At 29.2% G+C, this 113,032-nt stretch overlaps 1 protein-coding gene across 1 annotated transcript; it reads left to right on the forward strand.

The window, feature by feature from the left end:
* Nucleotides 1-25,938: 25,938 nt before the first annotated feature.
* On the forward strand, nt 25,939-71,551 carry LOC142317943 (uncharacterized). Its single transcript, XM_075354478.1, has 10 exons — nt 25,939-26,041; nt 31,347-31,526; nt 34,603-34,784; nt 37,353-37,524; nt 39,143-39,326; nt 46,406-46,564; nt 49,998-50,097; nt 57,372-57,632; nt 68,213-69,624; nt 71,197-71,551. The coding sequence occupies exons 1-10, from the start codon at nt 25,939-25,941 to the stop codon at nt 71,288-71,290; spliced, it is 2,847 nt and encodes a 948-aa protein (XP_075210593.1). The 3' UTR covers nt 71,291-71,551.
* The last annotated feature ends 41,481 nt before the right edge of the window (nt 71,552-113,032 follow it).

Below are 113,032 nucleotides of genomic sequence, written 5' to 3' on the forward strand. Positions count from 1 at the left end.
AATAATGAACCATAGGCTGGTCCTACTAATTTAAATACAGGTGACATTAGCACAGAAAACGTTAGTACACGGCTGTCTGATTTTCAAAAATCAGAACTTTCAAAAATTCACGATGACCAAACCTGAATTTATCAATTAATTATGTACTAAAAATGTTTTTTTTTATTTTGCGAAAATTTTTTCCAAAATGTTATCCCTTAGAATTGTTATAATAACTAACGCATGACATTTTGATGATTTTTTTTTAAATTTCACATAAATTCTTAATCTCTGATGTGTAGAGCCATCTTAAAATAATTCACATAAAATTAAATAACAAATAAAATATCAAGGAAATTTTATCATTTTTGTTAATTATTGCAAAAATTTTTTTTTCTGACAATGCAATAAGCAAATAATATTGTCTCTACACATCACAGAGCAAAACTTTATGTTTATTTTGGTTAAGGATTAGGTTTCTAATATAAATCATATCTGAGATAAAGCGTATCTCATAAATGACGGTTATTTATCCTCACCCACAATTTTAGGGATTTAAATCAAATATGGATATGATTTTTGAAGTATAATTTCCATTTAGATACTAGTGTCCCATATAAAACGCAACCCATCAATCACTCATCCATGAAATTTCAAAAGTCAAGCTTACTCCCCTACTCGTTACTGAAATGGACTCGTCCAACATCTGAACATCGCGGCGACGCAGTAGAACACTACCGATAGTAACAACAATGCAATCATAACGTTCAGTGTATTGCTAGAGACTAGATGGTGTTTTCGCTAGATGAACGTGTTTTCATTGTCGAGTCGTACTTCTGTACGAAATCAGCGGTTGCAGTGCAAGATTTGTTTCGCCATAAGTACTCAGATAAACCAGCTCCTAACAAAACATCAGTATTAAGGTTAGTTGCAAAATTTAGAGAGACCGGTTCTCTTAATAATAAGGAACACAAAAGATCTGCGTCAGTGTTGAATACAGATACAGTCGCTGAAATCAAAGACCGATTATTCGCCTCGCCAAATAAATCGATCAGACGTTTGTCTGCTGAAATTAATTTGTCTAAATCAACTGTTCATCGGGCGACCAAACAATTACAATTACGACCTTATCGCATTCAAACGGTTCATCGACTTCTTGAGCCCGACAAAGAAAAATGGCTACAATATTGTCAACGGTTCCGTCGATTTCTGCGTGAGGGAATTAATGTTATGGATTCGTTATTTTTCACAGATGAAGCACGGTTTCATTTGGATGGCTACGTAAACAGCCAAAACAGTAGAGTTGTGCTGAAAATCCCCACGTTTATCACGAAAAACAATTACACCCGCAGAAGTCGGGCGTGTGGTGCGCGATATCGCGGAAGAAAATAATCGGTCCTATTTTTTTCGAGTACACCATTAATGCAGAACGATATCAGGATATTTTATTTCAGTTCATCGCACTCTTGGAAGAGGAAGACAGACACTGCTGGCTACAACATGACGGTGCGATATCGCACTACGCAGGTTCAACTTGTGATTTCGTTGAGGAATTTTTTGGTAATCGTGTTATCGGTCGAGGCTTGTGGCCACCAAGATCTCCAGATTTGACTGCGGCGGATATTTTTTACGGGGTCACCTCAAAGAAAAAGCCTACAGCAACAAACCACGAACACTTGAACGGCTGAAAGTCAATATTGAACAAGCTGTATTAAATATCCAGCCACAAACTTTGAAAAAAGTTGCAAGAAACGCTGTAAAAAGAATTGAAGCTTGTATTCAAGAAGATGGCGGCCACTTCCAACATTTACTCTAAATGTAAGGTAATGGATGGTAATAATGAAAATTACATTTACATTTACACATGCCTTTTTATTATTTCAATACCTAACAATTTAAGGTTGGGTTGCGTTTTATATGGGACACCCTGTAGTTTTCATTTCAGATCAGAACAGAAAAAGAATCCCAAAAATTAAAGAAAATTGAGTGACTACCTCTTTAATAAATAAGAAAACTTTCTATAATACGATTGAAATTTTACCAACTTTTTTCTTTTCCGGTCATTGCGGGGATATGCTATTATAGCAGCTATAGCTATAACGGGAAGGTATAAAGATTAATAAAAAAAAATTCTAAAAAATTGTTTTGTTTTTTAAGTTTGCACCTTAGGAAACATACAAAAAATTAAAAAAAAAAACAAAATAAAAAAAAATAGATTTAAATAAATTGTATATAATCTGCGAACAAAGTTTTTATTCCAATTCACCCAAGTCCAAAAAACATATTTTGTCAGAAGTATGTTTGTGCGTATAGATAGATGTATGTTGAGAACAAAATGTATATTTGGTCTTATAACTCTGGATCCCGCTGACCGATTTTCTTCAAACTTTGTAGACAGGTACTACATTCGGAGGAAAAGAATGTATTAAAGTTTTGTAAAAATTCGAAAAAGGAGTGGAGTTGTTTTGACCGAAATAAAATTTTCAATTTTTACTAGGGCCCTTTAGCCTCAGTTTTCAAACGTTGAAATTGATGGTTTTTTTTTTTAATCAAGATCACAAATTACAAAAACGTTTATGTAAAACCCCTCACCAAAAATGATTATATGTTTTTCTTTTTTTTAGCTTTTTTTTTTAGATTTTCTTGCTTTAGAAAAGGAGTTATTGGGAGTTTTTTTTGGATTCTATATTCTCTATTTCAATGGGGTTTCAAAGAACTATAAAAATATTTTTCCCATCCCACTCCAGTGGCTTATAACAACAATATTTTTTTTTAATTTTCAAAAATATTAAAAAAAAATCTATTTAAAATTGAAATCCATCTCGCAAGTTAGCCATTGTATTTAAAAACCCTTTTTTTTAATAGCCCTTATTCTTTGGTATTTCTGGAGAAAAAAATTAGCAAAGTTTTTCACCCCTTTCCTATAAATACAGAACTATGTTAATTTAGAATATGATTTTTTATTTTTAAACAGTTTTAAAAAGTGTTTCTTTTTATTTATTATCACCACTTAGGTATTTTCTTAAAAATTAAGTTTACTCAAATGCTTCTCCTTGATGAAGAGAGCCCCAAAAATGAAAAAAAAATTTGAAATTTCAAATTTTCAATGTTCAAAAGGTATTTTGTTAAAAAATAAAATCAGTAAAATATTGTAATACCCCTTCACTGATTGGCAGCTATTAATTTCGATTTAACAAATCAAATTTTTTTTTAAATTTCGATTCTAATTTATTTAAAATCAATTTTGATGAATATTTTATCACAAAAAAAGCCTCCGTAATACATAACTACAGATCAGAGTATGCGTAACAATATCATTGAAGGTACTGGGCAGACGGCAGGAGAAATTGAATTTATTCCTGGAATCCCCATGATCCTTACAGATCAACCATTTAAATTTAAACTGCTACTATTCCTAGTCAAAGTTTCTTTTACTATTACTATTAACCTGCAAAGGGCCAAACTTTAAGTCGTTTTGGAATGGACCTCCGTTCAGAGTATTTCTCCCATGGCCATTATATGTAGGATTTTCCAGAACTGGAAAGTACCAACGGGTGATAAACAAGAAGTATAATTTACTCACAAATTTTTAAATTCTTGTATTTTATCATGTTTTATGAAATTTTATTTTACCGAAAAGTTGTTATTCATCCAAATTGGATGAATATCTTAAATAATATTATTTAATATATTAGGTATCATCCAAATTGGATAATATCTTTTTTATCCGGTAAGTTTTGAATATTGATAACTCTGAAAACAAAAGTTCACACACAATTACTAAAAAATTATTTTTTCGAAGTTGTACGTATATAGCTCGGACGAAGGGACGAGGTATACTACCTTCTGATAACTGCTCAATTATAGAAAAAAATTGATACGAAGTAGAACAGACTCAAGGACTCTTATAGGAATAATTCAGATCCTATTTTTATATGACATGTGCCAACATGTCATATTGTACATGAATTTCTGTACCAAATTTCATCAAAATCGGTTTATTCAGTCAAAATTTATTAAGATTCAAACACCCCAACACACGTACATACGAAAATTACCCACCAATTTTTTATGGAACCCTGGGTCACGAAACACCGAGAATGCAAAGAAAACCAATACCCCATTTTTTGACTGATAACCATAGTTTCCTTCTTGCAGCATAACTCTACAGCTATGATGCCAGAAAAGTAAAAATATCTGGGATGATTTATAATAAAAACTAAAGTATGATGGAATTTTTCAATAGTCAAAACCCTTTGCAACGTAAATATTTTTTTTTTTTTTTAAATTCAACAGAATTATTTCTCCATAAAACATAAGCTACCGTACCAAATTTTGTAATTGTAGATTGAACAGTTCCTTAAATATAAAAACAAATAGAGGTTAAAACACATATTCTTGTAAACTGGTACAATTCACTCATGTATACAAACATTTCTATATACAAAACTTCAGCTGGATACAATTAACCATTCCTGAGAAATAAATTTATATCTCAGAAATACAAAATGGCGGATAACCGGTAAAATAAGCGTTTCCGGACATATTTTGATATATAATATAATAAAGATTTGTCTTTATTTCGGTGTGGTAGACCAACATTTGAATTCTTGAAACGGTTTTTATAAACACTCTGTATATATATATATATAAAAAACATTTTTTAAAAAATTGTTTTATATATTTCTCAGAAATCTATCTTCGTTAAAACAAATAATAATTTTTTTTAAAAAAAGTTGTTTGTGAATTAAGTGATAAAATTTACTTTATAAATCGTTCTATATGAAATTTATATTCTTTTAAGTAACTTTATAAATAAAGCAAGATAAAACCAAAGGTCAATTTTAATAAAAAAAAAAACTATTTTGAAAGTAAAATATATTAAGAGTATAAAGTGTTGCATAAATCAATTATTAGGTTCTACATGTCTAGATTTTTACTTTAAAATTATTATAAATTTATTATTTCTTTCCGCGCGATATCGCGGAAGAAAATAATCGGTCCTATTTTTTTCGAGTACACCATTAATGCAGAACGATATCAGGATATTTTATTTCAGTTCATCGCACTCTTGGAAGAGGAAGACAGACACTGCTGGCTACAACATGACGGTGCGATATCGCACTACGCAGGTTCAACTTGTGATTTCGTTGAGGAATTTTTTGGTAATCGTGTTATCGGTCGAGGCTTGTGGCCACCAAGATCTCCAGATTTGACTGCGGCGGATATTTTTTACGGGGTCACCTCAAAGAAAAAGCCTACAGCAACAAACCACGAACACTTGAACGGCTGAAAGTCAATATTGAACAAGCTGTATTAAATATCCAGCCACAAACTTTGAAAAAAGTTGCAAGAAACGCTGTAAAAAGAATTGAAGCTTGTATTCAAGAAGATGGCGGCCACTTCCAACATTTACTCTAAATGTAAGGTAATGGATGGTAATAATGAAAATTACATTTACATTTACACATGCCTTTTTATTATTTCAATACCTAACAATTTAAGGTTGGGTTGCGTTTTATATGGGACACCCTGTAGTTTTCATTTCAGATCAGAACAGAAAAAGAATCCCAAAAATTAAAGAAAATTGAGTGACTACCTCTTTAATAAATAAGAAAACTTTCTATAATACGATTGAAATTTTACCAACTTTTTTCTTTTCCGGTCATTGCGGGGATATGCTATTATAGCAGCTATAGCTATAACGGGAAGGTATAAAGATTAATAAAAAAAAATTCTAAAAAATTGTTTTGTTTTTTAAGTTTGCACCTTAGGAAACATACAAAAAATTAAAAAAAAAAACAAAATAAAAAAAAATAGATTTAAATAAATTGTATATAATCTGCGAACAAAGTTTTTATTCCAATTCACCCAAGTCCAAAAAACATATTTTGTCAGAAGTATGTTTGTGCGTATAGATAGATGTATGTTGAGAACAAAATGTATATTTGGTCTTATAACTCTGGATCCCGCTGACCGATTTTCTTCAAACTTTGTAGACAGGTACTACATTCGGAGGAAAAGAATGTATTAAAGTTTTGTAAAAATTCGAAAAAGGAGTGGAGTTGTTTTGACCGAAATAAAATTTTCAATTTTTACTAGGGCCCTTTAGCCTCAGTTTTCAAACGTTGAAATTGATGGTTTTTTTTTTTAATCAAGATCACAAATTACAAAAACGTTTATGTAAAACCCCTCACCAAAAATGATTATATGTTTTTCTTTTTTTTAGCTTTTTTTTTTAGATTTTCTTGCTTTAGAAAAGGAGTTATTGGGAGTTTTTTTTGGATTCTATATTCTCTATTTCAATGGGGTTTCAAAGAACTATAAAAATATTTTTCCCATCCCACTCCAGTGGCTTATAACAACAATATTTTTTTTTAATTTTCAAAAATATTAAAAAAAAATCTATTTAAAATTGAAATCCATCTCGCAAGTTAGCCATTGTATTTAAAAACCCTTTTTTTTAATAGCCCTTATTCTTTGGTATTTCTGGAGAAAAAAATTAGCAAAGTTTTTCACCCCTTTCCTATAAATACAGAACTATGTTAATTTAGAATATGATTTTTTATTTTTAAACAGTTTTAAAAAGTGTTTCTTTTTATTTATTATCACCACTTAGGTATTTTCTTAAAAATTAAGTTTACTCAAATGCTTCTCCTTGATGAAGAGAGCCCCAAAAATGAAAAAAAAAATTTGAAATTTCAAATTTTCAATGTTCAAAAGGTATTTTGTTAAAAAATAAAATCAGTAAAATATTGTAATACCCCTTCACTGATTGGCAGCTATTAATTTCGATTTAACAAATCAAATTTTTTTTTAAATTTCGATTCTAATTTATTTAAAATCAATTTTGATGAATATTTTATCACAAAAAAAGCCTCCGTAATACATAACTACAGATCAGAGTATGCGTAACAATATCATTGAAGGTACTGGGCAGACGGCAGGAGAAATTGAATTTATTCCTGGAATCCCCATGATCCTTACAGATCAACCATTTAAATTTAAACTGCTACTATTCCTAGTCAAAGTTTCTTTTACTATTACTATTAACCTGCAAAGGGCCAAACTTTAAGTCGTTTTGGAATGGACCTCCGTTCAGAGTATTTCTCCCATGGCCATTATATGTAGGATTTTCCAGAACTGGAAAGTACCAACGGGTGATAAACAAGAAGTATAATTTACTCACAAATTTTTAAATTCTTGTATTTTATCATGTTTTATGAAATTTTATTTTACCGAAAAGTTGTTATTCATCCAAATTGGATGAATATCTTAAATAATATTATTTAATATATTAGGTATCATCCAAATTGGATAATATCTTTTTTATCCGGTAAGTTTTGAATATTGATAACTCTGAAAACAAAAGTTCACACACAATTACTAAAAAATTATTTTTTCGAAGTTGTACGTATATAGCTCGGACGAAGGGACGAGGTATACTACCTTCTGATAACTGCTCAATTATAGAAAAAAATTGATACGAAGTAGAACAGACTCAAGGACTCTTATAGGAATAATTCAGATCCTATTTTTATATGACATGTGCCAACATGTCATATTGTACATGAATTTCTGTACCAAATTTCATCAAAATCGGTTTATTCAGTCAAAATTTATTAAGATTCAAACACCCCAACACACGTACATACGAAAATTACCCACCAATTTTTTATGGAACCCTGGGTCACGAAACACCGAGAATGCAAAGAAAACCAATACCCCATTTTTTGACTGATAACCATAGTTTCCTTCTTGCAGCATAACTCTACAGCTATGATGCCAGAAAAGTAAAAATATCTGGGATGATTTATAATAAAAACTAAAGTATGATGGAATTTTTCAATAGTCAAAACCCTTTGCAACGTAAATATTTTTTTTTTTTTTTAAATTCAACAGAATTATTTCTCCATAAAACATAAGCTACCGTACCAAATTTTGTAATTGTAGATTGAACAGTTCCTTAAATATAAAAACAAATAGAGGTTAAAACACATATTCTTGTAAACTGGTACAATTCACTCATGTATACAAACATTTCTATATACAAAACTTCAGCTGGATACAATTAACCATTCCTGAGAAATAAATTTATATCTCAGAAATACAAAATGGCGGATAACCGGTAAAATAAGCGTTTCCGGACATATTTTGATATATAATATAATAAAGATTTGTCTTTATTTCGGTGTGGTAGACCAACATTTGAATTCTTGAAACGGTTTTTATAAACACTCTGTATATATATATATATAAAAAACATTTTTTAAAAAATTGTTTTATATATTTCTCAGAAATCTATCTTCGTTAAAACAAATAATAATTTTTTTTAAAAAAAGTTGTTTGTGAATTAAGTGATAAAATTTACTTTATAAATCGTTCTATATGAAATTTATATTCTTTTAAGTAACTTTATAAATAAAGCAAGATAAAACCAAAGGTCAATTTTAATAAAAAAAAAAACTATTTTGAAAGTAAAATATATTAAGAGTATAAAGTGTTGCATAAATCAATTATTAGGTTCTACATGTCTAGATTTTTACTTTAAAATTATTATAAATTTATTATTTCTTTCCGCGCGATATCGCGGAAGAAAATAATCGGTCCTATTTTTTTCGAGTACACCATTAATGCAGAACGATATCAGGATATTTTATTTCAGTTCATCGCACTCTTGGAAGAGGAAGACAGACACTGCTGGCTACAACATGACGGTGCGATATCGCACTACGCAGGTTCAACTTGTGATTTCGTTGAGGAATTTTTTGGTAATCGTGTTATCGGTCGAGGCTTGTGGCCACCAAGATCTCCAGATTTGACTGCGGCGGATATTTTTTACGGGGTCACCTCAAAGAAAAAGCCTACAGCAACAAACCACGAACACTTGAACGGCTGAAAGTCAATATTGAACAAGCTGTATTAAATATCCAGCCACAAACTTTGAAAAAAGTTGCAAGAAACGCTGTAAAAAGAATTGAAGCTTGTATTCAAGAAGATGGCGGCCACTTCCAACATTTACTCTAAATGTAAGGTAATGGATGGTAATAATGAAAATTACATTTACATTTACACATGCCTTTTTATTATTTCAATACCTAACAATTTAAGGTTGGGTTGCGTTTTATATGGGACACCCTGTAGTTTTCATTTCAGATCAGAACAGAAAAAGAATCCCAAAAATTAAAGAAAATTGAGTGACTACCTCTTTAATAAATAAGAAAACTTTCTATAATACGATTGAAATTTTACCAACTTTTTTCTTTTCCGGTCATTGCGGGGATATGCTATTATAGCAGCTATAGCTATAACGGGAAGGTATAAAGATTAATAAAAAAAAATTCTAAAAAATTGTTTTGTTTTTTAAGTTTGCACCTTAGGAAACATACAAAAAATTAAAAAAAAAAACAAAATAAAAAAAAATAGATTTAAATAAATTGTATATAATCTGCGAACAAAGTTTTTATTCCAATTCACCCAAGTCCAAAAAACATATTTTGTCAGAAGTATGTTTGTGCGTATAGATAGATGTATGTTGAGAACAAAATGTATATTTGGTCTTATAACTCTGGATCCCGCTGACCGATTTTCTTCAAACTTTGTAGACAGGTACTACATTCGGAGGAAAAGAATGTATTAAAGTTTTGTAAAAATTCGAAAAAGGAGTGGAGTTGTTTTGACCGAAATAAAATTTTCAATTTTTACTAGGGCCCTTTAGCCTCAGTTTTCAAACGTTGAAATTGATGGTTTTTTTTTTTAATCAAGATCACAAATTACAAAAACGTTTATGTAAAACCCCTCACCAAAAATGATTATATGTTTTTCTTTTTTTTAGCTTTTTTTTTTAGATTTTCTTGCTTTAGAAAAGGAGTTATTGGGAGTTTTTTTTGGATTCTATATTCTCTATTTCAATGGGGTTTCAAAGAACTATAAAAATATTTTTCCCATCCCACTCCAGTGGCTTATAACAACAATATTTTTTTTTAATTTTCAAAAATATTAAAAAAAAATCTATTTAAAATTGAAATCCATCTCGCAAGTTAGCCATTGTATTTAAAAACCCTTTTTTTTAATAGCCCTTATTCTTTGGTATTTCTGGAGAAAAAAATTAGCAAAGTTTTTCACCCCTTTCCTATAAATACAGAACTATGTTAATTTAGAATATGATTTTTTATTTTTAAACAGTTTTAAAAAGTGTTTCTTTTTATTTATTATCACCACTTAGGTATTTTCTTAAAAATTAAGTTTACTCAAATGCTTCTCCTTGATGAAGAGAGCCCCAAAAATGAAAAAAAAAATTTGAAATTTCAAATTTTCAATGTTCAAAAGGTATTTTGTTAAAAAATAAAATCAGTAAAATATTGTAATACCCCTTCACTGATTGGCAGCTATTAATTTCGATTTAACAAATCAAATTTTTTTTTAAATTTCGATTCTAATTTATTTAAAATCAATTTTGATGAATATTTTATCACAAAAAAAGCCTCCGTAATACATAACTACAGATCAGAGTATGCGTAACAATATCATTGAAGGTACTGGGCAGACGGCAGGAGAAATTGAATTTATTCCTGGAATCCCCATGATCCTTACAGATCAACCATTTAAATTTAAACTGCTACTATTCCTAGTCAAAGTTTCTTTTACTATTACTATTAACCTGCAAAGGGCCAAACTTTAAGTCGTTTTGGAATGGACCTCCGTTCAGAGTATTTCTCCCATGGCCATTATATGTAGGATTTTCCAGAACTGGAAAGTACCAACGGGTGATAAACAAGAAGTATAATTTACTCACAAATTTTTAAATTCTTGTATTTTATCATGTTTTATGAAATTTTATTTTACCGAAAAGTTGTTATTCATCCAAATTGGATGAATATCTTAAATAATATTATTTAATATATTAGGTATCATCCAAATTGGATAATATCTTTTTTATCCGGTAAGTTTTGAATATTGATAACTCTGAAAACAAAAGTTCACACACAATTACTAAAAAATTATTTTTTCGAAGTTGTACGTATATAGCTCGGACGAAGGGACGAGGTATACTACCTTCTGATAACTGCTCAATTATAGAAAAAAATTGATACGAAGTAGAACAGACTCAAGGACTCTTATAGGAATAATTCAGATCCTATTTTTATATGACATGTGCCAACATGTCATATTGTACATGAATTTCTGTACCAAATTTCATCAAAATCGGTTTATTCAGTCAAAATTTATTAAGATTCAAACACCCCAACACACGTACATACGAAAATTACCCACCAATTTTTTATGGAACCCTGGGTCACGAAACACCGAGAATGCAAAGAAAACCAATACCCCATTTTTTGACTGATAACCATAGTTTCCTTCTTGCAGCATAACTCTACAGCTATGATGCCAGAAAAGTAAAAATATCTGGGATGATTTATAATAAAAACTAAAGTATGATGGAATTTTTCAATAGTCAAAACCCTTTGCAACGTAAATATTTTTTTTTTTTTTTAAATTCAACAGAATTATTTCTCCATAAAACATAAGCTACCGTACCAAATTTTGTAATTGTAGATTGAACAGTTCCTTAAATATAAAAACAAATAGAGGTTAAAACACATATTCTTGTAAACTGGTACAATTCACTCATGTATACAAACATTTCTATATACAAAACTTCAGCTGGATACAATTAACCATTCCTGAGAAATAAATTTATATCTCAGAAATACAAAATGGCGGATAACCGGTAAAATAAGCGTTTCCGGACATATTTTGATATATAATATAATAAAGATTTGTCTTTATTTCGGTGTGGTAGACCAACATTTGAATTCTTGAAACGGTTTTTATAAACACTCTGTATATATATATATATAAAAAACATTTTTTAAAAAATTGTTTTATATATTTCTCAGAAATCTATCTTCGTTAAAACAAATAATAATTTTTTTTAAAAAAAGTTGTTTGTGAATTAAGTGATAAAATTTACTTTATAAATCGTTCTATATGAAATTTATATTCTTTTAAGTAACTTTATAAATAAAGCAAGATAAAACCAAAGGTCAATTTTAATAAAAAAAAAAACTATTTTGAAAGTAAAATATATTAAGAGTATAAAGTGTTGCATAAATCAATTATTAGGTTCTACATGTCTAGATTTTTACTTTAAAATTATTATAAATTTATTATTTCTTTCCGCGCGATATCGCGGAAGAAAATAATCGGTCCTATTTTTTTCGAGTACACCATTAATGCAGAACGATATCAGGATATTTTATTTCAGTTCATCGCACTCTTGGAAGAGGAAGACAGACACTGCTGGCTACAACATGACGGTGCGATATCGCACTACGCAGGTTCAACTTGTGATTTCGTTGAGGAATTTTTTGGTAATCGTGTTATCGGTCGAGGCTTGTGGCCACCAAGATCTCCAGATTTGACTGCGGCGGATATTTTTTACGGGGTCACCTCAAAGAAAAAGCCTACAGCAACAAACCACGAACACTTGAACGGCTGAAAGTCAATATTGAACAAGCTGTATTAAATATCCAGCCACAAACTTTGAAAAAAGTTGCAAGAAACGCTGTAAAAAGAATTGAAGCTTGTATTCAAGAAGATGGCGGCCACTTCCAACATTTACTCTAAATGTAAGGTAATGGATGGTAATAATGAAAATTACATTTACATTTACACATGCCTTTTTATTATTTCAATACCTAACAATTTAAGGTTGGGTTGCGTTTTATATGGGACACCCTGTAGTTTTCATTTCAGATCAGAACAGAAAAAGAATCCCAAAAATTAAAGAAAATTGAGTGACTACCTCTTTAATAAATAAGAAAACTTTCTATAATACGATTGAAATTTTACCAACTTTTTTCTTTTCCGGTCATTGCGGGGATATGCTATTATAGCAGCTATAGCTATAACGGGAAGGTATAAAGATTAATAAAAAAAAATTCTAAAAAATTGTTTTGTTTTTTAAGTTTGCACCTTAGGAAACATACAAAAAATTAAAAAAAAAAACAAAATAAAAAAAAATAGATTTAAATAAATTGTATATAATCTGCGAACAAAGTTTTTATTCCAATTCACCCAAGTCCAAAAAACATATTTTGTCAGAAGTATGTTTGTGCGTATAGATAGATGTATGTTGAGAACAAAATGTATATTTGGTCTTATAACTCTGGATCCCGCTGACCGATTTTCTTCAAACTTTGTAGACAGGTACTACATTCGGAGGAAAAGAATGTATTAAAGTTTTGTAAAAATTCGAAAAAGGAGTGGAGTTGTTTTGACCGAAATAAAATTTTCAATTTTTACTAGGGCCCTTTAGCCTCAGTTTTCAAACGTTGAAATTGATGGTTTTTTTTTTTAATCAAGATCACAAATTACAAAAACGTTTATGTAAAACCCCTCACCAAAAATGATTATATGTTTTTCTTTTTTTTAGCTTTTTTTTTTAGATTTTCTTGCTTTAGAAAAGGAGTTATTGGGAGTTTTTTTTGGATTCTATATTCTCTATTTCAATGGGGTTTCAAAGAACTATAAAAATATTTTTCCCATCCCACTCCAGTGGCTTATAACAACAATATTTTTTTTTAATTTTCAAAAATATTAAAAAAAAATCTATTTAAAATTGAAATCCATCTCGCAAGTTAGCCATTGTATTTAAAAACCCTTTTTTTTAATAGCCCTTATTCTTTGGTATTTCTGGAGAAAAAAATTAGCAAAGTTTTTCACCCCTTTCCTATAAATACAGAACTATGTTAATTTAGAATATGATTTTTTATTTTTAAACAGTTTTAAAAAGTGTTTCTTTTTATTTATTATCACCACTTAGGTATTTTCTTAAAAATTAAGTTTACTCAAATGCTTCTCCTTGATGAAGAGAGCCCCAAAAATGAAAAAAAAAATTTGAAATTTCAAATTTTCAATGTTCAAAAGGTATTTTGTTAAAAAATAAAATCAGTAAAATATTGTAATACCCCTTCACTGATTGGCAGCTATTAATTTCGATTTAACAAATCAAATTTTTTTTTAAATTTCGATTCTAATTTATTTAAAATCAATTTTGATGAATATTTTATCACAAAAAAAGCCTCCGTAATACATAACTACAGATCAGAGTATGCGTAACAATATCATTGAAGGTACTGGGCAGACGGCAGGAGAAATTGAATTTATTCCTGGAATCCCCATGATCCTTACAGATCAACCATTTAAATTTAAACTGCTACTATTCCTAGTCAAAGTTTCTTTTACTATTACTATTAACCTGCAAAGGGCCAAACTTTAAGTCGTTTTGGAATGGACCTCCGTTCAGAGTATTTCTCCCATGGCCATTATATGTAGGATTTTCCAGAACTGGAAAGTACCAACGGGTGATAAACAAGAAGTATAATTTACTCACAAATTTTTAAATTCTTGTATTTTATCATGTTTTATGAAATTTTATTTTACCGAAAAGTTGTTATTCATCCAAATTGGATGAATATCTTAAATAATATTATTTAATATATTAGGTATCATCCAAATTGGATAATATCTTTTTTATCCGGTAAGTTTTGAATATTGATAACTCTGAAAACAAAAGTTCACACACAATTACTAAAAAATTATTTTTTCGAAGTTGTACGTATATAGCTCGGACGAAGGGACGAGGTATACTACCTTCTGATAACTGCTCAATTATAGAAAAAAATTGATACGAAGTAGAACAGACTCAAGGACTCTTATAGGAATAATTCAGATCCTATTTTTATATGACATGTGCCAACATGTCATATTGTACATGAATTTCTGTACCAAATTTCATCAAAATCGGTTTATTCAGTCAAAATTTATTAAGATTCAAACACCCCAACACACGTACATACGAAAATTACCCACCAATTTTTTATGGAACCCTGGGTCACGAAACACCGAGAATGCAAAGAAAACCAATACCCCATTTTTTGACTGATAACCATAGTTTCCTTCTTGCAGCATAACTCTACAGCTATGATGCCAGAAAAGTAAAAATATCTGGGATGATTTATAATAAAAACTAAAGTATGATGGAATTTTTCAATAGTCAAAACCCTTTGCAACGTAAATATTTTTTTTTTTTTTTAAATTCAACAGAATTATTTCTCCATAAAACATAAGCTACCGTACCAAATTTTGTAATTGTAGATTGAACAGTTCCTTAAATATAAAAACAAATAGAGGTTAAAACACATATTCTTGTAAACTGGTACAATTCACTCATGTATACAAACATTTCTATATACAAAACTTCAGCTGGATACAATTAACCATTCCTGAGAAATAAATTTATATCTCAGAAATACAAAATGGCGGATAACCGGTAAAATAAGCGTTTCCGGACATATTTTGATATATAATATAATAAAGATTTGTCTTTATTTCGGTGTGGTAGACCAACATTTGAATTCTTGAAACGGTTTTTATAAACACTCTGTATATATATATATATAAAAAACATTTTTTAAAAAATTGTTTTATATATTTCTCAGAAATCTATCTTCGTTAAAACAAATAATAATTTTTTTTAAAAAAAGTTGTTTGTGAATTAAGTGATAAAATTTACTTTATAAATCGTTCTATATGAAATTTATATTCTTTTAAGTAACTTTATAAATAAAGCAAGATAAAACCAAAGGTCAATTTTAATAAAAAAAAAACTATTTTGAAAGTAAAATATATTAAGAGTATAAAGTGTTGCATAAATCAATTATTAGGTTCTACATGTCTAGATTTTTACTTTAAAATTATTATAAATTTATTATTTCTTTTCATTTAGATATACCTTTTTTTATCTTATAAAAGAAAAAAGCGTGGACGTGTTTTCGCGGTTTTATATGATATTTACATTTTTGAACCGCTAAATTTATTTAAAAGTGTAATTTTCGAGTTATTGTTAAACAGCTCGAAAAATCATTCGTATATTCTTTTTGAAATCTAGAAAAATACTCTTATTATAAAAAAAGTGAAAGATAACTTCTGAGCTTAGTTGATGGTATTGTAATTTCAAGGAAATAAATGATTAATTCTTAGTAATAAAATTTTCAAACTGAATGTTTTTACAGTAAAAATATTACACGTTAGCTAGTCTAGATCATTAAATTACCCGTTACAACTCTTGATATCTCATGTAATGGAAAGAGATAATAGTATTGGAACTAGGGAACGTTTTTATGACTAATTTACGTCAATGGCTGGAAGTGTATTAAATTTTTAGTTCAGTAAATGGCAGTGAGAAAATGTTAATAGAAAAATGCTATTATGCGTTTCTTTTGTTAATAACATGATTCTACAACGTTACGTGCGATTAAAAAAAAAAACAAAAAACAATTATTTATAATAAGAAAAAACTTTTTTTTCATACAAATTACTGACACGCAACTAATACAAATAACTAATCAGCAGATTTTTAGTCGGCTCGAGATCACAGGCACATGTCCTGATCTTGTACAGACCTTTTCTGCAAACGCCTGTCCCAAAAAGAATCATCCGATTTGAATTGTTTATATTTTGAAAAATATTGAATGTAAAATCTAAAGATTAATTTCATATTAAACATTTATTCTTGAAGTTTTTTTACATACCAAGTGGTAGGTGTTCAATATGCCCCCCTTGGAATGCACGCTGTAAGTCCACACGGTTATCGAATTCGTCCCACACCTTAGCAAGCGTTTCTGTAATCTCTGCTGCCCGGCTGCTGTTATTGCGGTTCCGCAGTTCGATTACTGTAGCTAAAAGGGGAGCCCCATAGACAAAATCTTTTACAAAACGTCACAAGTAAATATCGCACGCAGTAGGTCTGGCGATCTTGGAGGCCAGTGATGTACTCGTAAAGCAGAATCGTTAGGTCCCACCCACTGGGTTGTTTTAGTGGTGAACGCGTCTTTGCAAATCATTTGATTTCGAAGTCGAAAATTCCAACGTTCAAATCCTAGTAAAGACAGTTACTTTTATACGGATTTGAATACTAGATCGTGAATATCGATGTTCTTTGGTGGATGGGTTTCAATTAACCACACATCTCAGAAATGGTCGACCTGAAACTGTACAAGACTACACTTCACTTACACTCATATATATCATCCTCTGAAGTAATAGCTAAAGGTGATTCCCGGAGGATAAACAGAGACAAAAAGAAAAGAATTGTTAGGTTCCATACGGCCGATCTGTCGTTGAGGAATCCTATCGTTCAAAAATTCTTCAACGTACAGACTCCATTGAGGTTGAGCTCCGTTCTGCTGGAAAATGAAATCTCCCGAATCTGCTTCTGAGGAAAAAAACCAGTTTTCAAACATATTGAGATACGTTGTTCCCGTAACAGTGTTCTCTAAGAAAATAAGAGACCGTACAACTTTTCCCGAGAAAAGTACATTTGTATTTGTACATCTCTCATGATGTACAAATACATGTGGCTTCTCCGCATCCTGTATTCTAAAATTGTGGCGGTTTACCTTCTCATTTAAATGAAAAGTATAGCCTCGTCACTAAACTCTAAACGAGATAAAAAATCGTCATGTTCTGCTACCTTGTTAAGGACGAATTCACAAAACTCCACACTACGTTGTTTGTCATCGTCATAAAGAGTTTGTAATAACTGAATCCTGTACGATTTCATTAGAAAATGTCGACGAAAACCACGCCAGATAGACATTCTGGGAATGTTTAGTTCTCTACCGACACGGCGAGTTGATTTTCGGGGAGTACGTGAGAAACTCTGACGGATGCGTTCCACATCTTTGTCTGACACATGGGGACGACAGCTTAATTTTCCCTTATTCAGACAACCTGTGTCTTTAAATTGTCAATACCATCGCTTAATGCTCTGAGGAGCACCGTATTCACTACGGAAATCTTTCTGTACAGTAATTACAGACTCACACTGAGTGAAGCGAAGAACACAAAATGATTTCTGATGTGGATTCACCATTTTCTCTTACACTAAAGTGAACGAAGTTCTAGTGCTTCCTAGCGGCAACCGCGTGAAACTTGAAAGTTCTCTCTTTCAAACGGTACTTTGCTCGAACAAAACGGATTAAAATCTGAATAGTTATGAAATTTTTAAATTGGGTGACTCTTTTAGGGATACGTCGACTATTTTAGATTTATTTAGGAAGCTTATAATTTTCTTGACTTATAATTGATCTAAAATAAACACTAAATAAAGGTTGGTCAACATTTTCTGGTTTAAGATAATTTTTTGCGTGAACTATCATTTCAGAGTGTTCCTGATCCCGTAAACTGTCCTAATCCTGTAAAGTTTTGTTCGTGTTGTGTATATTGGATTATTTACAAAACGTTCTACATATCAACTCGCTACAAAAAGTTTACACGATCAGGACATCTGCCTATTAATTAGAACCGACCAAAGTTTTTCCTAGTTGGTGTATTTGTGGGTCAGTAAATTATGTAAAAACAAAATTATTTGATATAAATAAATAAACGATCACACAAATCTTTTATTTATAAAAGATTTCAATTTTAATAACAACAATATGATGACGAGATGTAACGCGAGAATCAACATTTCAAGGAAATCCCACAATTAAATCAAAATTGAAATAATTATGTCCATTATTTCAGAAATTATATTCTTTTCCTTATTGTAAATGTCAGTAACAAGTTCATCATTTTAGTATCATAAAAAGCAATCTCAAAAGAACATTTTCCTACGTTTTTCTGTCCACTATATACTAAACTAAGAATTTAACACATTTCCAGCGTGACGTACGAAGTATATTTTTAAAGTAAGGTTCGTTTTGAATTTGCCGCCTAAATATAAGATGTAAACAGATAGCGCTTGCGTAGCTCAGTTATTTCAGTCAATAGTCAGCTAGTAACAATAGTTTAGCCATTTTTTTTTTTTTTTTTTTTAAATTAATCCATCTATAATAATTCGTGATCCGCCAAGTGTGAAGTACAAGGAGTAATCCGATTTTTGATTGCAAAAGACAATATAAATGGCAAACAACAGCTTAAACACAGGCTAATTTTTTGACGTTTATAGGTCGAATATTATGAGTAACGTTAAACTAAGACGGTGTTGCCATTACTTTCGAAGGGTGAACAAGTGATCATGATGAAAAACGTAGCGGCCGGCCGTCAGTGATTTGAATGAAAAAGTTACGAAAAAATTCTAGAAAACCGGCACTTTACTGTGTCACAATTGTATTTGATATTTCCTGATGTTTCACGATCTTTGATTATGAATTTCAGGCTATAAAAAATTGTTTACCGAGTGGGTACCGAAGGTGTTCACCGACACATACACGCGTGCGCGCCTGGATTTCTTATTTGAACGTGAGATAAAGGAGCAGTCAATGGGTTAGGTAAATTCATCATCTTCTTGACCCAATGACTTCAAACAAGAACATTTGATAAAGAAGCTTATGACTAGTGTTTTATTTTTGGGGGGGAGGGAGACAAAAAGAGTTAAAAGAATCTTATAAGAGCTGTAAAAGCAAACGACGAGGGATTCTATCCCTCGTGGTTTTGTTTTTGCATGACGATGTTCGGTCGTAGACGGCAAATCAGATAGTAAGGTGATTGAAAAAATCCTCGTATGAAAATCTTCAATCATCTACCTTATAGTCCTGACTTACCTTCCAACGATTATTTTTCTTTTTCTTCACCTTAAACAGCGGCTTGTCTCACAAGCGTTTACCGATGACAACGAATTGAAAGATGGAATTGCTGCGTAGTTTAAGTCACTGGAGGCGGAATTGCTTGAAGAGAGAATGAAGAATCTAGTGAGTGAAACGCTATGAAATATGTGTTGAAATTGAAGGCAGCTATGTAGAAAAGTAGTAAATAAATGTAGATTTTATGCGTAATAAAGTTGTCATATTTTTCAGTTTTTTTCTTTTAAATTTTAAAACGGATCTACTTTAAAGACGCGCTTTGTAAATTAGTTATGAAGAGTAAGGTAACTCCTCGACTATTTACATCGTTATTGTGTAAAAGAGAATTTTCTCAATTGTTTGCCCAGTTGATGCTATTTTTTTTATAATATATTTGCTAACGTTTCCGGTATTAAACGGCTACCGCTACGCAAAATTAATAGTATTCCGAAAATGCAGTTTAAATTTAGTGAGTTTAAAAGAGAATGTCCTGACTGATTCATTGACTCTTAATCAACATACAACCAAAACTATTATAGATTAGGTAGAGACTTGAAATTTTCAGGGTCCTTCGTATCTTTAAATAGGCGTGCACTAAGAAAGGATATTGCGAAATTTTAATTTAAGGGGTTCAATCGATAAAAAATTGAATTTCGTGTTAACAGCGCTATCTGTTGGACGTAAAAGCAACATACGTTATACTAAAATTTTACGATTCCATTGTAATGTTTACGATATCTGTGTTCGCTATAGATTAAAAAACTGCCGGACCGATTTACGCGCGGAAAAGAAGGGAGAAAGGGAAAAATCGGAAAAGGGAAATATCGAAAAAGGTAAAAGGGAAGAAGGTAAAAAGGGAAAACGAGGAAAAGGAAAAACGAGAAAAGAAAATGAAAAGGGAAAAGAAAAGAGGAAGAGGGAAATGAAGGGGATTAAATAAATTTAATTAAAATTAAATTAAATATAAAATAATTAAATTAAAATGGAATTAAAAAATTAGAATATGTAAAGCAAATAATTGAAGATGTCAGATGCAAAAAAATTGGTTGAGATTAAAAGCGTAGGTAAAGCATGGAAATTAAGTAATTCATTACATATGTCAAACAAGTAATATTAATACATCGTGTGCGCGCGCAGAGTGACAGAATGAGTGTGTGAGTGCTCCAGAAATGCCATTAAATTTTACAGCTGTATTTCTCTGTTTAAAATAATGAAAACCGTTATTAATAAACAGGTGTCCCGGAAAGACTTTGTTTTTAAATTAGGAATAACAAAGAATTTTACCATAATTTCTGCTTAGCGGCAAAATGAACCTATATCGAAATTCATCGAAAACTAACGAATCTAAAACCGGGGAAGAAGGGAGAAAGGGAAAAATTGGAAAAGGGAAATAGGGAAAAATCGAAAAAAGTAAAAGGGTAAAAAGTGAAGAAGGAGAAAATTGAAAAAAGAAAAAATGGGGAAAAGGCATTGGAAAGGGAAAAGAGAAAAAGGAAAGAGGGAAGTAAGAAAAAGGGAAACGGGAGAAGGAAAGGGAAACGGGAGAAAACGAGAAGGGAGAGCGAAGCGAGCAATGACCCTCTGATCGTGACGGGAAGCGCAAGTAACCATAGAGCACGGGCGAAGCCGCGATGGGATTGTTTATCTTTATTGGACTTTTATATTGAACTATTTTAATTCATTCATAAAATGGATTGGTCTAACAAATATTGTTAAAATTTCTTATCTTTTTTTTTGTTTGTTTTCCTTTATTTAAGTTTTGGGCAACAATTCAGTATATTGTCGTATATTCCTTTAGTACTTTTCATAAAAATTTTTATTTACCGTTTTATCAAGATTTAATGAAAATCTAAATATAATATTGTCGATTAAATATTTTTTATTTATAAAAAATAAGTTTGCTATTAAAAAAGCATTGCGCGTGAAGCTACATCTATAGTGTCGGGGAAGTCGCGATTGGGTACGCTAGTGTTTTACATATGAATGAATTTAACATTTATTATTATTATTATTATTAAAAAATTTTAAGTTGTATAGAATTCTGGATATTTGTTTTAGTAAAATCAAAGACACTGAGACAAAGAATTTATATTCGGGATTTCTTGAATAATGCTGGAGGTATTATTAACGCGAATTGTAGAAGTTGTCTAAAAATATCAGCCGATTTCCTTTGCTCCTTACTACCTTAGTTGAAGGTAAAGACCATAGATTTATGTGATTCTGTTCGTAGTATTTGTACAAATGTATACATCACTGAATTAATGTATTCTTCTATGAATACTTATCTACAGGTATTCAAACAAGAAATTCGGTTGGATAAATTAATTTCATAAATTTTATTCAATTCTGAAACGATATTGTCTATTTTAGATTCTACGTGTATTATTTACTAAAGGAAGATTCTTGACTGCTTTGTTTGATAATGTATTTGTTTTTTTGTTGTTTAAGTAATCGATGGATTAAGCCGTTACTTGGTGAAAATTCATCATAACAAAGAGAATAAAGAAATATGTTATTTGATTTTCACAAAATTATGTAGAAAATTACAAGAGCTGGTTTGTACCGTTAGCTTTAGATTTCTGTTTTTTTATAAACTGAGGAAGGTACTGTGTACCGATACAGCTGTTGTGATTTTTTTATTTTGTTTATTTTCTTTTGTTTTTTTGTTAGCCTTATGCACATCCACTTTATATAATGTAATTCCATAAACATCTAACTGAACAATCAATCTAAATAAATAAAAAAAAAACATATCTATACGCTGTAAAAATTGGGCTCTATATATGGCTAAGTAGGATTTAATCTTTTCTAAGAATGTATCGTTGTAATTTAGCCTAGATCTCTTTATGGTTACGATACGATTGAATAATAAATTTTGTAAATAGTACTTAAACCATTATGTGAAAACAATGTTAATAGTGAATAACGTTTGTCTTTTGGACTGAACATTAAAATATGAAATTAATTTCGATTATAAAGCTTATTAGGCCTATACATAATGTTAACGTAGTCTGTATTTTTCGTATGTAATAAAAATGTTGTACGTAACTTATTATAATTTGCATAAAAATTAGCATTGTTGTTTCGTTATGTAACAATAGAGAAATAATTAATTTCACATGCTAATTACAGTTATATAAGACTAATTATAATCTTACTGTTACACAAATGAAAATTGTTTTGTTACTGATGAGTGATTTCTTAGAAGTAGCAACGAAGCGATATTCTAAAGGTTTTGTTTTAAGCTTGTGATACGATTATATTATTATTTTCAAAAAAATAAATAATTAGAGTTGGACGAATAGCAGCACTCATTTTTTTAAAGAATTACGGAGAACTAGTATTTCCATGCCCTTCTCGCAGTACTGTACTCTATTTCAAGAGTCTGATTTTTCTTAAGCTTAAATTTTGATTGTTTATTATATTTTTTTAATTTTGAAAGAAACTTTAGTAATTATTTAGCTGAGGTGTCTCACTCCGAAATCACAAAAAAAAACATATCAAATCTTGTAAAATCTTTTGAAATGTATTTAATGATGGAAATGAAGTGTCGGAAAAGTAGATATTTGAATACTGATACACTCGATAATGCAGATTCTCACCTCCGGATAATGTAGAATTATTATTATTATTATTTTTTTTTTTTTGAGGTTTTTAGGGGCATCGACTACTTTGGTCATTAGCCCCATTCCACTTCAAAAAAAAAATAAAAAAAGGGTTCAAAATTTCACATTTTCATGTGTCAAAAAAAATGATCAAAATTTTACTTTTCTTATAACTTCTGATCCAATAAAATTACTTTCTAGGCTTTCCTTTCGGCCATCCTTTTTTACGCTTTCTCCATTCTTCTGACGGCCTCAACCTCTGATGACAGCGTATCTGAGGCCTCAGACATGGCATCGTCTTCCTCTATTTCGGATGCCAGTGACGTTCTTCGGCTGACGTCAGTTGATGAAACTTTCGCCGGCGCTGTTAGCATCTTTGCTAAAGAATCTAAATTAATGTGCGATGATGTCTCCGCGGCGGATGAGCCGGACTCTATCTCTACTGCAGTACTGGGTCCGGCTGAAATAGATGCTCTCACCGAAGCTGGTCTTTGCGCTTTGGGAGGCTCAATTATTTCTTATTCACTACATTACTTTTATTATTTTCTGTTATTAAGCCTACTTTTATTATTTTCTGTTATTAAGCCGTTACTTGGTGAAAATCCATCATAACAAAGAGAATAAAGAAATATGTTACTTGATTTTTATAATCTCTACATATTACATTAATCCCGACAACTTATTCATTACATTACATTGTTGTCTGCTATTTTCATACGGCATCTAAGTTTTATTAGTTTTCTTTATAGAATTTACAGTGTCCAGTAAGTAAATAGAGTGAACTACAATGGATGAAAAAAAAAATCTGCTGGACCTGAAACGTATATGTAAAAATTATGAATTTATATTTATTACACTTATTGAATTCTCTCAGTCGGTTGATAATGTGAGACCATATTTTACAATCATGGCATTTTGCCGAAACACAGACAATGTTTATCGTGTAATAACGAAATGAAGCTGAATCAAGATCGACACATTTTCCGTTGTAGAAAACGCCTTCGTAAAGAAATATGAAAGTAAACAGTGTAACGTAGTCATTTCGCAATACGCCGATACATGGTTAGCCACCGTTAGGTTAGAATTACCTGTTATTTTACGTTTCTCCATAATATGGTGTGTAATAAAGCCTCCTTGGCAAGATATGTTGTGTAGTGAGCTAAATCGTCTAGTACTGTGGTAGATTGGAGAAATTATTTTCGGGAAATTTGTTTTAAATATTTGTGTAGTAATTCGAAAAAGGTTGGAGGAGTAAGCAAAGTTGTAAAAATTTATGAAGCCAAAATCGGTAAACGAAAATATAATCGCGGCAGAATTATAAATGGAAATTCGACGATATTTAGTGGAATACAACGAGATCCAAAAGAATTTTTCACGGTTCCAGTACCAACACATGATAAGGAAACTTTGCTCCGCATTATAAAGGACTATGTGCACCCAGGTACTACAATTAATAGTGACTGTTGAAAATCTTGATTGTTTACAAACAGGAGGCTTCCAACACTTAACTGTGAATAGTACATACAGTTGATAGATTATAGTTATAGATCCGGACACTAGGGCACATACGCAGACAATCGAATGTCAATGGAGGGAAGAAGGAATATGCCGCGTTATGGAAATTCCAAACACCATTTCCACGGACATATGGCCGAATTTTTATTTAAAAGGAAGTATTGTGATTATAAAACCATGATTTGACCATGTATGTGATTTCACCATTTATGGCGAATTATAAGTGAGATACACATTGATTCGGCAAATCGCGTGTGTGATGATTCTGCATCGCAATCTGATTCAGATTAACCGTTTCTAATTAATTTTCATGAGTTTCACTATAAGTATTTTTTTCGATTTTTTCTTTGTACTATTTGTATCACTATGTAAATTTTTACTAATTTTCTATTTTCCGACACCCAAAATACATGATTAAATGAATAAATATTAATTTTGAATGAATTTGATATGTTTTTTGTGATTTCCGGGTAAGGCACCTCAACTAAATAATTACGAAAATTTTCCAAAATCCTTCGAATTAAAAATAAGCTATTTTAAGTTTTCAACTAAGTTGAAAATCTTAACATTTTAGTCGCACAGCTAAAATGAAAAGAAAAAAGTAAAATTTAAAATGCAGAAAATTAAAAATATACAGCTATACATTAGAATCCAATGTAGATTATAAACTGAGACATTTTCAGAAAGAACCATGCAAAAATTAAACGTTCCGCAAAATATTTTTCAAAAACCTTTTCTCGGGCGTTTCGTAAGGTTCAGTAAGTATTTGTGCTTTCTCCAATTTATTTACTAGATTGAATTCTCTAACATTTATAAATTATCATTTTCATTATTATTATTTTTACACTATTATAAATTATTCATATTGATGGAATTAATTCTGAGGAAATTGTACGTTATGCAGAACACTTCACACCTTTTAAACACTTTGCTCAATTCTTACAATGTGAATATAAAATACCTAAGATAGATGACGCTAGTTTCGAAAAAGTTTTCTTAAAGTTCTTCCAAAAAGTATTTAATTTAGCTGTTTTTTGATTTATTCACTTAATCTATTTTTCCTTTGTAAAATAAAAAACTGTGTTATTTTATATATCTTTATAGATTTAAAATTATTAAAAAAATTATAGAAACTGTTAGTACTCTAATTAGATTATTCTCTAAGTTTAACAGTTTTTCTGTTGGCAGAAGTGTTATTTAACAACATGGCCGGTGTGAAGTTTTGTTTCGTAGTGCCGTGTTTGTGTTGCTCAGTTAGACGTTTCGTGAGTGTTTTCGTCATTTTATGTGTTATTCTCGATTTTAAAGGTAATTTCTGTATGGAACATTGCACTTAAATATATTCTGTGTCAAATCAGATGTTATATAGGTCGTTTTAACCCAATCATTATTTTGTATTTGTAATCGATAATTTGCCTGGTTGTAGCTAGGCGCCTGTTACAGGTGTTGGAACTTCGCAGTTAAGGTGTATTTACATTTGTCTCCTGTTACAATTGACTTTTATTTAAAGATTTTAAACTGTATTTATTTACTTTTGTGTGTGTTTTCTCGGAAATGTTTTTGGTGTGTTGTCATGCCTTATATTTACATGTAACTTGTTATTTTTAGAACGGTTTTCTATGCGTGCATCTTATTTGAGAGCTGAATTTCTGTCACCAGCTCAACATTAACTTTTTACAAATATAACTTTTAATAATTAAAATTTTTTTTATTAAGGATTTTTTGGATTAGTACATATCTTAAAGGTATGTTAATGCCGAACTCCTGGGGTTCAAAATTTTGATCTCAGATTATTTTGCCTTTTGCAAGTTTAGTTAAATGATTAATAGAATTAAATAAAAACACTGTAGAAAATATTTTTTTTAAGTACAGGTGAATGCAGTAATTAAATTATTTATTAGGGAATTCCAAAGATATTTGAATAAATTTAAAAAGGAAGTTGATAGCTACAAATTTTTATTACCTTATATTAACTTAGTAATGTGATTGTTGGTAATATTTCTAACTTATTTTGTTAATATAATGTTCATTAATATAGATTCTTGCCATATTTTCCTTTGTAACTTCAGTTTGTCTGAATTGCTACCTTTAAAGCTAAAAATTCATTATTGGGAAAAACTGTAGTAGAACTTTATTAAATAACATAGCTTTATTTAATTCATTTTGCATCAATTTATTGTTTGTTAAATGTTAAACAAAATTCATATTGCTGTTCAGTTTGTTTTTATTGAGTATTGGGATTTATTGAATTTTTTTCGGAGTTTATAAATAAAAAAAAATTACAGCTTCTTTTACCATATTTTTTTTTCTTTTGTGATAAAGTTAATGAAATTGTGATATAATAAAGATAAGATTTTAATTAAAAAAAGAATAGTGGTGATTTCAATGTACTCAAGAAAATTTGAAAAAAATATTTTTAATTAAAGTAATTCTATTTTAAATCTTAAAAAAAATAATTATCTACCTGATAGTTTGTTTACATAAGATAAATATTAAATATTCCCAGTTTTTATGGTGCACTCATTTAATATTTCACTGCTCAGTATCAATATTGACATTTTTATGTTATTTAAGTGTAATTTTTTTTTTTAAATTACAAACGACTTTACATCTTAACACTTATCTTAACACAGTGTGTCAACAATATTTTTGCCCATAAATTTTCAATTATATCCATTACATACCTACAATCCTTGCCATGTAAAATTTTTATTTTTAGTCTCGGTGTCAGAAAAGATAAGTGTTAGTTCGGTTATAGTGCTGCATTTCACCTTATTCTGTTAAAAGATACTCAATCTGTTATTTGATTACAGTTAGCAGCATTGATAAATAACTTTTATATTACCTGTAGTAAGCTCTTTTTAACATTAAAACTTTTTATTTTTAAGTATAATACATATTTTAATAAAAAATATTATTGTATGATAATATTATATGAATCATTCATTAGTTTGGATTATTTGTTCTGTACTATAAATTTTATTTATTTATACTCTTGAAACTAGTGTCTGTATGTGTTTTTTACTGTTACACTCTAATTTTAGCATTTTATGGAATTGATTTAATTTTTTTATATTAGGAACAAAAATTACCAATAATATCAGTAAGTTGATTACTATTTTCTGACGGCCCAGTTTTTGGTATGAATTTTATTGTATTGAACTTATTGTTTAATTTAATTTGGATTGAAAAGTGTCATTAGTGAACCAGTAAAATTTGCAATTTTTATGATTATTAAAACTCATATCTCTCTTTCTTCTTATTCATTTGTAAGAGTAAATTTGTTTTTATTTAGCTAGCCTATGTTACTAGCTGATATTTTATAGTAACAATGTATCTAATTTATTGTATTGTTCAGTCTTCTACATTTCATACTATCATCATGTGCATGCCCATTGACTCATAGCATATTCAACAATGTAATATTTTATAGTATAAAATTTAAAGATTATATTTATCATGGCAGAACGACTATTATTTATATGAATTACGAACCAGCAAGATTAAGATGTAGAATTAGTACTCCTAATCAAGGTATAAACCAAGCCAAGGCGGTTATTATTCGAACAACATTATTAATTCTTGTAGGGTACTGAATTAAGCATATTTATAAATATTAATCTTCCTGAACCATTGCTGGAAAACCTGTATAAGAGGTTTGAATTAATTAACTAACATTGAATTAATTAATTTTTACCTTTAATTAAAAACCACCCTGAGGAAAATTAGGAAAAAAGGAGTCAGAAGTTTATCAAACTCATATTTACTTTGTTTTGCATATTTATAATAATTTGCATTGATTTTTAACATGGTTTTTGCTGTCTAATGTACAGTGATTATTCATTTAAAAAAAAAAAATTATATTTATATGGTATACTCGCAAAAAAAATTCCCTTATTTTGAAATGCATTCAAAATTTTAATTTAAACTTTTGTTATATTGTCGCCCACCAATCAGCTCCTATTTTGTCAACAATATAAGTGATAACTTGTTTGATTCCATCACTGCTCCCTAACTGACTGCTACCTAGAAATTACTTTTGTTTTGGAAAAAAATGAAAATCATGTGTGCAGGTAGGATTATTTGAATACTTTCCAGGCAAATTTTTGAATCGGGACTTTAGTTTCGATGAATGTTATCAATCAAACAATATAACTTAATGGATTATTTTTTTGTATTGGGAGACATTGACAATGTTTTGCAGTAAGCATGTAAGTTATTAGATTGTGTCTTGAACATTGAATAAGAAGAATTTTTGTTGTTTCAGAAATCATTTTCTATGTAATTAAAGTTTTGTTGACTTTGTTCAGTTTATGAATCCCTAACTCACTGGGTTGATCTAGAGATGAACTCTTCATCGCAAATCAGCTGATTCAAAGTTGAGAGTTCTAAGGTTCAAATCCTAGTAAAGGTTAGTTACTTTTATACGGATTTGAATACTAGATCATGGATAGTGGTGTTCTTTGGTGGTTGTATTCAATTAACCACACATCTCAGGAACGGTCAACCTGATACTGTACAAGACTACACTTCATTTACATTCATACATATCATTCTCTGAAGTTACCTTACGGTGGTTCCAGAAGCTAAGCAGAACATAAAGAGTCCCAGAATGATCCCATTCTGATTAATTCATGTTTAGTTATGACATGACAGAGTTACAAACACAATATTTATGTGTTTCATCGATAATTTTATGACATCAAAATTTTATTGCTAAGAAATGTATGAATTTAAGAATCTTCGCTGGTATTGATTAAGGATCTCAAGTCTGTTGCTCGTTAATTTTTTTTTTCTTTTAAAATAATCATGTTTGGCATAATTTTTATTTTGTAAGAAAGGTGTTTACAGACATTAGTAGAAATTAGGAAATGAGCTCTGCAAACCACTGTATTGGTTAATCTGTTCTTATGAGCTTTATCTTTTATTTTCTGCTCCTTCAAACACAGGATAGGTTCAACCACAGTACATCCTTCAACATGAATACACTTTTTCTGCAGTAAATATAATACACCATATTCTCATGATTCATTTGTTTAAGTATGTTATTGTTCTCTCTCCTTATTTTATTTAAAAAACTTTCCCCTTAAAATTAACATTTTGGTGTATTTAATATTTTTCACATACTCTAAATATTCAGTGAAAGAGTAGTAATGTGATTATACCAAACATTTTTTAGACTGATCTTGTATAACTAGGAACCGATTAAGCATTATTGATAGATGAGAGGTTACCAATGCGAGTGCTTTAAAACATTATTTCTTCCTCCTGTTAGACCACTTATTTATCATGATAACTTGAAAGTAATATGTGTGAAAATAATAAAAGTTGGTCATAGTTTTTAGGATAAAAATGAAGTTTGATGTAATAATATATTTTTACAGTGTAAAAGAGGTGAGATTATTTGAATGAGAAGGAAAGATGAAAGAAGGGAGAAGATTAAGAAAAAAAAACTTTTATGTTTTTTTTATTTTATTTGATTTTCATTTAAATTCTGTTTTTTTCTAAAAGAAATTAAACACAATTTGGATAATTTAATTTTACTTTACTATCTTTAAAAAAGTTAAAAGTTTTCAATGATACAAGAGGTGAAAACTCAACACTATTTTAACTTATAGTAACACATCCAAACACTATCTGGATTTAATGTTTTTTCACTTAATACAGAAATTTTATAATAAACATGATATATATATATATACACACAATATAGAGCAAATTATATAATATAAAACTTATTCAGCCACTCCACAAAGTACAGAATTAAAGAACATTCTTATATTACTTTTTTTCATTATTAAAGCACTTTCGGAGACAAGCCCATCTTCAGTAATGGTTTTTTTTTAATTTCACATTTTTACATTTACCGAATATGATACATTAAAATTTATCAAACAAATATTTGGTCAGTCAATAAAAAAATTTAAAATTCAATAAAAATTTATATAAAATTCCTTATAAATTTATTACCAACTTAAATAATATTTATAAGAATGCCCCCATCAAATTCTGTCTGCAGATTCATTATAGGCCGAATTTATATTTATATTTATTTATATAAAATCTTGCTAAAATTTCTAATTTTTAGTTATTACTTTTGTGTTAAATGTTTACTTTTTCATTTATTTAAATTATGTTTGTTAATTATTAAACAGTCTGCTACATTTGAGAAACCTATTTTTTTATTTTTAAATGACCTGAAATGTTCATTAAAAATATCTTTAAAAGTCCTGTCTGTTTTTCCAATATATATTTTTTCACAATTACTACATTTTATTTTATAAATACAGAAGTCATATTTATTTTTTACTGTTTTATTATCATGTTTTAAATGTTTTATTACATAACTATCAGGTTTTTATTTTTTATTGTTATAAACATTAAAAAGTTTTCTATAATTTTATTTGTGTAGGAGTAATTTATATAAATATTTTTATTTATGGGTTTTGATGTAGTAATGTTTATGTTATTGAAATATTTAGAATTATATATTTTTTCATATATAATCAATAAAGTATCATATCCATTATTTATAGCTAAATTATTTATATTATTTAATATATATATTAAAAATTTTTTTTTTTTTAGTCTGTTTTTTGTTTTTTCTTTTTAGGCTGTGAAGGAGGAATTCTTTTTTATGACACTGGGTTAGAAGGAGATGATGAAGGAGCCTGGGGATCCTCTGTACCCTTCTTAGGGACAAAATTTGCTCAGCAGCTGATGGGGCCTCGTGTAGTTAGAGAGTGGGAAAGTGCTGAAGTTCAAGTTAAGTGGAAAAATAATAAAGACGCAGGTAGGTTTACTTTTATATTAATCTGTTTTGTCCATAATATTTTCTTTTTGATTTATTTTTGACTTGACTAAAACAGCAGGAGGGTAATGTGTTCGGGTAATCACATGAAAGACTACAGTTTTTGCTTTGGTCAAATTGGTTTAATTTTGTAAATCATTTTAAGTCATGGTATATAATTTTGATGATGAACAGGAAATATAAGTAACTGTCTGCAGATACCTGTAGCATGACCCACAATATATATTTATATTACCACAATTTCTTTAAAAAGAACATATATTTTGGTATTCTGTAAATGGCAAGTTTTTGAAATATACCAATCTGAAGTGTAGTTAATTGATATCCAACCATCAAAGTACACTGGTATCCACTGTCTAGTATTCAGATCTCTATAAAGGTAAACCTTTACTAGGATCTGAACCTGAGAACCTTCGACTTCAAAAATCAACCATTAAAGAGCTGATTTGTGATACCAGTTTACCGCTAGATCCAGTGGGTTATTGTTCATTAGTTGAACAGATTGCAACATAAGCATTAGGGTGGAGAGGGGTGAAATATACCAGTTGTACAAAAAAAAATTGGGGTTTTAATTTTTTATAATATCCCTTGGATTGATGTGTGCAGTGTTGATTTAAGACTAGAATCAAAGAGCAAAAATGACAGTTTTAGTTGTGTAAATAGCTGTAGATTGATTTCCTATCTTTTTGCTTGATAGTGCCACTGGATAATGGTGACTCCTAAACAGAAAGCCTTCTGTTTTGCAGTTTGCTAAACATGAATCTGTAGTTACAGTTTATTATGTGTTCTGCAAAAAATTTACTTTTTATTCTCCAAGTGCCAATAACATTCTTGATGGCTTAATGCGAATTCCTGTGAACTTTTTCAATGAGAAAGAGACTCCCCAGAATTAAATGTTTTCTGTGCAATATCCTAATGGCGAGTTTACTGGTCGTTATTTTTATTTTTAAACAAAGTTAACAGGAGTTAATTATTTGGATATACTGAGGTCATGGCTCTTTTTTCAACTGCATGATGGACCAGAGAATTAAATTTGGCAACATGATAGTGCTCCTCCCTGGCACAACTTTGCACGCCAGTGCAAGAACTTTGTATTGCTGTTCTAGTGCAGGAAACCCTACTCACAGCATATTTTTAAATTGTTAAAATCTGCAACATTTTAATATGTTTTATTTTTAATAAACTTCCAAAAAGCTTATGTTTGTATCTAATTTCTGTGACCTTTATTTATACCAATTTACTCAAAATCAAATCTTCTACAAGTTTTCTGCAAAACTTTTATGTGTTTATTTACTGTTTAATAAAGCTATTTTACATCAAATATAAAATAATGTGTTTTTTGACCCTAATCTTTTGTCTTAATACCACACATTTCTCGAAAACTACTAAAAATACAGTTTTGGAACTTCTTGCTGATTAAATTTCATATTGAAGCAGGTTTTATATTATACCCCTTTTTGAATCTCAAGAATTAAAGTCTTTCTTAATTTTATCTAAGGCACAGAAATCAGGATGAACCTTTTGCCAGCTGATACTTTCTAATGAAGTGTTTCAACCTATATTTGTGTTAAATATGGACTTTCCTCTTTATTTTCAACAGCAGAATATGTCCTGAAAGTTTGTTACATTCTTCACATGAATCACCCCTGTACATATATGTACAGGGGTGATTCATATGAAGAATGAAGAATTTTTCTTGTTTTGGTGGTTAAGTTGTTTATATATATATATATATATATATATATAAACAACCACCAAAACACTGTAACAGATAAAACCTAAAAACATTATACCCAATAGTCTACTTTCATGGGATCCCGCATCATTAGTCTGTACACGAATTCTACTATTACATAAAACAAATATTAAAAACTTAAAGTTTATAAAATATAACACAAAATGACCACACAATATCTGCCTGAACAACACAACTCCACTCCCATTACTAGAATCCACTAGTGGCAGTGGATTTGTATAATAAAGTTTTCCAGTGTTAAGAAATTAAACAAAGAGTAAGAGTTGCATTGTGTAAAGAGTTTCTTTACTAGTCTGGCTCAAATTATGTAAGAAAACACTGCAATCATGGGCATTGTCTTGAAAGATTTTTTTTTATTTCATCTATTTTATTTTTTCAGCTTCACTTAATGTTGTTGAAATAAACTAGATGGACCACTGAATATAAAAATAAGACGAGAAAAGATTTTGGAGGTAGAAGAATTTTGTTGTTTGGAAAGTAGAATTACTAAAGATGGTTGAAGCAAGAGCGATATAAAATGCTTCATAGCACAGGTGAAACAAGCTTTCAGTCAGAAATGTAATTTGCTTACATTAAAAATTAATTTAAACAGCAGGAAAATATTTTTGAAAGTATTATACGAAAGTGAAACTTGAATGATTGGAGTACCTGGGAAGAAAAGATTAAAAGTTTTTGAAATGTGGTGCTATAGGAGAATGTTAAAAATCAGGTAGATGGATAAAGTGACAAATGAAGAGGTGTTGTGGCAATTTGATGAAGAAAGAAGCATTTGGAAAAATATAGCTAAGAGAAGAGACAGACTTATAAGTGACATGTTAAGGCATCTTGGAATAGTCGCTTTGATATTGGAGGGACAGGTATGTAGGAAATTGTTCAGGTAGGCGGCAACGTTTGGAATATGTAAAACAAATTGTTAGAAATGTAGGATGTAGGGGTGTACCAAAATGAAATGACTGGCACTAGATAGGGGGAATCTTGGAGAGCTGCATCAAACCAGTCAAATGACTGAAGATAACAAATTTTATTTTTAAGTGACAATGATTCCTATGGTCATAAACCATTATCAATAGTGGCTATATTTTTTTGAGATGTTTGCATTAAAAGATATTTTAATACCTTTTTAAAGGTTATTTTTTTAGGTGATTTGTCAGAGTTGTTTATTAAACTTTGTTTCTCTGTTGGTTTCTTAATGATTTTTACATTTTATCTTATTATTATGTGATAAAAAATTATCTGGTGTTAATTTCCTTTTTTATGATCACATTCGTTGTCTTAATTGATTATTTAATTAAATGGTTTCAGATGATGGTTTCAAGATGGGTAATAAGGTATTTTCAGTCAAAGAAGGTAACTTACAACTCGCTTGGAATGATGGGGATAGTATGTCTTCATCAGCACTGCATGAGCGATGGTGGCCTGATTGGCAGCTACCAGTTCTTCTTGCAGTCTTTGCTTTGGTTGGAGGGCTAGGACTCTCACTTGTGGTAAATATTTTCAATTTTACCTTTTGTATGTAGATTTAAATATATAACTATTGAAAAAGTAATTTATTAAATGTTATTTATTCAGCGTTATCCGATATGGAAATTTATTATTACCATACTCAATTTCAAAATTGTGAAATATTAATAATAATAAAAAAAATGATGTAAAGAATTTTATAAAAAAAAGTATTAGCAATGGATTTTATTTGTTGCATACAAATGTTGAAACCATGAAACACAGGAAATCTCTCCACTTACTGGCTGAATCATTTTGAATAAAACCCTTTCAGTGTATTCATTCTATTTTTTTATTATCTTGCCTTTTCTTTATTATTGGAAGCCTTTTCCCTGAAAAGGCTTCTACTTTTTTCAGTTATCTGTTCTGTAAAAATCCTTTTGTTCTGTATATTGCTTTTTGTTGATTTCTCTATCCTTCCTTGCAAGGGCAAACCTTATATATTTTCTTTGTTTGTAGATTCTCATTTTGTTACTTGTTTTTGCAATTCTGCTTGGTAATTTCTTTCTTAAGCCTTTATTCTTATGTTATCCCTTTTTTCTTTGATACATCTCTTCAGTATCAAACAATTTTTATGAATGCCACCATTTAGCTGCCCTCTTTTCTTGTCTCTTCCTGTGTTGTGTCTTCCTTATTGCAACTTTTGTAATCCTTTATTGTAGTGTGTGTGTATTTAAAAATTGCCTATTATCAACATTCTCTCCCCTTATGACTTGCTATTGAATCTGTATTATAGAATAGATTAGGAGATCTGACTATATAATAGTCACACCTCAGTTGTTTGGGTTATTAAACTGAATAAGAAATAGAATTCCCAGAATGATGTACATATATATGGCTCTCCTTACATGATCACACCAAGAATTCATTGACTGTACATGTCTTTTGTTAGTCTATTATCCTCAAGACAGTAAAGGGGAAAAAGGGATCAATGTTAAGAAAACTATTATTTTCTTTTATTATGTTAGTTGCTTCATAGATTTGTTGTTTCTAAATCATAAGCTATTTCATTTTTGGTCTCATGGTCTGACTTGACAACATTTTATTCTGTAATTTATTTCTTGTAAGGTGTCATTTTATTGTTATAAAGTACATTAAGATTTCAACCTCCTGATTTCTCTATTGAAAAAAGTAGGAGATTTTCAATTAATTTTGCTGGGCAAACACATGAGTCATGTTCATAGTGTTTTATGCAGATTATCCGTACATGATGTGTTATCAGATATGTCTAGAGTGTTATAATGCTGCTTATATGAACAACTGCATATTCCATTAAACTCCTACTCTTTGCGTGGTGCAGTTTATAGTATTGCTTTGGTTCTGTATTTTAAACTATTATCTTCTTGTTATTGAATTTGTATTTTAGATACTACTAGTTGTATTTTTATATGTATTTTATGTATATATTTATAAATAATATTAAATATATATATGTATAATTTGATAATTTTGACAGTTCAGGCATATATCAAGGAAATCTAATAATTTTGAATCCATCAAACAGTTCTTTAAGGTTGCAAAATTTCAATTAAAGTACTATTTTAATTAAATATGGCATTTATTGGCTGTTTTAAGAATTTTAGGACCTCCCTTCTTAGTTATAACTCCCAAAAAGTATTCATTTTACAGATTGAATCATGTTTGACAGCCCATGGAAAAAGATGTCAGGTTTCAAAGTTTATTTAATAATTATCCAATCAGTTGCATTTTAAGCATTTAAATTCTGAAGTCTGAGATTTGCAATTCTTTAAAAAGATTATACTAAAAATCAGAAATTTCTAAGTAAAACATTTTCCAAAAAATTGTGAGAATTAAATATTTAGTAAGTGCATCTGTATTACATATATATTTGAGGTGTACCAGTATGGATAGATTGTTATTATAAAAGTTGTGCTACATTTTGAGTGGAAAAATAAATAATAGTAAAAAGAAAATTAACTTTTTGTTAACTATGAGCTTGGTAAAAAAATGTTGCATGGAGCCAGAGAAAAATGAATACAGTGAAAAAAATATAGAACTAATCTTTTTTCTGATTTGAAATATCACATTCAAGGTATAAAACTTACTTTATTTAAATGTCAAGCAATAGTCATTTTTAGTCTTTATTGGACTGATCCCCTGATTTTATATTACCTTTGATGTTACTGAATGCAGTATGTGTTGATTATAATTTAATTTAGTTATTCTTTCATCAATTAATTGTTTTTTTTTCTTCTTCACATTATCTAATCATATATTTTTATAGTTTTTTTTTTTTTTTTTTTTAAGGTTTTTAGGGGCATCGACTACTTTGGTCATTAGCCCCATCCCACTTCAAAAAAAAAAATAAAAAAAAGGGTTCAATATTTCACATTTTCATGTCTCAAAAAATGATCAAAATTATTTAATTTATAGTTATTAATTTTTATTACTTGATTACTACTGAAAACTTATGTTTATACTAATTAATTGATTAGTGATTATTTTTTTGTGCACTCATGTGTAAGCGACAGTGAATATGTTAAATCAACTGTGCTGCTGTTTTCAAAGATTAATTTTAATTATTTGTTTAGATACTTGTTTGGCTGAAAAATCAAATGTCCTCAAGTTCACCTTCAAATGAAAAAGAGGATTTGCCTGGAGGAGACCCAAACTCCGGGCATTCAGAAGGGGGTCAGTGGATATATCATCCGGTCATTCGACCGATGACTACTGAGACTCTGCCTACAGCTCCTGCCCAGTCAGGTGAGAAAGATAAATTATTTATTTTCATTATAGATAATTATAATTATTATTTTAGATAATTATTTTATTGTAGATGTAATTAAGATAGATTATTTTTATTATGGTGAGGAGTTGTAGGTATGGGTATATGCGTGCATGCATATTATTTCGTATTGGTTATTAGTAATAAAGAATTTATGACATACAAATTAATATTTATGAATTGAATAAAAGAAATTAGTAATTCGTTAAATAAGCTAAAGAATTAGAGCACGTAGTAAATTAGCAAACACAAGTAAAATGAAAATGTTTACATTATATAAGTTTTAAATCCTAAATATTAACATATGTAACTTCATTTTTACGTAATGTAAGTTTTTACATAATGTATGTTTTACAGATTAATATTCTTTTACAGCCATATGTTTACATAATGTAAATTTTATATCCTAAATATTATTAACATTACTTTATTTTACGATGCATTTGTATTTGAAAATATGTGAAACTTTCCTTCTTTTCTTTATTGTTTGAGAATTGAGAAAATTCCCATAATAATATGTATAGAGAAAGATTCCCCTTTCCATTTTGTTACATTATAAACAAACATAACCTTTCTGAGCTTGAGATTAGGTTTATTTATTTTTCATATATTAATGTTTTTTTCATTCATTCATTCATTCACTGAAGAAAGCTTTGTAAGTTAATATGTTAATTTTAGCTTTTACATATTCATTTATTACTTATACTAGGGATTCTCAAAGTCTTACACTAATGAATAGTAAATTCTTTTATTATTTTATTCACTCATAGGGATGTAGATTATTTAAGAGGTAATAGAAGTGATTTTATGTACAGTTTAAACTGTTTAAATTAAAAATATCTTTTATGTGCTAATGATTTTAAATAAGTAATTAAATCGCATTTTTATATAGATACTCAATTTATGGGTTGGTCTTCTACTGCTTTATATTAAAATCAGTTTTACCAAACACTAAACATGTATAAAAAGTTACTTTACAAAAAAATTTCTGCCTCTAGTTCTTGAAAAAAAGTGAAAACAAATACTTTATTCCTGAGTTGTGATTGCCTGATATCAGACTATATTCTTGAGTTTTGATTTTCTGTTATCAACTATGATCCTTAAATATCGTGCAATATTTAGGTAGGTGTAATATACTAGAAATACTGTAGTTCTATAGTTTACTAAAAAATATTATAAGCTGGAGTTGAGAACTATTGCTCAATTGTTATCTTTTTAATAGATTGTTAATTTATAATTTTCTTTTCATTTTTGACTTCCTTAAAAAATATTTGCCCAGAAAAGGTATATTATGTAGAAAAGGTTTGTTAATTGTCAATCTGTATGCTCTTGTTTTGCTCCAGGTGGACCTGGAGCAAAACATATGTCTATGTTTGTGTTTTTTGATTATTAAGATTTTATTATAAGCATTAAAAAACTGTTTGATTTCTCAAGGATTTTTTGCAGAAATAGATTTTCTTAATTCTAGGCTTGAAAAGTGATCTATTAAAAATTTTTGGCAAGAACATTTATGCTTTGTTCTTCATTAATTGTAGAAGTAAGCAAATATATGATATAACTTTTTGGTATTATTAACTATAATATAAAATGTTGTAGGATGCCGTGGAATTTTACCAGAAGTTATGACGGCAAAGATTGGTGAAGGTGAAGAAAAAAGACAAGAACCTATCAGAATAAAGGCAAAAGGGTTATTAGAACGTAGAGGTTCTAGTGCCAGCCTTACTATTGATCTGCTGCATCCTAGTCAGGAGAACCTTAGTGTTACACCTACTAGAGAATGGTAATGAGGTTTTGTAGCTTATGTAAGGTATTATATACAGTTTAGAGTACTGTTTGAATAATGTGGTTAATTGAAGAATCATTTTTAATTTATGAATTATATCATTGTAGGTTTGTACTTTTATAATTATTAACAAAAATCCCATATGAACACACCAAAGTAGCAACTCACTTGATCAATTGGTTCTGACTGTTGTTACCAACTGATTGTTTGAACTGTAGAGTTGTTCACCTAAACTGTGAGGTTTTTCATATAATAATAGTAAGTATTGAAGAAAAACTTCCAGAACACTGGACCACAGCCCTCATTCATCCATTACATAAAAAAGGGGATAAAACTAATCCGGAAAACTACAGAGGCATATCTCTCATGGATTGCACATAAAAAATCCTGTCGAGAACCATATACAACCGATGCAAAGACCAACTTGAACTGGAACTTGGGGAATACCAAGGGGGATTTAGGCCGTGGAGAGTTTCCCCGGAGCAAATAATATCCCTAAAACTTACGATGGACTTATATAAAAGATGGAAAAAACAACTAATAATCACCTTCGTCGACTTTAAAAGGGCCTATGATTGTGTACACCGACCATCCATGCTGAATATTTTGAGAAACCTGGGCCTTCACCCTAAACTTGTAAACATGATAAAATTAACTTTAACTAATACCCAGTCCAGAGTGAAATTCAGAGGTGAACTCTCTCAACCCTTCTACATAAAAACTGGATTGAGGCAAGGAGACGGCCTCTCACCACTCTTTTTTAACTGCGCCCTCGATTTTGTCATGAGAAAATGGTATGAAATAAATCCCAAAAATATAAAAATGGGTGCTAAGAAAAACTCACACTAAATTACCTAGGATTTGCAGATGACCTCGCTCTTTTAGCAAATAATATTCAAGAAGCCAAAACACAAATCATGAGCCTACAAAAGATAGGGCTTCATATCTCTTTCGAAAAAACTGAACTAATGGCCATAGATTCTCTGGTAATAGAGCACATTACAGTAAACAATCAGAAAATTAAAATAGTAAAACAATTTAAATATCTAGGGGAAATAATAACTTATAATTTAAATGAAAAAGTGACATGGCAAAACAGGACAAATAAAATGACTAAATCCCAAAAATTAACTTGGTCAACATATAACAAAAAATGCCTTTCTGCTGAAACAAAACTTAAACATTATAAAACTGTAGTTCAGCCAGAAGTCACCTACGGAAGCGAGACCCTTTTCAAAATCACTCAGAAAAACCGAATTGATAAAATTCTGAAAATAGAGAGGAGAATTGTCAGAACGTGTATCAACAAAAAACACCAAAAAGAAGGCCGATGGTGGATTGTGCCAAATGAGGTGGTGTATCGAGAAATGGAGCCTTTTACTGATACTATGCGGAAAAAAAGAATCTCTTTCTTTGGTCATCTCATAAGGACACCGGATACAAGACTGTCAAGAAATATCATTGAAAAGCTCTGGTTCCAAAAGCTAGAAGTAGGATGGATCAAAGAAATTAGAGAAGATATGAAAGAATTGGGAATTTCCCTGCCTGACCTATAGAATAAAACTGGAAAAATTACAAAGCTAAAAGACAAAAGCATTAGATTTAAACAAAAGACAGACAAACTACAAAATACAACGAAGAGGGTGTTTACGGATGAAGAAAAGAAAGCAAGATCTGAACGGATTAAGAAATACTGGGCAGCTCGGAAGAGTAAAATAACACGCTTTTCTCAGAAAAGATCCAACTAAAATTGACTTCAGTGGTCCCATGTTGGCCGTAAAAGCATAATAATAATAGTAATAGTAAGTATTAATGCTTTTTTAATATGTTTTGTAATTACTTTGAATCAATTCATGGATTCAAAAAGCTTTTTTTTGGTAAGTTCATATTTAGCTTGCTATTTTAGTGTGTTGGCAGGCAATGCATTTAATGTGTTTTTTTGTTAACAACTTGTTAATTGAAGAGCTTCACTTGCCTTTCTTAAAATTTTTTTTGTGAAAACGCTCTATTTCCTTTTGCTAACTGGTTTTTAATCTTACATCCATAACTCTTCGTAGTTTTACTGCCTAAATATTTAATTATCTAAATGTAATATATTAATTACTTTCATGTACATAATTAATAATCCTTAATTAAATAATACCAAACATTCTTTAATTTCTGCATATTATGTTCATTTATCTTATTTAATTCACCATTATTTTCCTTTTTATCATATTTCATTATTTTAAACTTATTTATTTTCTGATTGCTTCTTTGATTTTTTATATCTGTAACTTTATGCACTAATGATAACATTTTATAATTAGCCCGTTTCATAATAATTATGCGGTTCACCAGGTTTCAAATCTTCAGTTCTCATCAATGTTTAAATTTTTTTTATGATGGAACCATAGAAGTCAGGAGATAGGTTTTCAACACAGATGTTTATCTGTGCTGAATGCTTTATATTCTATTCAATATTTTTAATTTCATCTCCTTTATTAAAATTACTCTTGAAAAAGAAAAAAAATTGTCTTATTTATCAGTGGATTACTAATTGGACTTCCTTTTTGCCTTTATTGACCAAACTAATGGAACAGTTTTTGGATACTCAGCATGCCTTGTACTTTTTCTTTGCTGCAGTGAGCCTTTTATAAGTAACTGCTGCTTTGAAAAGTAACTGCTTAACTGCTTAATTTTTTTTTGTTTCACCACCAGTCATATAATGTAATTCCCACCTCATACATAATTTTTTTTTTTTGTCTTCAGTCATTTGACTGGTTTGATGCAGCTCTCCAAGATTCCCTATCTAGTGCTAGTCGTTTCATTTCAGTATACCCTCTACATCCTACATCCCTAACAATTTGTTTTACATATTCCAAACGTGGCCTGCCTACACAATTTTTCCCTTCTACCTGTCCTTCCAAAATTAAAGCGACTATTCCAGGATGCCTTAATATGTGGCCTATAAGTCTATCTCTTCTTTTAACTATATTTTTCCAAATGCTTCTTTCTTCATCTATTTGCCGCAATACCTCCTCATTTGTCACTTTATCCACCCATCTGATTTTTAACATTCTCCTATAGCACCACATTTCAAAAGCTTCTAACCTTTTCTTCTCAGATACTCCGATTGTCCAAGTTTCACTTCCATATAAAGCGACACTCCAAACATACACTTTCAAAAATCTTTTCCTGACATTTAAATTAATTTTTGATGTAAACAACTTATATTTCTTACTGAAGGCTCGTTTAGCTTGTGCTATTCGGCATTTTATATCGCTCCTGCTTCGTCCATCTTTAGTAATTCTACTTCCCAAATAACAAAATTCTTCTACCTCCATAATCTTTTCTCCTCCTATTTTCACATTCAGTGGTCCATCTTTGTTATTTCTACTACATTTCATTACTTTTGTTTTGTTCTTGTTTATTTTCATGCGATAGTTCTTGCGTAGGACTTCATCTATGCCATTCATTGTTTCTTCTAAATCCTTTTTATTCTCGGCTAGAATTACTATATCATCAGCAAATCGTAGCATCTTTATCTTTTCACCTTGTACTGTTACTCCGAATCTAAATTGTTCTTTAACATCATTAACTGCTAGTTCCATGTAAAGATTAAAAAGTAACGGAGATAGAGAACATCCTTGTCGGACTCCCTTTCTTATTATGGCTTCTTTCTTATGTTCTTCAATTGCTACTGTTGCTGTTTGGTTCCTGTACATGTTAGCAATTGTTCTTCTATCTCTGTATTTGAACCCTAATTTTTTTAAAATGCTGAACATTTTATTCCAGTCTACGTTATCGAATGCCTTTTCTAGGTCTATAAACGCCAAGTATGTTGGTTTGTTTTTCTTTAATCTTCCTTCTACTATTAATCTGAGGCCTAAAATTGCTTCCCTTGTCCCTATACTTTTCCTGAAACCAAATTGGTCTTCTCCTAACACTTCCTCCACTCTCCTCTCAATTCTTCTGTATAGAATTCTAGTTAAGATTTTTGATGCATGACTAGTTAAACTAATTGTTCTGTATTCTTCACATTTATCTGCCCCTGGTTTCTTTGGTATCATTACTATAACACTTTTTTTGAAGTCTGACGGAAATTCCCCTTTTTCATAAATATTACACACCAGTTTGTATAATCTATCAATCGCCTCCTCCCCTGCACTGCGCAGTAATTCTACAGGTATTCCGTCTATTCCAGGAGCCTTTCTGCCATTTAAATCTTTTAATGCTCTCTTAAATTCAGATCTCAGTATTGTTTCTCCCATTTCATCCTCCTCAACTTCCTCTTCTTCCTCTATAAAACCATTTTCTAATTCATTTCCTCCGTATAACTCTTCAATATATTCCACCCATCTATCGACTTTACCTTTCGTATTATATATAGGTGTACCATCTTTGTTTAACACATTATTAGATTTTAATTTATGTACCCCAAAATTTTCCTTAACTTTCCTGTATGCTCCGTCTATTTTACCAATGCTCATTTCTCTTTCCACTTCTGAACACTTTTCTTTAATCCACTCTTCTTTCGCCAGTTTGCACTTCCTGTTTATAGCATTTCTTAATTGCCGATAGTTCCTTTTACTTTCTTCATCACTAGCATTCTTATATTTTCTACGTTCATCCATCAGCTGCAATATATCGTCTGAAACCCAAGGTTTTCTACCAGTTCTCTTTATTCCGCCTAAGTTTGCTTCTGCTGATTTAAGAATTTCCTTTTTAACATTCTCCCATTCTTCTTCTACATTTTCTACCTTATCTTTTTTACTCAGACCTCTTGCGATGTCCTCCTCAAAAATCTTCTTTACCTCCTCTTCCTCAAGCTTCTCTAAATTCCACCGATTCATCTGACACCTTTTCTTCAGGTTTTTAAACCCCAATCTACATTTCATTATCACCAAATTATGGTCGCTATCAATGTCTGCTCCAGGGTAAGTTTTGCAGTCCACGAGTTGATTTCTAAATCTTTGCTTAACCATGATATAATCTATCTGATACCTTGCAGTATCGCCTGGCTTTTTCCAAGTGTATATTCTTCTATTATGATTTTTAAATTGGGTGTTGGCAATTACTAAATTATACTTCGTGCAAAACTCTATAAGTCGGTCCCCTCTTTCATTCCTTTTGCCCAGCCCGTATTCACCCACTATATTTCCTTCCTTGCCTTTTCCAATGCTTGCATTCCAATCTCCAACTATTATTAAATTTTCATCTCCTTTTACGTGTTTAATTGCTTCATCAATCTCTTCGTATACACATTCTACCTCATCATCATAATGGGCGCTTGTAGGCATATAGACGTTAACAATCGTTGTCGGTTTAAGTTTTGAATTTATCCTTATTACAATGACTCTATCGCTATGCGTCTTGAAATACTCCACTCTCCTCCCTATTTTCTTGTTCATCACGAAACCTACTCCTGCCTGCCCATTATTTGACGCTGAGTTAATTACTCTAAAGTCACCCGACCAAAAGTCGCCTTCCTCTTCCCACCGAACCTCACTAATTCCTACTATATCCACGTTTACCCTATCCATTTCCCTTTTTAAATTCTCTAGCCTACCAACCTTTTTTAAGCTTCTAACATTCCACGCTCCGACTCGTAGAATGTTATTTTTTACTTTTCTGGTGACCCCTTCCTTAGTAGTCCCCACCCGGAGATCCGAACGGGGGACTATTTTACCTCCGGAATATTTTACCAAGGAAGGCGCCTCCATTATTGCTTTTGAAAATGCAGAGCCACATTTTCTTGGAAAAAAAAAACAGCTGTAGTTTTCCATTGCTTTCAGCTGCGCAGTACTCAGAGGACTGAGTGATGTTGATACGGCCGTTTAAGTCGTCCTGACTCACGCCCCTAACAACTACTGAAAGAGCTGCTGCCCTCTTTCAGGAATCATTCCTTAGTCTGGCTCTCAACAGATACCTCTCCGATATGGTTGCACCTTCGGTCCAGCTACTCTGTATCCCTGAGCACTCAAGCCCCCTCACCAACGGCAAGGTCTCATGATTCATAGAGGAGGTGGACTATTTCAATGAATAAATATCCAATATCCCTCATACATAAAAGCGAGCTTTTTTATAATCTCCCATATATCTAGTTATTGTATTGCTTCCAATCTAATTCCCCTAGCAACATATCTTTGCATAGTTTTTTGATCATTATAAAATTTAATTTAGAATACTAAATTCTGATTTAACATAAATCAGGAAACTATAACATGGAGTGTAAAGGTGTACATGGATGTTATAATACTGCACATATTTGATGAAAACTGGTTCTATTTTAATAAATATTTTAATTTTGTATGTAAAAAAATCATAAGACTCTTCAAATTATGGGATTATAAAAAAAAATAATGAATAAAAGTGATAGCAATTCAGTATCTCCATGGAATTAAATTAATATGTGTTCGGCTTAAATTAGATAAGAAAATGTTTTTGATGTTGGTTGATGTCATATTATCTAGGAGATAACCTGACAAGGATTTTCAGAAGTGTTTGTATGAGCTTCACTACCATAAATTTTGAACATTGGGAAAAAAAATTTTTAAATGTCATTGGAGACCATGGTTTCCATTGATCTTTTGCATCATTTTGGTCATGTAGAGTGTGAGCATATTTTAAAGTGATTTTGGTGTAAGTTTTAAAATATGATAATTTCCTTAGGCTGGCTTGAATTTTACATACTATATATCAAAACCCTACTGCATTTAAAAATGGATAAATACCATTTAAGTAATTTTATTTTTGTTAAGCCTATAAAAAAAAAATAACTTGAAAGTTAAGTAAGATTGCCTCCCTTGTAGGTACTCTTTCTAACTCTAATTTGTCTTGCTGTGGTATAACTCAAATTATCATAGACAGTATTTTGAAGATTCTCTCATTTTTCATGCTCCCTGATGAATGTGGGTATAGGATGCATTTTATTTCTGAGAATGGTTAGGCCATTTTCCGGAATGACTGGTGTCTTGTGCTTTGGTTTCTTTAATTATGTTATTGCATAGACAAATCACATTGAATAACTTCAATCTATATACCGCGTTATTTTTGTTAATTGAAAGTCATTTATATTTCTTTATTCTGTGCAGTACTGCAGAAGAATATTTGCTGTCAGTTGGAAATGTTTTAAGTAGAAAACAGTTGCGTGCTTGCTTGAGAGATGTACGAGCATTGCATAGGGAGTTCTGGGACTTGCCTCTAAATCATCCTGAAAAGCTGGTTGTCCCTGGCAGTGGTTCAAAGAACAGGTTTGTTTCAACTACGTTTTTTTATAAATATACATGCTTTATTATGGTATTGTACCTTTTAGTACTTTTTTTCTTGTACAGATCAGTGGAAAAATGTAAATTTACTATTTTTTTAACTGTTGGCAGAGCAAAAAATTTTCTTGGCTGCCATAACTCTTGATTTACTTCATCGTATACAAAGTGATTAAAAATCCATTTTATTAAGATTTAGGAATTTTAGTTAGTGAGCTGTGGATGTTTTTTTAAGGAAATATTATGATTGGAAAAGATTCATTTCCAGATTTCCTTGGTTATATGTTTTTTTTTGGGGAGGGGTGTTTCTAAATCAAAAAAAAGTATTTATGTATTTGTGTAAGATTGGTTTATGTATCTCCATCAACATCAACCTGAAAACCAAACTATTCATCTAATTAGTTCAGAATCTTATTTGTACACAGACAGTTTTCACTTTAGAGTTATTAGTTTTGTAGTTATATTCTGAAATGTATGGTTCTGTAATAGTAATAATTTCTAAAAATAAAAACATTTTTCAAAATATTCTACTTAAATTGGTTGAAAAACTGAATTTTGAATACCTGAATGGACAAGTTGTTCCGTTAATGTATATTAGATGTTAGGGAAAATCAAGGTCATGAAAAAAATATGTAGATAATTTATATGAACATTAAGTTAATCTATCTCTTTGACAAGTTAAATGTCAAACATTTTTCTTGCATCTCTAGATATAAATTATGACTTTAAACTCTTTCTAACTTGTTAGGAAATTAACTAATTTTCTGTCCATTATAGACTTCGTCTTCCCTTTAACTAGTTAATTAAAATGATCTTTACCACGTTTTTCAATGATAGTCCTGTAAAACTTTATTAAAAATTGGGTTCTTCAATTATTTTGTACTTTCTTCAGAGATCTATTGTTTTAACTTTATTTCTGAATTAGTTACCTGCTTGGCCTCAGAAATGGATCTCTCTATCTCCTCCACTTCTGATTGGCTATGTAAGTATCATAGTTTCATATAGTTAGATGTGAGAGAAATTTGACAACCTCTGGTGGTGTTTTCAAACCAGTAAAGAATAAAAATGAACTTCATCTTGGATTGCCAAAATGATTCTTTTATACATACATTTTAATTTACTCCTCTATTTTAAATAAACTAGAGATTAAAATTTGTTTAAAATTTATTTAGTTTTTATACATCAATTTTTATTCAATGACTTACAAACAGTTTGACCTACATATATCAGTTAAATTTCAAACAGTTGCTTTGCTTAATGTCATTTAATGCTTTAAATTCCTCAGATGTAATATTGACCAGTTAAAGTAACAATATCTTTCATGTTATGTGTTAGTTTTTATTAAAACTTCAGTCGTTCTGCCATCTTATTTAATACATTGGATTGATCATCAATAAATCGATTACTTTTTATTTCCTTGTACGAAGTAACAGAAATATTGTGATTGTGAAAAATTTTGTTTTCAGATTTTAATATAAATATCCATTTTAACAATCCCTGAATCCATTTTGACTAGTTTTAGAGTGATGTATGTACGTATCTCACATAATTCAAAAACAATTATGCGTAGGATGTTGAAATTTTGGATTTGGGACTGTTGTAACATCTAGTTGTGTACCTCCCTTTTGATTGCAACCGACTGAACTTCACCATCATTGAACCCACTTTTCAATGATATATCATAAGTGGTACTTATTTTCATTGGTTCCAGAGTTATAGCCAAATAAAATTTTAATTAATGAAATATTTGAATCTTACAAGGAAGGTAAGTCGATTTGAATCGGACATCTCCTTTTTTTAAACATTCTTAAATTTTTTTGAATTTTTTTTTTTTTTTTGAATTAAATATATTAATTTATTAATAATTATTAACCCGTGATTGTAAAACAAATTACAGTAAATAAAAATTCAATAATAACAATAAAAAAACAAAAATTTGAAAAAAAATTGAAAGTTATTACTGAAAAAATTTTACGTACTTTTAAAAATTAGTATATGTAATTTAATAAGCATATTACATATGTTTGTATGTAATAGATTTTGTGAAACATCTGATTATTTAATATTAATTGAAAATTATAATTTAGAATCATTTATTTTTTGAATATTCTAGTTCAATTTTGTAAATTATTCTAGAATCTCAGTTTAATTTTATCTACATTAAAGTTAACGACACAGTGACTGAAAAGTAGACCCTCAAAAGAAGAACATATACACCCAGGCATACATGCCCGATCTTTAATAAATTGCAAAAAATTCTTATCTTTTAGTCATTACTCCTCTGATATTCTTAGACAATATTCTTCCTAAGTCATAGTTCATCATTATTTTGTTTATTTCTTTTTTGTTGCCAATCATTTAATCGCTCTTTGGTTTGATATAATTCTTCTGATCTTAATTTGTGTACATGTTCTCTAGTTTTCAAATCTTCTCTCTCTCTTTATATTCATCATCATCTCTTAATCGTTTAATTCTTTCCTTGGTTTTAATGCTTTTTTCCTCTTTGTATTTATCATCTTCTCTAAATCTTATTAGTCTTTCTTTGGTTTTAACATTTTCTTCCTCTTTATATTTATTATCTTCTCTTAATTTTTTATTCTTTCCTTGTTTTTAACATTTTCTTCCTCTTCATGTTCATCTTCTTGTCATTTTTTTTGAGATATATTTCTTCATGTTATTTTTCTTTTTCCTGTATGATTATTTCTTTTTCTTTTTGATTATTCACCAAATAATCCAATAATAAAAACTGTGTATTTTACACTGTAAGGTCAAAATTAACATTTTTAACCAGTATGCAGGAGTTCACTAAACAGAATAGTTTAATTATTAACTTTTATTTATATGACACACCAGAAATTTGAAACTTTTGTTAATCAGCAACTCACAGAGATACGAATAATACTGATCTAGTAATACGAGTAATAAAGAGGCCTGTTACTTTATCCTAATATTTCATGTAAGGTTGTTGAATTGATGATTGTATAAATATTTTTTGGTAATAAAAACTAATATTTCAGCAATTGTGTAACTGTCCACTTTATTAAAAAAGTTTAAATGAAGTGCAGCAAAAAATATGTATATGTAATTTAATAGTCATACAAGGAAGTCATCTGATGTTCATATCAGATTTTTTTTCTTATACCAATACAGAAGACTTTATAAGCAGTCAACTTTGCCTCTTGTCAGTTTGTAAGTGCTGTATTACTGTTATTATATATTGTATCCTAACAGTTGAGTAATTTTTTATTTTATACCAGTTGTTATTCTTTTTTCATGATAAAAATAAGAGATTCATAGTTGAGAGTTTTCATTAAGTAAGTTAGTTTGATTTTAAGATTTTATGAGTAATTGAATAACCAGTAATTGCTTTTCTTTTCTTTTTTTTGTCACTTTTTTATAGTTTAACTATTTCTTTTTCTAGATATCGAACAATCATCCCTAATGAGGCAACAAGAGTTTGTTTACCTCAGAATTCAGCCGCAGACTGTTTGACTGGATATATAAATGCAAACTACATAAGAGTATGTTCAACAAAAAGTTATTACTGTTTAGTATTACAATAGATTTTTTTTTTTGTGGTATATACAGAGTGTATCTATCACAAACTTCTTCCTTGACTTTCATAACTTATTCTACTTTTGAAAATAATGCAAAGAGTTAATATAAATATATGTCCTAAGATGCTTCGTTTGCGAGTTATGGCTAGTGAAAGATTTCGCTCATATTTCAGCTACTCTGATGAAATGAGGTTGTATGAAAATTTTTAGGATTTAATTAAGGGGCAAAATTAGTAATTTTCTATAGTTTTTGACCTGAAAAATCGAATAATGGTCCCAGAACCATTATCGTATTAACATATCTGCAGTAGTTTTTGAGAAATCTGGGGTGAAAAACCAAAAATTGGAGTAAAAAACTTTTCTTTTTTTTTGACAAAATAACTTTGTTAAATAGGTAATAAACACATAAAACTTTTAAACAAAATTTTAACAGAATTTAATTCTGAATAAAATGATCTATTTTGAGTTTTATGTGTATGATGGTGTGCTTGAAATTAAAAGAAGTTTTTGCACATTGAATAAAATTAAAAATTAAATCAGCTATTTAGAGCTTAGTTGTTTGAGATTTGTTAAAACCGTAATATTAGATGTACTTTATCCCTTTAAAGAACAGCATGGTTAATACCTCTTAATTTTTAATTTTTGTGGGAATAACTGAAGAAAAAAAGTGTAAATTGAATTAAATAGAGTTTTTATGAAGTAAATAACTCTTTTTAATTTAGGATAATTGTTTAGGATTTATGTTTCATTTTTTAGAATGAATCTTAACTAAACGTATTTGTTAATTAAATCAAAATATAATTTTTAGCAATTAGTTGAACCTATTATATCTGCTGCTGTTAATTTAATGCAGTAAAACAGATAATTTTATTGCTATTTATTAGAAGTGGTAGATGAATATTATTGTTAAAAGCATTATAACTGTTAACAAAAAATGATGCACTTTTAAAATTATTTTGAAATAAATGATCATTTTAAGATTATTTTTAAAATTTTTATCCATATTAAAGTTACAGAATATCATAATATCTTTAATCTTTATTTATAAGTAAAATATGTTTAGAGAAAAATTATTTACATTTACTTACCAAACCTTTCAATTAAACTGATTTTGAAGCATTCTCCCAACAGTATTTATTTCAAACTTATATGGTTTTTTTTTATGATGAAAGTGTCGAAAATTTATTTCGTAATGTAATTATTAAAATAAAATTATACCAATTAAACCTAAAAATGACCTTTTAAAATAATTTGTCTATTTTTTATATTTGCATTTAAATTGTAATTCTTATTTTTACAAAAATGTTAAGTCATCCTGCCAGTGACATCTGCAATGTATCTTACTATTTCTATTGATTTATTGATTCTAATTGTTAATTGAATTATACTCTCAAATTCACTTAAAAAATATACACACAGATCACAGTGTAAATCTTATATATATATAAAAGTGTAATATAAAATAGTGTGATATAAAAATAAAATAATGTAATATAAAATAAATGTGATATAAAATATATATCACAGTGTATATCTATATATATAAAATTAGCATCCCTGCTGCGGCTTTGCCTGCATTATAAAGTTACTTGCATTTCCTGTTGTGGTCAGGGGTTATTTAGCTGATCATGGCTTGCTTCGCCCGCCCTTCCCTTCTAGCCAGAGGGCTTTGGTGCTTGGACCCTGCTGTGTTCATTAAACTCATGCTTGTGAGAATAATAATGAAAAATAAAAATTAAACCTGTTCAATTCATAAAAAATATCAGTGTATTGTAATTTATTCGGAGCAACAGTTTGGTCAGTACAGGACCTGAAACTTTGAGTGATCTAAGAATATGGGTTTCAAAACAGTCAGCCTTCATCTTAAAAATATTAGTTGTAACTGATTACCTGGTTCTTAGGATTACCTGACAAATACCACTAGGAGGTGACTATAATTTGTTTCTCTCTTTTTTTTTTAAATTTTAAATACTTTTATGTTTTTAGTGAAGTAACTGGAGGCAGGTGCAGCCATTCACATCGCACATAAAGTAACAGTGACTGTGACTCAACCAACAATGTTCACTCCTTAAAAAATCTAAATTCAAAAAATCCCCAAAAACGGGTTTTAGATATTTATCTGAAGAGTATTTGCAAGCACATTCTAGTGAATATCTTGAATGGTATGTTCAGAAATGGGGAAAATTTACCATTGTTTAAATTTTTTTTATCTTTCTTCACCCCTTTTGAGGTCGAATTTTGATTAATGTAGAAACTAGTTTTTAAATATTTACATGAAAATTACACATCAAAGATCAAGTTGATATCTGTTACCAAGAAATTAAAAAAAATAGATGGACCTAAAAATAATTAAAAATCCATTTTAACCCTTTAAACTCGGAATTTAAAAATAATCGAGAAATTAGTTTTTAGATTTTCACGTGAAGATAAAACACAGCAAAGATCAAGTTCATATCTTAAAAAAATAGTAAATTTCATTCTTCCGTTTTAATCCTTTAACCCTTTGTGATTAGATGGCCAGTATAGCTGGCCACAGGTCCTATCAATTCAGAATATTTACGGCACTAGCAGTGCTTACAGCTTGGACGGCCAGCAGGATTGGCTGCTTACCTGTCGTTGTTGGCTCGGCTGCCATCTTAACTGCTCTGCTCCACCAGCTTGGAATTGCTTTCATCATTCCTAAATATTTACATATGGTATTTAATTTAAAAAAAAAAAAAACAATGCCACTACTTTATATAATTTTTTTTTTATTGGTATACAAAGAATAGCTTAACATAGTTTTGATTAATTTTTACTTTACTGAATATAACACAATAAAATAATATTTTTAAAAAAATTTGTAGTATAAAAAAATTTTCTAACATTTGTTTAACTTGCTAGCTAAGCCATGGTTTATTTTTCAGAGTGGTATTTTTCAAAGCAGTCACCCATGTGTAGTCCAGGTGTTTCTGACAGGTCTTGCAAAAAGATTTGCTTCATTTTCTTTCTCCTCCAGGTCTTCTGTCAGTACAAGCAGTGCAGTTTTTTTTTAAGACTGCACAGACTGGGAAACGATACACATTAGTAAAAAGGCTCTCTGATAGGTTATAGCACTAATCACGGAACACAAAAGAAATGCATTGTTTCTATAGGAATATGTTTAGAGTGGCCAGTACTACTGGCTGTCTGGTTGTTCACGAGATTTTAACCTGGCCACTATTGCTGTCCTTTTGAGCTGTGAGGAATGTGACTGTGCAAACAATTCTGACTTTACAGGTAAAATGGCTATGGCCAGTATTACTGGTTACCCACCCCAGTGGATAATTTTAAATATGTCATCCGACTGCAAAGGGTTAAACTTGGAATTTTAGAAAATCCGTTCTTAGTGTTCATTTACACCATAAGAAGGAAATGTGTACAAATTTTCTTCAATTTTATTTTTAGTAGTTTTTGTTGGGCGTTAATAAATTAGTGAGTTGGGGCTAGTTGCTTTTTTGGTACAGATAACATGTAATTCATTCATAATGAATGCCCAGCAAAAACTAGTTAAGATAGATTAATTAAAATTCTAATACATGTCCTTTTTATGGTATAAGTTTACAATGAAATTACTATTTTTTTTAATTTCTCAGTAACAAATGAAATTATAAACTTAATTTTTTTTTACCTCCAGGACCACTGTTAGGTATTGGTTCAGAGGATGAGATGAATGGAATTTTTATAGCGTGTGAAAATGCCATGCCTAACCGGGATTTGAACCAGACACCTCCAGATCAAAGGCTGAGATGCTACCATTCATGCCACAGAGCCCAGCTCTTGAATATCTAAATATTAATTTATAAATTTTCTGAAATTTGAACTTGAAAGTGTTGAAGAAAGACAAAAATACTTTGAAAAAATAAATAAATAAAATTTGATTGCAAATTGTTCCAATTTCAGACTATAGTAAACAAGATATTCAGTAGATTTGGGCTTATAAATATCTATAATACATTTTTGGGTTTTTTCTTTTCAATTTTTTAAGGGGTGCGATTTTGTCAGCGTGGCAACTCAACCGAAACAGCTACTGCCATTGTTATTGTACATGCAATACAACTGGCTGTATCTGTCTCTAGTTGCTTGACTAAAAAACACAAATAAAGAAAAAGTGACCATGATGGGAAGTGAAAGTCATATTGAGCGGGTGAAGCTGTTACCGGGATGCTGGTAACTGTATAAAATAATAATAATTAATAAAACTAAAAATTGGGGTAAGATAACAAAATACGTATTATACAATACTAAACAAACTCTCTCTATAATTCATTATAAATAATATAATAATAATAATCATAATGCAATTTAACACTGGAACCGGGTCCATTATGTTAAGCAATTTTTAAGCATAATGAAGGTGTAAAACAAATATGAAAGATGGATTTCACTATAATATACCATTTTATTTGAAAAATTTTCAATAACTTGGTAATCTAAAAATTAGAAACATTTTTTATTCCGTTGGTGTTACTTCATAAAAAGAATAAAAAACTAAAATTGAAATCTTTTTGTACACTTTCGTTCTCTACAGGTAGCATAAATTTTACACCTATTTTATTCCATTGTACACAAAAAACTCAAAATTTTATATAGATTCAAAAAACATAAAATTCTATAACTGAAAAAGAATGAAATTTATTATATGTATACAAGAACTGTAGCACAAATTTTCGCTTGATTCCTTGTCAGAATGTTGTCTTTTCCTATCAGACTTCACTGGTCTTTAGAAGTGCTGCAATTTCTGACAGCAGGCAGAGTGTATCCCACAATTGCAACCTGGGCCAGCAAACATGGCTTCTTGATTTGTTTTTGTTTGCTTGATCAAACAATGCACAGCTGAAGTTTGTAACTAGAGAGATGTTCCAGTTGACGTTTATTTGTACCGCTCAGATCTGGGATGACATCTATTACTGGATCTGGTAAATTTTCTTTATATACTAGATCTTGTACACTGATCACAACAAAGTCTCATTGTTTCTGAGGTTTGTCTGAACTGTTTTCATACAAAATACAGGAATTCAGCAGTTTTATAAACTTTTTTCCAATATCCCCTAATCGATCTAGTACATGACATATAATAAATTGCTCTTTCATTTCAATCCACCCCTACCACATTCAAATTGTGCTTATTAATTAATATGGGCTTTTTCACCAATTCACCTCTGCTTTGGATTACGGCATCTTCAGTGTGACAGCCTGTAGTTAGTAAATACACTGGTTTCTAGGTTGACCTTTACTTGTAACCACAGAGAAGGGTTTCATTTTTTCTAAAATAGAAGCTGTTAGTAGCTTGATCTGCAAGGGAGACTTTGATAAATCTTTTGTTCAGTGTTCCAGTTAAATAAGTATATCTTTCAGACAGCTTCTTAGCTAGCAGTAAATTTATGAGTCCATAAACAAACGGTAGCCCTTATCTAACAACCTACTCTTAGTCATTAAATCAAATCATTAAATTTTCCGCAGCTTCTAAAAAACGTTTTCTATTGTGTACTTGGAAATATACACATATAATATGCACAACATAACTGGTCTCACTATCACAAAGTTAAATTTTTTTCATTCCAAATCAAGCGTGTATTTTATTTGGCATGTACTATTTATAGACACACTGATTTTTCATACTATTATTGATTCATCAATACAAATATCTTGTTTAGTTATAAAATATTTTGTGAAAGCATCATTCATAGCATTTACATAAGTTCTTACTGTATACCAAGGGTCATGCCCAGGTTATCCCTTTGGAATATTTGGCACAGAGCTAATGTGGAATATCAAAGTTATTGCCAAAAATTCATTGAGGGCCATTTTCTCAGGAAAGAAAAGTGTTCTTCTTGATCATTTTGTTTCCCAGTAATGTTTTAAATTCCCCTTCCAGTGATCCCCACATTTATTACTAAGGAAGTACATTTTTTAATTTGACTAATGCATACATCAGCTTGTCTTTGTAATCTAGAAAAATTTTTAATTCCCCAGAATCCTTCATGCTTAGGTTTTTTTGAGCATAAGCATTGGTTTCTGTATCAAATAGACTTCAAAATAAATACTAATAAGTTAAAGAGCTACTGTTACAAGGAGGATAGTTTCTTATCCCAGGAATCTAACCTGAAATTTACTTTCAATATTACCATCAGCCTCTAGGGGATACACCCTAATTCATGCAGATTCTTCACAGGCCTAGTTGCAGGAGTATATCTACTTCTTCTATTTCACTATCATCTTCATCAGAATCTGGTTCATAAAGTTCAACACATTCAGAATTCACATCTTTATATATAATTCACATACTTTTTTATAAAAAAAGTAGAAACTCAAAGTAAACGAAATGCAAATCCAACACACATGTGAAGTGTAAGACCAGTAAGATCAACTTTGTATAATCCAATTGCGATTTTGTGTGATAACTAGTTTCACCAGCTATAACTTTTACATAATTTTCTTTTAAAAAATTGTCATTAATGATTTTTATAAAGTGATGTTTGCCCTTCTAATGGTATGTGATACATTAACATTTATTTGTAGCTATTGAGCAGCAAGATAATATCATAATATATGATTCTACATATTGCATCTCAATTGCGACTAGCATTTGATGATTTAGCTAATGCATCGTGATCAAGATGATTATTAATTCCAGCGTTCAACAGAATTGTACTATGAAATCAAACATTACACAAAAATAAAAATAAAAATAAAAATGTTTGTCTAATGACATGATCATAATCCTTAATTAAATTGTGAAGAGAATTTAAAAAAAGTTATTTCACAATATATGTTACCCTGATTAATGAGAAACCATTATATTTATTTCAACCTTGTTACGTTTAATTAACTACTAATCTTAAATATTGATATTCATGGGTTGTAATTATTTTGTTTTAAAATTTAACACAACTTTCTTTTATTTTTCCCTGGGATGATTTTAATCAGGCTGTACCATAATTTAGTGATCTAATTAAAAACTAATCTTGAGAATTATTTTTATGTCTATATCTCTGTAGATTTGTGTAGATAATTTTTTTGAGTTACTGTGTTATTGATACTGTTGTAAACATTTATTTTTATTGAAATCTACTTTGTTCTTAAATTGTGTTCATTTTAAATTCGTAAATAGTAATGGTTTACAATAAAATAACCAATTAAAAAAAAGATAAACAAATAAATCCCGTTTATTAGAATTCAATTTTATTGTTTTAATTTCTGTCATTAATTTTTTACAGGGTTATGATGGAGAAGAAAAGGCGTTTATTGCGACCCAAGGTCCATTACCACATACTGTAATTGATTTTTGGATTATGATATGGCAGGAACACGCACCAGTTATTGTAATGTTTACTAAGTTGTGGGAAAAGTCGCATTCAAAATGTGAGCCATATTTTCCCTCTGAGTTAAATGCTTCTGTTTCTCATGGTGAAATCACAGTTACTGTGAAATCAGTTCAAGTTAAAGATGGATATACTGTGAGACAGTTTGATGTTAAGGTTTGTGTTTTGTTCTTAGTATTCATTTTATGTGTAGTATTATGATTCAACAATTTATTTTAGTTAAAATTTTTATTCCTTTATAGTTTGTTAAAATGTATCAATGAAAAGTATTCAGTTCGAAGTTCTTCTGTTAGAATGTATGTACAATTTTTATGTTTAAAATATTTTTCAAATAAAAATGAAATACATCCTTGTAGTTTACAAATGAATGTTGGCTGTAGAAAAAAAATGTTTCAATTGGTTAATCTCTTCGCCGTCAAGCATTTTGGACTGGGATGTGCTAAAAATGTCAGGCGTTTTAACTGTGCTTTGTAGTGGTATTTTAAAATATTAATAAATCATACAGCATTCAATATAAAAATATGAAAAATTCACTTTTAACAAAAACATCCTGCCGAATATGATCATCACCAGAAATTATAACATTTTACACTGTTTTTATTTATCATAAACTTTAGTTTTGGAAGTAATGAAATGTAGTAGAAATAACAAAGATGGACCACTGAATGTGAAAATAGGAGGAGAAAAGATTATGGAGGTAGAAGAATTTTGTTATTTCGGAAGTAGAATTACTAAAGATGGACAAAGCAGGAGCGATATAAAATGCCGAATAGCACAAGCTAAACGAGCCTTCAGTAAGAAATATAATTTGTTTACGTCAAAAATTAATTTAAATGTCAGGAAAAGATTTTTGAAAGTGTATGTTTGGAGTGTCGCTTTATATGGAAGTGAAACTTGGACGATCGGAGTATCTGAGAAGAAAAGATTAGAAGCATTTGAAATGCGGTGCTATAGGAGAATGTTAAAAATCAGATGGATGGATAAAGTGACAAATGAAGAGGTATTGCGGCAAATTGATGAAGAAAGAAGCATTTGGAAAAATATAGTTATAAGAAGAGACAGACTTATAGGCCACATACTAAGGCATCCTGGAATAGTCGCTTTAATATTGGAAGGACAGGCAGAAGGGAAAAATTGTGTAGGCAGGCCACGTTTGGAATATGTAAAACAAATTGTTAGGGATGTAGGATGTAGAGGGTATACTGAAATGAAACGACTAGCACTAGATAGGGAATCTTGGAGAGCTGTATCAAACCAGTCAAATGACTGAAGACAAAAAAAAAAAAAATTAGTTTTGGACAGTCAAATTTACTAAAATGTTTATTTTTTTTCAATTCCAAAATGTCACTAACAATTACAAAAATGCACTAATAAATGTAAATATCTACATGAATTTCTTGATGAAATAAAGCAAAAATTATGAAAATTGGATCACTTTTTACAAAATTATGGCTTCCAGAAACCTGATAGTATGTAGTCTACATATTATTTTTTTAAAAATATCTTCTTAAAACTTATGTTTTGGAAAATACTCCCCATGTAATCCTTTACTGTACTTGGTACAGACAGTTATTGATCTTCTTTTTCTTTTTTCTAATGTACATACACAGCATCTTGCTTTTATCTTGCTTTTTTCTTTGGTAATTTCCTGAATCGTGGTGAACAACAAGGATCATCACCTGCATTCTTTGCTTCTAGCTATTGAGCTGCTAAACCTTCCTGCATGTTTATTTATAAACTGCTTTGCAGAGTAATTAGTTTCTTTAGCAATGAGTTATAGTGAAAAATAAATTGAAATACTTAATTGATGGAGATCCCATGGATGGCATGTATTTTGGTCCTGGCAGTTCTTGGTTTGCATTAGGTAGTGGTTGCAGATCTTCAGGAGCAATGACTTTCAAGTAATCAGTGTCTTCCAATTCATCATCAGTTATATTACTGAATGCCTCGTTGTCTTATTCGCTCTTCAATTCACTCAAATTATACTCACAATCACTCATTTTTAAATGTTCATAAATATTATGATAGGTTAGGCTTCTATACTAGTCCCCAGTGTTGCAGACATTTTATACAATAAAAAACCAAAACTCAAAGTGAAAAATGAAACAAAGAAATAGTTATAGAAACAATACAAAATAATAATTTAATCCTAAATAAGAACTAACTATGAAATAAATGGACTAAAATATCGAGGTTATGAATGACAACATTTGTGGAAACACGATTTTCAATATTCGATTTTCTGTTTAATTTTAGTCTATTGGAACAAAATCGTTGTCTATATGTATTGATGTATACACTTTGAGAAAATAAAAGAGCAACACCATCAAGTGGTGAATTTTTAAAATATACTGTAGATGACTAAATAGAGTACCGATGTATCTTTAATGTTCACACATTTAATGGTACCTGTGGAGGGGATAACACTGGATTGTTACCTTGATATCCAAAGGATTAAAAATATTGTTGCTATACCTAACAATGTATCTCGATGATTGCTCGTATGTAATGCTAGCTAGCCAGTGTACTATCAGTACTGAGAATATTTATTCTTAACAATTATCTCTTTTTTACTTTTACACTAATTTTGTTAAAGTAAGTATAAATTTTCTTCTTTTTGTTTAAACTTTTAAGTAGATTTCAGATGTATAAGTCTTTTTATATTGTTTTTATTCTCTGTAAAACTCTTATTGTTTGTAATTTTTTACCCATTTAGATCCTTTTTCCATTTGTATCAATTTTAAGGCTCTCCATTCAAATTATTATTCAAGTTGCTGTTTTTCTTGTGAATAGTTAGTACATTTTTTTGTTTAAAATAAAAGTAAGGGACTACCTTTCTACTACAAATGTATCAATGTTTGTAGCAATATTATTGTTTCTTCCTGTTTCTTTGTCGGTTTGGTGTTATAAAATTTAAAATGATTTGATCTTTGATAAATATTCTTTAACTTTTGTTGTGTACAGACTGAAACCCCCACAGTATTTTTACAACATATCTAAATTTGTGATGGACTAGTAGATCTGAATTTTTACTTGATATGTTTATTTTACTTGGTCTTTTAATTTCATTAGGCTACAATTCATTTTGTGCTGTACTATTATGTTAATATTGTTGCGTGTGATATGCGCAATTCAATTTGTTTTTGCCGGAATTGTTTATGAGTTTTTTTCACATAAAGAAAATGAATATTTGTGTAATGCATTTAGAACTAAGTTAAATAACTTTTCATATTTAGTCCGTTTTTTTTAGCATAAACACTGTGCAGTTCTGTAATATCAGAAATCCTTTATTGTATGCATATAAATAGATGCTCATACAGTTTAGTTTCTATTAGTATCGATATACTGGCTATATAAATTAATAAATTTATGTATGATTAATTAAAGTTTTATTAGGTAAATTAAATTAAGTTACATTGAATTAATTAAAAAAGTATAGAAACAGTTAAATTTTATATTATGCCATTGGATGTTGTTTATATTTTTTGAGTTTAATACACTTGAGTTTTACCAATGTACGATGTGGGCTATTTGTGAAACATGATATATATCTAAACAGAACAGACAAAACAAAAACTTCATATTTAATATTAGCCCCATACAGAGTAGTCCATTTGTTAAATTTGATAATCTGGAGGCCAGGCTGTTGTCCTCCCGTATTCACCTAGTGAATATATAATTAGTCATTGTTGGATAAAGTTAACAAAAAACACAGCTCGTATTTGCCAAAAGAAATTGGACTTTAATTGAGAAAGAAAACAACTGAACTTATGTTGAATCGTAACCTTAAAAACTAAAAAGAAATTATGAAAATAACATAATTTAAAGATACATTAGAATATCAACTGAAACCAGCATATGAACAATGATGTTAAATGAAAAAAAAAAAATACATGAATATACACTTTTAAATACAGATTTTGACAATATACATTTTTGAAAAACAAGAGAACATGAAACACCTTAATTTTAATAGTAAATTTAGAAAAACATAATATCAATAGAAAAATGTAACTGGCAAACAGTTGTACTACTGACATATACTATAATGTGACAAATAGCAATGAACGGATGTCATTAACTTAGATAAACGAATTACAATAAATCTTAATTAGCACTGGCGTTTTCTGAATTAAGAACATCAACAAACTTAGCGTTAAATAATTAATACATGTAATTCTAGTTTAGTGTAGAAAAAAGGCCCCAATGATATTCTAGTACAAAAAGAGTTAATAACAATAATCAAATTGTGATAAGTAAACATAAAAGAGTTAATTACAATATAATCGCATTGAAATTAATTGAGCACGTGAAGTAGGTTGCAGCTGAACAATGACAACCTTATGTAAGTAACCTGTCGTGACTGTACTTAAGTGAAATTGAAACTTGAAAGGCATAGGTATAATGAACTGAATGTTCCACAAATTTTAATGATAACATAACGGTTTAACGTAATAAGTAATGAAAAACTGAACTTGCCTGTAGCACACAAATATTAGTAAGAGACGAACTCGTGAATGAAGGTAAAACAAATACATACAGTAAATTCCTGGGCGTAGTCCGCCGTGGTGTATCAGGAATACAGTGGTGAGAATGTGACTTCGAGGTTGAGCAAGACTGGGCGTCTGAAATGTGTAGCAACGAATTTGAAGAAATTCTGCTTCGCTGAAATTGTAATAAGAAGCTGGAGAAAATTTCGGCGTCGACAGAATTGACAGCTTGTAGTAATTGAAGCACTTTCCACAGAGAAGTAATGTAGAATTTGAAGAATAACTTAACAAAGAAACGAGGCTGGACGAACATAGAAAACTGTGAAATCACGAAAAACTGACGAGTAGAATTAGAAAATATTTTAACAGAGAAATACCGCAGCGTTTATAAGTGCGAAGACGACGAAAGTATTAACATTAAGTGAAAGAAAGAAAACATCGAAGCCTGGCCCTCCAAGAGGACCAGGATCCGAAGAACGTGAAAGTCCGAACTAGAATGAATAAAAAGCTGGCGTGGTGAGAAGTAGGGGAAGCGAACAAAGCAATGGACAGAAGTGTGTGTGTGTTGACAACAAGAGTAGTGTCTTAGTGTTAGTATGAGAACGATTAGAGAAACAGTGTGGAATTCGGGAACGAAGACATAACAAAAATAATTTAAGCGAGCAGTCCACTAAAGAATTACATAAGACTGATAAAAATAATTTCTGAATGCGCAAGTTGAAGAAATGACATCATGGCAGACAAAGAGAAGTAGACTTCTAGGAACTATGACAATATTGAAATTGGTTGAGAATAAAAAAAACTAAGCCTAATATATACATTAAGACTAAACAGCAATGAAATAATGCGTGATATAAATAAGCTAACACAAATACGATGATGCAATAGTCAGACAAGCTGGAGCCTGAGAGAAATTGATATCGAAAATAAATAACCAAATAACCTATTTAAAAATACACGTAGATAAGCCTTACAAAAGCAAAATAAATTACCAAGCCTGTAAATTACAAGACTCGACCATAACCTTGAATTCATTGGAATAAAACGACTTTACGCCAATGGCGTAAACAGTCATAGTGTGATTGATGTGTACATAATCTCTCTGTAGAAATATGGTAATATGAAATCTTGTAAAAAAAAAGGGTAATTTTCTGAACAGAAAATTAGATTAATATTACCTGTTAATAGTTAATATGTCCTAATAAATGTTTCCAATTATAGATGTGTCACCCTTTGCAGTTTTATACATCTCCATCATGACTATCATCTGTAACTGGATTTCTATATAGGTTTACGTATATACTTGCCATCCAGTACATATGGTATTATTTTAAGGCCTCAGACTAGGCACTAAAATTAAAAAATTTGCTTCCATTCAGTTCTGTATTAGAAAATTGAATTACATTGGCTGCACTACTGGAGCCATGATTAGTAACAGAGCATGGGTAATTTCCATAAGGGGCAATCTGTTGCTCATATAGCTTTAGAGACTTGTTACTTTCTGAGTTCACTTGTGGATTTGCTCATCTTCTACATTCATTCATTCATTAGCTATTTTACCACCAGCAAGATGGTATATCTATTTAAATCAATAGTGTAATCAAGTTGTTTAACTTCAGAAATCTGAGAAAGGGTAGATTATTTAAGTGAAGTTGTTGCACTTGGAATATTTTGTAAGGGAATGCAGTTTTTTGTTTTATTCCAGACTTTTTGGTTAATTTTAAAAGGGACTGTTTTATTAATTAATCTGCTTGTAAAAAAAAAAAAAAAAAAAAAAAAAAATTAAAATAAGGAGCAAAGCTGTTTGTGTATTTTAGTGTACTTATTTCATATTCCAATATTAAAAAAGCTATACTTTTTCTACACTTCTTATCCTAAACAATCTTGCTTGTGAATGGTGAGGGTTGAGAAAAACTGTAAAAAAAGTATTGTTTTTTTGTATTGATAATAATTATCAGCATTATTGTTTTATTTTAAATTAAATTGTTTTTATTCTTTTGATATAGTTATGAATTTGATCTATCAAATTTTAACAAAATGTTGAACTTTTAACAATTTTTAGTGAAATTAAGTGAACTAATAATATTTTGTTATTGCTTTATGTATAAAATAATGATTTGTGTGCTGTGCATTCAATGTGATATTTGTTACATTAATAAAGTTGTTTTTGTTGATATTTTTTTATATACAGTTGGTTATTTTTAATGGTACAATCTGGCTTTTTTTTTGTTCAGCTCGTGGTAACCTTTGAAACTGTACTTTTTTACCATACTAATTCTTCCTTTATTGCTTGGGATTGATTTGCAGTAAACATTCAAAGTTCAATCATTTATTCATTCTGAATAATAATGTTTTTATATGAATTTTATGAGGAGCTTTTCGTTTAAATATGAACGCTTTTTAAATAAAAATTAATTATTATGAAAAATATTTATGACCGCCAAATAAAATCATCAAGCAGATATTTTATTCCAATAAATGTTGCCTTGAAATTTTTTGATGGAATATTCTTGCTTAAATTTTGTTTTGTGTTGGGTTGATTGCACTGAATTTTTTTTCCTGCAGTGTATGAATATAATATTGTGATATCCACAATAACATTATGGCAAACTATTCATATCTTCTTTTGTTTTGATGGGGCTTCATAAATGTTTTGTTGGTTGTGATAAACATCCCTGCTGAATGCCCACATGGCAGATAGCATTTTACGTTGTTTATCATCACAACTTTTTCTATAACTCAGATTTTTAATCTGAATGTCATAAATTATTGACTGAAACATTTGGAAATTTTGAAGATAATTTCAAAACTAATTGATTATTAAAGTAGTTTTTACATCATTTTTCATCATGATTGCTTATTCTTATTAAAACTCTCATCACCATTTATAGTTCTAGGTTCAAAAATCTCACAAACAATAATCCTCTGAATTTTGTAGTGTTTTTTTTTTTTTTTTGTAATGTATCCTGCAGTTTTAGCTCTCTCTATAAATTAATCATATAAAGCATTTAATAAAATGATGGCACTTTTGCATCCAACAGTTGATTGGTGATATGCTAAATACTCTGTTCTGCTCTTAAGAATAAATTATAGCAGTAAATTTAAAATGTTCTTACTTAAAGAATGCTCCATATTACAGTAAAAATAATATTATTCTATTATATATAGAATAATATTAATAGAATGTAATATATAATAATAGTATAATATAATATTATGTAGAATATTAATATTAATAGATTAATATTATTCTATTAAGTTCACTGCCAGAAGCCCCATGTACAGTTTTACTAATTCATCATTCACATCTATATAAAGGAGTGTTGTGTTTGTTATTAAAATAGCATAGAAAATAAAAACAAATCGTGTTTCACTATTTTCTTTATTATATTTATAACAATATGTTTAGTAGTATAATTAATTAAATATAATCAGTCATTTATATTCATCGTATATATATGATGAATAAACAGTCATTTATATTCTCTTTCTTAGTTGGGCCGTAAAAAGTTGAAATATTCAAAAACTAGGTTTGTTTTTTCATTTACTTTTTTCTATCTTTTCCAACAACTTTTTGTGGATCAAATCCGAGTTTATTGAAGGACTTTTGTTGTAAATGAGGAGTTAACTATTTTTTCAGCATTTTTTATTTTAATGTTTATGAAATGTGTTTATATTATGTAAAGGTTATGTATAGAGCTTCAGTAATCATTTTGTTATACTAGCTGTACACAGCTGTAATAAAAAATTAAGCTTCCATTAAAATTACTCAGTTTTTCTAAGTTCTGGAATTGAAATTCCTGTTTCAAATTTATTTGTTGATAATTGAACTTTGAAAAAACTTTTTTTTCAAAATAGACTTTTGCTTGTAACATTTAATTTTGTTAGTATTGATGTTGGGAACCTCTTATGATACATTGTTAGGTATGATGGGCCATTAGATGTAATTTTTAATTATTATAAATTATTCTCTTTTAACATGTTAAGTGCCATGCAGTTTTTCTTTGTCATCCATATGAATGCCATTTTCATTGACTGCTTGTATGACCATTGTCCATCTTTTCATTATTTTGTTAAAATTTTAATATTTAAGTAATCCTACCCTACCAAAGGGCATTTGTATGTCTGTGAGTGTGCCCCTTAGCTTAGCACATAAAACACCAGTAGTCCGAGTGATGTCATTCCATACAAGAATAAGTAAGTAATAATGTGCTCAGATAACAGGCACCAAAATGTACCAATCACTAGCAGAAAATCCCAATTTGTTAGTACATGTTTCATAATGGTCAGGTGTAAACTTGTTATATTATTATGTATTTATTATTTGTACTTGTTTTATTAATAAAAGAAAGGGATTATTAGTTAATATTTAGCAGTAAAAAAAGGATTCTTATTTAGTGGGAGAGAGTCAGCACATATCCGGCTGGTGCACAACGTGGTCCGCTCTGCGCCAATAGCAGCAGCTGGTCTGGCAACTACTTAATATTCTCACAAACATGAGGATACAAACCTGTTGGAGGTCCAAGGGGCAGAGCCCTGATCAGCTAGTTTCTAACTAAAACTATTATAAAAAAAAAAAAAAATTGGATCTTAGTGTAGGTCTGATTGGTCTAATGAGTTGATATTTCATTTCTCAGTGATGATGAAAATAGCGTTATTGGTTTGATTATTATTTTCTGCTTTTACCATATTTTTTTTGCGTTAGAGCTGATGAAAGGTTATAATAACTCAGGAACTACCATGTTTAAGGACAATTAATACACATCACTGGAACTGGCCACAATAATGCTGGCTACCAAATGAATCTGACCAGATTCATTTGTCGGAACACTCTGCAAGAACAAAGGGACTTCTAGCAGACTTTACCAAAAAATACAAAAAGGTGAAATGGTCATACATGAAAATGAAGATGGAATCATTGTTTCAAAGTAGTCTGACAATCGGGAAGTGTACATGCTGCCTACAAAGCATTTTGCCGTCTTTGTTGCTTCAAAAAGCAGATGAAACCAGAATGTATTAAAACCTCTGGTAGTAAGTGAATACAATAAAATGAAAATGGGCATTGACATTTTAGATCAGATGACTTATGATTCTGAGGCAAGAAAAAGTATCAGGTGGTCCCACAAAGTCGCTGAAAACCTTCTTGGCACTGCAATAATTAACACTTGGCTAGCTTACAAAAACAAACAAGGCACTAATAATTATATGTCTAGCACATCTTTTAAGAAAAGTCTTATTTATGATCTTGAAATACCAGAAGAAGAATCAGTGGTAAGAGTATTGAAGAGAAAATCACAACATATTTTAATGGAAACTGAAGAATTCATTTGATACGTAATTGGTTTGCTTGGCATTTCTCCCGCCACCTCCCCATTCGGTCACCCTAAAGCATTAGACTGAATGTCTGTGTCACAAACGGCTGCTGAACCTCGAAACAGTTTAGCGACCAGTGTCCTAACTAGCTCCTAGAGCTAACCTAAAAGCATAAGTGGAATAAGCGTGGTACCATACACCACTCGCTTGCGTGTTCCACCGACCACTTGTCATATATCACTAAAATGAGTAGGTGCACCCCATCAACTACTAAAACATAATTAAATTTATATTGTCAAAGACAGCAATTTGCTGCCACGCCTAGGCCACTGAATGCCAGCAAGTACATTTTTTTAATTAATTCAACATCTGTATTCAAATTACTAGTTGTTTTTAACGATAATTAACATTTTATTAGTATTGTATTTTAAATCTATTTTTTATTTGTTTTATGTTTTTTTTTATAACATTTTTTCTTAATATAATAATTGTTATTATTATTCATTTTTTTACTATAATAATTATATTTACATTTTTTTATGTACACGTTTGAAATAAATAAATTAAAAATCTTAATTTATAAAAAAAAAAAAATAAAAACATTAACACCGGTCTGAATGGACCGGTAAAAATAAGACAAAAATAATATCAAATATCTTAAGAAACATGTGTCAAGGAATGAATTGGTAATTGTGCTACGTAGCTGTTTCCTTATGCTAGACATTCAGTACTGAAATGTTTCAGGATGGCTCTGCAAGCAATATAAATTGTTGCTATGGATACTGGCAGTTTGGAAGCATTGGTCCGATTGATTGGGTGAGTTATTTATTAAACTCTCCACACGATGTTCCTATTGGTCCAACAAGGCACTTAATGTGTTAATAATAATATTTTCTCATATTAATTTTTTGTTCATTTTATTTCTTTTTTCAGAAAGGAGAAGAAATTCGGCATACCATTCATTTCTGGTATGATTCTTGGCCAGATCATAAAACACCTGCGAATGCACACTCTCTTCTTTGTCTTGCAAAAGAAGTAGAAATTGCAAGATGTTTAGGACATGCACAAAAACAAAATAGTCCTTCTGTATGGTCTAAAGGAAATGAAAGTCCAATTACTATACAGAATGAATGTAAATCTCAGTTTTTATCTCCTCATTCAAGAGAAATATCACCCAATCATGAATCTGATATTAGTCCACCTTCATTAAAAGAGGTCAGTCCTGTCTTAAATTTTGGACATTTGGAATTTAAGGAAGACATTGATACCGAAACTGAAGCGTCACAGCGTTGCAAAGATTCTTCATCTGAATTAAATTCACCCATTAAAGATTGTAATCTTATTTCTTTGATAAATGAAAAATCGATGAAAGAAGATGTTTTAGTAAGAATGGATTCTTCATACCCTGATCGAGTCGATAATGAATATCAAAAAATTGAAATCGGTGATAAAGAGAGCGATAGTTTGCATGAATCAAGACAATCAGAAAATTCTAAAATTGTAGTACCCAGTCAGCAACACCAGCAGGTAGAGAAAACTGATGTGTTGAGACAAAATGCTGTGGGTATTAGACAATATTCAAGATTTATTGATGCTTATACTCACTACAATGGTAAAAAACGATATAAATTTGGTTCACTCCCACATGACTGTCCTGTTTATCCAGATTTAGATCTGGATAGTGTTCGGTCAAAATCTGTAGAAACACCTCCTACTTGGATTGAACCGTCAAAGGACTTCAATCTTTCTTCAGTACAAAAGGATAAATTTGAAGATATACCCACCAATGTTTTTAATTTTGAAAACTTATCTATATCTCAGATATCAGGAGAAAGTAATGAAGATAAACCAAAGGTTTCAGAACGATGTGGTCATCCAGAGTGCTTAGAAGAATTAAAACAATCGTTCAGCCCTCGGTGTAAGTTACAATCAGGTAATAGTAACAGTCGTGCGGCTAGATTGTCTGTTGATAGTCCTGGGTATACTGGAGATTCACGTGGAAGTCAGACGAGTCCGTTTTTTAATGAAACAATTCCATGGTTGCAAAGCAGAAGCTGGATGTGGTCATCAGATAAAGGTGATGCATCACCAGCTTCTGCAAGCTACCTTAGTAGTCCGAATTGGTTTGAACAAGGTGGTGTTCCACCTCCTAGAGAAGGGTCTCTGACAGGACTATTGTGGGCAGATGTTCCACGAGGTGTTTCATCTGGTCCAGTTGTTGTTCACTGCAGTGCTGGAATTGGTCGCACAGGTTGCTTCATTGCTATCTGTATTGGTATTAACCAGCTACTGGGAGAAAATAATGTTGATATCCTTGGAATTGTTTGCAGGATGCGGTATGACAGGTATGTATTTATTTTTTTTTATACAGTTACGTAAATATTATTGTACATAAATTATTGGTCATCAATATTTCTGATAAATACTATTTAAAAAATTCATTTCTGTTTTTTTCATAAAACTGATTTTAATTTTTTATGAAATAAATTAATGTTGACCTATGTGAATTAAATAAAACCTAAAGCATCTTATATATGAAAGATGTTTTCCGATCTTTTATAAGTAATTTTCATTTCACTAGTTTTTATTTTATTAACAGACTAAATACTTCATTCTGTGTAACTAGTTCCTTTGAATTTATATAATCTGATACATAATGTGAAGTTTATCATTTAATCATATTTGATAAATTAAAATTTCTAATGTTATTTAAAGCCTTGTATGTTGCTCAGTCTCATACTTTCATGGTCCTGAGATCTGGTGAGATGTTAATCTTTTTGGAATTTGTCACTTATTTTCTGGAGGAAAATAAGTTTTTTCTGCAGTATATATAACTTTATGCTTGTAATCATGCACAAGCTGAGTAGAAAGTGATCCAAAACTAAGAACAGTTTAGGCATATGCATACTGTCAAATAGTTACTTTTTAAGTAAATAGATTTATAGCTATTTGTTAGTGACTTATTATTATTATTATTGTTTTTTTAAGTTTATTTCACATTGTCTCATGTTTATTGTTATACATTTAAGTAAATAAAAATTAATTTCTAATACTTGGTTGGAGAAAAATAGAATATTTAAAGATATAGAATGATATATGATCTGCATCTTAAACTAGGATTAGGCTTGGCTTTACATCACTGACATTTAGCCATTAGGCTTGTTGTCCAGATGCTGGGCAGGAAATTGAGTCTTTGGAACCAGTCCGTAGCTTTTTCAAATTTTGGCGTCCTCAGTATAGGAGCTGTATGTTTCAGACCTACATCCACAGAACTGGAAAAGAAATGAAGAAGAAAAAGGGATGACTGATTAGAAAGGAAAATTTCATGCCCAGAACAAAGCCAGGGGAGGATTAAAAAAACCGATTAATGTCAATATGATGTTTAATATTAATTTTATAATTTATCTTGGTTATGATGTGTACTGGCCACTGTATACTTAGTGGTTATGTAATTACTTTGTATTAAAGTTGTCTGGACAGTTTCTGTGGGATTGCTGCAGTTTCTGTAACAATACAAACTGGTAAATTACTGTGAAAAATCAATAATCTTAAAAATTTAACTATCACAGCTGTCATTGATTTTTTACAATGGCAATGATTATGCAGCTGATCAGTGTAATAAACAGTATAAATGATATTTGTTTGAGACTTTGCATGCTGGTACCCAGTTCAGGGTATCAGTGTAGGGGGAAATTATTTAACCCTATATTTTTCCTTTCAAGTCACATTGGATGCTCGTTTTTCTTATAATTAAATATACTGTTTTTTTTTTTGTTGAGAATTATGGGTGACTTTGTTTTGTTTCAAGTCACCTAATACCATTACGTTTTATAACATCAGATTTGCAAACATAATAAATTAGTGGCATAACTATTGTTATAATTGTTTTACATTTTTATTCTTTGTTTGTATTGCAGAGGTGGAATGGTGCAAACAGCCGAACAATATGAATTTATACACAGAGCTCTTGCACTATTTGAAAGATCATTACCTGATCAGTCAGGTGAATGAAATGTTTGTCGTATTTCACCTTGAATAGGTAATATTTGACTTGTTACAAATTGTTTGATGATCCATCAAGAAGAGGATCTGTAGTAACTCGTTTGAGGTTAGGATTGATGCTGACTTCGGTAAGTCGAGTTGATTTGATTAAAGATAATTTCAGCAGCAGAAACTAGTATTATGGGTATTATTCTTGTTGTTATAGGATAAAAAAGTAGTTCTGTTCTTATCACGGTATACCACCCATGAAATTGGACAGTTATAATTAATATATATATATATTTTTTTTTTTTTTTGAATAGCTTATGATATTCTTTAGAGAAAAATTTTTATTTCAATTTATGTGGTAAACGATTAAACTTTGTTAAAGTAAAATGTCAAACAAGTGAATTTTTTAATTGTTTTTATCTGCAGTAAACAATCATTAGACAATACACTAATCCTGTGAATTTTAATTATTTTTAATTTGATGTTTGTAGGTATGTGTGTATGTGAAAATCATCTACCCTTACTTTCATTATAAAAAATAGGATTGAATGAGAACTTAAAAAGTTTATATTAAATAAATGTTTACTTGTTTTTAATTGTAACGACAGAGTTCTCATTTTATATTGTTAATTAGTCTTTTACATAAGTTGTAGATGATTATAATGCAATAAACTGTGATTATTTTGAAGCCCTTTGAATCTTTGTGTGTAATAATATCATGCTATTTTTCAAGCCATATGGTAAAATGGATTTAAAATTGTGGTTCACATGATTTCTTCCCTATGTCTTGATTTTTTTTTAATTTCTGTGGTTATACTGTTAAAAGTGCAAGGGAACATTAAGAAAAGGAAAATTAAGTGTAGTAAATAAACTATTAATTTAATTTCCTTAGAAAATGAAAGATCATTTATCTAGAATGACCAGATTTTGGTAACAAAAATTAAAGAATAAATTGATATTGTGATTTCTATTTATAATCGACAGTAAGGATCATGCTTAAGGGATTAACCTGGTTTAGTGTGTTAGGGGTAAGATATTTATCTGCAGATCGAGTTGAAAAATGTAATTTGATTAGTCCTGTATTCTGTGAGATGTATTCTGGTAACCTATATGTCTTTGTAGAAGAATTCTCTCTAATCATCTCTTTTAAGATTTAAAGCTTCTTATCAGATTTATGTATGTTTCTTGATTTTTAATAAACGTTAGGAACTATCTTAAATTATCTAGTAAACTTTAATCTGTGAGAAAAATGTTAAGCTTCTTTTCCCCCCTCTCGTACAAGTCAATGGTTCTCAATTTTTTTAAGTTAGGGACACTAAACTTTGATATATTTGTGTGCGGAACTCTTACATTACAATATAAGTTTAAAGTGTTATTTTTAAAAAAGAATAAAATATCCGTACTGTTTGATGTGATCATATTTATTTATTTTAAATTTACATAAAACTAAAGTTAAAATGAAATATATATTTATTTTAATTCTTAAGTCTAATACAATAAATAACCTTGGTGATCTATGTAGATCTCAGCAATATTGGGATGAATAAATGATAACGCCACTCACATCTCCTCTTTTAAATTTCCAGTGTCTCGCATTTCTTTGTTTTTTTATTAACCATTGTTGAAAATCCTGCTTCACAAAGATATGATGTAGAAAATAATAACAGAGTTCAGCGCTTTGTTTTTATTTTTAACCCTTTTAGGACTAGACAATTTTTGCCCAATTTAGGGACCACCTTATTTTTGGAGGAGTTGAGAAGTGCAGTTACTTGCTGAAAAAGACCGAGGTTAAATAGTGTATTTTGCAAGCTTTTTGTTAAAACGCTGTAAAATTACTTCTAAATAAGTTAATGACATGATTTAATAACAAAAGTTGGCAAAATTTTTTTTGTTATTGTATAATTACATTAAATTTGTTATAAATTATTATTGCAAATTACATTAAAATTTCTAATATTTTTAAGTTTGGTATGATGTAGCTTCAAAACAAGAACTTTTTTTTATCATGTGAAGCCTAATAATTATTTTTATAATACATCTAATAAAGTGTAAAGTTTCAACTCATTTGCGTGAAAAATAATGAATAAATCATAAAAGTAGTATTTTTTTTTCTTGTAAAATCACTAATTATAATGTAAAATGTTATATTCCAATTAATTAAAGCTTACGTTTTTCCAGTTCCATATGTAGTAACAAGGCACTGATAATAAAAGTTTAAAACTTTTATTTAAACTTTTTAGGTTTTTAAAATGTTTTATTTGCTATTGTGCTTTGAGAAACAAAGAGTGCCTTAATGGCACATGGAGCATATTGTCCTTGATTTTTCCCTTTTTCTTGCAGCTTCTGAATGTCCTCTATTTGAACAGACCTAACAAGTTATTTCTTTTTTTCCTGGAAGTTTTTCCAGTTGTCGAGAAGAGATGCTGCACTATTACTATCACCAACCTCTCCATGCCATTGCTTCTCCAACCTCTTGAGTGATAGAAACAATAAACAGGTATATGTCAAGAGGCTTAGATGTATTTTGTGTACATGTTTTTAATTGGTATAAAATATATGAATTTAACAGCATTCTAGAGAAAAAGTTGAAAGTGACTTTTTTCCAGTATTTAACTACGTCACTCATCTAGATATGAATATTACATCATAACAAATGCATCAATCCCACCTATATAGATGTTGTAATGTACGATGATAGCAGGTTTCTTCTTTGTTACAAAAAGTTTACAAAAGTTTCTTCTTTGTCTACTGCACTGTTTAGTAACTGGTATTTTTTTAAATTTTATTTGTGGTAGAAATTAATAATGGTTCAGTCTGCATTTTTTTCTCATGATAAGTTAATTAACTAAAAGTGTTGTATTACCTTCTTTTTATAAACGTTTTCTCCTACTTTTAATTTTTTTTTATAGCTTCTGGAAGACCCTTTTTATTTCGCCTGATAATTCATGTTACAAACGTTTGTTCTGAGTAAAGCCATTTTATCAGAGGAATACTAGTACAAAAAGGTATCAATAAAAATTATACCCCTTTTTCAAATAATTACAAGACAAAATAATTTTTTTTACAACAGTATAGGCTAGACAAATATTTTTTATGTCATTTGAGTCTGCAGTTGACTTTGCACCTTTATATCAAAATAACTTCAAACAATATTTTGAAACGACATTGCATAAAACCCATGATTCCTCAATGAAGATTGTGTTTATTTGGTGATTGGCTGTGTAGTAATATTGAAATATCTTATTGCAATAATCTACCTCAGGTTGAAATTTCTGAGATGGCTCATAACCATATTCATTGCATTTCGGCAACTTAGAATTGTTAACCATATGAAAGAATGAAAGGATATTTTCAAATTAGCCTGGGTAAACATTTTGCCAAACCATTGAGTAAATTGGGAGTCATTCTTACTCCAATATGATTTTATTATCGGTTTTCTATTTAGGCCCATATTAAAGATAACAATAACAAAAGCCAGTATTTCGGATGAACTGGTACCCAAGACTGTAGATGTCAGAGGTGAAATTCTGGTAACCCTGTTCATGGTAGAAAGGAATTGGTTACCATACATTTTATTTCTCATATAAATTAGTTTAGCAGTGTTTTTAGTGAAAAATAATTTGAAAAAGTCTATTGGATTTCTAGCTGTAGAAGGAATATGTTTAAACCCACCGGGTTGGTCTAGTGGTGAACGCGTCTTCCCAAATCAGCTGATTTGGAAGTCGAGAGTTCCAGCGTACTAATATTTCATTATTAAAGCAAGGGTCTCGATGTTGAGTCTTGGTCAGGTTTATATTCAGGGTTCACTATTATCACTGAATATTATTATCAGGGTTCGCTATTTATCACTGAATATATCATAAATACTGCTATCATTACTATCAGAGTCAGATAGAGCATGTTCATGGTCTGTTTCATTACTTCTGACAAGTTATTCTGTCATTATTAAATACATTATTACACACTTAAAACAAAAAATAAAATAACTAACATAATAAATACCAATAATATAACTATACAGACAAAAAAAAAATTAAATGCGCACAAGAATACAGTAATAATGTAAACAAGCACATCTGACTTTATGTAAACAATGACATTCATGCTGGGCTGTTACTGGATTGACATCAGCAAGTGGTGTTCTAAACAAAGAGCTATCTTAGTTGATTTTGGCCATATTATTACATCATTTATCAGGATTGCCAACTATTTTCATAATAGTATTATTAACATTACCCAGAATCTTCTAATAATCACATTTCATACAAAAATCAGATTAAGTAACTAGAAAAACAAAAATAAACAAATCGGGCGATAGATCGCCCTCTTGGTTTTTCTCACATTGCATGTGTGGGCATAAATTGCCCGCTTAGTCCTAAAAGGGTTAACAGTGATCTAGAAATTTTCATGAGTATTTTCAATGAACATCAACAGTGAAGAATATTTTTCAAATTTTTCTTCTATTGTCATTAAATGTTCAGTTATTAAAGAAATGGTTTCTTAATTGGTATCTAGCATTGAAGGGAATATTTCTGTTTCTTTCCTTGGTGTATTTCTTCCATAGTAAAAAGTTTGTTTTTTCATTGCACATAGTTTATCAGTTGATATAAGAACGTTTTTGTTGTTTCCTTACATATTTATATTGTAATTATTGAAGTAAGCAAAAATATACCAAAATATCAACCAAAATATACTAAATTATTGCACCATTTTCATTTTCCTGGTATGTAGAAAAAGTTTCATGTTCTTCTGTTTTTAAAAAAACTAGTAATTTGTTTTTTAAATGCAATGCATGATTTAAAACTTTTTCGTGCGACAACCATCTTAAGTCTATATGAAGAAATAAACATTCATAGTTTGCATCCATAACTGAACAAAGATGTTAAAAAATTCAGCTTTTTTATGAGTCTCATCATAATAAAATTAACCATAGCAACTACTTATTCAACACCTCATTTAGGTCTCCAGATATTGTTTTTATGATAAATACTTCTCGTTCAAGAAACAGTGACAAAATGTATATGGATGGATTGATTCTTTTCGCTTAAGTCAGAAATCCTTTAATTGATCCCACTATTTATGTTGCTTTGTCAGTATGAGAACCAGTACTTTGATTCCATTATAGTTTTAATCTAGTTATTTGAGTTGTCAAATAACTCCTAGCCAGTTGTACATCCCAAAAAGCTCTTTACAGCATAAAAAATTAATTTACGATTTTCTATTTGTAAATAAATTGTACAAAGCCCAAGCGAAGTGCCTATCAGTTAATTCATCTACTTCTAATGCAAAAAGTATGTTAACAAGTTCGCCTGTGATTCTGTTTTTGATGTTGTAGGACATGTCATTAATTCTTCTGTAAATCATGTCATCATATACCGAAACCTTCATAATTTCATTCCTTGGTTCTACAAACATAATTATTACAACTTCACAGCTGACAGTTAAAATAACAGATTAGGTTATCGTGTGTGGCTTGAATTTCATTGCTATTAACTCAGCAATTTTGTACGATGCAAGTTGAGCCTTATCACTTACTTTCATAATTTTTTTCAGATTGTTTTGTTTGTTTACTGTGAGTTTCCAGCAGCCTTTAAAATATTATTTATTTTTTAATGAAAAATTTGTAAGTTCACTTGAAAAATTATTTAATTTAGCCATTGCGCCGTTAGGTAGTGTCTTTCTACGCACAATGTTGAGAGGAGTTGGACAGTCTATATTTCTGGTCCCGGTAAATCTGAATTTAAATATTCATCATACAAGTGATTGACATTTTGAGTTGATTTCCCCATTTTTGTTTCTTCTGCATTTTCTCCAACTGTTTCTCCAATAGCATTATCATCATTCTAATCAGTACGCAGTCTTTTTATGAATTTATCTGTTGTATCTTTCTTAAAAAAATATAAAATTAATGAATAATATAAAGCAATACTTACATTAACGCAAACTGTTTAATTCATAAAATTGAATAAGATCACTGGAAAGGATATCAATGAAATAAATTTCACATTAACTTCTCAGAATTCAAATATACACAGAATATATGTCGCTTGTAAACTTGCACAGTTTATTTACTGTTATAGTTTATTGTTATTTCATCTGCCCTTCCCCTATGCATCCATTTGTAGCCGTGAGCACACAGCATTGCCAACCCAACTATATTGGTAAATGAACTGTGCGCAGTACACAAGTAAAGTGTGTTCTTTATAGTATATTTGAATTCTGACTAAAGGTAAAAAGTTACTTTGTCGTTTACATTTACTGATTACAATTCTCTACTAAGGATCATTTTACATTGTCATGATTTTTCTTTTATTACAGTTTTTAATTGTGCATTTGATTTTTTCCCAGAAAATTTGAAGTGGGTTCATGGAACATAGATTGAAAACTATTATGGCCATAAGCTGATCATATTATATAAAATAAATTATGAAATGGAAATTCTTTTTTAAATGTTTAATTCTTAAATATCTTTTGGTATTGTTGCGCGGTCAGTTTTCTCTTTTTTGATAGACGTTTAAAGTTTTATTTTTTCATTTTTTGTAATTCTTCTAAGTCATTTTGTTTTAATAAGTTATGTAATGGCCTATATAAATTTGTCTCCTATCGAACCAAGAAAAGTTGCATACATGTCATAACTGACCAGGTGGTGCATTACTTTGTTTACAGAGAGGATATGAAAATTTCCTACATGTATGTTTATTTTTATTTTTTTATTCAGAAGTGTTTTATTTGTAATAATAATATTTTAAAAATTAGCTTGTATATAATTTGAATGTGAGCTTTGAACTAGCTTGTGTGTAATTTGAAACACATAAGTGTAGAATTTTCACTGTAATATATTTTTTTTCAAAAGTCTTAATTTCTAAATCTTATTTTAAAATCATTGCATAGGATAGAACAGAGTTTGTTTTGAATGTATACATTCTAATATTTACTTCTAATTTTATTTCTAGTAAATATTTAATGTCTTATTTACGACTAAGGGGATGAATTGCAGTAGTTATTTTCTTCGTTTTTTTCTGTTCTCTTTGGCTTGTACTTTTTTTCCATTAATATCCATTGGAAGTCATTTTTTTAAAGAAAAATTACATATCACATTGGTGATCTGAAGATATATATTATTTGTTTATAGTTATAATTTGTTTTGAATTGTTATGTAATGAAATGTCTTGAATTCACTTTGATATTCAAGAGATTTTCTCGTAAATGTTCAAGGAAATTAGTTGGAATACTTCACATAAAAAAAAGATAATATGTATTTCTGCGTTCCAGCCACTGCTTGTAGGTGATAGTAATTACATAATATTGTTTCTTTGTATTCCTTATCTTAGTTTTATCAAGACACTGGTTTGTAACTTTTTTACATTTCTTATAAATGGTTTTTTTTCATATAGGCATAGTTTTTTAATGCCACCCTTTTTTTTATCTTTGCTAGTCCTTCTTACATTAATGCAGTTTACAATATGATTATTGATCCTGGTTTTATAGAATGTTTACAATAATGGAATTAAATATACATTCACGTATGCATATTGCATATTTATTTTGCATATAAAAATAATTATTGCTGGATAAAGTTTATTATAGATTTGCATTGTAGATTTTTCCATTAGTTCTACAGTGTTACTAGTGTGATAGATGATATTTGTATATTCTTCTCATTTTGGCTGTTGAAAGTGAACAGAGAATAGAAACGGTATTATTGGTTTAACAAAATTTATACATGGTGATTTTTCTTTCTGATGTTTCACCATCATTTAGTACCCTCCTCTTTGTCAAAGTTATAGATTGCTATTTGAATTTGGCAATGTCCTATATTTTAAAAATTACACAATAGTGTTCTTTTCAGATTATTACATTTAATTATTTATATCTATGTACATGTGAAATTTTGGGAGTATAAATTCTGCTTTGATGATTACCATGCAGTTATTACGTATACTTGTTTTGATTCAAAGGGCTATAACAATGATTTTTTAACTCTATGCAATTTTATTTAATGTAATAGAACATAGTTCTTTTATAATGTATTAAAAATACTTTTATAACGTAACATTAAAAATATTTCTAGTAAATGTAAATCCGAAAAACAAAAAGATAAACATTACTGATTAAGAGAAGGTTGAAAAATATGTTTAAAAATTTCCAAGCACAGTGTCAAAATTCTGTTTTGTTTATCGGAGAAATTAGATATTGGTTTTATTGATTTCTAAGTTGATATCTTTACTTTGCTTTGTGTCCACGTGTACGTGCACATCCATGCATGCATGGTGCATCTTGCATATGCATGTGCGTATTCTATCCATTTCCATGTAAGTAAATATATTTATACATACCATTGATTTATAAATTTGTATTATTTAAATAAATTTACTTACTGCCAGGCTAGTAGAACTATCACATAGTGTTTTTGCAAATATTTTTTTAATATTAAATTGAGGAACATGTTATCAAAATACTTGAAAAATTGTCAGTTTTCTTGAAAACTGAAAATTTTTATCATTAACAAGTTTACATTATACAATTATACAACTTCTTTTATCAGTTTTTAATCAGTTTAAATTATTAAGCTTAATTTTTGTTGGTCACTTGACTTTATAGTAATTTTCTTTTTGTTAACTTGTAAAAAATTTTCTTACTTTTGAGTCATTACTCAGTTTTGAAATAAATGGTGTTCGATATTAGAATATAAAATGTTTATTGTTGAATTCATAATAAAAATTCTGAGCAGATAAAAAATTTCTATTAATCAAATTTTTACTTATTTATAAAAAAATCATATCTCTGTAATGAGTTTTATGAAGACTAAATCATTGTAATATTAGCCTCATATCATATAATCCATGTAATGCTTCTATAATTTTTCTCTGAACACATCTTTAAAATGAAGATTGAATATTACTGGTAATTAAGACTTAATATTACTGTTTAAAGCTCGCTTTTGGTAGTTACTAGATTTTTGTTAATGTTTAATATTTTACCTTATTTTTAAAAATTATTTACTTTAATAAAATGTTATGGTTAAATATATTCTTACAGATTAACCATATTTATATATTATCTGTAGTCCAGATATCTTTATCTCACAGTTCATTGCTTGTAATAGCGTTAGAAACTCAAACATTAATGTAAGACGGTATGTAAATAACAGCTGGCAACAAGCAGTGTTATTGTTTTTGGCCTGTTGACATTAATATGCACCAGATTGCTGTGCCAAAACCACCAGTAGGGAAAAAGGTGCTAACTTTTATGAACATTTGTTGCCAGCAATCTGACCAGCAGGTTGGAAAGTGGTTTTTGAATGCTTAAAAACAGCATTTTTAATATTTTATTATTCATTATAAAATTAAGTAAAAATAGTAATTGCAAGTGTAAGTTTTTGCAGATTAAAAAAAAATCAGAAAGGGGGATTTGTGAAGTTGTTGGTATAGACGATATTATCATTATGATGTAATGAACCCAAAATTTCTGCATTTTCCTTTTCTTTTCACGTGCCATCGCAGCAGCAGAACTGTTACTGGTTAATAATATACTAGTAAAATATTATACCTTCGCCGACATTCATTGTTTTAGAATAAAAATAAGTAAAAAATAATACAGCCTTATTAAATAAATACTAACAACATGGAGTATAAGTGTGCATAATTTTGTTAAGTTCATTGATTGTATAACCAATTTATTAAACAAGATTCATGTAACTTTACTGCATTATTTTTTATTTTTTTTAATTACTTTTGGCTCTTTGTGCAACTAACGTTGATGTGAAGATGTTAAAGTGTTCAGTTAATTGGCCAATCGAGATTTGAACTTATGGAGTCAGCGTTGGCTCTTATTGCTTAGGGTAGGCAGGTAGGTAGACCCTAGGGGGAGCTCTGTTCTGCTCTGTTGTCTTGCGTCTTCTGAAAATGAAGTTGAACTCCCCTTCACATCATCATCAAGATAGACTTGGACACTCATGCTTCAGAATAATTGATCCTTGCCTGGGTCAGTTCTGTGTGATTGGTTGTGTTAGATCTGCTTAGCAGTTTGGTGAGTTAGCTGTAAGCTGACTGCATTATAGGAGTAGTATTAGCTTTCTCTGAAACCTATAGTGACTGCTCAACAACAAAAAAATCAAGAAATTGTCAACAAAAAACATATTTCATTTATGATCATAAATTATATAACATTATTCAAATGTATTACATTGAAGTGATTCTAATGTAAAAAAGCAAATGTATTTCACATATGAATAATAATGTAAAGCAAATTGTATTTCACATATGAATGAAACTTCCAAAGATGAAAATTTTGCTGCATATATTAGGTTTAGTACTACTGCAATGCAAACAATTGCACTTAAAGTAGGCTGATTATTGTATTGTGGCAGTCATGCATAGTACTGGAAAATGAGCTGGTAAATTCCATAAGAAATGGGTGTATGACTTGCTTGTAATTTGTGAACTGCTTGTCATCTGATAGTTATAATCTTGGGCTCAAAGGAAACGTGTTAGGTTCTTATGACTTTTTTTAATTTCTCATTTAATGAAAGTGGCACTTGTTTAATCGTTTTCAAATAAATTTTTTGTAGTCTTTTGTCAGAAAGGACAAACGGCTACAAAAAAATTATTTGCATTTCAGAAGGTATTTTTATTATATGATTGTATTGAGTATGAATTCATATATATTAAAATAAAAGCATGAAATCAGTTATTATTGCAACAATTAGTCGCATATTAAAAAAAGAAAAAATTACTACCTCACAATTAGCTCTTTATTACCAAAATATATCAGAAACTGAATTTGAACTTGGGTCTTGCTGGTCTCGCAGATTTGAACCTGCTTTTAATTAGTTACAGTACAAATGTGTAACAGCTGATTGTAATGATATTAACTAAAGCACTTGCTGCTTGACTAAATTAAAAAAAAATTACAAAAATTAAAAATTCAAAGGAAAAAAATAATAGCTGCTCATTTGTTAGTAATTTTAATTGTTAGTAACAAAGTTGTATGTTTTATTAGTTTGGTGGTAATGTTTATTTATTTAGATATTAAAAAAATAATAATTTTTGTATTTCTTAAAACAATTAGTTCCTTAATAATTAATCATGATAATCTTGTAGGTAGGCATTGCTTTTTTTTTGTTTTTTACTATATATGTCACAAATTTTTTCAGGTATAGTCATATATTTATATTAATTTTGTTTTATTTTATTTAAATTATGTATATATTATAAGTTAATTATGACTTGGGTAAAGTTGCATACGAGTATTTCAGTTATGACACTGATGTACCAACAAATACGTGTGTATAAAACAGTCTGTGTAAATATTAATCATCTATATTTCTAATCGCTCAAATATAAATAAATTTAAAAAAAGAATTTAAAACAAACAATTTGAAAATAATCAAAAACGTATAGTTTTTATTGTAATATTTGATAATTTCATACCGTTAAGAAAATTTCACTGTAATGTTTAATTATATATTATGTATTTAATGTTGTACTAGTTTTATTAATATTTTTAAAAAAATTTAATAAAGAACCCTTTTGTATAGATTATATAGCTCTAAATTTGTATAAATGAATATAACATTAACCTGTTTGTAATGTGTATAAAATGATGTATGTAGTTTGTGTTCACAGATTTAATGTGAATTAAAAAAATTGATGACGCTTAATAGATTGTATATATTATACAATATTATATGATTAATAAAAAATTATTAATTTTAATTGAAATTATATGTATTGAAAGATTTATAAAAAAAGTCAATATGTGTGTGCGTGTGTATGTATGTTTCATCAAATGTTAGTTTGTGTATTATTGCTATATTTTTTTTTTAGTCCAGTTATTTATTTTTATTATTATTAATTTTAATATTTGATAATTTTGGTGTGGATCGGAGGGTGGTTTAAAGAGTATCTTATTTAAAAAAAAAAATTAAAACAGAAATTTGTTGTAGGTATTTTTTAGTAAATTTATTTGATTTAATCATGTCCATATTATGTTGTGAGAGGAAAAGAAAACCATTGTGATGGAGTGGTCATATCTCCTACCAATAATAGTCAATTAATCACCATTGTTTATCCTTGTTTTAACTATTGCTGTGACTTCTACATTAACAATTTTGTTTTACAATAAAGAGTGTCCAGTATTCATTTCATTAATTTGCATGATTGTGTGAGGCTTATTAAAAAGAAAATTGTCATAGCCTAGAACAATAATTTTATAGGAGAGCATTTTTATTTTAATTTACTTTTGGCAAATTTCTAATTACATATTTTAAACTTTCAGTTAATGTTTATGTTTGTAAATATGTATTAAATTTATTTATTTGAAACATTTTTTAGGTACATCATTTTTTTTAACAATGAAAATATCTGCAATAAGTTACAGGAGAAGAAACATCATTAAATGTGACTTCAATTCATGTATTAAATTAAATATATCTACCTACATCAATTAAAAAATATATATTTTACTTATCCTCCAAATATAACTTTTAAATTACCCATCTATGACTTGCTTCCATGAACAAATTTTCAAATGAAGTTGTTTCATTCTTTCAAAAGAGATTGCAGTCTTCAGTACTTTTGTAGTGACAAGTGTATTGTTGCTTAACCATATTAATAAAACAATTTAATTAAATTAAAATTAATAAAACTAAATTTATGTTTTTAATTTGGTTTTTTAAATGCGGTTGGATTCTTGTTTAAGTAAATGTGATAATAGTGATTAATTTAACAGTGGGATTGCATTTAGATAATTACATCTCCAAAATTTTACTTGGACATTTAAAACTAATTTTCAGAAAATTTAATTTTTTTCTTTTCTTTTTGTTATGTAAGGGGGTAGTCAACCCAGATTTGTTTTTCTAGTTTTTGGGATTCTTTTGTTCTCGTCTGAAAATGAACTAGTATCTAAATGGAAATTATGTTATAAAAAATCATATCCATGCTTGATTTACTACCCCTAAAATTGAGGATACGGTAAATACTCGTCATTTATTAAAAACGCTTTATCTTTAGGATATGATTTATCCTAAAAACCTATTTCTTTAAGCAAAATAAACAAACGTTTGCTCTGTGGTGTGTAGAGATAATTTTTGTTTGCCTGTTTTCACCATGTTCTTCTTTAATTTTGTACTTTGTGGAGTGGCTGAATAAGTTTTATATTATATTATTAGCTAAATTACATTTTATGTTTTTCTTATATATCATTCATAAAATTTCATTCCAACATAACCTACTGATTCTGCAGCAGTTATGTTATGGGTTCATTTTTATGTTGCTCACTCTGTACAATCGCATGTGGAACAATGTTTTAAAAATGGGCCTTATTTATAACAGATAACTACACAAAGTGAAATAAAAACAGTAATTAATGATACAATGTAAATAATTTACATCACAAATAAAAAAAATCTAAAAGTATTTATCAAAATGTTACACAATAAACAAAAGTGCATGACATAAACAAATAGCTATACTATTCAAAATGTAGTGCTGCTGTCAAGTGGAAAACAAATTGGACTAAAAGAAAACAAAATAAGCTTTAAAATGATTCCTAAGTGAACTATTTATCACTAAATATTCATAGTTAAAAAGTAGAAAAAATAATTACATTACATTAAAAAGCAGATTTAAAGAATCAGTAAATGAATTTTTTTTTCCACATATTTTTATTTTAAACTAAGACAGTATAATTAAAGATGGCATAATTAAATTAATGACAGAAAAAAATGGGGAAAAATTGTAATCTTAAATAAATCTACTCAAAATCACAAAAAACCTAGCTGCAAAAAAAAAGATTGACGGAGAGTTGAGGGATGCTTACTTTGTATGAATCATAATTGATTGAGAGTGTTTGAAAAGCGTTAAGAGAAGCATACTTTTGCTGGAGATAGAATGTGGCTGAAGCTGTTCACTGTGTGGTCCGAGGCCATCTGATAATATCAGCAACATACAAGCAGCTATGTGGAAACTGCTATAAGCCGTATGAAAATATTTCTGTTTATGTCCCTGTCATTTTTAGCCGTGTGCTGTAAAATATTGCTCTTCTAAATGCACTCCTTTTCAAGGTGCCTAGATTTTTTTTCCAAACATAAAAATAATCCAATTTCACACTCAGTCTGAAGAGTATTAAAAGATGATTTACAAAAGCTATGGAGTTTTTTTTTTATTAATCATTTATTTGTATGATTAATAAAATGTTCATATTATCTTAATCAGCATTACATCCCATCGGATTCCCTTTTGAAGGTTTAATAGGTTTTTAATTTTTTTTATTTATTACATCCTTTCATCTTTAGTTCATAAATTCCAGATTATGTATTATCCAGAAAAAAATTATGTTTAAATAAAATAAACTTTATTCTTAGTAATACCTTCAATAGTGTTTGACAAGTAGTAGACAAAATACAAAATACTGCAGTTTGCCCATAATTAAACTATGTATTCGTTTAATGACAAACATTTTTTACTTTAAGTTTTTAAATTACATGGAAATTATTTGTGAAAATTGAAATAAATTTTATTCTATGAACTTAAATAATTCAAAAATATTTCCTCATAATACTCTATGAGGTTTATTTTAAAAGTATTCAAATATGTACTATTGGTTAATTATTAAAGGATTCTTGTATTATGGTAAAATCAAATGATATGATCTTTTATTGAGTTTTTTTTTTTACAAAGATTATAAAATTTTACCATTTTTCTTCAGTTAAATTTGCAACTACAAGTAAGGTGCAGATTGTTTGAAAAATAAGATTATGCATTTAGTGTGAAAGAGGAATTTTTCCATATTTTTCTGCAGATAAACATTATGGAAATAACAAAAAACTACCATTCTAACAGAATTTATCAGAAAAATTGATGATTCTATCAAAAACTAAGTAAAAATTAAATATGATTTTATGAAAATATAGGTTTATAGCTAGCTAGCTCCCTGTTGCAGTTTTGCCCATGCTACATGGTTCTTTCTTCACCCTCTTTCAAGGTCAAATTTCAAAGATCTAGAAATTGGTTTATTCACATGAACATTACACTTAATGAAAAATCAGGTTGATTTCATCATTTGTTAACAAGAAATTACAAAAATAGCAGGGTTTCAAAAAAATTCAAAAATCCATTTTAACCCTGAAAACCAGAATTTCAAAAATCTAGAAATTGGTTTTTAGATATTCACATGAAGATTACACACAAAAACATTTGTTATCAAGAAATTAAAAAAAAAAATAGTAAATTTTATTTTTACTCCATTTTACCTCATTAAACTCAGAATTAAAAAAAAAATCCTTTTTTAGTCTGCAGTTATACCATAAAAAGAACATTTATATAAATTATCATCAATTTATCCTCAGTAGTTTTTATTTGGCGTTGATTATGAATTGCACACCATATGTTGTCTTCAATTTCATAAGACCCTCTATTGAAAATATCTTGGGAGTGACTCGCTGTAAGAAAGGTCATGCGAATTTAGCAGCTTGCCACCTAATGGCCTGAATGAGAAGTGCAGCACTGTAACAAATTATTTATTATTTATACGTTTTAATAAATAATTTTTCATTTTTAGGTAAAATTTTCGAATAACTGTGATCTGTTAGAAGATTGAGAGTGTACCTGATGCTTGCAAAAGTTAGCCTTCAATCTACTAACAAATACCCCATTCTCTTTTGAATTTTGAAAAAATAAGTCAATACAAAATACAAAATTGACTGATTGTTTGCAGAGATATTATAAGAGCACCCTATTGCAACTCCGAGAAAAGTGCCCCAGGGGCACCCCATTTGTTACCGGTTGATGTAATATTGGTCTAGCCTCCCACCAGGTGCATACCTCGCCACTCCAGCCTCACACACAGATTCCACGAGAAGCTTATTATTGTTTAACAGAAATTTATTTAATATTTAATGTAAATCTAATTATATTATTTTTGTAATATTATTCATTTGATTGATTCAAATCATTCAATTAATTGTTTATCGCTAACAAACAAAACCCCTCTTCCTCTTTATGTAATAGTATAGATTAAATCTAGTTTAAATAATTCTCTGCATTTTTTAAATATCTTAGGATAACTGTCAAGAATTAGGATTTATTAATTATCATTTTTAGAAGCAATTATTTCAGGTGACTATTGAAAATTATTTTCTTTTCTGTTATTGTCGATAAAACATAAGTCAGTTAATAACTGAGAGTTAATAATAAAAAAAAATGCATGAAATACCTAAACAAATTTCTGAGCTTCCGATCTATATACCTATATACTGTATCAGTAAGTTGAATTTATATATGTATAGAATATGAATTTATATATATGTAAATGCCAGTGTTTGTACTACCATGTATTTTGTGTGTAGTAAATTTATATATATATATATATATTATTATTATTAGATTGTAACTTGTGGGTAGAATATATATTAATAATAATGTTAAAGTATAAGAATGATCGTAAATTGATGCACAATACAGTATTTATAATCATAATGATTCATTTGATTTTAATGAATGTATTGTTGTAATTATTACAAGAAAATATGTCTATTTAATATTTGTATGATTTTTAGAAGTGCTGTACAAGATGGAAATATTGTTATATAAATTAGTGTTGAATGTGTGACCTATAAGTGTAAATTATTTGTTTTATGTATTTTTTTTTTATTTTTTATTTTTTTCTAGTAACTGTAAATAATAAAACAGATTGTTTCTGGTAAAGCCTAATAATTTTACTGTCATGTGATTGCTGTGGCCTTCTATAAACTGCCTAAGATTTGTTGCTTAATTCATTTTGGGTTTTGATTAACTCTTCATATAATGTAAAGATTGACAAGGGAGAATTGCAGGTGTGTAAATTAATTTCTCAGTTAGATTTTATCCGTGCCTGAAGTATGATTATTACCTGGGTAATTTTAAATGGATATCTTTTACAATAGATTTAATTTATGCAATAAATTGATTTGCTGGAAGATAAATTAACCTTGGTAGTGGAAACTATTAATTTTTCAAGTGCATTTCAAAATTCAGCTGTTAAAAATTGACAGGTTTTTTTTTATACTGGTAGATTCTTTATAATATAATTTGTGTGTGTGTGTGTGTGTGCAGCAAATTACATGAATTTAATGGCACTGAAAGCAGTAATATGCTAAAATACTTGCACACAAGAAAAAGAATCCCACAAAGGTTTTTTACATTTTATAATTATGGGTTTTGACCCTTGTTATGCTACCATGGAGCTCTTTATGCTATAAATTACACTTTATTTTTTATGTACTCAAATATGTGAAGTTTTAGTTATGTTACTATGAAAATAGCCCTCTATAGAATGCATTTAATTATATAACTAGTTAAATGTAATAAGTGTGCAGATTCTAAACGAATTAGTAAAAATATAAGAAATTTGCTTTAAAATGATTTAATTATTTTTAACTTGAATTTTATCCAAATTAATCAAAAATATAAAGAAGTTGATAGTTCTAAGGTTTAAATCCTAGCAAAGGCTAGGATTTTATATATAGGACTTTTATATCGATTTGAATACTAGATCATGGATACCGTTGTTCTTTGATGGTTGGGTTTCAATTAACCATACGTGTCAGGAATGGTCGACTTGAGACTACAAGAGTACACTTCATTTATTTATATTCTTACCTCCTTCTTGTCTTTATTCATCCTGTGAAGGTAATACCTTATGGTGGTTCCGGAGGCTAAACAGAAAAAGAAAGACAAAAAGGATACTCCCTGTAGTTTTTCTTAAGAATTTCAATAATAAAATAAAATTGTAGAAGTTAGTGGAAAGTTGATCAAGCATTTTATATAAAACCTCCTGCAAACTCATTTGCAGAAACTAAACTGTGAAACTAAATTAAATGAAACTAGTTTCATTTGCAGTTCCTAATAAGGGCATGCTCCACCAGCTACAAAAATTAAATTACTATTTACAAGTATATACTGCTTACAGCCGAATATTCAGTTTGTATGTTAAATGTAAATTAAAAAGAAAAATATCATTTTTTCTTGAAATTTGTTCTGATGAAGGGAAAGTTTAGATTGAGTGCATAATCATACTATTGTAGGGGTGTTTATTGTTGAATATTGTATCATTGTACAATGGTGTGGTTATTTAATGTGATAAAGAAATTTTCTGAAAATTGAAAAAAGAGTTGTTTTAGAATCATTTGCTCTTGCAGAGTTTTAATTTATAATTGATTTTAAAATAGTTATTGAAATTTTAAAAATATAATTTATTACCAAAGACGTATTATAGGTAAAAAAAAGAATATATTTTTTAATAATTAACAGAAATCATATTAAAATAAGTTTGGGTATATTCATATTCAGAAAAATGTTGTGTATGTAATATTTTATTATTTTTCTGCTATATTATTGAAGTTAATTTGAGTTATTTTTCTACTGTAATAGTTAATTGATCACACACTTTATATTACCTGAAAAAGAGGGACAATCTGACAAAACCTGATTGGTTTTTGGGATTTCTAATTTAAATATATTTAATTTACTTAATCTGTCTAGATTTTCTTTGCTACCTTATGATGATGAAATTATCAGGCTTTGCTGTAACAATTTATTTTTATTTTTTGTGAATATTGTATAAAAGATCAATCATAAAATTTATCATAAACTTATTAAACTTTTAAATGAAAGTTTTTACATTGATTGTATTAAATTTAGAGTAAATTAATTGAATCTTTTTTTTAATTAATAGTTTTATATATATATATAGTATATCTAAAAGATCTTTTTTTTATTTTAAGCTCAGGATTTATGTCAGCATTTAAAAGTACCCTCTGACTGGAAAATTATATTGCGTAATGAATTAAAAAAATAATAATATTAAAAAATCTATTAGTTTTTATTAAGTACTGATAAGCATGTTTTCATAGTATTTATGGTATGAAAATATTCTATTATAGATTCAGAATTAAATGACATTAGTATTGCCTACAATGGGTTAAAGTATGTGTAACGTGCTGAATCTCCTTTTAGCCTAGATCTATAGTTCCTTTACACAAAATGTATTATATTCATTATAAAAAATATTTACCAATAGCTTTAAGCATGAATCATGACATTTTTCCATTCCTCTCTTTCTGCTGTTTATGTAATAAAAAAACCTTGATAAAATAAGTTACATTCCTTATGTGTTTTACATTATCTATAGCACATCCGAGATATCAGTAAGATTTATTTTTCTGAGTTATTTTTCACTTTTCAGCCAGTTTCTGTGATGTACTGGATAAAGAGCATCTTATTTTTGTGGTGAGTTAAGTACAATAGTAATTAAATGTTTGCCTCACTGAAAGTGATAAATAAGAACCACCACTTCATATCCTTAATTTTTCCTATTTTGCTTGCCATAGTATGCGTGATGTTCTTGATCACAACTGTGTCCCTTTTAGTTATGAATTGTATCTCATGTAGTTTCTATGAACAATTACAGTTATGGTACTAATGAAGAGCCTGTGTAATGATATTTGTTTATAATTTTTTAATTCATTGTTTTTGTTGAGTTTAAGCAATGTGTTTTTTATTGATAGCGTGTTTGTTCATTCAAGTTGGTACCCTATATTTTTTATATAAACATATTATTACTATTTTGATGAAATGGGTATATTTTTATTGTTTATTATACTGTTTCATTCGTGTGGTACTAAATAGTCCTTGTAAAATCTTTTTTGTTAATCACTTTTTTCTGTTCATTCTGCATAATATATCTAAAGTGTAGGTTAATTTATTGTGTTTTTGTATACAGCTGCTAATAAATATTTTGAAATGATTGTATTGGCTGGCTTATGGCTTAGCTGGCTTGTGCTTGTACACCATTTATGGAGACCGATACAATTTGAACAGATTTCAGCATCTATTTATACGTATAAAAAAAGCCCAGAGCACGAGAGTGGAATTTATGAATACATTAAATCATACTCTATAACTGATGTTTGGTTGTTCTGTTTGTACTTTATATCATTCTATTTGGAGGATGTATATGTATATATGTTTGGCCATATGTACCATAAAGTTCCCCTAAACTTATGAACCGCTGGTCCATTGTAAATAATTCTTTTACAATTCTTTTTATTAAATTCTGAGAAAGTTGGTTATTGTTGTAAGTTTATTTAACAATTTAGAGTAATTTCCGTAAATATTTAAAAGATGTGACTTGTACTGGAAGTGTCTCTTTTTAAAGTATTATTTTTCATGTATCGATAATTGAGTGACTGCATAATCTTTTAAACACTACCTTAGTAGTGAAATTTCCAAAGTTTTATAAGTCTTCCAAAATTTGCCTGTTTTTTTTAAAGATTAAATAACATTTAAAATTTTTACTCATTTTATTTGCAAGTGATGTGATTTTTTTTTGTTCTGAACCTCATCGCAAAATCTGAACTTGCTGGTTTTGTTTAATGAGGTTTTTCAATCAATTACTTCTTTACATTTCATATAAAATAAAGAAAACGATTATAAAATGATTTTTCGAACCATATTTTATAAATTTGTGAATTGGATAGAGATATTTCCTGTTAATTGCTTTATATCTAACATCATTAATTTTAGGCTTAAAATTATTATATTAAAATTTTCATCTTTTATATAAAATTTGACTCTGTGGTATAAACATAAGCAATTATTTCCAAGATCAAGGATTTTTTTCTTACTTTTGATTTTAGAGTTTGATCTCTATGTAATGATTTTTTTTCTCCTTAAATACCTCAAATACCTGAAATGTTTGATAATTCTGTGCAAAAATAAGAAAATTTTTAGGAAAAATCATTTTTATTTCTCAACATAATTTCTTTTCAAGCCTACCTATTTAGTCCATTGGTGCTAAAGTTTTTCAATCCCATTTTTATAGTATAATTTATTCAAGTCTTCAAAGTAGGCATTTGTTTTAGTAGTAATCGTTTTTGAGTAATTCAGCGAACCACTATTTCGTAATTGGAAACAAATTATATTCTGAAGGTGCTAAGTCTAAGTAGGTAAATGCTGGCCTTTCTGGCACGAGTGTAGCGTTTTGGCCTTTCATCCAAAGTTCCCGGGTCAGGAATGGCAATTTGGTTGTGTTTCTTTATTTCCTCATTTAGACAATCCAGCAAAATTGCATAATGCCTAGTTATTGTTTTCCCCTTTTCCAGAAGATCAATGAAGATTATGTACCTCAAAAGTAGCTTTTCCTACTAATGGCACTACCTTTTTGAAAAAAATGCAAAAACCATTTTCGCATTTTTTCAAATCGGTTCCTTGATTGCAACTCACTGTTTTGACTTGGTTTCAGTTCAGTAGTGGTGTATCCAAGTTAAATCAGCTGTTATGAAATCGTGCAAAAATTCCTCTTAATTATTTTAAGACAGCGCTGAATCGTGCTTGAAAAATTTCCTCGTTTATGCTTTTGACTTCTTGTAAGGAAACATGGCACTTATTTTTTACACAGTTTTTGCTTATTTAAATAGTCATGAAAAATATGGTGCACTATTTCATTTGAGATGTTCATTGTCTTAGCATTCTCACGCACCTTAAATTTTTTGCCTTCCATCATATTTCATGGATTTTTTCAATATTATTTATGGTTGTAAGCTCAGTGTAGGATGACTAGCCTACATTTTTAACGTCATTTGTGTTCTCTGAAAAGAACCAGACCATTTGTGAACTGTTCTAATCAATCAATGGAATGGTGACTCACCATATTTATCCAACTTGTCTTCAGTTTCATGTGCTTTCAGAAACCTTTACCAAAAGTAATGTTCGATCATTTAAGCAACAAAATTATAAATCTGACTGAAAAAATGTGTTGATGTTTGGTTTTAACGAGATGCGGGAAACTAAGAATGACCTCAAAAATATATTACAAGTGCTGTTTCTTCACTTTGTGCAGAATTACCAAACACCCTCATGTTTACAGGTAAATTGAATTTTTTTTATTATAAAACAGTAATTACTATCATATTGTGTTACACAAAACTGAACATAAGAAAAATTATTTCAGTTTTTTATTTTCACAGTCATTGGCGAAGTGTATGCAACTCGCTAAGTTTCATTTTAGATGCCATTTATTATTATTTGTGATATACTAGGCAAGGGATTATTATTAGTTAATTGATATTATTTTATGATCAAAAAGAAAGATCTTGTCAAGAGTTATTACTGAAAAGGGATGTTGCTTTAGAAAAGTTTCATTATATTTTAATCTGTAAAGTCACTGAATTTTTAAACTAAAATTTTAGCAAAAGGAGGTTTTCACTTAATATTAAAAAAATATGTATGACAGAGTTATAAATTAATATTGGTGAAGAATAATCTGATTATTAGTAATTGATAATATTTTTAAATTAAATATAAATTTTATTTGTTCATAAATGTTGTTTATTTGTTAAATAATTTATGTTTAAGTACCATGTTGAATAAAGAAATCTCAGGAATAATAATAATATTACAAAAAAATAAAACATTCACATGCAAAAGGGAACCAATTTTATTAATAAATAAATCATTTATCTGTAAGCGTATTCAGAATCTCTTAAAACATATCATCTTTGTTTTATTTATTTATAGTTATTATCATGCATTTTATGTTTCTTAATGTTTGTATAAATATATGTTTTTGAATGGAAGGTTATGTAATATTTTTTTTATTATATATTTACATATATATATATTTTAGAATTTCAACATATCTCTATTTGTTCCTGATTTTATTATAATTATTTTTTTTTTTAACTTGACCGTGTCTTCAGTGAGAAATAATAGCAGTTGTATGGGAAAACCGTTTAGAGTTGGGTGAATATGGATTGAACCTGGGTCCTGTTTTATTATATCATCAATTTTAATGACAGAATGCTTTCTGAACCAAGAAAAATTATTACAATTCAGTAATAATGTTGCATGTTATTGTAACACACTTTGTATTATACAACATACTATTTTTTACATAAAGCGCTTAATGTAGTTTAAAAAGAAGAGAATACTGAAAATTAGTAGATTTCATATTGACAAAAAACAAACCATAGAAGTGGACAGTTAATCTGCCTGTTAGAAGGATAGTGATCTATTTTATTTTTTTATACATCACATTTCTAACTACAATAACATTCAAAATGTACCACACATTAAATATGTTATTAAATAATCATCATAAATAGATGCTCTTTGCATTAATTGTAATTCAAAAATTATTTTTCAAGGTATTTTAATTTTTTGATTAAAAATCAGTTGAATCAAAGAGAGTTTTTTCAACACTTACTTATAAAAAGCATTAGAGCTTTGAGAAAAAAGTACTCTGTATTTATAGATAAAATACTTATATAAATAAAATCATTATTCTTATTAACCCTTTGATTACCAATTGTGTGTATTACCCTTTGTTACCAATTTTATGTAGTCTCAGCCACCTCTTTTTGGGGATGTCCCAATATTTTTGTGGATGTCCAATATTTCCCATAAATATTGGGTGTTTGTGAATATTCAGCAATATTCACTTGTCCCAATGGAATATTATTATAGACCATCCTAAAAAATTATAAATTTATATTTTTTGTTACAAGATAATATTAATCTTAAAAGTATGTGAGGAAAAAGATTTTTGTAACGTAGTAAAAAATTGTAATCAAACAGAAAAGTATGCTGATTGAAGGATTATCAAAATTATCTTGCACAAAACCTTAGTAAAGTGATCATTGTAAAGTTACCTTACTTTGATAGGCCAGTTTAGGTATACAGAAGGGAATATTACTGACATCATGTGAGGTTTAGCCACATACATTTATTTATTCATTAGCTATTAGGAGATTTGATCAGAGGCTTTAAAATGTTTTTAACATTTGTAAGCAGACATTTATTATAATGAATGTCACATATATGGTAATGTAATTCTAAATCTTTCTGAAAATCACCCACTCTTTTCCTTATCGCTGATCCCTTCCATATTATCGGTTCTGCGGAATAGGTAACCGTAATAGGTTTAGTACTGCACAACAGTCTTATTGCATCACTGCCTAAGTGAAGCACTTATTGGTTAAACCCAAGTCTTCTAATCTCCACTCTCAGTAACCGGTACATATGGTTGTATAAGAAATGATTTCATAATTGTTCTATTACAATCTGTAGTTATAACGCTTAAATGAGGAATGTTTTCAAGGAAAAAATAAGTTAAAATATTAATAATTTTTTTTATTAGACTTATTGGCCCTTATATGAAGCTCGATCAATAAATATGTAAGTGGATAGTTTCACTAGTATCCATTTAATCTTCGTTTAACTCCAATAGCCTAAACTTAATTATATCCAAATAAATAGTCTTATGTTAAAAAACATTATTTAGCCATTGAATAACTCAGTATTTCATTATTTAGAAAGATTACATATTTGAAATATTATTCTTAAATTAAATATTTAATTGTGAAATCTAAATTAAATTATAATTTTGAGAACTTGCTAACTTATATTCTGTTTATTTTACAATGCTTAACTGTTAATAAGTGAGAAAAATGGTCCCAGGTTCATTTCTATATAGTGTGTTTGTTCTTTCATCATATTACCTCATAAAATATGGATGGAGCTGTCAGATAGTTGATACCAATAAACAAAGATTTAATGCTTGGTGTAGTTGTAAGATGGAATAAGTAAACTATATTTTGTATAGTCTAAGTTAATATCTTGTAATACTTTATTTTATACATGCACATATAAATATATTTTATGTACCTGTACCTTTATGTGTATGTATGAAAAAGAACTTATTAATAAAAAGAAGTATGTGATTTATCACTTGTTTATGATTATTAAATGTAAAGGTGAGACTTAACAATAGAGATAATTCTATTATTATTAATTGAAAAACAGAAAACGTTTTTATGTTCCTTACAGTTAACAACATTTTTATGCAGCCTATCATAATTTAATAAATTAATGTTAGATTTACAAAGAATTTATTGCCTATCAAATTTCAACAGATTACTGGATAGAAAAGATAACCTTTTTATAAGATTTCTTGTGAAGAAAGGGATAAAATGTATTAATACCTGATTATTTTTTCAATAGACATGTGTAGTGATCAAATTATTATTATAGCGATCAAAGTTTGTTTAGTTAGTAATACATTTATCTGAAATAACGAGAAATAACAAGTTTGTTATTATAAGTGATAACTTCTGTATTGACATAATTAATAATAATTTTGCTATTTACTAATCTGTTTGAAAGCATGTGTATGTCAGTGAGGGATAAATTATTCACAGCTTTAATTCTGTTGGGAATAGTACATTGGCTTGGGATTGGATCATGATTAAATAGTTAAATCTTAAATAATTGGATGATTGCTCATCTATAATGCTTAGAATAAAGAATAACTTTTGCTTTGAATACTGTACAGTATGAAAAGATGAATTAGAAAAAATAGTTTATGTCTTGAACCATAAAAATGAGAAAGTAAATAAACATCTTAGATTTTTTTATTGTTTATGTCAATAGGCAAAAGATAAAAGATTTTTTTCACATGAACAAATTCTAATGAAATTTTATCAGATCTACAATTTATTTTTTATTTAAATACAAACATATAAAAAGTTAAAATGTATTACCTATAAGAAAAAAACTGCTGCAAGTTTATTAGCTGCGTAATCTTTCCATGTAAATTCAAGACATGTATTAGTTGCTGTTCAAAATAATGGGACTGTTTGTAGATTAACTTTGCCAATTGGATGAGAAATATTTCCTTCTTGATTGCCATCAGTTATTATTATCTTCTATATTATTAATTACTGTTGTAATAATTTTCTTTCATCTATTTCATTTTCATTTAACAAAATAATATCTTATTTGTCAGCAATTTTCTAGTCGCTGTAACAAGGCATGAGTTTGTCACTTTATCAATTCTGGTGTAATATCATTCATAGCATTCATTGGCAAATATTTTTGCAGTGTAGTGTCAAGTTTCATTCCATGCATCTGCTGTCTTTAAATAATGCTTTGATTTTAAATTCTTTTTTGTAGTATCAAATAATCAGTTTTTAATCTTTAATAATTGCAGTAAAATTTTTACAGTGTTTAATATATTATTTTATTAGTAGTGTTTTATCTCTGTGCTTTTATATTCTATATGAAACTAATTTCATATAAATTAGATATGAGAAAACAGAAGCAAAGCTCAAAATTTCTAATATTATGAATTTTATGTGTTTATTTCTGCTCTTAAAAAAAATCTGTGAATGATCACTTGACTTCTTCTTATTAACTGAAAAATAATAATTATAAGAATATGTTTTTATACTTAGCTACTTTATTTAAATCTGTGTAGAAAATTGTAATATTAATTGAAAAAGTGTTAAAATTGTATGAATGCTATGTATTTATACTGCTTTTAATATTATTGATTAAAAAATAATAAATAAAGAATTGTTAAGATCATTATGAACACCATTAGTAATACATAAATATGTATAATGTATGTATAAATGAATAATATTGTTTATTATCTTAGTGCATTTAATATTATGTAGGATTAAGAAGTATGTGTATGCATATATATTTGTAGGTAAGTAAATGTTTGTATAAAAAATGGATAGAACATATTCAGTAAGTGGAACACCAAAATTGCCAAGTTTTTATCTGTTTTTTTTTTTTTTTGTTTAATTTTGTATTAATGCAAGAAAAGTAATTTAATAGCATCACAAAAAAATAATTTCAATAATTGCCTATTCTGTTTGTTTTCTTTATTATTATTATTAAAAACCACATTGGTTTTATACACTAATGTTTTTCTCTATTTTTTGCTTATGTTAATAACTAAAAGTGTGCAGAGTATAATGTATGATCACAAAAGCTAGAAACCAGAGTGGAATTAATCAAGTAATCTTTTCATTAACTTTTTTTATATTTTGAAATTTGTACCAGTCATTGTAGAACGGGAATAATTTTACAAAATGTAGTTTATTTTTTGTAACTTATTTTAACTTAAATCTCCAATCTCTCCTCATCTCTGATGTTCTATTGGATTTATTTTTGGCTAAATTTTTATCTTTCATTCAAAATATTACAATATCAAAAAAACATCAATAGTAGTTGTTTATTGAAAGCATATGTATATATATATATATATATAAAATAACAAAAAAAAATAATAATAAAATCTAAAAAAAAAAACACTTGACTATCATTTTCACTTTTTTTGAATATTAATCATTTATATAAATTTGTGTAATTTTTGTTATTGTTTTATCAAGTTTAGCAACAATATTTGTTTACAAATCTTTTGACAATATTGGAGTATTTAAAGATGATAATCTCTGACAATATTGTTTTTATTTTCCTACACTTATTAAAAAAAAAAAAAAAAAATGTTATATATTTTGTACCAAAAAATAAATCATCAAAAGACATGGTGCCAGTATATATATTTTGTAGTCTCTTTTAACACCATACCTTTACCCTATAAATGAGTAAGAACAGTCTTTATTATTGTCGTACACAGCAGTTCTGGGTTGATGTATTGTCTTTTTACTGACTGAATTATTTTTTATAATTAATTTTTTTCTTAATTTTTAGGAAGTAAAAATTATCAAGCAGATTCTTTTATTTTTCATAATTATAGATAAAAACCATTTAAATTATACAGTTATAATTAATTACATACATTTAATTATATTTTTTAAAAATAGAGAAAGATAGCAAAATTTTGAGTGAAGAAATATGGACCTCCTCTGTCCGTATTTCTTATTTCACGTAAATGAAGAGCCTTGACTCTTTTATTTTCAAATTATTAAAAACATTATTTTTCATTTAGCTTATTAATTTCTTATTTAATTTTTTTTTTACAAGTTTATTGACTAATAATAAAGTGCTATTAAGTAATAGAAAATTCAATGAATACAGTTGTTTTATTAGTCCTGTTTTAAATAAAATCTGATATTAGAGCTTGTATTTAAAAAGTACTACATTGCCTTTTTCATACTGTACACTCTGCACACATCTTGCAATTTCAAGGACTGTATGTTGCACATATTTATTTATTAAGTATGTTTGTGCCTTTTAATGGATTATTAGTCTAATTTGATTTTGTTTTACAAGACTTTATATTGGTAAAGGCCTTGTAACTTCTTTTGGATTATTTCTATGGTACTCATTTACACGGGTGTCAAATAATAAAACATTTTAAATGCAATTTCCATTAACCATCAAAATAATTTCCATTAACCATCAAAATTGATGGTGCCTATATAAATAAATATGTATTGTATTTTCTTGTGACACCATATATCTTTCCCCTATAAATAAGTAATAGTCTTTTGTTATTATGGTTGAACAGCAGTTCATTGATTGATGCAGTGTCGTGATTGATGCAATTGTGCTGGTGCATTGCATGGTGAAACAAGATTTTTTTAATTTCACTAGATGTTGTTTTCTTTTTACTTCATTGCTCAAATATTGCAATAAGTTTGTGAAGGTAAGGTTAGTAGTACCATAGAATGCCAATAAGAAATTAGACCTGGTGACGCCATCTATGTGTCAGGTCGGAAACTTCTCAGCCTACCCTTGTGTGTGTAAAATATATATATATATGCTTTACCAGTTTTTTTTTTTGATGGGGGTTGTATTATTTGATGGAAGTGTGACTTAAATTTTGCATTTTATTATCCTTAACTGAATTATACATGGTACTTGTTAATATTTAATTTAATTTATCATTTATGTGAAAGTTACCTATAGTTGCAGCAAAAACAAAACTTACCACCTTTCATTTGGTATTTCTACTTTGATGAAAAATGACTAACTGCTATAACATGCCAACTGATCTCATTCTCATGCCAACTGATTTGTGAGGTTTTATAAAAATAATCTGTACAGTTACACCAGGCTATGGTATATTATGAGAAGATACGTTTTTTATCTTTTCCAAAATGATTTTTAAGATAATTTTTTTCTTATGGAAGTGAAATACTTCTTGGGCTGTAAAGCCTGAAACCCAAATGGGGAGGGGGTTCTTAAGGCTCCCTGTGGACATACATGTTTTTCTGAAAAGAGTGCTATTTGAAAAATCAGTGGCAGATTTTTCATCATAATTTACACCCTGTTTTGGCTTCAAAATAATTATATCCTTTTATAGCTTAAGCCATTTCTTAACTGTATTCAACATTACAGTGTCTTTTTACCTACCTGTAACCCATTACATTTTTTGAGCTTCTAAGCTAATATAAATTCACCTAATAATAATGTACTCACCTAATATCTTTTATCTACTATTAATAAGGATTTTTTTAAAGTGCAGTATTCTAAATTCTGCACTTAAAAATTTTGCTTGTGCAAAAATTATCTGGATGTAGAATAATTTTTTCAAAATTCAGAAAAACTGTATAACATTTTTTAAAGGTTCATATCACCAATGCTTGTTTTTTTACATTAAATTCCTATTCCTGTGTAACACATGTAGTTAACCATCGAAAATAAATTATGTATTACAGAATTCCTTAAGTAATTTTATTCAATAATTATGGTGCTTTACTTATTTACTTATTAAATACAAGAAATAATGAAAAAAAATCTGTATGTAGGTTTCAGTGAGGTTTTACTTTATGTTTCAATGATGTTAAGATTTATTCTTGCTTCAGTGTTGTAGAAATAATTAATTTTGTTAACCTCATCGGCTTCAACATGCCAAGCCAGGAAATCTTCAATATTCTCTTAATTATGACCCAAACCTCAATTTTGATTTATAAAGTATAATTAACAATTAAGTCTAGGTCTGCATCAGAATCGCTAAAGTTAAAAGTATTGTTCATAAATAATGATAGATCTTATCTATATATCAACTAGTCGCACTTTTGAAATTCACAAAAAAAATTAAAATGTTCAGTTGGGTTGTCAAAAAACAGAGAGCAAAGTAACAGATGACAATCAGTTAGGAATTAACTATCAGTTAGTCATTCTACAACTATAATTTTGAAAAGTGTTACAGAATTCAAATATGTACCACAAAAAAAATTAGATTCCACATGTAGTCAACAAAGTGCATCATTGCAAAGTAAAATGACTGTGATACCGTAAATATAATCTAATGGCCCAGTACTTCATATAGTTTTTTGTGGTTTATTACTTGTGGTACATATTTGAATTTGGTAACATTTTTTCAAAATTATAGTTTTAGAATGACTGATAGTCAATTCTTAACTGAATGTCATCTGTTAGTATTTTGCTCTGTTTTTTTTATTTGTGAATTTCATGAGTGCAAATGGAGATTCCACATGGAGTTAAAACAAAGTGCATCATTGCAAACTAAAGTGACTGTTATATTCTAAATGTAATCTAATGGCTCAGTGATATATTTCATGTAGATGTTAAGATTTCTGATTGCCTGTATCGAAAATCAGGTAAAAATAAGCATATAGTGTTAAGTTGCTACACTACGTCCTGAACATTTTTTGACCATATTTCATGAATGAGATTTTTTTATTCCTAGAACCAAAGTAGTAAAAAATTCTGTACTTCATTGATCACTTTTTATGGTAAAACTTGGTTATTCAGTATTTTGCAGTTGTCCCTTTCACATCTGGTGAACATACTAAAATTTTATGATTTCATATCACAGAGAATTTAATTTTATCTGATTTATGTTTTAAAAGATTTCTTTCATAGCATTCCTAATGAATTAAAAGAACAACTATCAAATAGCAAGGTTACCTCCATCAACATCTGATGTATAAATAAATGATTGAGAAATTAACTAAAGTTGTTATTCATTAAAGCTTTCTTAAATTTTGTTTTTTCTTCTAACATTTATACAAAAAGTTTTGTATGTCATTTTATAAGAAATTTAAACAAATTTTTGAGAAGCGTAGGTACATACATATTTAAATTTTACAAATTGCACTGCTGTAACCTATAATGATTGTCTATAATTACAAAATGTGATGGATGTATTTAATTGTATATCAGTCTTCAAAATCAAATAACTTAATGAAATCATCATGTTTTAGATCTTTTATTTATTTCTGTTAGTGTAAACTTCAAAACAAATAAATTTAGAACGTAGAAAAATCAACATTTAAGATTAACATGAGTTAAATAAACTTGACATGCATATTATATTTTTAATATTTATATGTTCTATTGTCATTCATAACTAAAATAAATTCATTCATTAAAGCAAGTGGATGGGGAATTAACTTAACCAATTCAGACAGGCAGGCATATTTTTATTTCTCTCTCTTTCTCACCCTCCTTCTTTCTCTCACTCGGCTCTTTCTAAAGTTGTGTGAATTAACAGAAGCCCCCTTTACAAACAAATAAAAGGCTTGTACTATTCTTAAACACATTTTTAGTATTAAATATGCCATTTTTAAACTTCAACCCGCTCTGGAGGACCCCCTTATTTTTCAATTGAAATTTCCTGAAAGACATCCGTAATTTTTATGGAGAATTCAAATCAGGTCTCAAAACCTGGTGGTAAAATAGTCTGGATTCACTCGCACGAATTAGTATATTACTCTGTATTACAGTAAAATTTTCATAAATAACATTTTTTTTAGTGTATTTTAATCATGTGGTTTTTTTTACTATTGTTTATAAATTATAACTTGGTGATGGTTTTGTAAATACTTAATAAGAAAATTGAAATTTTAATATTGTAAATATAATGAATAAGTACATACATGTGTTTAAAATGTTTAGTAATCAAACATACTTATAATAAACAGAATCAAAAAATAAATATGTTATAGATTGGGAATTAATGTATATGTAGATATGTTTCAATGCATTATCTGTAGTAATAATATTAGTAATATTATAATTTGTTATTTGATATGCAACTTATGTAAATGTAAATAAATATAATACTACATTATGTATGTTACCTGTAAATCAAAATGGGCTGTAGACAGAATGATGTCTTTATATATATATAATTGTGTGTATAAGTGTTATTATGTAATAACCTGTAGTAGTAATTTATTTTATTACCCTGAATAATTTTTTTATTGATGTGTTCCTAATCTTTTTTTTATGTTACTTTATATCTTGCCAATTTAATGACAAATATATTATTTTATAATAATATTTATAGTTTTTTTTTATACTTTTTCCTATTGTTTGTTGTAATCAATTTCACAGAGTGAAATTGTAATTTATAGGACTGAATGTTACCTGCATTTCAGAGGGCTTAGCATGATACTGATAAGCAATATTGATTCCATGAAAAAAAGTATATCACCTCTAGATTAGTGTTTAATTCTAATGAGCTGGAACTGTCCCAAATATATACATTGTTATGACTTGTTCTAATTATAATATCCTTTATCATTTTAAAATATACTAAAAATTTATTATAAGTAAATATTTCTTGTAGACATGCTGATATAAAAATACACCTGGGTTTGTGGTGGTAATGTAAGCCAAATATTTTTAGCAGAAGATGTTAATTTGATGAAGATTGTAATATACTAGTTTTTTTTATCTGGAATTTTTCTCAGTGATACCTCTAGTATTAATCAGAAACAATGGAAGAATAAGTAAAACAACTTTACACTAAAAACAGATTTCTGTATACCGGGTGTGTAAATATGAAACCGAAATTTTTGTATAGAAAATGATAAGAAATATATTATATTAAAGTATTCTCCATCGCTAGCTATACATTTTTCCCATCTCTCTTAACAATTTATGAATGTTACACCAAAAAGTTGCTCTTTTGAGGCAAACCAGTCATTGAACCATTTTCATAAGAAATGAAGCGCTGCTCACCAAGCACGTGTCCCATTGATGCAAATAAATAGTAGTCAGATGGAGCCAAGTCTGTTGAGTAAGCCGCATGTGAAAGTATTTCCCAACTGAATGCCTCAATCGTTTCCTTGACCGGTTTTACTGTGTGTCATGGTGCATTATCATAAAGCAAAATCACTTTATGTTGTTGCCTTTTTTGATATTCTGGTTGTTTTTCACGCAATGCTAGATTCAAATCTATAATTTGTTGTCAGTAGCGTTCAGTATTAACAGTTTCACAAAGTTATAGCAGCTCATAATAGATCATACCCTTCTGATCCCACCAAACACAGAGCATTGTTTTCTTTCCGTAGCGATTTGGCCTTGAAATCAATGTTGATGGTTCACCTGGAATTACCCATGATCTTTTATGCTTAGGATTCTCAAAATACATTAAATTTTCATCACCTGTCACAATTCAATGGAGAAATCAGGATTTCACAAGTGGTTTTTCGGTTTCCTTGCTGTCTTTCATTCAGTTCATTTGGAGACCATCTTCTGGATCTATCTTTCCCATGGCTTTCAAATGTATGGAGACGGCTTCTTGTGTTACATTTAATTGATCTGCAAATTGTTGTTGCGTTTGAACGTCATTCCTTATCCAAAAATGCTTGTAATTCACTGTCTTCAAACTTTTTCAGTGTTCCAGGTTCTTCATTTCTCATGTCAAAATTGCCACTTTTGAATTTTTTTTTTTAAACTGTTCAAAGCATTCGATGCAATTCTGCAGGAGTTTTCTTTAAATGGTAATAGAAAATCAATGCTGTCCACAAATCATAGTTTGTAGGTACAAAATTCAACATGTTCAATGCTAATTAAAATTATACTGTTGTATGAAACTTAATTGTTGAGAGTTGAAAATCTTTGTCTGCCGTCAAAGAAAAAAAATTTGATGGTAACTACATTGACATACAGGGCCATCTGTGGGCAAATTCAGGTTTCATATTTACACACCAGTATTTTGATTTTCAAACAAATTTGAAAGAAGTGATATACTTTTTTTTACACAATCAGTATTGTTTATCAGCCTAATGTTTAGCCCTCTAAAATCAGGTTCCATTCAGCCCTGTAAGTGGCAAAATCTTTGTCTGAGTTGAAAATCTTTGTCTGCCGTCAAAGAAAAAAAAATTGATGGTAACTACATTGACATACAGGGCCATCTGTGGGCAAATTCAGGTTTCATATTTACACACCAGTATTTTGATTTTCAAACAAATTTGAAAGAAGTGATATACTTTTTTTTACACAATCAGTATTGTTTATCAGCCTAATGTTTAGCCCTCTAAAATCAGGTTCCATTCAGCCCTGTAAGTGGCAAAATCTTTGTCTGAGTTGAAAATCTTTGTCTGCCGTCAAAGAAAAAAAATTTGATGGTAACTACATTGACATACAGGGCCATCTGTGGGCAAATTCAGGTTTCATATTTACACACCAGTATTTTGATTTTCAAACAAATTTGAAAGAAGTGATATACTTTTTTTTACACAATCAGTATTGTTTATCAGCCTAATGTTTAGCCCTCTAAAATCAGGTTCCATTCAGCCCTGTAAGTGGCAAAATCACACTGTTCATTAAAGGGGAGTGCTGCTAAACATAATTTCTCTCGTAGAAAACAATCTTCATTAATGCTTTTTGTACCTCAGGTGATTTACATGTATCACAAGCTTAAAAAAGAACAGGGCAGGTAGTAAATGAATGTACTCTTCGTGCTAGTGAGAATGATACCAGTGAAAATAAAACTAATATCCTGCTCATGTAATTTAATACACTATTTTTGAAATCTTTTTGTTACAAATTATTATTTCCAAATTTGGAGGTTTTTTTACCTAATGATAAAATATATTACCCAATTTACTTATTTATTGCTTAACCAAAATTATTTAATGTTATTTCATTGTTTTGTTAATATCTGGTAAAAAGTTTGTCCCAACAATTTGATTATATTGATTACTGTATTTGCATGTACTCTTTTTTCTTATAATCATGCTGTTCGGTCATTTTTATAAACAAATTAAAAAACAGACATTTCTGTCTACTGATTTCTGTCATAAAAGGATTAAATTAAAAAATTTGGATACAAATCCTCTCACTTGCCAGACAAAAAAATTATATTTAACTCTCATAACCTATTGCTTGTAAAACCTTTTCTTCAAATTAGGGTTTTTTTTTATACCAATCTAAAACAATTTTGCAAGTTTAAACAAAGGAATTTGGATTTTTATTGGTGATACACTTTCTGATAGAGTGTAGCAGCATCATTAGGCTAATTACAACTAAATAAAGATAAACTGGTGTTGGGCAAGGGGATTTTGCCCTTTATAAGGTTTAAAAACATATACATGATTCAATTTTATTCTACTTTAATATTATCTATGAATCTCATTACAGGTAAATACAAAATACAAATTTATTATGTTGGCACATTACTGTTATATTTCACGAGTAGTTTTATGAACAAGCCCTATGCAGATGAACAAAAATCTATGAGTACATTCTCGTAAAAATAAATTTTCTAAACTAGTATTATTTAATTTCACTGTTATCTATATTTTTTTTATTTAACAGCATAAATTTGTTAAAAAAGAATAAATCAACTAAAAATCAGTGAAAAAAATATATAATTTACTTATTTTTATCTAATGGGCTAAAACATTTTACAACATTTAAGTAGTACGTAAAATAATAATAAAATAGTTATAAAATTTGATTGTAAATGCAAATAATTAGTTATGAAGTTAAACACAGTTTCATAATTTTGATAAATTAGTATGTTTTAGAATACAGTGAGGTTTTTTCATTCACTTTGTGTACAGAAATAAATTTAAGGTCTCCACTTACAGTAGTTGTACCTTTTATCGGATTCATTGTTGGACTGCATAATGTCCCATTGTATTGTAATCAAAGTGACCGACATGCCACAAAGTTTTTGTTTTTATTGAAATACTTATAAGATGTAAATAAATAACAATGCCACATTTCAGTAACACATAAGAGAAGTACCCCATCAAGGCCAAAAAAATGGCTGCTGCCAGATAATGACCAATACTTGGGGTCCCCAGGTGGGGACCCGCCTGGTATCCATGACCTATTGGAGGATCTTGTCCCAGGTGGTGCTCTTACAAGTTGACCAGCACTAGTATGATCAGTTGTACTGGAAAAGGAGAGAGCCTGTCCAATTCTTAGCCAGGTGCTATGGGTATGGACTATCTCAGGTGATGCTGGCAGCATAGTGGTCAGACTTGTGCCCTGGGATCTCCTCATTTGGAAGATGGAAGGGATTGTGAGTAAGGCGGAAACAGGAGTAAGTCACTTGTCTGCAAATGGTAGGAGAGGCTGTATCGTACCACAAGCATGGGGAATTAGGGTAGAGTTGACTCAGTTCCTTACTGGTCATGGATGCTTCAAAGCATACTTGTGTGCACAGACATTGAGCCCATCTGCAGAATACGATTACTGTGGAGCGGAGGAAATCGCACAATGCAGTGTTAATTTGTGGATTGGTTTCTGCAGCATAGAGATGGATACTAGAGGAAATTTGGTGTGCTTTCTCCAGTGTCCATGATATTAAAGATATCCATACAAAAATGGCAGAAGTAGAGGGGTGACACAACCCCAAGTTCCTTGGGGTTGTGTTCATACTAAATTAGGTCCGGCCCTGTTTAAGGCTGGACTTATAATTATGCAGATTTCAAAATGATTATTAAAACTTGACTCATAAATGCCAGTAATATATGTACCAAAGAGGTAGAACTGTTCAAAGCAGAGTTCAATAAATTCATGAAAGCTGAATCATTAAAGTTGTACCAAATGTATACTTAAGACAAGTATTTTTTTTGTGCGCAGGTCATTGAGAAATGTAGCAGTAATTTGCACTATGCAGTTATTTTATGTGCATATAAAGTAGAAGTATATTTCTTATCAGTGTTGACTTATTCCTTAATTATACTATTCTAACTGCTTCTTCCAGTATAGGCCTACGTTAATTTAAAAAAGTAGTTTAAGGCTAATCATATAAACACAAGCCCAAAGATATTTTTAGCAACCAACTATTTAGTATCACTTTTGTATTTCAATATAATGAATGGAATTTTAATGAAATGGATATCATCCTCCAACAAGTATGTTACAGTAAGAATAGGACAGTAGTCATTGAAAAGAAAATTGTTTAAAAAAATAAAAATGAAGAATCATTTTTAATAGTACTAAAAAGATCCTTGCCAAATTAAATTTTACTTCATGTGATTATAGGATAATTAAAAATTAAATCTCATAGCAAGTTTTTCAAGTAGTAGAATGGTCTGGTACCATCCTCCATTGCACAACAAATTATAATTAGATTTCCGAAAAAAGGTTTCAAATCCTCTAAAGTTTTGACTCTACTCCAGGCATGGTTCAGAGATGCTACCTGATTTGACCCAATCAAACTCAAGTGTTTGATTGGGTCAAATAATATTTTGTAGCGGCTGTAATGCAATGGAGAAGCAAGTAACAAATAGCGTCCATGGACTAGTGTCAATGATGACAACATTCAGGCTATTTGTAACCTTGTTAAAGGTGACTGTCACCTAAGTCACTTAAACTGCATTAGAAGGGGGAGGTGGCACAAGTGTTAGGAGTGTATGTACAATGTCATCAAACACACTTGGATACAGTGAAGTGTGTTCTATGTCTTCACACAAAGGCAAGAGAAATGTTCAAAAGACATCTGTCTTCTGAGTCAGTTTGCATTTTTGGATGCATTGTGACAGACTATACATGGATCCACCTCTACACTCCAGAAAGCGAGAGAACAGAATGGAGTGGTGGAAGGGGCACCAATCAATGCCAAGAAACACTTGTCAATTGGAAAAGTTCTGGCAACTGTGTTTTGTGACTCAAAAAGGTGTACAGCTGATTTATTTCCTACACAAATGAAGGACAGTAAGTGCAGCATACTACTGCCAGTTGTTGAATGATATATCAGGGCTGCTTATCATAACAAACAATGCTGGCAATCAATTCATAAACTCTTTCTCCATAAAGTATGTAAAGTCACACACAGCAGCTCAAGAGTCACGATAAACTCACTGAAATTCATTGCACACTGTACAGTCCAGACTTGTCATATGATTTTTACACGTTTTGGTTTGCTTTAAGAAGCTTTGGGAGGGGAAAGATTTGAAGACAATGCCACAGTGTTATTAGATGCGTAGTTTGTTGTTGGGCAACAGTATTTTTTCTTTTTTTATATGAATTGATCAGGAAGCTACCTATTTGGTGGAGAAAATGTATTTCTGTTGAAGGAAACTATGTAAAAATATTAACTAAGTTAATTCATTTGTAATTTTATCTAATATCAATAAAGCTACACACAAATTTCAGTTTATATTTGAATGACAATCATTAAGTCTACACTCCTTGGTGGGCCAAAATACCAATATTTTACATATTCATCACTTGCACAGCCAATCCAATCTCCAGGTGTTCACCCAGCTAAATTTTTATCTATGTACCAGTGAAATGGCACTCCATTTTTACTAAAACAAAGTTCTCAGTGTCTTCAAGTTGAAGCATTAGCCATTGTATATACTAAAATAAATTCCTCCAGTTATGTTTGTGAAAAAAATGGTCCATACACTTTTTAAGGGAAATAACAATAAAATGTTACTTCTGTTACCCATATACATATGAACTAACATGTTGTATCTTTACCCATATATGTATGTTGTGTCTATTGAATTTTCCACTATTGAAACACATATTCGCTCCCCAAAAGTTTATACAGAAATCTTTACGTAAAATTTTATTCATATCACTTAAAACTATAATTTATAAGGTGCCATTTTCACAAAATTTTCCACACTGCTGCAGAATTTGTAATTCTAGACTTACATCTAATTGATTTACTTTACCTAAATTTGAACATAACAAGACATGAACATAACAAAGGTGTTTTCTTTTTGCAGTCTACAAATTTCCTAACTGTTTTTCCAGTCATAAATGAATTGTCTTGTAGGTGGCCATTTAACGTTTTTTTTTTCTTTAACAACACAAACTTTTTCTAAAGAAGAAGTGGCCCATGCCAGATCAGTTACGCAGCAATGATCGATACTGACAAACAATTCTACCAACTTGTGTTGTAAGTTATTTCACAGGCTATAACAATTGGGTACTTACGTATTAACACCACCACAGCTACAGCTTTATTTAAAAACAAAGTAGTCAATCGAATTTCAGTGGAAATCCGATAAATGGTTATTTATACTTGAAATTTTAATAAATGGTTATTTATATTTATTTATTTTATAAATATTATTTAAACCAAACTTAACCTATGCTCACTTTGCTCGCTAACCTTGACTAATTAACAGGAGTGTTTTGATTATTTAATAATTAATTGCAATAATTACTGCTTTATTAAAATTAATAAAGAGACTGTTCATTTTCCACCGAAATCCGATTGACTAATTTGTTTTTAAATAAAGCTGTAGCTGCGGTGGCGTTAATACGTAAGTACCAACAATTGTATCAACATTTCCTATAAACCATATTAGTTCTAAAAACATTTTTTATAACCTATTATTAAACTTTTATTTTATTTGTAATTGCCCTGTAGTAATCAAATATCTAAAAAGAAATAGACTGTTGTAACCAGTCTTCCTTGGTTGAAAATAAAATTCAATTTAAAAACCACTTTTTAAGCTTAATAAAATAAAGAAATTTGGCAATAAAAGGTAACAGTAAGTAATATTCTAATTTAACAATTTATTTTTCAGTAACGTAATGAGTAATTTTTAATTTACATAAAAATTTTTGTTATAGGTCTAATAGTCCTACAGTAAGCAAATGCTTTAGACAATTTATAAATTATAAATACTATCAAAATAATCTGCTTAAAATCCATTATCTGATCAATTATATTAGTTATTTTATTATTTATTATTATTAGTTTTTTTCCAATATTTCATTATCCACAGATATTGTTAGGTGAAACATATCTTGTTTCATATTTAAACAACGTTTTTAATGAAGATTACACTGGTAAACATGATTTTTGTCTCACAAGTACCAATATATGTACTTAATGCAATTTTTTATTCTGTTTTCAAATATGTATTCAGAATTTCTCCATCACCCACAGTTATTTTGTCGTCTAATTTTTTAAATATTCTAAAACTTTTTTCATTCATTTGTCCATGTCAAGTAAAAGCTCCTAGTGCATTGAAAATATAAAGGAACCAAATGAGCTAACTCAACTGGTAGTGTTGCTATTGTTGTGCAGGTTCAGATGTGTATAGACATGTACAAACGTGAAACAAATGTAGCAAACGTTAATTAAAATGATGCCAGTTGTGAGATAGTGGTGAACCATAAACTTCTCATTGTCAGTGCTTTATATGTCTTGTATGTTAGTTACAAAATGCCTCCTAACAATTTTTGTTATGTATGTGCTTAAGTGATGCTCAAGTTCCAAAGGTGAAACCTTACTCTATTAGTAAAAACGTGTTATGAACTTTATTTTGGGTGTAAAGTCTGTACCAAACAAGGGCCTGGACCCCACACATCTGTTGTTTATCACATGCCACATTCCATTTGCTATCCCTATGATTTGGAGGGAACCCAAAAATCACTCTTCTGAGTGATTTTGAGAAGAAATAACTTTTGTTATTTCTGCTTAACAAAACTTAAAAGGAATTTTGTCAAAATCAAAAAGCATATAGTGGTGTACCCAACTTAAAATTTGCAATGAAATCAGTTCCACACTGCGAAGAATTGCCCACATCACAGCCTCCAGTACATGTGATATTAGTTGAAGCTCAGAGTCTGGGAAGTAAGGAAGAAAAAGAGAGTCTGATACAACTTTTGAACAAAGCATTTCATCTGAGTCTCATTTACAGACTCTGTAATCTTAATCTCAAAATCTCTGAAAATCTTAATCTCAAAATAAGTCCGAAATGCTAGCTTCCCAGCTGAAAAGGTGGAAGAATTTTCTTCAAAAGAATACAAACACATGTACTTATCATAATTGTCATTCTGATGACTGTTTTTCTGAAGAAAATGGCTTAGTGTTTTGTGATGATTTATTCTCTTATAGAGACACTTTGTAATGAACATAACCCAGCAGAATGGTGGTGGTTCATTGATTCCTCTAAAGTTAGTTTAAAAGCTGTGCTTCTGCATAATGGCAATAAATTCCCATCAGTTCCTGTGGCTCACTTTGCTAATGTGAAAAAAACATGAAAACTTTAAACTTATATTGGAAAAGCTTCAATATGCAGTGTATGAATGGAATATTTATGGTGATTGAAGGTAATTGCGCTTATTCTTGGTCTACAGCTTGATTACACAAGGTACTGTTTTTTATAGTAGGGACAGAAAAAACCATTTCATTAGAAAAGAATGCCCTAAATATGAAATGTGGCCATTTCGCATTTAGGCCATTTTTTTGTTCATCCTGAACAGAAAAATGTGAAACATGATCCATTGTGTAATCCTAAGAATGTGTATCTATCTCTGTTACATAACAATACTCCTGGTTTCATGTACTTAAAACAGAAGTTTCCTAAAATTAGTGATGTAAAGAAGGAATATTTGTGGGTCCACTAATGCATGATGAAAAGTTGAACTATTAAATCCACTGGAGAAAGCAGTTTGATAAGCATTCAAATCAAAAGACAGAAAATTACCGTGATACTGTCAACAATCTTATAAAAATTTGGATTGTAATATGTCCTTAAAAGTACACTTCATGCACTCATACCTAGATTTCTTCCTGGAAAATCTTGATGCAGTGAGCGATGAGCACGAGAAACACTTTCATCAGAAGATTTCAGCTATGGAAAAGAGGTATTAAGGCAAATGGAATCCTAATATGTTGGACAATTAAGAGGGATAGGTGAAACATAGCAGACAATCATTTCTTACTTTCTAGGAGAGTCAAATGTTTAAATATTGTGTCAAATGTTTAAATATTGTGTAGTTAGGAATGCAGAAAATATTAAAATGAAAGTATTAAGATGCAGAATGTTTATTA

The sequence above is a fragment of the Lycorma delicatula genome, chromosome 1 (assembly GCF_047948215.1).
Source record: "Lycorma delicatula isolate Av1 chromosome 1, ASM4794821v1, whole genome shotgun sequence".
Taxonomy (NCBI): Eukaryota; Metazoa; Arthropoda; class Insecta; order Hemiptera; family Fulgoridae; genus Lycorma; species Lycorma delicatula.

Bases quoted from the DNA above. Each gene is read 5' to 3' on its own strand.
- LOC142317943 (XM_075354478.1), top strand. From the start codon at position 25,939: ATGGCCGGTGTGAAGTTTTGTTTCGTAGTGCCGTGTTTGTGTTGCTCA. The intron at 46,565-49,997 runs GTTTGTTTCAAC...TTCTTTTTCTAG, and splicing joins GGCAGTGGTTCAAAGAACAG to ATATCGAACAATCATCCCTA. The intron at 57,633-68,212 runs GTTTGTGTTTTG...TTCTTTTTTCAG, and splicing joins TGAGACAGTTTGATGTTAAG to AAAGGAGAAGAAATTCGGCA.